The 106274-nt window shown below is 42.4% G+C and overlaps 4 protein-coding genes across 13 annotated transcripts; 1 reads left to right on the forward strand and 3 right to left on the reverse strand.

Moving 5' to 3' along the window:
- Window positions 1-18250: 18250 nt before the first annotated feature.
- On the reverse strand, window positions 18251-32474 carry GATM (glycine amidinotransferase; the record flags this gene model as incomplete). The annotated part of the gene is made up of 9 exons (XM_081337691.1): window positions 18251-18697; window positions 19710-19826; window positions 19938-20001; window positions 21177-21341; window positions 22975-23112; window positions 23685-23875; window positions 24975-25170; window positions 27351-27575; window positions 32406-32474. The coding sequence occupies 9 exons, from the start codon at window positions 32472-32474 to the stop codon at window positions 18585-18587; spliced, it is 1278 nt and encodes a 425-aa protein (XP_081193817.1). The 3' UTR covers window positions 18251-18584.
- Window positions 32475-43485: 11011 nt separating this feature from the next.
- SLC27A2 (solute carrier family 27 member 2) lies at window positions 43486-63345 on the forward strand (the record flags this gene model as incomplete). Its single annotated transcript, XM_081337690.1, has 10 exons — window positions 43486-43963; window positions 47005-47214; window positions 48388-48546; window positions 51007-51131; window positions 53759-53953; window positions 55577-55667; window positions 56614-56812; window positions 59559-59656; window positions 60451-60581; window positions 61608-63345. 10 exons carry the CDS (start codon window positions 43486-43488, stop codon window positions 61782-61784), a joined length of 1863 nt encoding a protein of 620 aa, XP_081193816.1. The 3' UTR covers window positions 61785-63345.
- Window positions 63346-63464: 119 nt separating this feature from the next.
- Window positions 63465-79111, reverse strand: HDC (histidine decarboxylase). Of its 3 annotated transcripts, XM_081337688.1 has the most exons (13): window positions 78682-79111; window positions 78098-78235; window positions 77596-77768; window positions 75674-75787; window positions 73855-73977; window positions 71688-71822; window positions 70342-70485; window positions 69203-69269; window positions 67999-68161; window positions 67814-67904; window positions 66229-66327; window positions 65736-65837; window positions 63465-64351 (listed from the first exon to the last, which is right to left on the reverse strand). In XM_081337688.1, exons 1-13 carry the CDS (start codon window positions 78707-78709, stop codon window positions 63650-63652), a joined length of 2079 nt encoding a protein of 692 aa, XP_081193814.1. In that variant the 5' UTR covers window positions 78710-79111; the 3' UTR covers window positions 63465-63649. The 3 variants fall into 3 exon arrangements, with proteins under 3 accessions (XP_081193814.1, XP_081193813.1, XP_081193815.1); XM_081337687.1 differs by having other exon boundaries at window positions 78098-79111; XM_081337689.1 differs by lacking the exon at window positions 78098-78235 and having other exon boundaries at window positions 78682-79110.
- A 6865-nt stretch (window positions 79112-85976) lies between these two features.
- GABPB1 (GA binding protein transcription factor subunit beta 1) lies at window positions 85977-105977 on the reverse strand. Of its 8 annotated transcripts, none has more exons than XM_081337676.1 (11): window positions 105644-105977; window positions 100936-100974; window positions 100643-100750; window positions 99132-99299; window positions 97215-97409; window positions 96405-96516; window positions 95252-95365; window positions 92875-93060; window positions 91932-92047; window positions 89809-89970; window positions 85977-85992 (listed from the first exon to the last, which is right to left on the reverse strand). In XM_081337676.1, exons 1-10 carry the CDS (start codon window positions 105713-105715, stop codon window positions 89818-89820), a joined length of 1263 nt encoding a protein of 420 aa, XP_081193802.1. In that variant the 5' UTR covers window positions 105716-105977; the 3' UTR covers window positions 85977-85992; window positions 89809-89817. The 8 variants fall into 8 exon arrangements, 7 of the variants coding, with proteins under 7 accessions (XP_081193802.1, XP_081193801.1, XP_081193800.1 ...); XM_081337675.1 differs by lacking the exon at window positions 85977-85992 and adding an exon at window positions 86869-87719; XM_081337674.1 differs by lacking the exon at window positions 85977-85992 and adding an exon at window positions 86869-88488.
- Window positions 105978-106274: the final 297 nt, after the last annotated feature.

Genomic DNA, 106274 nt, shown 5'->3' on the forward strand with positions numbered 1-106274 from the left:
GTTAGTAATTTACATATATATATATATATATATATATATATATATATATATATATATATATATATATATATATATATATATATATATATATATATATATATATATATATATATATATATATATATATATATATATATATATGTAGGCCAGGGACGTGGTGGCTCAGTGGGTTAGGACGCTGAGCTTGGTTGGCAGTTTGGCAGGTCGAATCCCGAGTGCGGCATAACAGAGTGAGCGCCTGTTACTCGTCCCAGCTTCTGCCAACCTAGCAGTTCGAAAGCACGTAAAAAATGCAAGTAGAAAAATAGGGACCACTACGGTGGGAAGGTAACAGCGTTCTGTGCGCCTTTGGCATCTAGTCATGCCGGCCACATGACCACGGAGACGTCCTCAGACAAGTGCTGGCCCTTCGGCTTTGAAACGGAGATGAGCACCGGCCCCTAGAGTCGGAAACGACTAGCACACACGTGCGGGGGAACCTTTACCTTTACCTTACCTATATATATATGGAGAGAGAGGGGCTGGATTACACACTCAAGCCAGGCAAAGCTTCCTATCCAAGTGGGAAAAAATGGTATTTTCAGGAAATTATTTTTTCTTAAAACCGATTTTCTCTCTTTCTTTCTTCCTTTCTCTCTGGTTTTTTTTTCATTTGATATATAGACAGTCCTGGACTTACAATGGGAAAGCCACTTAACAACCATGTCACTAACTCTATAACTGCAGAGATTCCCTTCACAAGGTTGAGAAGAAAAGTCGTAAAATGTGGCAGAATTCGCTTAACCAATATCTCACTTAGCAACATAAACCCCCAGGGCTCAGTTGTGGATGTAAGTCGAGGATTACCCCTATTTGGAAATGATCCTGTCGGGATGTTGCAATAAGCCAACCACATGCTTTGCTCTGGAAAATTTAACCTTTTTAACTCAGGGAACAGGATGAGATTAATATAAATGCTTGAATCTGATCCAGCTGGCACCGTATGACTTTTCTCACCCATAGGAAATAATATGGGGAGGGGTTCTTTTCCTTCTCCCCACCCTGAGATTCTTTTTTTAAACTAAATGTCCAAATAGCCACTGTCCTAATATGTGAAGTGAGGACAAGGTCACCATCAGAGCAGCCGTGCTAGATTAGAAGCACATCCAAAGTAAAGACAAATCTGGCGAAGGTCCACGCAATTAGTTGCTACTTCTCCTAAAGAGGGAAGGCTGGGGGGGGACGCGGGGGGGGGGGGAGAGGAGAAGAAGGAAGGAAGGAAGGCTGTTTCTTGTAGAGAAGTGTTAAATCAAATCATGCTGATTTAAAATCATTTTTGGCTTAGTAAAATGTTGCAAACTAGCCTTTTTAAATGACCCAGCACCGTGACACAGGAAAAACACACACACACAAACACACACAAAGAAAGAACAAGTTACACAGGTAAGTCCTTGACTTACAACAGTTCCTTTAGTGGCCATTCAAAATTACAACGGCACTGAAAAAGTGACTTATGACCATTTTTCACACTTAGCGACCGTTGCAGCCTCCCTGTGGTCACCTGATCAAAATTCAAGACGCTTGTCCACTGGCTCCTATTTATGACGGTGGCACCGTCCCTGTGACCTTCTGACAAGCAAAGTCAACAGGGGAGCCAAATTCACATGAACCACAGATTCATCGAACAATTGCAATGATTCCCTTAATAACTGTGGCCAGGAAGGTCGTAAAATGGAGCAAAATGTGCTTAACAAATGTCTCGGCAACATCAATTTGGGGATCCATTGTCGTAAGTCGAGGACTAGCTGAATATTCCTCAAGGTAGTACTGTAGCCAGACACGTTCACGCCCGAGCTGCACATTTTGGAAGCCACCTGCTTCATTAAGGAGGCTCCCATCAAAAGAAAAGTGATGCTCAAGTCTCATTGGTTTGAAAAACAAGAGCCTTTTGCCTTTTTAATGCCGGGGACAGATAGTAGCCACGCTTTTCCCAAGGACTTGATTTGCAAACGTTGATAGCATCCTACGATTTAAAAAGGCAAATAAAATTCACCCTGCTCTGCATCAGCCAGATTCAACAACTGTGACCATCCCTGATCCAGAATACTAATAATACTAATAATACTAATAATACTAATAATACTATTATTATTATTATTATTATTATTATTATTATTATTATTATTATTATTATTATTATTATTATTATTATTATTATTATTATTATTATAAAAATAGAAGAGTCGGAAGGGTCCTTGGAGGTCTTCTAGTCCAACCCCCTGCTCAAGCAGCATACCCTATATCATTCTAGACAAATGGCCATCCAGTCTCTTCTTAAAAACCTCCAGTAATGGAGCACCCAGAACCTCTGGAGGGAAACGGTTTCACTGATTAATTGTTCTCACTGTCAGGAAATTTCTCCTTAGTTCTAAGTTGGATCTTTCCTTCTAAGTTGGATCGTTACTTCTTGTCCAGCCTTCAGATGCCTTGAAGAATAGGATGACTTATAGGCAGGAAACCCTATTATACCATTTCAGACAAATGGCTGTCCAGTCTCTCCTTAAAAACTTCCAGTGTTGGAGCATTTACAACTTCTGAAGGCAAGGAGTTCCACTGGTTAATTGTTCTAACTGTCAGGAAATTTCTCCTTAGTTCCAGGTTGCTTCTCTCCTCGATTAGTTTCCATCCACGTTGCAGATGAAGTGACAACCAAGTACCACAACGCCGTTTCCCCACCCACCCCCACCCCGAAAATTGAATCAATATCCAGGAATTTTTTAAAAAATGGTTGTTAAGACCTAGAAACCAAAGCCAAGACTTAGAGTAGGCACCCTGCAGTTCCACTACATGACCCACAGACTCCTTTTCTTGACCCCTGCCCTCTGGGACCCCAACTATCAAAACTCCTGGCGCCGTTTCCCACCGAACCCACGGCACAATCCCTCACCAAACTAGGGCTTCGGCGAAGGACTGCAGGGAAAAACCTTGCTGGTGTTTCCAAAGCTCCCTTAAGCTCCAACATCCTCAATGGGTCCCATCATACCTGATAAGAGGTCTTAAGGTGCACCAAACAACCGGAAGTGATTCCGCATGAACAGAAGGGGCTAGCAGCATAAGCTTCTTTCTGTTTTAGTCTTCACCTGAGCTCCCTTTTAAAACCGAATCCGGTTGCTTGTCTAGCCTTCATCCGAGGAGGCCCGGGAAGTTCCCCAAGCAAAAGAAAATTCAATAGGTTTAGTCACTCCCGTTTTCAGCTACTATACGTATATCTGTCTATCAATGCACAGTTGCTTGGCAACCAGTCTGTTTACGTCACTACAGGTAATAAAGTCAACTTACATCCATGCGAGGTCTCAGATTGAATAAATACCGTGGTTGAGGTGGGAAGAAAGAAAAAAAAAACAGAAACCCAGGCCTCAGGATGGAAGAAAATTTTATTTTCAAATCTCGACTTCTGAGTTGAAGGCGGTGGGTGCCCAGCAGGGGTACTAATGGTGCCATCCCCAAAAGGACATGTGGGTCCTTCAAGAACAAGCAAGCCGGCCCGCCGCTCATTCCTGTGCTTTCTCCTCATTGTTATTGAAGGAAGCAGCCAGATGTGTATAATTAGTATTTTTAGCATGGTGCCATCAGGAGAGGGGGTGAAATTTGTAGAGGGAGGGAGGGAGGATTCGGAGCAATAAACTTCTTTTGCTACTGAATAATCGCGAACAAAGTATAGAATAAAACGAATGTATTTGGTGTATTAGATACATAAATATAGCTAGTCCTCAACCTATAAACAATTCGTTTAGTGACCATTCAAAGTTATAATGGCACTGAGAATGTTACTTCTAACCATTCTCACATTTATGACTATGACAGCGTCTCCACGGTCATGTGGTTAAAATTTGGCCGTTTGGCTACCGACTCATATTTATGACCGTCGCAGTCTCCCGGCATCATGTGATCTCCTTTTGCAAAGTCAATGGGGAAGAAGTCAAATTCACTTAACAACCGGGCTATGAATTTATCAATTGCAGTGATTCCCTTAGCATCTGTGGCCAGAAAGGTCGTAAAATGGGACCAAACCCCCACTTAACAACTGTCTGGCTTAGCAAAAGAAATTGCCAGACTCAGTTGTGGTTTTAAGTAGAGGACTACCTGTACATACAATGAGTTGGGAATTCTGGGAACTTCAGTCTTGATCTCCTGGTTAGAGAAGGCTGTGTTGATGCATTTCCCCCAAATTACAGAGTTAAACAAGCCACTACGAAAATATAAAGCAGTCTTGATCTCCTGGTTAGAGAAGGCTGTGTTGATGCATTTCCCCCAAATTACAGAGTTAAACAAGCCACTACGAAAATATAAAGGGTAGTGGTTATTTTTCACTAGTATCCTCCTTCCATTTTAGCCTTCTTGCACTTGGCTAATCTCTACCGTCTGATCGGCATCTCCTTTTTTAAGGAGCCATATCTCTCATTCAAGGGACGCGGTGGCTCAGTGGGTTAGGATGCTGAGCTTGTCGATCAGGTCGGCAGTTTGGCGGGTCGAATCCCGAGTGCCGCGTAACAGAGTGAGCGCCTGTTACTTGTCCCAGCTTCTGCCAACCTAGCAGTTCGAAAGCACGTAAAAATGCAAGTAGAAAAATAGGGACCACTCCGGTGGGAAGGTAACAGCGTTCCATGCACCCCTGGCGTCCAGTCATGCCGGCCACATGACCACGGAGACATCCTCGGACAAGCGCTGGCTCTTCGGCTTTGAAACAGAGATGAGCACCGGCCCCTAGAGTTGGAAATGACTAGCACGCATGTGCGGGGGAACCTTTACCTTTACCTTTATCTCTCATTCAACCAGGAGGTGTCAGTTTGTCAAGTGTCTCTTCATCCATCTGTCCCTCCATCCAGGATCTCCAAAGTGGCAAGTGTCGTTTCCTTGGCTGGAAAGAGACTAAAGATCAATCCACTCCTGTTTCTCATCTTCTCATCCTGTAAAGGTCAGGATCTTTCATTCAACAACTGCATTTGATTCCAAAACTCTGCACTGCTTTCAGGATTTATAAAATGACCCGACCGTTGGAAAGGTCAATCAGATCTTATGAAGTGTCTGCTTCAAATCGCTTTAATGAAGTGAAAAATTCGGAGGGAGTAGCAGATTAACCCTCACAGTTTTGGGCTTCCAAATCTAACAGAAGGGAAGCAAAATTAAGTTTCTATTATTTTGAACAGGTGTAGGAGCCAAGAAAAAATTGGCAACCATGCATTTTTTTTCCTTTCTCCCATGACAAGTGGCAAATTATAAAATGTCTTCTAGGCAATACAGTACTTAAAGGTGGAAGGGTTCAATCGGGATCCTATGCATCAACTTTAAGTTACCTGGGGCCCTTCAGACATTTTGGATTACAAACCCTTTCAACCCCAGCCAGCAGAGCCAATAGCCTAGGATTATAGGAACAGTAGTCCAGAAACATCTGGAAAAGAGCAGAGTGCTTTATCTTGCAGTGTGCAGCAGCCTCAGCGATTCCTTTCTTAATAAAGGAATCAACCAATCAGTTAAGAATCACTAAGTAGAAATGTTATGCAGGTGCTGAAGAAGCAATGGATGGAAACTAACCAAGGACAGAACCAACCTAGAACTGAAAAGAAATTTCCTGACAGCGAGAACAATTAACCAGTGGAACGACTTGCCTCAAGAAGTAGTGGTTGCTCCATTGCTGAAGGCTGTTAAGGAGAGATTGGACAACCATTTGTCTGAAATGGTATAGGGCAGGGGTCAGCAACCTGAAACAGTGAAAGAGCCACTCAGAACCGGTTCCCTCACAAAAGGAAAAACTGGGAGCCGCAAAAAATGTGTGCACATGCGCGTACATGCGCACATGCGCAGAACAGGGTTTGACTGAAGAGTGGAGCCAAGGCGAGATATATATATATATATATATATTAATTCCCTTTATATCCCGCCCTTCTCCGAAGACTCAGGGCGGCTTACAAGCTTAGCAGTATGCACCTACCCTGCATATTTGAATTGATTGGTTGAACTTTTTTAGTCCCACTTTTTTTTTTTTTGGGACTGCACATGGCAGAAGACCGGATCTCCGCTCCTTCCGGCGCGGGTTAAAGACCCATTTATTCGAACAAGCTGGCCTGGCCTGATGGGGGAATGTCAGGGTTTTTATGGGTTTTTATAATTGACTGTTTTAATTGGGCAATTTATTTAATCTTTTTAAACTTTTGTATTTCTATTTATATGCCCTGTTCACCGCCCTGAGTCCTTTGGGAGAAGGGCGGTATAAAAATCCAATAAATGAAATGAAATGAAATGAAATGAGCTGCAGGAGATGGCTGAAAGAGCCGCATGTGGCTCCGGAGCTGCGGGTTGCAGACCTGTGGTATAGGGTCTTCTGCTTGAGCAGGAGATTGGGCTAGAAGACCTCCAAAGTCCTTTCCATCTCTGTTATTCTGTTACCTAGTGTGGCTAACCAGACCCTTTTTCTAATGTTTTGGTAGGTGGTCCCTGCTATAATAATCTCCAGTATCTTCCACTAATGTTCTGAGGGGCATTGTAATTATCGTGTTGGCTTCTCATTGCTTATTAGCATCCTAGAATGGGCTGCAGAAGCAAATTCATTTAAAAACAGTTTGACTTCTATAGATGCCTATATTGTAAACACAAGCTTGGGAGATTCGCAAGACAATATTGTCTTTATTTTAAATATTTAAGACGTGTTTAGGGCCCCAAAAAGCCAAATGAAGGAGGCCCAAGGGATATAGTATTAGGGTGCTGATTAGGACTAGGGAGATGCAGGTTTAAGTGCACCCTCAGTCATGGGAATGGATCTGGCTGGACACCCACACCCCCACACAGCCAGATCTACTTCATTTTAAGCCTCCTCAAGCTTCGAAAATAATGGCAGGATGTAAGTCTAACAAACAAGCAAACACTGTCAATATAAATAAAATGAGGAAAGGTTGCAATCGAACAAACAGAGATGAGGCCAAGGGACTTTTGAACCTCAATACCAGCTCTCCGTCATCCTTCCCAAGGCAGGATACAGTGGAATAGATGAGGAATAAATACAGAATAACAAGAGTTGGAAGGGACCTTGGAGGTCTTCTAGTCCAGCCCCCTGCTCAAGCAGAAGACCCTATATACCATTCCAGACCGGTGTGTGTGTGTGTGTGTGTGTGTGTGTGTGTGTGTGTGTGTGTGTGTAGTTTCTTCTTAAAAACTTCCCTGTTGGAGCACCGACAACGCCTGGAGGCAAGTCATTCCATTTGTTCTCACTGTCAGGAAATTTCTCCTTAGTTCTAGGTTGGAACTCTGCTTCCTAACTTTCCCTCTGTTACTTTTTTTTTTAATCCCATTTATATCCCGCCCTTCTCCGAAGACTCAGGGCAGCTTACAATCTAAAGCACAAATCAATGTGCTTAGCAACTTCTTGTCCTGCCCTCAGGTGCTTTGGAGAATAGGCTGACCCTGTTCTCCAAATCAGCCATGCCCTCCCTTGGAGCCTCCGTGACACTTTGGCTCTGCTCAAAACTCTTTACAAATTCTGCAGACATCCCTGGTTGCCCCATTTCAAGGCCAGGTCTTGCTGGCCTGCTGCTCAGAAGGGGGTGTTCCTCAGAACCGGTGGAGGTTTAGCCAGCTAATCTTTTTTTTCCATAATAACCTCGTCCTCTTGACTGGCTATCAGCTTCTTTTCTCAAGATGTGGGAGGCTATTATGGTGGACAGAGAAGGATGGTGCTGGTAACACAACGTCCTGTCCTCTCTCTCCCCCCCCCCAGTGCAACATGGGGAGTTGTTCCCTGTTATCTCTGCAGCTGCTCTGGACAAGGGGTGGGGAGAAGCTGATTTCCACCCTGCTGAAGTCCTCGTGGAATGGGGGGGTGGGGTTGATCGTCTCCCCTTTAGCCCCATTTGTAAACCAACAACTGGAGCAGCAGTGGGACAAATATATTGGTGGGGCAATTTAATGATTTTAGACCCCAGACTTTCGGGGAGGGGGGCTTCTCGTTGCATAGCCATGTGTATAACTTCAGTTCTAAAACTGCAAGTAACTTATCTCTTTCCCTCCATTTTTCCTTCCTCTCTGTCTTTCTGTTTGTTTCTCTCTCTTTTTCCCTCTCTTACACACACACACACACACACACACACACACACACACACACAAACACGCAGTGCACATTTTACAATTGCTTCTACCTACGTCATTACAGCAAAACAAAGCAAAAGGCTTGCCAGCCACTTTGCCTGTGTGGCTGATATTTTCAAACACTTCAATCAGAACACAATTATGATTACAGAAGAGGGGAAAAAACACACACTTCCCTGAAGCATCATTATTGTTTCGGGACAGCCTCGTGCAAGTTTAATATGAGCGATCACGTGCAAGCATGGCAAGTTTTTGTGCAATAATAATAAAAAAACAGAAATTCAAGGAGGCTGAAAAATAGTTAACAATCATGCTGAGGGACCCTCAGCTCCCCGTTTGCTGCTGTTACATAATCTGAAGCATTGTGAGTGTCATTTGGTGAGCCTTGAACTGCTGGATTCTAAAGTGGCTCTTAAAGACTGACAGCTCTAACTGCAGCTCTCTTCTTCAACCAGCTATGCTCCAGTTTTATAATATTTCCAATGATAGACAGACAGACAGACAGATGAAAGATGCATAGATGGTAGAGATAGATAGATAGATAGATAGATAGATAGATAGATAGATAGATAGATAGATAGATAGATAACAGCCACATGCTTCTCCCAGAAGAAGGAAGCAGAAGCCACCAGCCTGATGATGACGGATGGGATTCCGTCGAAACATCGCTCCTACACCTTTAGTTCTACGCGGGGGAAAACCCGAATAACCAAAGATCCATATATATATATATATATATATATATATATATATATATATATATATATATATATATATATATATATATATATACATATACATATACATATACATATACATATAGACAGAGAGACAGAGACAGACAGATAGACACGATAGAGAAATTAGATGATAAATTAGAGAGAGATGAGAGAGAGAGAGAGAGAGATTAGATGATAAATTAGAGAGAGAGAGGTGGCGTGTATATATATATATATATATATATATATATATATATATATATATATATATATACACACACATATACATATACTTATTCATATATAGAGAGACAGAGACAGAGACAGACAGAGACAGAGAGACACGATAGAGAAATTAGATGATAAATTAGAGAGAGATGAGAGAGAGAGAGAGAGAGAGATGAGAGAGAAATTAATGATAAATTAGAGAGATGATAGAGAGAAAGAGAGAGACAGACAGACAGACAGACGGTAGATTTCTCCAGACTTTCCCCCCTTCTCCAAACAGTGGAAGATGGGGGTAATTCAGAAACCCTGATGCCCAGAGGATGCATTTTCTCTCTTCCTGTATTTGGATGATTTCAAACTATAATTTCTGGGAAAATCAAATCATGGATAATAGCCACTACCCAGCATTAAAGCCTCAAGCAAGATTTATTTAATGGTGTATTTTAATCAAAGAATCCTAAGAAGGGTACTCACCCCAAAACCTGCCTGCATGCTCGGCTCAACCCTAACTTTTTAGATTTTCCATGATTTTAACCATAGAGAAGGCAATAAACTTTTTTTTCTTTTGAAATGATATTCATAAAAAGTAACTCAAATGTACTTTGAGATGTGACAAGTCTACACAGGTTTTTTAAAATGAAATAATATGCTTGTGGTTCCTTCACTTGATCACTGCGAGTTCATAACTCTTATCTTGGCACTATGAGAATAAATTAAGCAAGAAAGAATAGAATGAGAAGAGAGAAAAAGCGCAGCTAATTGTTATGGGCCTCTAGAGAATGAAGCAGGGCTACAATTTTTAAAATGCAATCTATAAAATTCTACTATAAATTGCTAGGTAATAAACTGAATTAACAGCTCGCTGTTAATTCAATATGACTTATTCCGAGATATCTATTAAAATGGCTGTGAACACATTTAGGATCATAGGAGAGAGGTGTCAAGGTTAGACTGGCAGAAGTCATTGTCTGCTAGTTCCCACAATAGGAATATTCCTTTCTCCTACTTGGGTTGTCGTTGCTGCAGTTGGAGATGTCTACATAGCCACATCTACATGTTTGCATTTATATGCTCATGCAACTGAGACACGATGCATCATTTGGGGGATGAAATTTCCAGGGACTTAGGAAGAGAGAGATCTGAGAGGATTATTATTCTGGGAATTCAAATCCTTCTACCAAGGGATTCCCCCCCCCCATGAGAAAAACAAGCAGAATGCCTGGGAAATAAACACAGCTTTTGGTAAATGCAGTCAGGAGCATTTAGCTGAAGGCTGCCTCAGTCCTTTGCACGAAAACCAGCAGGCTGAGCTTCATGGGTTCTTAAATAAAACACATTTGTTTTATTTGCGCCTTAAATAAAACAAATTTGCATGCTCCCCTGAGAAAAGATACTTCTATTTTGTGATCGGACGGTGTTAGCCAAATCTCCAATATGTGAGCACTGTTTTCTTCCATTCCTTATAAAGAGCTAAAGATCCACATTTTTAATTTGGTCACCAATTCCCTACTGGGTTCATTCATTCTGGGAAGGAAGAAGGCAACCGGCCAACCTGAAATTTTGAATTGCTTTGTGTTGTTGATAACTGGTTTATTTTGGTTCTTTTTCAAGGTCAGCAACAGCGGCAGCTTTTCAGAGCTGACTTTATGAATCAATTGACAATCTTTCTCCACTGCAAAGTGGTCAGAGTCCAGTGACTTTATCAAGTCGCTTGTAAAATTTCTACCCTTCAGGGCTACTTCGCGTAACTTGTGTGAATTTCAGATCAAAAGTTTATTGCCGAGAGAAGAGAATATTTGTAACTCAGGGTTGAAATATGGAGTCCTTGGTGCTCTGTGCTTGACTGTTTCCTTGCAGATGTTTCATTACCCAACTAGGTAATATCATCAGTAGTAGAAGGAGAGTGAAGTTTGGAGGAGGAGGGGGAGGAGGGGGAGGAAGGAGACTGAGGGTTCTTGGTGCTGAGTTTTCTAAGCAGACCTTTCATTTACCAAACTATGCAGCAGCATCAGTGCACCGCAGTGGATAAGTTTCACAATAAAATTCATCAGAATGGTGAATAAAAGTTTATTTGTTCTTTGTTCATTCTTCAAGGCCTATTTCTCACCGAAAGACGAGGCTGCAGTAGGAATAGCAGACTGAAGCTCTGGTGACTGAACTGTCCTTCATCCAAATACTCCTTGTAGGTTGAAAATTAGCATATCAAAGTCAACTGTTTCAAGCATCACCATCTTCCTGTTATGCTGGTTTTCTACAGGCAGGATGAGAGTGGGCTAGGCTCACTGTTGGGTGAGGAAGCAAGAGACTGAGTTGTTAACCATTTAGAACAGAGGTCCCCAACCTTTTGAGCACCAGGGACCGGTTCCGTGGAGAAAGGTTTTTTTTCATAGGCTGGAGAGTGCGTGGTTTTGCATGCTGCCTGCATCCCACGGATGGGGATTTGCTTGTTTGTGCGGACCGGTTGCTGGCATGCCACAGCCCGGTACCGGTCCACAGACCGGGGGTTGGGGACCCCTGATTTAGAACATAGCTGGTGAGTGTTCTTATTGACAGTTAGTGGGTGTTTGAGAGCTTTATAAGATGCTGATAATTTTCCTTCTGAAAGGTGTTTGTTTCTTCTTGAGCCATCATTCCTGGAGATCTCTAATATCACCAATTACTACAACTAGTTCACCAAACAATTGTTACATACAAAGAAGACATAAAGAGAAACCATAATGAGACTAAAAATAATTTAAATAATATAAATTAAATCTACAACTAGAAAGTTCCCAGACGAACGACTACAAAGTATGAACAAATAAACCAGAGATGGGAAGATGAAGCAGAGGAAATGGACAGAGAGATGGAAGAGATGAAAGAAGGGAAGTATAAGCTATTATACACAAATAAAATACTGCAAGACTTACCCATAACAATGAAAATGCAAAAGATGCACCTGATGACAAGGAAGAGGATTTGGGGGAATGGAACAGAGAGCTGTCAGGGGAAATGTTACAATTTGGGAGACAAAAGATGAGGGAAGAAATTGAGGAAGGTGGGAGTTGCTTAAGGAATATAAATGGGTGGAATTTCTCCCCCCCCCCAAATACTCTACCTATTATCTTCTTCATGCCAAGCAACTTTCATAAAAATAGAAAGAAAATTCCTGGGCAATTTAATTGCCTTGGCTTGGAAACCTACTTGGCAAAGAAAGAAAGAGAGAGTCAGATTTAAAAAAACAGAAGATTTTGACTTATTAGAAGATTTGACTTCTATGTTTAAATATTGGTTTGAATATGATTAAAAGAATGGATGACCCTTGAGATACAATTAGACTTTTATAATGAAAGATGTAATTTAGAATTAAAAGAGCATTTCTTTTTCTTCTTTTGATATGGGAAATATGAACATAAGAGGAGGATTGGCATGAATACATTTTTTAGCTATATAAATGCAATTAACATTGAGAAAATCATAACTGACAAAGATACTTTAAATATTGATGGGAAATCAAACTTTAACAAGAGCACGAAGAACAGGATATTGATTTATGAATTGATATTATTTGTATAATATTAGTAAAATATGATGAAGATGTTTATATCTAACTTTGTATACATGGATAGTATTAGGAATCGTAACTGTGTCATGAGGGGATAATGGAAAAAATATGGAGAAGAAAGGAAGATCAGGGGGAAAATACTGGATTGTGCAGTACGGAATATATTTATATTGAATGTTAAATATGTGAATCCAGACAACATGTTGTTTACTAAGCTCTAAAGATTGTAATTCTTAAAAATTAATAAAGCTTTTTTTTTTAAAAGGCAAGATGCTAATAATTTTAAGACATCCTTGAACATACAAACAAACCTCCAGTGTTGGAGCATTCACAGCTTCTGGAGGCAGGTGGTTCCACTGGTTAATTGTTCTCACTGTCAGGAAGTTTCTCCTTAGTTCTACCTTGCTTCTCTCCTTGATGAGTTTCCATCCGTTGCGTCTTGTCCTGCCCTTGGGCGCTTTGGAGAACGGCTCGACTCCTTCTTCTCTGTGACAGCTTCTCAAGTGGAAAACTGCTATCCTGTCACGCCTGGCCTGGCCTTTTTCTTCCTCAGACTAGACACAACCAGTTCCTGCCACTGCTTATCATACACGTTAGCCTCCAGTCCCCTGTCAACTTACTTGCTCTTCTCTTCACGTCAGCCAATCCAAAACACGAGTACCATTTCAGAAGACCCGAATAGGTTGGGGAACAATGGCTGAGGTGCTGGGTTTTTCTGGGGAGACCCTAGTTGAAGTTCTCGACTGACAACGGAACCCCTTGGATAATTTGGAGGAGGTCTTGAGTTCCTCACAGGAAAGTAGTGAGGAAGAAGAGAGTGAGTCTGGAAATGCATTAATAAACCATGAAACCCCTCTCCTGGGTACAGCTATATAGGCCATAAAGCCCCCATCTGTAGGATAAAGCTGAGGGAACGGCTACAGAAAACAGCCATTTTAGTGAATGAGAACCCTAAGGAGGCTCATCTAGCACAACTGTGTAGCTTTAAACAACAACAACAACAACACTATACAGGAAACTCAGCCTTAGCTTCCGGTATTTTACATTTTAATGCTTTAATCAGTAATGTAAGTTGGAACACTGTCTCTGGAGATAATACATGGCCCTGTTCAAGTTTTTGGAAATCTTATTTATTTATTTATTTATTTATTTATTTATTTATTTATTTATTTATTTATTTATTTATTTATTTATTTATTGTTTCTAGGCAGATGCTGCTTGACTCCAAAGCAGCTCTGGGTAATTCACAATATAACAAGCAATATAAAAACACAATGCAGTAGAAAACAAGATGGGATCCAATTGCGTGAAAGAAAAGGAAGCCCAAATACTTCCAATGAGACGTTCCGTCCATCCTGACCTAAATCTTCCTTTTCAAATGGGTCTTTTTGAGGATTGTGATGCCTAGTGGGTAAAGAGCAAGAGGGCCATCTTCTTATTTTAAATGTGCTGCATTGTTTTGTTTTGTTTTGGATTTTGAGAGGACTTAGTTAAACTCTCAGAACATCCCCCCTAGTCTTTTAAGGTTAGAGTGGGCCGGGATAGGAAAGCGGCTAATTAATTAACCACAAGAAGTTGTTCTGCCAGAGCACATTTTCCCCTCCCTCCTTGTTGTAGTTTGTCTTTTTAATCTTCTAATTTGCGACGTGACTCCAGAACGTTTCCTCTGGGAAAAATGTGAAGTAAATCAAAAGGCAGTTGGAACAACAACAAAAATGACTTGGATGTTTCTGCAATGTTTGGTGCGACCACACTGCCCTCTAGTGCAATTTCCGCCTCCTTTTCTTGTCCCCAGAGTGCAACTTTGCAAAAGAAATCAAAACATGACTAAAAAGAAAAGCAAACACCCACTAGCAAAGGGCATCTCCAGCGGGAATACAAGCTTTTACCACAAGGCAATTCCATCCCAGATTGAGGAAAAAGGTTTTTAGAATAAAGTAGGGAGAGAACGGTCAGATTCACACTTACAATATGCATTCCCCCCCATGCATGCCTGTTTACTCTCTTATAATCCCTTCCTCTCCGATGTAAATACATACATTAATTCCAACTTGCTAATTATCCCAGCTTTGGGATGAACATTCCAAAGCGCTGGGTAGTGGAAATTATGAAGCTGATTAGCTTGGTCATTAGTTTTAAGCAGGAAGCCCAGTTGCAATCACACAATTTCACACTTTGTGACAGCAGTTGCTGGTCCGAAGTGTGGTTGCTAAACAAGGACTACATTATTAGATTAGATTTATATATTATTAGATTAGATTTATATACCGCCCTTCTCCCGAAGGACTCAGGGCGGTGTACAGGGCAATTAAAATATAAAATACAAAAGTTAAAAATAAATTAAATTAATTAGCCCTAACCAATACATTAAGTTAAAAGTAAACCCCAAACCCTTAGTCCAGGCCGGCCTGTTCAAATAGCCAGGTTTTCAGGTCACGGCAAAAAGAGCGAAGTTCGGGAGCCATCCGGAGCTCTACAGGCAGCTGATTCCAAAGGGCAGGCGCGGCCACAGAGAATGCTCTCCCCCTGGGGGCCGCCAGCCGGCACTCCCTGACCAACGGCACCCTGAGGAGGCCCTCTCTGTGGGAGCGCACAGGACGAAGGGGAGTTGACGCCGGCAGCAGGTGTTCCCTTAAATAATCTGGACCCATGCCATTTAGGGCTTTATAGGTCATCACCAGCACCTTGAATCTCACCCGGAGGGCAACTGGGAGCCAATGCAGCTCATGGAGAAGAGGTGTCACATGAGAGTATCGGGAGACCCCCATCACAACTCGCGCGGCTGCATTCTGCACCAGCTGAAGCCTCCGAGTGGTCCTCAAGGGCAGCCCCATGTAGAGAGCATTGTAGTAGTCTATTCGAGAGGTCACGAGCGCATGAGTGACTGTACGTAGGGCATCTCGGTCCAAATAGGGCCGCAACTGGCGCACCAGGCGAACCTGGGCAAAAGCCCCCCTGGCCACAGCTCCTATATGATCTTCCAAACTGAGCTGTGAGTCAAGGAGGACGCCCAAGTTACGAGCCCTATCTACGGGGAGGCAACACCTCACCCCCCATAGTTAAAGATGGAATAGGCTGGATTTCCTGAGATGCCGGTATGTACAACCACTCGGTCTTGTCGGGATTAAGTTGAAGCCTGTTCCTCCCCATGTAAAGGTCATTTCCAGTCTTAACTCTCATGGCAGATATTAAATCTGAGATCTTACCACATGCCAAGATGAAGCAAAGGAGGTGTTCAGCCTTTGAGTTCCAGTAAAACACAATAAAAATATTTTGCCCAGGAAGCAGAAGTAAAACGGCTCATTATACAATCTGGTAGCATTAAAAAAAGACGTTATTCCAAAACTACACAAGTGCAAATGTGTTTTATTGGCATAAATACATAGAGAAAACCCTTTTAGGCAGCATTACATTAATCATGTGCTTTCTGCTGAGAATGATTAAGTACATTTGATTTACAAAAACAGATTTTGCCAAACAAATGGCTTTAGATTGGCACCCATCAACGAAAGACTGAAACGAAGAAAGGCAAAAATAAAAATTGTACAAAATACTCAAAAGACTTGTAGATACTTGTAGGTAAGGGTGTTTTTTTCAGACTAGAGGCATCTAATCAAAGATTTGAGGAGAAGGAAATTAAAAGGAGTTATTTAGAGACCTAATATATAGCAGTGGATATAATTTTTATGAAGCATCTAGATGTGATTACTTAACTTGGGGTACAAACTCAAACAAATCATACATTTCTATTACAAATATTTCCCTTGTCCAGCAATGCTAAATCTCTCTTTTAATCCATCTAACAGCCACCCATTCTTGCCGGGGGGGGGGGAAAGGTCTACAAGTCCGACATCCAGAATGTGAATAATTTTTACTTTACTGCCAACAAGCCCATATATGACCTTTGCCAAGCGTATATAACTTCACATCAAGCTACAGCAACTGGATATTAAAACGGAATAACCGAGTTGAAAGGGACCTTGGAGGTCTTCTAGTCCAACCCCATGCTCAGTTGGAACTTGTACCATTTCAGACAAATGGTTGTCCAACTTCTTCTTTAAAAACCTGCAGTGTTGGAGCACCCAAAACTGCTGGAGCTAAGTTGTTCCACTGATTAATTGTTCTAGCTTTAGACTGTAGTCCAGGGGTCTTCAAACCCGGCCCTTTTATGACTCATGGACTTCAACTCCCAGAATTCCTCAGCCAGCATGCCTGGCTGAGAAATTCTGGGAGTTGAACTCCATGAGTCATAAAAGGGCCGAGTTTGAAGACCCATGCTGTAGTCTAATGCAATCATTGGGTCTAGCAAGGTTTATAAAGGTCACCAGTTCACAATCCTGATGTAACTTAAGTTACATCTGCATAAGGATGCATTTTGTTAAAAAAAAATAGCATAACCTAAATAAGTATAAAATACAAAAGTAGTACATTACCTGGCCCATCTCTATTTTTCTAAGTCTTGCCTTAAATTTCACATTGTGGGGTCTTCGAATCTAACCTTAAAGACTATTAAATGGGAACAGAAAGATTGACACTCAGATGCGGCCTAATCTTTCTAGCTGCCTTCCTGTAATACGTTCAGTCAGAGGTAGATACGTAACGTCAACTATGAAACTCAAGGATCTGATAGCTACCATGAAACTTCATATACTCTTGGAGTAAAGTTTGTTTTTTGGTTTGTTTTTTTTAAAAAGGGGAGGAGTGTCTAGATCCAAAAGCCAGCCGGAAGACCCATTTCACTGCTGAGGAAGCAAGCCTGCTCTCTGTGGACTAAGGGCCTGTTCACACATACACACATTATTCCAGGAAGCAGCTTGCGTATTCAAAAACTGTAGGATCTTTATATTGCTTTCAATGGGATTTACAGGAGGCTTCCAACAAGCAAAGTCAATAGGGGGGGGAGCCAGATTGGCTTGATGACAGCATGGTTCACTTAAACAGCCATGGCAAAAAAAAAAGGTTGTAGTGTATGACTCACTAACCAACTGCATTGTTTAACAATGGAAGTTGCAATCGCAATTGTTTTCACAAGCCGAGGACCACCTGCATAGAGTTGCTCTCCTTGGTCCTGAAATGTTGTGTCTTTGGGGCTTACTGTGCCCCCATAACAATTCTTCTTCCTTGAGCTAGCATGGGCCTATATCAGGGGTCTGCAACCTTGACAACTTTAAGACTTGTGGACTTCAGCTGCCAGAATTCCTCAGCCAGCTGGCTGAGGAATTCTGGCAGCTGAAGTCCACAAGTCTTAAAGTTGTCAAGGTTGCAGACCCCTGGCCTATATGATTGAAGTCATGATAAAACAAGACTATTCAACGTTGGGTGGGACAAGAAAGTGTTTCCCCCTGCCCCATCTTCATTGATGGTGTGTTTCTGTGTGGGCATCTAATAAGACAATGTAAACAGGGGCTGTTTTGTGACTAAAGCTGCCACCCTATCAGCTTGTAATAAACTAACTCAAAAACATGAGGCTTACTTCTGTATAAATCAGAGGTCCCCAACCTTTGGGGCACCAGGGACCGGTTCTTCCACGGACCTGAGAGTGAGTGGTTTTGTGTGCTGCCTGCATCTCGCAGATGGGACTTTGCTTGTTTGTGCGAACCAGTTGCCGGGATACCACGACCCGGTACGGGTCCAGGGCCCGGGGACCCCTGGTATAAATAGCCAAGAGTATCCACTGGGATGTGTATATCAAAGAATTCCTGGCCAAACAATGGAAGCCAACCATTCGTCAAGGAGTATTAATCATCTATGGCCCTAGTTCCCTGTTTGTAATGTGTGAATGGACCCTTAGGGCGCACTGTCCTGTCCTGGGGATGGGATGCACAAATTAGGAAGGGGGAAGAGCCTGATTCAAAGCACAGCAACTCATGCACCTACATCCGTTTTTATTTTTAAAGGAGCCAGGGGAAGCTAACCTCTTCATTTTACGACTCATGCATTCACATTGGACAGCAGCCTGTGTTTCAGACAGACCTCTCCTAATCAAAATAAGACTTCAAGGTGCCACGGCGACGTATGTCGCAGGTCCAGCAGTGAAACCCTCCTCCTAAAGAGTTGGCGTGGCGGATGTTCACTTTGATGGTGGAAATGCCTGCAGGCAGAAGAGGAATTAATGAGAAGTCACACATAGGTATCCACTGCCAAAGCAATTGGCTGTCACGGCTGACTCGCTTACACACCCCTGCTCGCAACCAAACAAAAAAAATAAAGGGGGGGGGAGAGAAAGTATGGGAATGTAAGGAGAGCTTGGGAGGGAATTGAGGAATGCAAGCGAACCTTCTGTAGCCTGGGACAATCCCAACACCCCAAGGTCAAACACTGGGAAAACTCCTGAGGTACTCAGATCATTCCCAAAACAAAATTAACGCAATGGATTGGTGGACCATGAACAGTGGGGAGGTGTAGGGGGAAAAGAGGATTTTACCTACACTGGTTTTCGCACGAAAACTTTAGAACTGGCTTTGCTACTTCTGTACCTATGTGGGATTATCAGTAAAGTTATACTCTTGGTAAAATAGTGTCCTAGGAGTTTCTTTTGCTGCATTTACCAAAGGGACAGTTGACATAGGCTTTCTAGTTATGATGCTGCATCTAAGACTTTGTTGGAAGATTCTATGAAGGTCTCAAATCCCATGGCCTCAAAGTCTGTCCAGGGAGGAGTCATAATCTTACATCCTCTTCTCTTTTTTTGCAGGGCTGAGCAGAAAGATGAAGTGGTATCTCTTTTGGGAAGATCCACATTATCTCTAAAATATGAAGGACAACTAGCCTTCTCTTAACCTTGAAGAAAGATCATGGTGCAGGCAGAGTTCTTCAAGGTTAGGAGCCATATCTCCAGATCTCCAGGAGACTGAGCAGGTGTAAAGTTCAACATCTCATGCCTTCAGCAGCTTTTGCTGGCTTGGTGGCCTTCAAAGATGTTGAACTTCCAAATCTCAATTTGCACTTTGAATCTCGAGGCGATTCATACTTCCGGAGGGCACTTAGCTGGAGAAATGCTGAGGAATCTGGCTTCAATTCTCCTTAGGAAAAATGTGTGCTCTACACAAGTTGAAAATAATTGTTCCATGAAATGTTGGCCCGCCTACATAAATTGGTCTTACCGAGGCTTTCAAAGAGCTTCTGGATCGGGGTTTCATTGGCATCCACCATAACACGTTTCTCATCCAGCATCAGGACGTTCATGGAAAGCCATTTTGAAGACATCCACAGCGGATGGTCTAGAGATAAAAAACATTTAGCATTCATGGATGTCTCACCGTGCAGCCATCGCAATAGAACTCTTTGCTTCCCAAGTCATGCCTTCCATACGGGAACAAAGCCAAACCTACTGTCAGGGATGAGAGGAAGAGGTGGGTGACAGATTGTCCAGCCTGCCTTCTTGAAGAGATCAATCTAAGAGAGTTGGGAAGAAAAACAGAAAGCTTCACGCTGGAAATCATCTTGTTTTTCTCTGTATGTTCTCCAGCTGTGCGCTTCCATTAAGTCTGTTAGTTTCTCTGCTATTATTACATAAAAATGATGGATGAGTCATCTGTTTCATCTGCCCAGCTACCAAGACTAGGATCAAAATGGAAGAAGGTGGTGTTCCAGAGCCAGTTTCAACCTTTATCTCCTGTTTGGCTCTAAGATCTTTTCTCTTTTTTTGCAGCAAAATCTGATGCTGAGAGTGCATGGGTGTGTAATGGAATGTGTGGATGACCTTGGGGAATGAGAGGAGGCCATGTTGCCTAGGAAACAGATAAGAGAGGCAGGAGCCCCCAGTGGCTTAATGATCAGAGGAAGAAAATTGGGAGGGATCCACTCTAATGGATCAAGCAGTTCAGACTGGCAGTGGGAAGTTGTACTTTTGGATTTGCAAGAATTTGTTAATGTAGCCTTACAATGAAGGAGAACCTGTTTGTCTACTCCCGTTTCCTGTCTGGTTTACCTGGGAGAGTTGACAGTGTGTTTTTAAATGTTCTTACATTCCTTTTTTCATTCACATTCTAGCTGTCATCTACCCCAGGGGGTCTTCAAACTTGCCCCTTTTATGACTGGTGGACTTCAACTCCTAGAATCCCTCAAGCCAGCATATGAAGTCCACCAGTCATAAAAGGGCCAGGTTTGAAGACCCCTGATCTATCCTCTGTTGACAGCAAGAATGGGAAACTGTTGGAAGTTCTCAGTCTTTTAATTATATTAATTAGAGATAAGAAGGCTGGAGAACAAAGATTGGATCTGCATAACACAGTAACCCACAAATCATGGCTAGCAAGCCATACTATTCCGCCCCCCGCCGCCCAAAGTACGTCCTACTATATTATGATTTCATGCAATGGAATAATTTCCCATATTAGGCCAGGAAGATTTTTTTTTAATGGCATAGTGATGTGGCATGCAAATTGTATTCCTATCATTTGGTGGGAACCCAGCAAAAGTTGTCCAATACAAGAAACAACACGCACCAACTTATTCCTCAGCTTTGAAACATCAGCATATTCCGGGAGTTGAAGTCCGCAAGTCTGAAAGGGGCCAGGTTTGAGGAACCCTGGCCTAGAGTTCCCCATTCCTCTGTGAAGCCCCCTTACCTCATTACAAGGGCGATCTGGATTAGAAAGCACCAGCCCAGGACCAATGATATTAAAAGTAGCGTCGATGTGCATCGGGTTGGGGTCTTTGAAAGAAATAGTATGGACTCTATACTCTGGAGCAAGATGTCTCCTCATCCACTCAATGCCCATGAAATTTGTAACCTGCGACGATGCAGAAAGGAAAGCAAAAATGTGTCTGCTTTATAGTGTAATGCAGACTTAAAGCAAAACTCTCCTCATGATCCAAGACAAACTGGATATATCCTGGTGGAGCAGTGGGCTAATGCCTCCTTAAGTAACACCAGCTGCCTGCAATTAGTGCAGGTTCGCGTCCCACCAGGCTCAAGGTTGACTCAGCCTTCCATCCTTCCGAGGTAGGTAAAATGAGGACCCAGATTGTTGGGGGCAATTAAGCTGACTTTGTAATAATGCCGCTTGGGGTGTGTGTGAAAGCCCTAATAAGCAGGCATATACATAGAATGAAGGCTACTGCTAAGCTTGTAAGCCGCCCTGAGTCTTCGGAGAAGGGCGGGATATAAATGGAATTAAAATAAATAAATAAATAAATATTTTACTTTCCCCAAACATGCAAGTTTCAGTCCTCTTACAGTGGTATTGCCAGTTATGTGCTCTGTTTCTTTTCCTTTTTTTTTCTTCTGGTTAACAGTGACTAGCCAAGATAAGGAACCTGGAACTAAGGAGAAATTTCCTGACAGTGAGAACAATTAATCAGTGGAACAACCTGCCTCCAGAAGTTGCGAATGCTCCAACACTGGAAGTTTTTAAGAAGAGACTGGACAGCCATCTGTCTGAAATGGTATAGGGTTTCCTGCCTGAGCAGGGGTTGGACTAGATGACCACCAAGGTACATTCCAATTTTTTGTTGGTTTTGTTGTTGTTATTTATAAAACTTTTATTCATAAAACATGAAACTCAGTCAACTGAACATTCAAATTGACTGGCACTAATGGTTGACACAGGTTGCTGCCAGCATCCTAGGTATCAACCAGGTATCTCCTTAAAATGTAAGATGTTATGAGTAGAACAGTTTTTTGTAGCTTTGCTGTAGTTATTGCAGGAAGCTGCAATTTTTTGATGTATTTTGCAAAGTTTTTGGACATAGTTCCCAGTGCCCCGATGACAATGGGTATCACTGTTACATGTTTCATTTGTCTGAAATGGTATAGGGTTTCTTGCCTGAGCAGGGGTTGGACTAGATGACCACCAAGGTCCCTTCCATCATCATCATCATCATCATCATCATCATCATTATATTATTATTATTATTATTATTATTATTATTATTATTATTATTATTATTATTATTATTATTATTATTATTATTGGCTAGCACTGGAGTAGGAGGCAATTCCAGTTTCCACATCTCTAAATACAACCTTTAAACCAAATTTAATCTAATTGTGCAGAGAGCTGAAAAGGGATTTTGTGTAGCAGTTAAGGTGGTGGCCTAGAAACCAGGAGATGGTGAGTTCCAGTTCCACTTTAGGCTGGGTGACTTGGGGCCCGTCCCTGTCTCTCAGCCCAATCTACCTCACAGGGTGGTTGTGTGGAAAATGGGAGGAAGGAGGCTTAGGTAGAATCACCACCTTGAGCTCTTTATGAAGTAATAAAGGCGGGATGTTTGTATCTGTCATAACTTCAAGCGGTCGCTAAGAGAGGACAACCTGTATGGAGGTTTTAATTTACGCTCGCGTTTTGACACATGCTTTCTTTTTGCTGAACTTGGTTAACCCACTTTGAGGAAAACGTGAGGGGGAGATCTTAATATATTTACCTGACTTCTTTGCACAAAGATATCTCTCCCAGCTCTTATGAAGTCGGCAGCATCAAAACACGGCTCAAACTCAGTGGTGACGAATTTCCCCTGAGCAGCCAACTTGTGCCTGTCCTCCACAGTGCGGATGGGGTAATCCTAATTTAAGACAGACAAAGCACATAATCCCAGTGGAGACAAAAAAAACAACCGTACAGCCTTAGGGGCTGCAACAGGGAAAGTGCAGTGCCCAGAGAGCAATCCCCATTCCACCTCCAAGCACTGATGATGTTACCTAGCTGGGTAATGAAACGTCTGCAAGAAAACAAGCAAGTTCAGAAAGCACCAAAGACCCAGAGTTATCGTCATCCTCTTCCTCTTTCTCCTCTCCATCCTCCTCCTCCCCCTCTTCCTTCTCCTACACTCCGCAAACCCCACTCCCTTCCAGCACTAATGACATTGCCTAGTTGGGTAATGAAATGTTTCTAAGAAAAAAAAAGTTCAGAAAACATCAAATAACCCATCATCGTTGTTGTTGTTGTTGTCCTCCTCCTCCTCCTCCTCCTCCTCCTCCTCCTCCTCCTCCTCTTTTCTGCAAACCCCACTCCCTTCCAGCACTGATGTTATTACCTAGTTGGGTAATGAAATGTCTGCAAGAAAACAACCAAGCTTAAGAGAGACCCACAGTTCAAACCTATTTTCTCCTATTTTGCGGAATCAGAAAATATTACCTGGTCGTAAAGTTCATCAGACATGGTGGGCTTCGGTGCTGTTGTCCACTTGGCCCCCTGGCGAAAATATTCTTTAATGACCGGACGATATGCTCTATATTCAAAGAAACGGGCTCGCCAGGCCATTGGTGCTTCAATGATTTCGTTTCCAATTACAAGCAAAATGTCTCTCGGCATAGCTGCGTACAAGCCTGCCAGAGAAGTCAACAACCACCCGTTATTCCATGCTATGGTTAGCACGGCTGTGTACAATGCACGCTGCTGATATACAAACACAACCGTCAGAGTTGCTTTTTTTAAAATGATGCAGACTAAATGAAAACAGAGCAAGGAGAATTGGAATCCCAACAGTTGGTGGGGTTTTTTTTCCCCCAGTTATAAAAGAAAACGTGGTGGTCAGCGACCCACGTACTGTGTGTGCTTCAGAAAAGAAAGTGCCACAATTTATACATTCACTCACACAGGTGTGTGCGTTAATTTTTTCGTGATACCATTAATTTAGCAGGTCAATTGGTCCTCAAAAAAAAACAGTGTGAGAAGTCAGAGCTGTTTTCAGATCCCCTTACTGCCTTATTCCCGTCCCTGTTTTTATCAACTCCAAAATAATTCTAAATTAGTTTGTTTTGTTTTCATTTATTTTAAAATGCAATGTTTTTTTTAACTTGGCCTTCCTTTTCCCTTGCCTGTGCTATTCTCTTAACACTCCTCCTTGTTAATATTTTTCCCTACCTGTTATATTTCCCTCCCTGTTTTCATTTTTTTTAAAAAAATAATGAGATTCTAAATACAGGTAGTCCTAGGCTGCTTGATCGTTTAAAGTTACATTTGAAGTGGCGCTTATGACCCTTTTCCACACTTATCACCATTGCAGCCTCCTCGTGGTCACATGACCAAAATCCAGATGCTTGGCAACTGGCATGTAATTACGACGGTTGCAGTGCCCCGGGGTGATCTGACCACCTTTTGCAACTTCTGACAAGCTAACCGTGTTACTAACTTAACAACCGCAGCAATTCACTTGCCCACTGACACAAGAATGGTAGTAAAATGGGGCAAAACTCACGTAACAAACGTCCCACTTAGCAACAGAAATTTTGGGCTCAATGCTGGTCATAGGTTGAGGGCCACTGGTAGTGAAAATTGTGCTTCTTTGAACATTATGAGTGGCTCTGAGCCCCAATATTAAAAATAATAAATAAGGCGCCTCTGTAATCAATAAGTAGGCAGATTACGGAAGACGCACAAATGTAAAACACTAAACTTTGTTGAAAGCTATTCAGTAAAAGGTACCAGTAGATTCAAAATCGGGTGTTTTATATCGGGTTGACCAGTTCAGAACTTCAGGCCTCTTCACAGTCACCCCTTCCATCTTCAAAATATTGCACATTTCTTCAATCTCAGCGATTGCTTTCTTAATATAACCCTCTGGAAAACTCTGCCCTCCGTACTTCTGATAAAATTCCCAGTACTTCTCATAGGTATTAGCCTGGGGAATCAACAAAAAGGGAAAGGGGAAACGGGGAGGGGAAAGGGGGGGAGAGAAACAATTTACAGACAATTGCGCAAATGATTTTCCCCATAGATGAACAAAAGAAGATTTCTCTTCTTTTTTTTTTTAATTAAAGAGTTTTACAAAAACAAAATTTTACAATATATCCCCAAATCCCTCCCACCCCAAACCCACCCACTTCCCCCCCCCCACTTCCCAGAGCTAAATACAGGATTATAGTTACAATAATCATATTCTATGATTTCTCTTCTTTCAGAAGAACAAACCATGACCAACTGTATCGCAGTTGGTCATGGTTTGTTGAGTAAATCACAGCTGGGTTCACCAACGTTAAACGGACAAGCCCAAATTAGCACCGTTGTGCCCTCTGTATAAATCAGGCAAAAGTTCAGATTAGTTTGACCACCTAAACGTGAGAAGACAGAAGGAGAAGAAGAAAAAATACGCAACATTAACATCGACAATGCTAGGTAGGAGTGGGGTTTGCCTTCTGGCACTGATGAAGTTACCAAGTTGGGTCATGAAACGTCTACAAGAAAACAAACAGACAAGGAATAATGGATGGAAACTGATCAAGGGGAGATTCAACCTACAAGTAAGGAGAAATTTTCTGACAGCAACAACAATCAACCAATGGAACAGGTCTTGCCTTCAGGTGTTGTGTGGGAGTTTCATCACAATATGTTTAATAGTTAGCATGGCAGTACCACAACAAGGGCAATTCTTCCATCCCCACCGATACAGGGCAGAGGTACTTTTTCCAGTATCACACCTAATTCTGTTCAATTTCATCCAGACAGAGCAATGCAGGAGAAAACCAGATGGTTTGGTAGAGAGATCACTAATGGCTAGGCTACAAGAAGGTACCGAGAGGTGCGCAGCAGTGGCCTTTCCTAGAAACTGCTACAACGGGTAGTTACAAAGACTAAAGAGCATGCCGTTCCGGCTCCTGAAGACGCCTCCCTCAGGTCTCAACTCCATGCCCCAATTGTTGTTGACAACTCAGGCTGTAAGATTTGTGGAGACCTAGGAGGTCTTCAGCAGCTGGAATCGCTGCCGTAGCCATTTCCATCACGTGTATGGTTCAAAGGCCAGGACAGATTTTTGCAGTGACAAATGATAGTCCTAAAGTTTCCGCGATAAGAGGATGTCATGCGGGCTGGACCCAAACAGCCAGCTCAGCAACTGTCAACTTGTGTTTTCATTTGTTTGTTTTTGGCTATTCTACAAGTCATCTGGGACCATAGCTGCATCCAGCAGGGTCTAGGTTGGCCACGCGAGCAAATATGATGACTTCAGCTTCCACAATCCATGCCCTCGGTGGACTTGGATCCATGAAAGTTCAGGCAATCATCACTCGGTTGTTTTAAAGCACAATAATTGCTTTTGCTGCAAAAAAAAATGAATGTGATTAGCAGTCTGGAAACTTTTATAACGTAAGAGTCTAAAATTTCTCGAGGGCAGAAAGCCCCAGTTTTCCTTCCTTCTTCTGATCCTGAGAGAAGGACAAGAAACAACGGGTGGAAGATCATGAACGAGAGTTCCAACCTAGAACTAAGGAGAAATTTCCTGACGGTGAGGACAATTAACCAGTGGAATGACTTGCCTCCAGAAGCTGTGGGTGCTCCAACGCTGGCCCAGAATTCTATGGAGATTCTCAGTCATTCTGGTCATGGTTGTCCCATAGGCGCTTTTTGGCACCTTTCTTTGTTTTTCCTTGAAAACGTTTCACTTCTCATCCAAGAAGCTTCTTCAGTTTTGAAGAAGTAAAGAACTGAAGAAGCTTCTTGGATGAGAAGCAAAAGCTCTTCAAGGACAAAGAGAGTCCAGTTGCCTGTTGAAAAAACTCTTTTGGGATTTTTCCAGAATAGTATAGGGTCTCTCCTCACAAAGAGGAGAGAGTAATGTGGACCCTGTCTTAGCCTCGTTACAAAAGCAGGAAGAAGAGGAAGGAGGAGGAGGAGGAGGAGGAGGAGGAGGAGGAGGAGGAGGAGGAGGAGGAGGAGAAGAATTAGAAGAAGAAGAAGAAGAAGAAGAAGAAGAAGAAGAAGAAGAAGAAGAAGAAGAAGAAGAAGAAGAAGAAGAAGAAGAAGAAGAAGAAGAAGAAGAAGAAGACGACAAAAACCAATATTCAACTTCAGAGGGTAAAGACTCACCTTGACCTCAACTGTAAAAGGAGGAACACGGGCATTTTCGGCTCTCCCCACAATGACTTCTTCCAGTGGGTCCCACTCATTGTAGGAGGATACAGGACAATTTTCTGGGCTAGGATCAGGAACTTTGGAGGCTTCAGCAGTAGCAGCACAAAGAGAACTGGAGGCTGCTGCAGTTTGGGTGCTCTGGAAATTTCGCTGCACCCATCCTGTGACGACTCTTCCAAACTTGAATGTAAAAGCAAAAAACACAATCAGAAGGGGGAAATCATAACGGTGTGGCTAGATGGTGCCTATCCTGAGGTTTTGAGTTCCAGGGAAAATAACGAAGTATTCAGGATCCGGAAGACCATCTTGAATTGGTTTTTTGTTTTTGTTTTTCACTTTTACTTGTAACCTAATCAAGGTAAGGAGGGTTTCTCTCAATCATGAAGATTCCTTTCAATCAAGTAGTATTTAAGCTAAAGCATGCGATGTTTCTCAACTTCACCAGCTTTTAGAGTTGATTTCAGCTCCCAGAATTCTCCAGCCAGCAAAGCCATTGCTGAGAAATCTGGGAAGGAAGCCGATTCATTAAGAGAAGACTTGGGTTGGAAAAGATTGTTATGGATTCTGTTATTGGATTAATTAATTCTGTGCATCCTATCCGACACAGTTTTCTCCCGCTGGTACTTATAATCAACATCCAGTTTTCATTCTAAGAGAGCTTCGCCTTGCTTTCTCGCCCTACTTATCATTAACATAAAAGAAAGCTTCTTGCATCTCACCACACTAAGCTATAACATGAGTTAGATTACTGTGCTGAGTTTTACATGGGGCTGCCCTTGAATACTTAGAACAGGGGCGTCAAATTGCTGCCCCGTGGGCCGGATGCGTCATGGTGAAACCGCGCCCACCCCACTGCCGGCAATGGAAAAAAGTTGTGATACGTTGTGACATGTCACGTGACCTTGCGGGTTTGACACCCTGACTTAGAAGGTGATCCAATATGTACCACCTTGACTGCTTACAGGTGGAAATAGGTTGAACAGTGCAATACTAAGATGAGGCTGATGCATTGGTTACCAACAAGCTTCTGGACCTCACATAGTTTTAATCACTAAAACATGGTGCTTTGTTGGTGTGTTGCAAAGGAAAGCCATTCAATTTAGATGCAGACAATAGATCTGGTTTGCTAATTTTTATGCTTAGTTTCTTTGGAAACCATTCAGACAAGAGAAATTAGGATAATCGAGACCTGTGCTAATAAGCAAGGAAACGTTCATGCATGTTTTGAGCCCACCCGTTATTAAATTTATATTAGCTGCCAGTCCCACCAAGGGCAGCGCACAAACATTATGCTTTGTGAATCATGGTTTACACCAGTGTGCCACACACACCCATCCTTGAGCAGTATATTTATGCAACCTTACTGAAACAAACCCCTAGCCTAGCACAGTCTGGGAACTAGGTCACAAAGAACGCTGTTCAATCGGCAAGCCCAAGTTGGGATATCAGTGGCTTCCCTTCAAACGTTCCAGTGTTACACGAAGAGAAGATTCAGCTTTCCGTTAAGGTCTTCTACTCTACCCTTCGCAAGAGAGGCTGCACTTGTTCTCCACCAGTTGCTGGGGAAAAATAAGACTGCCAGGTTGCCTAGGAGCAAGTATGCCCTATCTTCTTGCAGTGTACATGATCAGCATTCCCAGCCCAAAACGGGAGGACAGGCATGTGTGCTGGGTCAGCAGAAGGTTGGACATAGAGGGAGAGACCCACCCACCCACCCACCCAAGAAGGCATGTTGGAACATAGAAAGGGAAGACTGAAAAGTTCTCAAGCTCCTGTTTTAGAGTTCGCCCATCCCAGGCAGCTTAGGTCTGACTTGAAGGCAAGGGACAGCTAGATCTACAGCAATCCAGAGCGGGACTGAAACAGCAGGGCAGGGAGAGACACCATCTTAACAGATCCAGGGCAAACCACACTGATGAAAAAAAATGGTAAAAAAAGATGTAGAGACTCTAGAAAGAGCGCAGAGAAGAGCAACAAAGATGGTCAGAGCACTGGAGACTAAAACATACAAGGAACGGTTGCTGGAATTGGGTATGTCCAGTTTAATGAAGAGAAGGACGAGGGGGGGGGAACATGATAGCAGTCTTCCAGTATCTCAGGGTCTGCCCCAAAGAAGAGGCAGTCAAGCTATTCTCCAAAGCGCCCGAAGGCAGGACAAGAAGCAACGGATGGAAACTGATCAAAGAAAGAAGCAACCTAGAACTAAGGAGGAATTTCCTGACAGTGAGAACAATTAATCGGTGGAACAACCTGCCTCCAGAAATTGTGAATGCTCCAACACTGGAAGTTTTTAAGAAGAGACTGGACAGCCATTTGTCTGAAATGGTACAGGGTTTCCTGCCTGAGCAGGGGGTTGGACTAGATGACCTCCAAGGTCCCTTCCAACTTTACTACTATTACTACTACTACTACTAACCAGTGGAACAACCTGCCTCCAGAAGTGGTGAATGCTCCAACACTGGAAGTTTTTAAGAAGAGATTGGACAGCCATTTGTCTGAAATGGTACAGGGTTTCCTGCCTGAGCAGGGGGTTGGACTAGATGACCTCTCAGGTCCTTTCCAACATCATCATCATCATCATCATCATCATCATCATCATCATATTATTATTATTATTATTATTATTATTATTATTATTATTATTATTATTATTATTATTATTATTATTATTGGAATTGTATGCTACGGATCATAATGTCACAATAATCCCAGTCCTTTGCCTTTGCATCCCAACGCAGGGATGAAAGTACCTTAATTCCGTCTTCTAGGGTGATCCCATATTTTCTTCCCACATTTATGTGGCCACCCACTTCACAAAAAGCATCACGGGTGGACTCAGGACACACATTCTGTCGCTCCCCCCCCCACCCTTCATCCAGACACCCACGTTAACAGAAAAGAAGTGGAACGATTCTCGAGAAACAGCCAGGGGTCTCCTGCCAACTCACCTGGACAGAAACCTCCTTAAAGACGCAGTCAGGATTGTTCTGGCTTTATGGCTGCAGTTGCCTGCAATTCCCATGTCACAAATCTCACGTGTCACTTGCAGAACCAACCCGTCTTTCCTCCCATCCTTCCTCTGTGTATCCCCACTGAATCCTACCGTAGAGTTGCGTTTCAGGAAATCTTTGGCCTTCAGGTTTTGGGCTACCCTAGACTAACGCGCGTTTCTTCCTGCAAAGCCATAGTCTGGAGTACAGGTGAAGTGAGGAAGCTCAGCTGGCTGTTAGCACAATAGCTAATCACAGTCTATCAAAGGTTCAGCACACTTTACGCAGCTCAGAAACTCTGAAAGCTGCATCTCTAGGAATGAAGAGTTCCATGCCAAAACAAGAAAGCGAGCGGCAGACCAAGAAATGCCGGGGGGGGGGGTTCCCTTCCTTTCCGCTGCTGTCTTCCTGCCTGGGCAAAAAACTTGATTTGTTTCCTTCACTGAACAACCTTGATGGACTCTTCACAAAGCAGATGTTTCCTTGTTCATTTTTTTCCCTCTCATACTGCTGAGCCTGCAGAACGAAGAGATGACGATGGACTAGATTTGCCCTCTCCAGTTCCGAAATATCAGATTCCAAGGCCATTTCGAGCAGAGGGCTTTTCACATGCCCAACATCTCCTTCTCTGTGTGTGCGTAAGCCCACAACTGGGTGTTTGAATCATGGTTGACACCTGGCCACTGCCTGGAGAAGTTTTCTTGGCAAGATTTCAGAAGCGGTTGGCCCATTGCCTCCTTCCCAAGGATGAGAAGGGAGGGAATAGCCCAAGGTCAGCCAGCTGACTTCGTGCCTAAAATGGAACTAGAACTTCCAGTCGCCCGGTTCCTAGCCTGCTACCTTAACCACTACACCAAACTGGTTCTCTGTTTGTTTGCAGAGCATATAAAGAATGACTCCGTTGACCTCTCCATCTCAAGATTAAACTTTGGCACAGAAACACTCACTGCCCCCCACCCCAATTTGCCCAGGACAACAGAGATAGGCAGCCAAATGACATATGTAAATTTAGACTCTGGACTTCAAGGTTCAGGGTTGGGGGGGGGGAAGGTGAGCTGGATTTCCTTGCAGGGCCTTTTTTTTTCCCCCGGGAAGAAGTCCGAAATCAAAACTTTTATTACAGTCTTTAGGCCAGAGAGCCCCCTAAGGAACAGATCAGATTCGATGCAAGTGAACGGTGACCAGTTCAAGTGGGGCCTTGGTTATATAGATAATGTTCACAACTTTTTTCCCTTGCGTGAATGGAATTAAGGATTTAAACAAAATTAACCCAAAGGGATCAAAGGCACAAACAGATTGGAGTTGAAGCTCTTTGGAGAGAAGGGGGGAAGACAGGAATTCTGGCCGCCAAAAAGTGTCACATTTTTACAAAGGAAAATAACATTCCTCTCTGAACTTTTCCTTCCAGATTTCCAAACTTTACGAATTGATTGGATCCAGTGCAAAGAAACCCCTGAAAGGCAAGCTTTGAAAATTTCCTCTGAGGTTTTCCATTAGTTTTTATTTATTTATTTTTTAAATCCCCAGCTTCACTTCAGGGGAATCCACCGATCTCGCCTTCCAGCCGGACCTCCTCAAAATCACACCCACACAGTTCCCTGCGCTCACCTCACTTTGCACATGCCCAGATGCACCCTTCTTTCCCCCCCCCCCCCACCCCCAGCAATGGCTGGCTGGGCTTGGATTGCTACCTAGGCTCTCCACCACCCCTCGCCTCAATAATCTTGACTCCGATCCTCGCTGCGCCGCTCCCACTTGGCTCAGAGACTATCCTACACCTGGCTTCTTTGCACACAACGCGGAGAACTCAGGTCGGGTCGAGCGCCAGCAACCGCTGTCTTCCAACGACATGGTCAGCTGGCTTAGCTTCAACTTCGGTTAGGGGAGCTTCTTCCGTCCCCCTCCGCCGAGTTCAAGAAGCTGTGCGAATTCACCAAACGGCAAACCAAGTTCAGCTGGTTGTGTGAACGGAGCCAGGGGTGCTTTCCCCGCCCCGCGCCTCCGGCTGCAGGGCGCTTACCCTCGACCCAATGTAATGCACGGCTTCGGCCCCTCGGCTGCCTCCGCGCAGGCACCGCACGCGCAGCATCCTCCTCTTTTTTTTCCCCCAACGGGCTGGTTCGGATCCCCTCCGGAGCAACCGTGCGCGCTAAAGCCGAAGAAGCCCTGCGGGCTGGGCGCTTTTGAGCGCAACTTTACGCACGTCCCTTGCGCGGCGCCCATTGGCTGGCCCGGCCGAGCGACTGGGGGTGGGGGGGTGGAGAAAGCGAAGGACCAGGCGAGCGCATCCCCCAACTTAGCCTGGGGCTGCATTCCGTCTTCTTGGTTGCTTTTTATAGCTGGGATAAATGGGGAAGGGTCCTGGGCGCTGCCGCCTCGCCTTCCCAGCTCTCAGCAGAATCCAGGGGAAAAGACTCTAACCGTTGGTTGCAGTATGTCCTACCTAGCCAGAGCCAAAACAAATCAGAGCCCAGCTCAGTGGGGGGGGGGGGTGTTATAAAATTCTGCTAGGCAGATGTGGGCACCAGGTTTGTGGTTCAGACCTGGTGCACCATTCCTATGCCAGGGATAGAGGCTTCTCGGTGGGCCAATAACCAAATGACACAGTTCCTGGGAAATGCTTCGTTAGGTAAACTAGTAATCCCCATCTTTTCTATGTGTGGGTTTTTATTTATTATTTTATTTTATTTTTATTTTTATTCCATTTATATCCCGCCCTTCTCCGAAGACTCAGGACGGCTTACAAGCTTAGCAGTAACCTTCATTCTATGTATATGCCTGCTTATTAGGGCTTTCACACACACCCCAAGCGGCATTATTACAAAGTCAGCTTAATTGCCCCCAACAATCTGGGTCCTCATTTTACCTACCTCGGAAGGATGGAAGGCTGAGTCAACCTTGAGCCTGGTGGGATGCGAACCTGCACTAATTGCAGGCAGCTGGTGTTACTTAAGGAGGCATTAGCCCACTGTTACTTAAGGAGGCATTAGCCCACTTTTTCGGGGAGTTAGGGTTAGGGTTATGGTGTCCTGGGTGGTCTCTGAGCTTGGCCGTTTTCTTGCAGACATTTCATTACCCAACTAGGCAACAACGTCAGTGCTAGTAGGGAGTGGGGTTTGCTCCTTAGTTGTTGATGTTGCCTAGTTGGGTAATAAAACGTCTGCAAGAAAACCGCCAAGCTCAGAGAGCACCAAGAAGCTCACGGTTTTAACTCTGAGCTACAAATATTCTCTTCTGTCAGTAAGTGGTTTGTTTTTATTTGATATGTTTTAAGGTATGTCTATTTGAAAATGGATCGGTAAAGGCATTTGGTTTGGGGGGAAGAATGGTGAGTGGGTTGGGTTGGGTTGGGTTGACTTGGGTTTGTCTTTAGCTTTGTAAAGCTAAGGTAAAAGTAAAGGTAAAAGTTTCCCCTGTCCAGCCATGTCCGACTTTAGGGATTGGTCTTCCTCGTTGTTTCCTAGCCGAGGGAGCCAGCGTTGTCTTCCATAGTTCTGCTGGTTAGAGCAAGTACCTATTTTAGGAATAAGAACTGTCCCCTTAAGGGACAGCCTCTCAGGTAATGTAGTTTTAAGTTACTTGGTCACACCTGTGTTTCGGATTGGCCACTGGGAGGGACTTCCGTTCGGGGATACCTGGGTTTCCTGCATACGCGCAGAGCTACATGTCTTTAATGAATTCCAGCCATGAGAGCCATGAGGCTTTTTGTTCCGTTCAACATGGGAAAAACTACCTCTTTTTACACTACGTGTTGGGACCAAATGATGAAATGTATTTCAGAAGAATCTCTTCAGTAACTGTGAGTTAATGTTTAGGGAATGCCTGATGAATTAAAATGATCTGCATGAAATCCTTTCTGTGAAGTTTATCTGCCTGCTTCAAGCAGCCCCCCTTCGCTGCTTGAAACAGAATAATAGTCATGTAGCCAGCTTGACTCTACTCCGAGCGGCACAAAATGCTGTTACCAACCCACCGAAGTGGTTCCTATTTATCTACTCCCATTTGCATGCTTTCGAACTGCTGGGTGGGCAGGTGTTCACAGATGTAATGAGGCTATTTCGCTTTGGGTGCTCTGCACCTTGAAAGGAGGAATGGCACATTTTCACTTGTGTCCCAGAAGACAAAACGCCTCACCCTGGTGACATTTGTGGAAAAGCGAGATTGGAGGATCATCAGTGAAAATATCGTGTAAAAAGGACATCTCTAACCACTGAGGACTGTAGGCTTCTCTGCCATCCATTTGCTCTTTCCTCACAGAGAAGATGAAGAAGCCTGTGGTTTTTTTTGGTCCTTCGGCACTCTTCTCAATCTTTCAGAGGCGCCTTGGATTTTTTGCAAGGTATATTTTGATACCTTGGCTTGACATTGTCACTGCACGTTTTTTTAGTTCGTCTGAAAAGCTCAATTCTAATTGTACATTTCCTTCTGTTCTGCACCTGTGTTGATAACCTATCTGGTAACCATAGTGAATGTCATGTGGTCTAGCTATGTTATGAGTTAGTTTTGCTGTGTGCGCAAGCGTAAAAAGTTTTTCTAGTTTTTGTCTTTACTTTTCTCCTTTTACTGTCTGATGAGAGAGGATGTAGTCGGTTAGCTTTCTTTGTTTATATATTTTTCTTTCGTGATTAAAGGTTTTTAATAGAATATGCGTCGGGCTTTATTTCCTTCACCCACACACGTTATGCATCATCTGAAGCACGGTCCATCGCCTTCTGATAGGAAGAATTATTCCTTGACAGACATTCATTTCACTCTCCTGTTATTCTGGAAGACAGCCCAGGTGAGGGAAGCTGGGAGCAAAGCCAGGAAAAGCTGACAAAAGCTTGGCTAGTTTGTGCACCTTCTGGCACAATTGAATTCCAGGGACAGCAGAAGACCGGAACTGAATTAAGAGGCACTTGGTCACCTCCCTTGATTAGATTTAAATGAACCCTCTTTGAGTTAGCAAGTCCTGGTTAAAGTAGGCAATGGGTCAGCAGAAGGAAAGGCTGGCAGAGGGTCCCCAGAGATCCTTGGTGCTCCCTAAGCATTCTTGTTTTCTTGCAGATGTTTCTTTACCCAAACCAAGCACTGATGGTGTTACCTAGTTTGGGCAATGAAAGATACTCAGTGGGTTAAAAAAAACGTTTTTCTCATCCTTCATGGGCAGATCCAGGGATCTTTAGGTAAACTACAGCTCCTGCCTTGCTAAACTACAGCTCCTGCCTTGTGTGTGACATTTTGAATCACATTTAGGGTTTCTGCAAATCAACGCAGGTTCTTTTAAGGAGGCAGACTAAGTGAATGAGGCTACAGTTCCATCGAAGTCCTGGTTTTGTCCCCAACAACATCTCTCCAAGGTTTTGACCCAAGGGGTGGGGCTTTCCTTTGTCCTATTTAGAGATGCTGAAGATTGATGAGGCCACGTTCTGCATGCCCAGAAGATGGCCTCCTCCTGTTTCCCAAATGGCTGATACTCATTTCCGAGTAGATGTGCTTCGGGCACCAAACACAGGACTGACATCTTACACCCTGCTATTCCTTAAAGGCAGCCGTGACCCCTGAATAGCACGGCAAGTTGAGGAAGCCATCTTTGCGGGGTAGATTTCATTCATACCAAGGTTCTCCAGAAAGCTCGATGCAGGCAGTCTGGGAAGGCGAGGAACACATCAACAGGGATCTGTTAACAGCTCATTCTGCAGGCATAATGTTGTCCCTTGAGGCACTTATGCTGTGCAAAACTCTTCTGGTATCAATGCAAAAAGACAACTTAGAGTAGTTTGGGTAGTTTGCTCGGTATTATGTGCATTAGGATCAATTTATCCATAATGATATCAACATTATAATGTACTACTATAAAAAAAATAATCCCGAGAGATTTAGTAGAGAGAAGCTGTCGGCTGATTTTATCTTGCTGGAAGCTAAGCAGGATCAAGCTGGGTTGGCATTTGATTGGACACTACCAGAACTGGGATGGTTAACAAAAGCTATGTGGGGTTAAATCTGGTTACATGGATGGGTAACCACCAGAAAAGCTTTGAACTTTTATCTAAACTGAGATATGGACATCTGGGAGTCTATAAGGTGGTAGATGTGGCTTCACAGTTGAAGCTCCACCTTTTCAGACATGTGTGTGATGTTGCTGCATATCATGGCGGCCTAGTGGTGAAGACACTCACCTCCCACTCAAAAGGTTGGGAGTTCAATCCTAAGTAGCGGCAGATGTTTCTCTCTACTAGGGCACAAAGGGGAAAAAAAATCTGTGAACTCCGTGTAGGTGTCAGGAAGGGCATCTGGCCTGTAAATGCTCAGCTCCATCCAGTCACCCTGACTCTACTCTGAATAGGGACTAAAGGTAAAGGTTCCCCAGCACATGCATGCTAGTCATTTCCGACTCTAGGGGCCGGTGCTCATCTCTGTTTCAAAGCCGAAGAGCCAGCGCTTGTCCGAGGACGTCTCCGTGGTCATGTGGCCAGCATGACTAGACGCCAAAGGCGCTCGGAACGCTGTTACCTTCCCACCGTAGTGGTCCTTATTTTTCTACTTACATTTTTATGTGCTTTCGAACTGCTAGGTTGGCAGAAGCTGGGATGAGTAACAGGCGCTCACTCTGCTACGCAGCACTCGGGATTCGACCTGCCAAACTGCCAACCTTCTGATCGACAAGCTCAGCATCCTAACCCACTGAGCCACCGCATCCCTGTGAATAGGGACTACAGGGTTCTAAAAAGGGAATTGCTGCATATCTAAAATGAAAGGGGCTTCACTCCTGACATTGCACTCTTCTAACATGTACATTCTGACGCACGCACGCACACACACACACACACACACAAACACACACATCCTGGCATAGGATTATTTGAGTAGGTAGCACAGGGTTGCTACCCGGGAAACTACATGGGCTTACCCATCAATATGACTTAAGTTCCATGATTCATTGTAATTTGCCTGTTGCTAAAACTCAATAGAATCACGGTTGGGTGTTGAAGAATCTTCTCAAGACTGCAGGGAAGACTTGTAACCTCCCCGGGAAAAGAGGGTGAGGGCCTCTCATTAGGAATCTAGTCCAACTACATGCCACACAGGCACAACATGACAACCAAGAAATGCCTTCATGAGGCGGGACTTACTGGAATTAGCACAATCTCTTTCTGCAGCTGGAAGGCTGCGTGCTGTCCATGTTTCTTCTAAACTCAGTGGCTTTGCATCATCAGAACCTCTCTCCCAGTTGCATGTTAATAAATAACCACACATATTTTTAGCTTTCTGGGGTCTCCAGGATATGCCATACAGCGGGGACATTCCAGTCAAACTAATTAAGGAACAAAAGAGAAAAGAAGAAGAAGAAGGGTTTGAGAATGTCAGAAAAGTACAAGCCATAAAGTTTTACTTGAACGGTACACTTTATTGGCTTCTTTAAAAATGTGATGTTCAATCAGGAAAAGCAGAGAGAAAAGGCATACAGTTACCACCACCACCACCCCTTATAAACGAATTGATATTAGTTTTTTAGACATGTGTTTATATTGTATTTCATCACTGAATTGCTAATATTTAAATGGGATGGGATAATAGTAGAGGAAGATGGAAAATTAAACATCTATTGTGACATTGGTAAACATTCTTCCTTTCAAACATTCATAAAATGTTAGTTGAAATGTAGTAAAGCAGATACAGTCTTGAGATTACGGCATTGCTGATAAAGGATGTTTTTCCCCACCCTTGTAGAACTAGTGCCGGTTCTTTCATGGTAATAAAACTGCACTCCCATCCATTCCATTGTTTTGCTTGTTCCCAAACCACTATTATACAGAACAATTCCAAAGACCAGCTAAATCCTCCAGGACAGGGGTGTCAAACTCAATTTCATTGAGGGCCGCATCAGCATTGCGGTTGCCCTCAGGGGGCCGGGTGGGTGTGGCCTGGGTGGGTGTGGCCTACTGGGTGGGCGTGGCTAGAGTGCATATGGCCTACTGGGTGGGCGTGGCCAGCTCTACATGGTTCGCATCAAGGGTGCCTATGGGGGCCTGGGCAGGAGTGGGACAGATCTGAGGGTCTCTTGCAGGAGGAGGGTCTCTGGGCCAGGGCCAAGGCAGTGGGGGCCGTTCCCTCACTGTTTCCAGGATGGCTTCGCGGGCCGCATGAAACCACTTCGCGGGCCGGATCCGGGCCCCGGGCCTTGTGTTTGACATGTCTGCTCCAGGATGAAACTGAGATGTGCAATAGCTCCTCTCCAAAAGAACACACTTGTAGTACCCAACCGTGGTTTGAACCCACGTGGCATGGGTTCTTAGGCCCAGTATGTGAAGTATTAGTACCACTTTATACTAACTTTAGTCAGACCACACCTGGAATACTGCATCCAGTTTTGCTCACCACATTACAAAAAAAAAAGATGTTGAGACTTTGGAAAAAGTGCAGAGAAGAGCAACTAAGATGCCGAAAGGCCTGGAGACTAAAATATATGAAGAGCGGTTGCAGGATTTGTGTATGGCTAGTCTGGAGAAGAGAAAGACTGGGGGTGACATGACAGCAAGGACAATTAACCAGTGGAAGGGCTTGCCTTCAAAAGTTGTGGGTGCTCCATCACTGGAGACTTTTAATGTTCGGCCATTTATCTGGAATGGTCTAGGGCAGGGGTCTTCAAACCTGGCCCTTTTATGACTTGTGGACTTCAACTCCCAGAATTCTTCAGCCAGTGTGCCTGGCTGAGGAATTCTGGGAGTTGAAGTCCACAAGTCATAAAAGGGCCAAGTTTGAAGACCCCTGGTCTAGGGTCTCCTGCTTGAGCAGGGGGTTGGACTAGAAGACCTCCAAGGTCCCTTCCAGCTCTATTCCAAAGTTGCATTTGCATTTGGAGCATTCTGCAATTTGCAAACTGATGACCACCTTTGGTTAAGTGGTTGGGAAGTATTCCAGGTACCTCACTCCACCTGCTTTCCAACCTAGCAGTTCGAAAGCACGTAAAAATGCAAGTAGAAAAATAGGGACCACTACGGTGGGAAGGTAACAGCGTTCCATGCGCCTTTGGCGTCTAGTCATGCCGGCCACATGACCACGGAGACGTCCTCGGACAAACGCTGGCTCTTCGGCTATGAAACGGAGATGAGCACCGGCCCCTAGAGTTGGAAACGACTAGCACGCATGTGCGGGGGAACCTTTACCTTTACCTTTAGTGCTCTACTTACAACTATTCATTTAGCGACTCTTCCAAGTTAACAACATCAGTCAGAGATTATTAGGTTATAATGCAATTCTACATATAGCAAACCTCAAAAGTTTCGATGCAACTTCTTCTGAATACTTGTGCACATGACTGAGCTACAGATATTTTCCAGACACCGATATTATTGCAGAAAGCAAAAATCTGCTGATCAGCAATAAATCAGGCCCATGAAATAGAAACTTGACTTTTGGCAAATATTATCCCCTCCCCTGTACCAGCTGCGGCCTACGGCATGCAGAGTATCATAATCCTTGACCTAGTGTAAAAAAATAAAAATAAAAAAGGCATGCAGTAGAGTGTCATTCCTGTTCAGGCCAAAAATAGAGAGAGAAACCAATGAAAGGCCTTCCACAAAAGCTGCCTTGCATACAGAGGGTATTATTCATAAAAGCTTGCTGGCACACCACAATTCATGAATGCTTGGCTGTAAGTAAACCTCAGACCGACCATGTCGCCTTCACCGTAGCTGAATTAGCCTCACTCAATAAGAGAATCCCAAATCTAATCATATTTAGGGTAGAACAACGGCTAATGACCCTCTTTTACCAGTCTACTATAGAGAGCGTCCTCTCGTATGGTATTGTGGTTTGGTATGCTGGTCTGACAGCCACGAACAGGAAAGTATTACAGAGGGTAGTGAGCACAGCACAAGACATTGTGGGCTGTTCCCTGACACCACTGGATGACCTCGCCAGGGCTCGCTGCCTTGGAAGAGTGAGGAAAATTCTCAGGGACGACTCACACCCTGGACGGTATCTCTTTACTCTCCTACCATCCGGTAGGAGATATAGGAATATAGCCAGCCGTACCAACAGGCTGAAAACTAGCTTTTATCCGTGGGCTGTTAGGCTTTTAAATGGGATATAATCTCTGTGAATTTATGCAGAATTGACTTGGGAGGCCAGTGTGTGGTGTAGTTGGTTCACATGGTGTGGTAGGATGGAGGTTTTTTTGTCACTGTGTGTTGGGGGGAGAGAGCACGGAGGGAGGCTCAGCTAATCTCAATGTACACATGTTGTACTTTGACAATAAAGGTTTATTATTTATTATTATAATGTAGAGACCCACCCAGTTCCATAAGGTGTTGGCTTTTAGAAGTAGTCCAAACTAGAAGCTACAACTGTAAGTGCCAACTTTACTGTAAGATTACGTTAAAAGAATCTTGCAAGTCGGAAGGTACCATCTCTCCCCCACTGGCCTTTAGGGGCCCTCCTGAGGTGTTGGCCACACCTGAATTGCTTCCGTGGGCTACGATGCCTCTTATCTAACCCTTGCCTAGACTGCTGCTCCTCTTCTTCCCGCTCCTCTACCTCCTATCCCTCAAGGATATTCCCACAGACCACTTACTCCATCAGTAACCGCACAGCCAGCGTGTAGAAAAATTAATATGCGTAATGACAGGAAGAGCTCGCAGAATTTCACAGGCACAGAATGTGGCTGTAACTGCAAGAAAACTCAGCAAATTCACGAACAACAACAACAACAAAATGATTAAAAATCAAGCCAAAGAAAATGCAACTCACAAAGACCGGACCTCTTACCTAAGCGAGCATCGACACACCGGTGCTTAATATCCAATTTATCTTGGAGCAGTCTAAAAAGTTGTCTTTCCATAAAAACGAAAGGGAAAATGAATAAAATCCATTGATTCCCTTTCCACTCCAAGTCTCATGGTTCATGCTGTCAATAAAAATAATAATGAGCATTGCAACAATTAAGCATAAAAACAACCTTGCCGCTCTCTCTCTCTCTCGCTCTCTCTCTCCCCCCCCGTTTGTGTGTGTGTGTGTGTATGTGTGTGCACCATAAAAAGGGCACACTCAGTTTTTTGTTATTTTACTACTTCCACATGCTAATGATAATACCGTTGTGTCTGAACTAGGAATTTGTTTAAAAAGAACTGAAATATCACAGTGCAATGCTCCCTCTAGTGATCATCTCACAGTCTCACAAAGCAGACATCAATAGGGCACGCTTTCTATCTTTCTTTTCTTTTTTTCATTATTATAGTTTTATTAAATATTTTGACACGGAAAAGAAAATAGAAGTAAAAGGGAGTTTACAAGCGTTATAGAATTAAAAAGAATTAGGCTTTTCGGGCGTGAGTTTTGAGTATTCCAGTATCTTACGCTGTTGTTTTTAAAACTGCAGGATATTTTAAGATGGGAAGGTAACAGCGTTCCGTGCGCCTTTGGCGTCTAGTCATGCCGGCCACATGACCACGGAGACGTCCTCGGACAAGCGCTGGCTCTTCGGCTTTGAAACGGAGATGAGCACCGGCCCCTAGAGTCGGAAACGACTAGCACGCATGTGCGGGGGAACCTTTACCTTTACCTTTAATAAATAGATATCCGCAGCAGTAAGCAGCAGAGTATAAACCACAAAATAAGGAATTAGTGTAATTTATGTGCCAACAGTGACAGATCTATCTTTAACAGATCACTGAAAGTTAGAATATCAAGATTATGTTCAGGAAAATGCAAGATTCAGACCAGTATGAGCCCATATATAATGTCAGTATAGTTTTCAAGAATTAAATCCTGTGCTAGATTTACTTTTCTATAGTCACCTTTCAATTAAATCCATTAGAGTTTGTCAGCTGCGGTTTACTACTGCAGCTAGTATGTGCGTCTAGACAATTGTGATTTCGCCTAAACATGATTTCTGCATGTTGTGTGAATGCAGAAGTCCCATGACCAACATGTCTAGAAAAATGCCATGCTATCATCATTACACAACATGGCATGAATATAATTGGAATTGTGAGTGCAAAAGTCCAGCGGTCAGGTGCCATTCATTGCGTAAGTTGCAGCAGTCTGAGGTGTTGGCAGGGGATCCAAAAAGTCAAGATGACAGCTGCAACACAGACACACAGACGCACATGCACACAAACAAAGGGGTGGGTCTTCAGTCATGTGGGCATGATGAGCCTCATGACTTGCACCCCTGCCATTAACCCATTTCAGGTCAACCAGTCAAGCAACCACCACCCATCAAGGAACTGGCTGTGGGAACTGCATTTCTTGCAGTCAAAAACCACCTTGCAGAACACACCCAGAGTGACTCACAACAGACCTCCTGCAACAGCTGGAGCCCAGAAGTCCAGCAACCCCAACAGCAAAAGACATGTTTTCAAATGATGATCCCCATGGAACATCTGGTGTCATCCTAAGACAGGAACCTCATTCCAGACTGGAGAGTCCACCTTAGGGATCCACCCAGTGGGACCGATCATTTTGGGAAGCCACCTCGGGACTATCATCACCAAGTGGCAGCTGCACCCATGAGGCCTTCAGGACAAGACTTAGAGGTGCCCCCAGACTCACTTCTCACTTAGAGGTGCCCCCAGACTCTCACTCGTCTGTGCAAAGGCAAAAGGGGGAGAGAAAGCTGAAGAAGCTTCTGGGAGGAGAAGCGAAAGGACTTCAAAGGAAGCCAAGGAAATCCATTGGCCTCCTGAAAAAGCCCCTTTGGGACAACCATGACCCGGAGGAGTGAGAATCTCCATAGACATTTAGCGATGTACTCAGAGCCGAAGAAGCTTCTTGGAGGAGGAGAAGCCAAACGTCTTCAAAGAAAACCAAGAAAGTCCAGTTCCTTAGACTGAAAAGGCGCCTTTGGGACATTTGAGAAGAGAATCTTTCGCTGGCGGCGGAGGCCCGGCTGGAAAGCAAGCCATCGCGGAAAGCGCTCCAAGAGGCTCGGTTGCGCGCACTTTGCGCCTCTTTCTGCGCGTCCTGGAGAGGAGGGGAGGAAGAGAAGAGAGGGAGGGAGGGACGCGGGGCTGGACACGCCCTTCCCGGGTACCCAGGGGCCGGGCCCTCCCCTCCTTCGGTGCCACTGAGTCCCCCGGGTGCCGGGTGGCTTCTTCTGCGCGCCTGCAGCACCGGTCATGTTGTCTGGCCTCTGGACGGCGCTGGCGGGGCTGCTGCTCCTGCCGCTGCTGCTCAGGCTGGCGTGGCCCTATTTCTTCCAGGATTTGTGCTTCTTCTTGAAGCTGCTGGCCTTGGGGTGGCGGGCCAGGCAGGGCGCGACGCGGCGCCCCCCGCGCACCTTGCTGGATGTGTTCGGGCAGCGGGCGCGCCGGGCGCCCGAGAAGCCGCTGCTCCTCTTCCGAGACGAGGTCTACACCTATCGGCAGGTGGAGCGGCGCAGCAACCAGGTGGCGCGGGCTCTGCGGGAGCAAGCCGGGCTCCGGCAGGGCGACTGCGTGGCCCTTTACCTGGCCAACCAGCCCGCCTACCTCTGGATCTGGCTGGGCTGCGCCAAGCTGGGCTGCGCCCTGGCCTGCCTCAACTGCAACGTCCGAGGACGGCCGCTGGTGCACAGCTTCCAAGCTAGCGGGGCCAAGGTCTTGCTGGCCGACCCAGGTGAGGAGGTGGCGTCCCTGCCCTGCCCCAGGGCTGGGTTCTCCATCCGCCAAGCCCAGCTAGGTGCCTGCTGGTGGTGGGTGGTGGGGTTGAGGCCAACCAGCCCGCCTACCTCTGGATCTGGCTGGGCTGCGCCAAGCTGGGCTGCGCCCTGGCCTGCCTCAACTGCAACGTCCGAGGACAGCCGCTGGTGCACAGCTTCCAAGCTAGCGGGGCCAAGGTCTTGCTGGCCGACCCAGGTGAGGAGGGGGCGTCCCCAGGGCTGGGTTCTCCATCCGCCAAGCCCAGCTAGGTGCCTGCTGGTGGTGGGTGATGGGGTTGAGACCGTGGGAAAGGCTGGAGAGGACGTGGCGATGGAGAGAGATCTGCTGGGTTCCTAGCCGGTCCCCAGTTCTGAGGGCTGGGAAGGAGGGTCAGGACCACACAAGGGGAGCCTCCAGTTCTCAGCAGCTTTTAAACCCTTCTGAATCAGAGAAAGAGAACTTTATGGAGCCTTCTCCCCGTCCTTGCCGTCCACGGTCCCAGAATCGTCCCAATAGGATGGGAAATGTATGAAAGGGAGAACTTCCAAGTCTACACCCTCAACTGGGATTTTCAGAATAACAGAGTAACAGAGTTTAGAAGGGACCTTGGAGGTCATCTAGTCCAATCCCCTGCTCAGGCAGGAAACCCAATACCATTTCAGACAAATGGTTGTCCAATCGCTTCTTAAAAACTTCCAGTGTTGGAGCATTCACCGCTTCTGGAGGCAGGTTGTTCCACTGGTTAATTGTTCTCACTGTCAGGAAATTCCTCCTTCGTTCCAGGTTGCTTCTCTCCTTGGTTAGTCTCCATCCTTGCTTCTTGCCTTCAGGCGCTTTGGAGAATAGCTTGACTCCCTCTTCTTTGCGGCAACCCCTGAGATATTAGAACTCTATAGCATCCTTCTTTTCATCAAACTAGACATACCCAGTTCCAGCAACAAGAAAGAAAGAAAGAAAGAAAGAAAGAAAGAAAGAAAGAAAGAAAGAAAGAAAGAAAGAAAGAAAGAAAGAAAGAAAGAAAGAAGAAAGAAAGAAGAAAAGAGAGAGAGAGCGAAAGAATAAAGGAGAAAGAAAGAAAGAAAGAAAGAAAGAAAGAAAGAAAGAAAGAAAGAAAGAAAGAAAGAAAGAAAGAAAGAAAGAAAAAGGAAGGAAGGAAGGAAGGAAGGAAGGAAGGAAGGAAGGAAGGAAGGAAGGAAGGAAGGAAGGAAGGAAGGAAGGAAAGATTCTGTTCAAATCACTTTCCTGTTATAAAATCACAGCCCACAGCCCTTTGTCCTGTTGTAGGGGAAAAGAGTGTCTATCTGAGGCAGCCCCATTTTGCCACTAATTTAGCTTACTATATCTTTGTCTGGAGGCTGGAAAGAAGAATTAATCCTAGATTTATTTCGGACATCTGCAATGAATAGCCACGTAAACAACTCTTTTGTAGTAATAGGTTACCAGATATCTTCCAGCTGCATTATTACAACCACATTCATGCCATTGGTCAAGTCATACCGGGGCTTATTGGAATTGTAGTCCCAAAAACTCGAGGGCGGCAGCTTATCCCCCGCCTAGCCCACCACGGCACTCAAGATGAAACCTGGCATTTTCTGCATATTCTATCAGATCAGAACCTGCAGTATTTAAGCAGGGATATATCTGGCTTGGCAACTCTTTGCATTGATTGATTTACACAAGCTGCAGTGGATTATTAATGACTTATTCTCTTGGTAAAGCTTTCCAAAAAGAGAACAATGCCACAGTGGCTCTTTTGGCAATCTTTCATGAGCCGTAGAACAGAAGCGCACGAATAATCCGCAGAATTATTGTTCGTGTCATTATATGAGTCTTTAAAAAAAAACTGTGCCTGAAAGAACAAGGAAATTCCCTGGGATATTGAATCACCCTCACCTAGGAAATAGCTTAGCTCACTTAGAGATGGGTAAGGCGGGGGAGGAGAGCAGCCCTCCCTTCCAGAAGGAACCGGCACACAAGGGCCTTTTTCCGTACATCAAAGACGAGGCGTTAGGCAACTTCAACGGCTACTACTGCTCCAACTGTATCATCCAAATAAGCATCCATTCCCTACTTCGTAGCTTATCACTTTATGGTAGTAGAGCATTGTTGGGGAACCACCCAGCTTTCATTGGGATGCTATTTTGATAAGTCAACCTTCGACTTTTTCTTTTCATTCTGGTTTTTTTCTTTCTCGCATGCCTGCCCTTTAGCACCAGTGGCTATGTGAGGCACACTCCACCCTTACCCTCTGGCTGTAAGGTGAAACTGACGTTGAAGAACATGTTGCTGTTATTTAGCCAAATAATTCATGAAGGAGAGTAACTGGCCTTAGAAGGATATTTAGCGCCAAAGAAAATGGTGGATGGCGAAGCTAATGGCTGACTCCAGTTAAAGAAAAGATTTTGTCTAACTTTCTTGTTAGAGATCAAAAGGAATGAAAATTTAATTTTGGGATTCGACCATTAGAACTGTACGATTATAGAAATTAGCGTGTCTTATTGTTGCTTTTAGATTAAGAGGTTGATGTATTTTATACCTGCATCGGTACCGAAGGAATTGGAAGTTATTCTTCCTTCCCCCCCCCCCGCCTTCTCTTTTTTCCCTATTTTCTTTCCATCTGGATTCCTGATGTCGCTCTTTTGGACTTCACTTTTCCCTAATCGCTTCTTTTTCGCCTCTTTTGACTTTTGACTTTTGCTGACGCTTAACAGAAACATTAAAAGTAATGATCTTTGTGAAGTTCTTGCCTTTAATTATGCATGATTGAATAAACCACAGTTGGCTAGGCTTACAACTTAGTGCTAAGCCATAAACCATGCTTTCAGCTGAAGTCACATATTGCGAAGCTAAACACACCACACACACCCCAATAAAACCCTCCAAAATGCCTACCCATGACCTGTCAATCCAGGCAATTCTTTTGATGACAGGACCATCTAAAGAAAGAAAGCACAAGTACCAATGAATCAGTTCCATATTTCCTTCTTAATGTGATCACTTGTCTTCTTCTCTTCAAAGATTTTAAAGCAACCATTGAAGACATATTGCCAACCCTGAAGCAAGAAAATGTGCTTGTTTATTTCTTAAGTAGAACATCTGACACTGAAGGGGTTGACAGTTTCCTTGACAAGATGGAAGCTGCTTCAGATGAGGCTGTTCCAGAGTCTTGGAGATCGGATATTACTTGCAAAAGCCCCGCCATGTTTATTTATACCTCTGGAACTACAGGTAGAGTAAAAGAAGAGTCACTAAATTGGCTCCTGTTTTGTTAAGAATTGGACGTGGTGTTTGGGGAAGAGGGAGGATATCCACCATATTTGGCAGAACATCCTCTTGATGAAAGCTACCTGAGAAGCAGGACTTCCAAGGCAACCCTTCACATAGTTGACTGAGAAGTTCAATTGAACATTGTACCCAATGTTAAATTCATTTGTGATTTGGAAAGTACAGAAATATTGAAGATTGCATGGATGGATGGATGGATGGATGGATGGATGGATGGATGGATGATAGATAGATAGATAGATAGATAGATAGATAGATAGATAGATAGATAGATAGATAGATAGATAGATATGGATGGTGTTGTGATTCAGGGTCAGCCTGTGGGTTCGGCAGTTGGGTCGGATGATTCAGAGGAGGAGGAGGGGGGTGTTGGAGAGGTTGCTGATGAGAGCCCGCAGCCAGGCCCCTCCCACCTGGTTACCACGCAGACCCAGCTGTGTGAGCCTGACAGCGTGGATGAAGATGACCCACAGCTGGCCCTGTTCAAGGACGCCCGATGCAGGAGGCAGTCAATCAGGAGTAAACAGAGGAAGGCAATGGGGCACCTCGGAAGGAGGCAGAGAGAAGCCACGCCCTGAACTGTTTAAAAGGGGAATGCATGGGAGGGCTGGTTTGCTGAAGGCAACCGTTTGAATAGCTCCTGTTTCATGGTTCGTGTCTTGTTTTTGCTCTGTTTGCTTTTGTGTCCATAAATTTGGCAGGCTTAGTTCCAGCCTCTTGCCTTCTTGTAAAGGGGTTGTCCCTGCCTTATCTGCAGGGCTGGTAGTAGACTGGTACAGAACAGATGGACAGATAGATAGATAGATAGATAGATAGATAGATAGATAGATAGATAGATAGATAGATAGATAGATAGATAGATAGATAGATAGGATTTCTCTCCAACTTGTTAGCTTTTTAAATTAGAATCATTCCCTTTGACATGGAGAAGTGCTTTTTCAGGTATAAAGAGTCTTTTGAAAATATACATATAAAGAAGATATGCGACAGATGAATCGAACTCTCCCCATTTAAATGATAAATATTGCAGTGCATAGATGCTACTGTATTACAACTCTAAAGGAACGCCTCTGTTCACATGCTTGGATAGTCAACTAACCTTTTTTTTCCACATAGGTCTCCCCAAAGCTGCAGTGATTACTCATCTCCGTGTATTATTGGGTTGCAGTTTGATTATGCTCAGTGGTGTCACTTCAGAGGACATTATTTATACCACTCTGCCATTATACCACAGCTCTGCCCTCTTGCTTGGAGTAAATGGTTGCATCATGCAAGGTAAGAAGTCTAAATAAAACCAAAAAGCTTGTTTTAGACCAGCAAGATTCATCCTGACAACTACATGATCTTAAACACCTCATGGAAAACCATACTGATTGTTCAAAAGTCATGCTGCTTTTATCTATCTATTTCCATCCCAGCATTGGGCAAATCTAGAATCTTCTTCTGTGGAGATTCTTAATGAATTATATGAAAATATTTCATTGCAGGTCAGATGTGCTCCAGATTTGCCTCTTGGCATCCATTTTTACTCAAACAGGAAGGAAGAAACGTTGTCTACCTCACTTTTCCTCCCTATTAATCTTCCTTATAAATTCTATAACCCCAAATCAAGGAAATTCTGAAAGGTCATAAAAGGGGGCAAAACTGATCGAACAACTGTCTCGCTTAGCAGTGGCAATTTTAGGCTCAATTGTGGTCATACGTTGAGGACTTACCTGTATGTCCTCACAGCTATTACTATCTCTAGGGCTAATTGCTACCTTTCCATGTAGAGCGCCATTGCTTCGTATCTCGGACCCACTGAATCTGTTCTGTCAAAAATTTTGAGATCCATTGCCTCAGTGCCCCAAACATGCCCAATGGTTAGAGCTGGTCGTTGTTTCTCTTGGGGCTCACACAAAGCTTTGCCATTTTAGATTCTGTACTCAACCGATTTCCACAAAAGGTTGTTTTCTTCTTGATTCTTCTGGATGGTTTTCAGTCAGCTTGGGAAAAAGACGGTGGTTTTCAATCTTAGACAACCTGGCTTCTCAATGAAGTGACTTCACAAGGGCGTCAAGGAACACCATCCTTCCCCTCCACACTCACAATGTGGATAGTCTGAATGGGGCGCCGTTTTAACACCAGCATTCTAACTCTGTCATCCTGGGGAACTTTCGTTTGAGCAAAATTTAGCTCCCCACTTTCCATATTAAAAGGGACGCAGTGGCTCAGTGGGTTAGGACGCTGAGCTTGTCGATCAGAAGGTCGGCAGTTTGGCGGGTCGAATCCCAAGTGCCGCGTAACAGAGTGAGCGCCTGTTACTCGTCCCAGCTTCTGCCAACCTAGCAGTTTGAAAGCACGTAAAAAATGCAAGTAGAAAAATAGGGACCACTACAGTGGGAAGGTAACAGCGTTCCGTGCGCCTTTGGCGTCTTGTCATGCCAGCCACATGACCATGGAGACGTCCTCGGACAAGCGCTGGCTCTTCGGCTTTGAAACGGAGATAAGCACTGGCCCCTAGAGTCGGAAACGACTAGCACGTATGTGCGGGGGAACCTTTACCTTTACCTTTTACTTTCCATATTATTAGAAAGGGTCACAATCATATCTTAATCTAAGATTAATTCTCTTATTACTTTCGATTGTTCTACCCTTTTATGTAGTTTGGTATGTAGACCTAACAATTACCCTATAGCCAAACTGGCTGAGCTGGTTTGATGAGGAGAAAGATTGCTTTCTTTTTCGGCTGTCTTTTTCTGAAAGAAAGTAGCCACATTTTGCACAATTGGTGTAAGGGATTCATGGTTTAGATTTTAAAATCATTCTATCACAAACACTTATTTGTTTCATGCCATGAATGAGATTCACCAGTAATTTCCTTTTCTTTCTTTCTTTCTTTCTTTCTTTCTTTCTTTCTTTCTTTCTTTCTTTCTTTCTTTCTTTCTTTCTTTCTTTCTTTCTTTCTTTCTTTCTTTCTTTTCTTTCTTTCTCTTTCTCTTTCTTTCTTTCATCATCTATTATCTCTAGCTATGTCTATCTATCTATTCTATCTATCATATATCATATATCACCCATCTCTATCTGCCATCTGTCTGTCTGTGTCTGTCTTTCTATCTATCCTTTATTCTGTTCACCTGTATTCCACTTCACCTAACTCTTCATTGTTTTTTTCTCTTGTTTTCTTCCTTTAGATTGTACGTTTGATGATTTATGGCCTCAGACCTTATTCATATGGAGTAACTTAAAACAAAACCCCAAGACTGTGCATTTGCAAGAGCTTGTGCAGGAACACCAAAATCTCACCGAAGAGACACCAAAATCTTGTATATCTTGGCCAGCTGGCAAAGTTCGAACCACGTTCAAAGCATGAAGGTGTTTAATCATGCAGCAGTGTCCCTCAGCAATCATGCTGCAGACTCTTGTTCTTCTATGGTGGGGTAGAGTTGCTCAGCGGATAGATATTGAGCTGAATGCACACTTTAGAACAGGGGTCTTCAAACTTGGCCCTTTTATGACTTGTGGACTTCAACTCCCAGAATTCCTCAGCCAGCGTGCGGAATTCTGGGAGTTGAAGTCCACAAGTCTGAAGACCCCTGCTTTAGAAATTGGCCTTCTATCAAACCTGGAGGTATCCACCCAAATAGACAGCAGAGAGGATGATGGATAGACCTTTTTTCTGCAGCAGTAGATTTGAGTACATGTCAGTGCATGGATAGATATCTCATCTATTTCCCATGTTCTCTTCATTCACAGGTGCTACTCTAGTATTACGCTCAAAATTCTCTGCTTCTCAGTTTTGGGATGATTGCAGAAAATACAAGGTGACTGTCATACAGTACATTGGAGAAGTGCTTCGTTATTTATGCCACGTGCCCAAGGTAACCCTTCTTTGACCTCTTTCCTCTTGTCCCTGTTGGATACATCATCCCCACTCACCAAACTGATTACTTCAACGTGAAGAATAGAGTTCATGGGTGCACTTTGTACTTGGTTGTTTTCTTTCAGACCTTTCACTACCAAACTAGATAACATTATTAGTGCACTTCATTAGCTAGCAAACAGGAGGAAGAGGAGGAGGAGGCATAAAACCACTGGGGAGAAAGTATTTAAAAGATTTTTTTCCAAGAGGACAGGAAAGAAAACAGGAATAATTTCCCTTGATCACTGAAAATTGAATTTCCTCAATTAGGCTTTAATAGTCCGATTTCCATCCAAACAGATGGCTTTGCATGTGTTGGCTCTTTGAGGTAATCTAGATAGGAAGTTCAAAAGTAGTATTTACACTACATTTAGTGCAAGACTGCATTAACAGAACAATTTTCCAATTGGATCTAAAAGCAAATTGCAAATCTGAAGTCTGTAGACTAGAGTTGTCTAGTCTACAGCTCTTTCTACAATGATACCACAATGATAGTAATCATCCTACAATCCATTACAGAAGTCTCATATGATACATATTTGTCCTATAGTAGGCGAACCAATGAAGGTTATGTTTGACCAGATTATGTGCACAGAAGACATTTTTAGCAGAAAAACACCCTTAATAAAAGATAAATAGACTGCTCTTTTGGCCAAATGGATCCCAATACTGAAGATGTAATAATGTTTGAACAGTAGTTCAGCATATTGTTATGCTGAACTTATAGTTGCATAAGCCAAGGAAATGCTCACAAGACTGAATAACACATATTTGTGATAATGGTGGGATAAAATGATCCAAGGAGACATTTAATGGTGGAAGCTCTTAGCCTGCAGGTGTTATAAATCCGTACCACTAAAGATTTTGTATCTGGCAATTAAACTGGGAGGCATATTGCTCAATTTCTATTATAGTAACAGGAAAAACAGGATTTTTGGCATCTTCTGAAGTATTCATGCATGCACACCGATAGTATGAAACATAGTATTAGTTTGCTACCACATCTGAATAAATGGATATGAATTTCTCAGGGCAGAGTTACACATAAATGAACAATATATGTTGTACAGATGTTTATTTGCAGCAACAAATCTATTTTGTTCCACATTTTCTTTCTCTCTGGCATAATTTTACAGTGTGCTTCTTTTGTGGTTATTCACAGGCCAGTTTTAATGGCAGCTGCTTTTATTTTTCTCCTTAACACACAAAAGGATTAATGAAAAACAAAAGGACAAACAGCAGAACCGGAGGCTGATAATAGTCTATTTCCCCTAGAGAAACTTTACTAGGTGGAAAAATAAATCTCAGAGGTCCACAATCAAAGAAGAAAAAGGGGCGAAAAAAAGAAGGGGGGTGGGGAAATGGCAACCCAACCGCAAGATTCATCTCTTAAATATACCAGAATATTTAGAATTAGCCGATTTACCACTTTGGGTAACGCCTGGAGAATTTGATGAACTAAAACAATGCAAAGCTTTTAAACTCTCCTCGGTGTGTAAGAAAGTGTCATGGAACACACGAATCTACAAGGCTTCCCAGGAGCTTATACTCAGCACATCAATGCACATTTAGTGAAGTCTGCTTAACTTCACATTTTGTGGCTGCACAGACTGAGTTAAAGCTTTTTCCTGATGGCATAGGACAGGGACAGGCAACCGTGGCTCTTTTATGACTCGTGGACTTCAACTCCCAGAATTCCTGAGCCAGCCATGCTGGCTCAGGAATTCTGGGAGTTGAAGTTCACGAGTCATAAAAGAGCCACGGTTGTCTACCCCTGGCATAGGAAGAGGATTCACTTCTAATTCAACCTTTTTGCATGCATACATCAAGTTTAGCGAAAGATGCCTTATATTGAATCAGATGTCTCCTAGCTCTGATTGAACTGATTGGCAGAGTTCTTAAAAGAGTTTCTGCTGGAGATGTCAGGAGCTAATTCTGCAATGTTTCGCATTCAGCTCCACTACTCAACCTCATCAACGTACAGACAATATTCTGTACAGTCCGTTCCATTGGCTGTAGATGATTAACTAGTTATTCTTCATGCCTGGTTTACTGTTTCCCTACTTTGGCAACTTCTAGATGAGGGGGTCCTTGGTGCACTCTGAGCTTGGTGTTTTCTTGAAGATGTTTCATCACCCAAACTAGGTAACATCATCAATGCTAGTAAGGACTCCTTATTAGCACTGATGTTGTTACATAGTTTGGGTAATGAAATGTCTGCAAGAAAACAACTGAGCGCAGAGAGTACCAAGGACCCCTCTTTTCAACCCTGAGCTACAAATATTCCCCTTGACTGGTAGTTCTAGATGAGTTGAGATCAACTCCAACAGCTCTTAGCTAATCCTACCTTGGTCACTGTTGAGAATTCCGGGAGTTGAACTCAAAAGACATCTGGAAGTCATACAGCTTGTGAAATATTGGACTGGATTCAATAGGACAGCATTCTTCTCTTCCTAAATAAAGGTTCGTTTCCTATGGTAAATCAGGATGGGATGCTTTTGTAACTACGCAATAGAAAGCCCTCTGATTTGTTTCTTCCGAGGAGTCTTTTATGCTCTTCTGGAATTGTGCTTTGTTTCTTTCTAGAAAGACAATGATCAGAACCACATGGTAAGACTTGCTGTAGGTAATGGCTTACGGGCTGATATTTGGAGGGAATTCATCAGAAGATTTGGAGACATGCGTATTTTTGAGTTTTATGCAGCCACCGAAGCCAATGTTGGATTCGCTAATTACAGTGGAAAAATCGGAGCTGTGGGAAGATTGAATTACTTCCACAAGGTATGAAAAAGTAAAGATGTATGTCTTTTGAATTTGTATTTGCCAATTGTTGTTTTTTTCCTAGCATCCCTCAGTGGTCAACTATGCATCTCCTTTGAAGAATAATTTGTATGGGGTTACATCCACAATTAAATAAAATAAAAAAACTGAAGAAGGGAATGAACTCCTTATAAAATAATTCAAATAAAAGCTATCCATTTGGGGGCACTTTGAATTGGGTTGAAGAACCTATATGTTTCCCTCAGTTCCATGATTTAGGAATCTTATGTGTCAAGGAAGGATAGGACAACCTAGAGAGATGTAGTCTAATTTCCTACCTAAATTGGAGAAGTAGAAGAAATGGTATATTTTGCTTGAGGATCCCAGCCCCAGCTGAACACTGAGCTTAAATGTAGTTTTTCATTCCCAATTTTACAAATATGCAAAATTTCAAGCACTCAGTTAACAAATAAAATAAATACCTAAGTTGTTTATGCCTTCCTTCACTTCAAATCAGCTTGGGTTAACCCTGTATCATATTTCTCCGTGATTATGGGAAGCCAAACCCAGTTCCTTAGCTGTTGTGGATTAACGAGCTAAAACCAGGTATTCATAACCTGTGGGACATTTCCTAGTTCATTTTAGAAATTCATGGCCAACATCTCTGGATTGACCAAAGGATTGGACAATAATAAACCAAGGATAATCCTGGAGACTACTATCAAATCATGCATCCCTGCAATAAAACAATAATAAATTGGTTTTAAACTAATTTTATGTCTCCTTAAACAACAAATTTTGGTTTATTCCTTGATTACATTTGAATACCAAACTAAACCCAAAATGTATCTCAATCAACATGTCAATGCAATACATTTTTCAGTTCCTTATGCCTACAGCAAGCAGAATTGGAGATATAATCCTTAAAGAGGCAAGGAAGATATCTCAACATCAGCATATATTCTGTCTATATAAGATGAAAATGGAATCACGTTTCTTGATGCTGTATTTATGGGCTCTATTTCTTAAGTGACAGTAGATAGTTAAATAACCTTTATTGTCCTTTTTTAACTGTGGGTACAATGGCACACATTAAAAGTGAAATTTAGTTGCTTGCTCTCAAAGTGTACATGTGCACAACACACATTTAAACATACTATATGCAACATATGTATAGACCTACACCCTTACATATGAGTAACATTAATATAAATATTAATCACTGTCCATCTTGAATACATAGCAGAAGGAGGAAGCTTTAGAGTTGACAAAGTTAATAGTGTATGGAACAAAATCGTGACTGAATCTGGATGTTCTGCTTTGGCTACCATGAAGCCTTCTCCTGGAAGGTAACAAGGAAAACAGGTTGAGAGAAGGATGTGTGGTGTTCCAGACAATCTTACGGACCCTGATCAAGCAACGCTTATGTGCCATGTCCCGGATGGAAGTCAAGGGAACTGCCAATAATCTTTTCAGCCAACCTCAGCACTCTCTGCGCTGCCCTCCTGTCTGAAGCAATTTTTAAAATGTTCTAAGATCCCAGCACTTAAAACCTCTGCGGAGGGACTGCAAATGTTCAAAGAAAAAGCATTTGAACCTCTGTTTTAAACACATAATCTACCAACAGTCTTATGCTTTCCTTAGAAAATGATACAATACAACCTCATTAAGTATGATGTGGAGAAAGATGAACCGGTCAGAGATGAAAATGGCTACTGTATAAAAGTTCCTAAAGGTAACTATGATTTGCTATCTTTAATTGCCACTGAAATTCAGCACCAAATAATATGCTCCGAAGAAGAAACAATGCTTTTAGGAAGAAACGGTGCTCTATGGCCCATTTGAAAAAACCAGGTAAAAAAGAGACTATTGCTTAAATATCCAGACTCTAAAAGTCAATCACATCTTTAGGAACACGCAACAGGAGGAGTCCTGTCATTCAGGGCTCAACTATTTTTTGGTACCATCATTTATAGTCTTATGTAATAGTCCAGAAACCTTCCTGTCATCTTCTGGAGTTTGAAGCAAAACTGCCCATATTAAAACCAGCCCCAAATACTAACAGCAGGGAACAACTTAGATCTAAGACAGGGGTCTCCAAACGTGGCAACTTTAAGAGTTGTGAACTTCAGCTCCCAGAATTCCCCAGCCAGCTGGCTGAGGAATTCTGGGAGTTGAAGTCCACAAGTCTTAAAGTTGCCAAGTTTGGAGACCCCTGATCTAACGTTTCAAAGCAAAGCGTCACAAGTCTCACCACAGGTCAAGGTTTCAGATCAGAGCTAAAAGTAAAAACTGGATTACTTGGAAATTATGGTCTATTCCTGAATAGACTTTTACTTCCAGGTGGATGCTGCTTATATGTATATCCAGCATGTGTACAAGTTCTTTAAATCTCTCCTAGGAGTTATGTGAACCTGTTCAAAATCTCAAGAACTTCAACTGAAAATATTAATTTAGTTTTGGAGTATTGCAAATGCCATGTGGAGGGTGTTAACTTTGGGGGCGGGAAGAAAAAGTTCACTTTGATATTAAAATCCACTTAGATTTGAGATCATTGTTCTTGCAATGTTTTTCTTCGTTACAGAACTTTTGCAGGGAGTCCTGCAATGCATTCAGGTAGTCAACATTGCTATTCAGCAGTCTTCCTTTATCATTTCATCTGAGTTTTGTGTTCCTTCTAGGTGAAGTGGGACTGTTGGTTTGCAAAATCACCCGGCTGGCTCCATTTAGTGGTTACGCGGGATCAAAAAGCCTGACGGAAAAGAAGAAGCTAAGAAATGTTTTCCAGAATGGTGACGTATATTTCAACAGCGGAGATCTTTTAATGATTGATCGTGACAACTTTATTTATTTCCACGATCGAGTTGGAGATACATTCCGGTTTGTTTCTCTCTCTCTCCCCCCCCCCCACTCTCTGTCTTTATTTGTCTTACTGTCAGCAGGAAATAAGTATAGCTAGATCATTATATTTTGAAATGTGGCAGCTACATTTCAGCATTGAAGTTGCCGTTTAATATTTAAGGACTCAGGAGGACTTCCGCTGGCGGCGCGGCGCCGAAGACAGCCTCCCCTGGCTGCCCGCGGCTCAGCTGTTTGTTTTTTCGCCCGAAACAGCGCCGATCAGCTGTTCGGGCGAAATTGAAGCCCCCTCCTCGGGAGAAGAGGAGGGGGTGAGGCCCCAGGTAGGGGTAGAGTTCTCCGAGGCCGCCTGAGCTTTGAGCTTGGGCGGCTGAAGGATCGAACTCCCCCGAAGCCTGGGTTGCTCCCAGCTGGCCGTCGTCTCTGCTCCGAACTTCCTGGAGCAGAGCCAGGCGTCTGCGAACCATCCCTGCCTGAAGAAAGGACTATGATTTAAAGGAGCAGGCAGAGCGGTACAAGAGGAAAAGGTGAAGAGATGAAGAGGATTATTTTATTTTACTCTCAAGCTTGATGGACTATGCTTAAAACTTAAAGTGAAAGTGCGTCACAATTGTAAGTAAAAGATGGCGGCTAAACCTCCCCCTAGAACTTTTCGGAGTGCTGGAAACTCTCCGGTGCAACAACAATCATTACTGCAGGCGTTGCATTCTCCTGATGTATTGACATCGAAGGATCTTGAAAAACATACCCAGTTAATTTTGGAGTCAATGGGTGTTAAATTTGCACAGATGGAGGAGAAATTGGAGAAATTGGAGCAGAGAATGGAAGAAAGGATGGAGCAGAAACTTAGAGAGATGAAGGTAGACATTTTGTCCTCAGTGCATAAAGTAGCTAAATGTGTGGAGGTGCTGGATGATCAAGTGGAAGACTTGACTCAAAAGAATGCTATATTAGAAGCAAAAGTATTGGAAATTGAAGATTTAAAAGACAAAATGGATAGCGAACAGAGTTTGGCTCAATTTTACCAGATGCAGTTTGCTGTTAGAATTAGAGGCCTAAAAGAGAATATTAAGGAAGATTTAAAGCAGCTGGTTTCTGAGGCTTTTGAGGGGGTATTGAACCATCCAGCATCTGAAATAAAACAAGGCATGGACAAAGTGTTTCGTGTGAATTCCTGGATTGCTAAGCAGAGAAAGTTGCCTAGAGATGTGGTGGTTTATTTTGTAAAAAGGGAAATTAGAGATGAAGTTATACAAGCTGCCTATGATACTAAAGTTGTGATTGCTGGTCAAGAAGTTTTGGTTCTAAAAGAAATTCCTCCAAAGATTTTAAAGAGAAGGAAGGACTTTATATTTCTTGTGCAAGAGCTCAAGCAAAGAGATATAAGGTTCAGATGGGAGATCCCAGCTGGGTTGAGCTTCATGTATGATGGCAAAAGGTACTGTTTGGGTACTGTGAAGCAAGCGCATGATTTTTACAACAATGTTTTAAAAGCAACCCCATCAACACTTCTGGAAGCTGCAGAGGGATCTGGAGAAGGAGAACATCAAGAGGATGAAGATGGACAGATAGACGAGAAGGGTACAGGAGGAGATCAAGCTGCAACTCTTTTGGATGATCCTAGAGAACAGAGGGTGACGCGTGCTGCCTTAAAACGCTCAAAAAAGATTAAAAAATAAGACCAGTAGAAATCTATGGAACTTCCACAATATACTTATAGTCAAGTGGTAGCTGTGTTTTTAAGAGTTTTGGGATGATATCTATGGTAACAGAATGTTCAATTTGGAATTAATGGACAATTTACTACAGAGGAAGAGGAAGAAAATTTTGTGGGTTAATGCGGGTTAATTTGTGTAAGAACTATCTATTATAGCCTATTTTGGCTAGAGAGGTTAATAGGGATAGGTGCTTGTGATGTGTAAGTGAGAATATGTCTAGGTAATAGTGAATTGTGGAAGAACATAGATGGGAATGATGCTAGTTTTCTTTTATTTTAGTTCTTTATACATATTTAGTATTGTTAAGGATTGGTTTACTCTATATAAGCTAGAGAGTGATGGATTTTAGAGTTTATAATTGTTAGTATATGATTGTTTATGATTGCTTTTTAGATATATACCTTGTATTTTGCTCTGGGAAGTCGGGGGGGGGGAGGGGGGGAGGAGGGGAAGTAGAGGGGTGGGAGGCAGGGGAGGGAGGAGGGAGAGGGGGAGGGGGGGAGATAGGGGGGGAGGTAGGGAGGGGAGGAGGGAGGGGGAAGGGGGGTTTTTCAAAGGAAAATTGTATTTTAAAACTTTTCAATAAAAAAAAAAAAAAAAAAAAATATTTAAGGACTCAGGAGATTAATTGCCCAGTCAGTCAATTCCAGCATGCTAAAAGAGCACTATGAATTTGTAGTCAAATGGTCTAAGATATTACATTGGAGGCTACTTTGGGTAAATGTTGATCTTGCACATGGCAGCACCATGTGATGGCACCCAAGACTACAGTTTGGACTAGACTTCTTAGCAATAGCATCCTCTGAAGCTGCTCTTCAAGAATGAATTAATCTTCCACGACCTGAGGCCGCATTTTTTTTCCTGATTGAGTTGCATCTTCTGGATAGTTCCATCGACCCTAGACCATGATTGATTCATCAGCCCTTCATCCTGGTTCCCCTAATACAATTCTTAAATTTGAGTTTCCCCCTCCAGCAGCCGCTTCGGATTCATTTGTGGCAATAGTGTTACTTTAGACTGTGGTTTTTAAAACGAATTCTGTTCCTTAGATGGAAAGGAGAAAACGTGGCTACGACAGAAGTTGCCGATATTTTAGGACTGATCAACTTTATTCAGGAGGTGAATGTGTACGGTGTATCTGTGCCAGGTATGGAGCAAAGATGGAATGTCTTCTAGGGAGGGAGGGAGGGAGGGAAGGAGGGAGGGAGGGAAGGAAGGAAGGAAGGAAGGAAGGAAGGAAGGAAGGAAGGAAGGAAGGAAGGAAGGAAGGAAGGAAGGAAGGAAGGAGATGGGGGAGGGAAGGAAGGAGATGAGGAAGGAAGGAAGGTAGGAAGGAAAGAAGGAAGGAGATGAGGAAGGAAGGAGATGAAGAAAGGAAGGAAGGAAATGAGGAAGGAAGGAAGGAGGGAAGGGAGGGAAGGAAGGAAAGAAGGAAGGAAGGAGATGAGGGAGGGAAGGAAGGAGATGAAGAGGAAGGAAGGAGATGAGGGAGGAAGGAGATGAGGAAAGGAAGGAAGGAAGGGCAGAATTTCAATTGCATCTTTTTGGATGGTATCTTGACTTTTTTTAAAACCATATTATATGAACATCCCTGAGAAGATTCTTGCTTTCTGGTCCATTTGCCTAAATTTCCCTCTTTGATTTTGAAAAATTATTTTCCATTCCTAAGAGAGCTGTAAGTGTACCGAGCTACATTTAACAGGGATGTAAACATACCACGTGCTCTACATTGAAAAACTACTTAGTGCAATGAATGACTTAATCTCTTCAGAAGGATTTTTTTTAAAAAAATTGACCCACCCTTATAATCAGGTCTTTTAATGTTAAGTTACTGGCCAGTAACCATTATAATTAGTTAATACAAATACCAAAAAAATGGCCTTCATAAACTGAGTGGGAAACAGTTGAGAGAAGTCAACATTCAGGGTAATTCTCTTGCAGGTCACGAAGGCCGAATAGGCATGGCATCCATACGACTAGCAGAAGGCTGTGATTTTGGTGGGGAAATTCTCTACAAGCATGCAGCAGATTACTTGCCACTTTATGCAAGACCATATTTCGTGAGGATCCAGGTAGGTGTTCTTCCATCCATACCCATCTCGCAACTGGATAGAAAGTGGTGGTCTTCTCATTAGAGAACAAGAACCACAGTTTTCATGGGTGAGGCTGTGTTCCCTTGGTTGAAAGATCTCAGAACTTGTGTCTCTCCCATTGTGTTGTACTACAGGGGGTCCTCAACTTATCATCATTCATTGGGTGACTAGTCAAAGTTTACAACAGCTAATCACTGCTGACCAATGATTCCCCAAGGCTTCTTCTCCTAATTGTACCTGCAGGGATCATTTCTCTGATTTCCCAGCACCCATGCTAGAGCAGTCTTTCTCAACCTCAGCAACTTCAAGATGTATGAACTTCAACTTCCAGAATTCTACAGCTAGCATGCTGGCTGGGGAATTCTGGGAGTTGAAATCCACACATCTTGAAGTTGCTGAGTTTGAGAAAGACTGTGCTAGATAGTTCGGCTTCCAGCATGTCTGAAGGATGCCATCTTCAAGGAGATTTCTTTTTTATATATATGTATATAAATATTTTATTGGTTTTTTAATTATAACAATCTCCAGTGCCTGGTGTACAATGTGTTGTCTTGGTTTATATTTTAACAAGGAAAAAAAGACAATAATAATTAACAATAAATGATTAATTTTGATAATTCCATAATTAGTATATTAATTAATGATATATTTCTTTGATCTTCCCCTTCCCATTCTTCTTCAACCTTAACCAAAATATAATTCTTAATATTTTCAATATATAAATGATTAGATATAGGCATTTTTTTATATTTATACAAATAATAATAATCTTCAAGGAGACTTCTGAAGGTCCATCCCCAAAATCCTTCTCGCATCTGTTAAAGATGTCAAGAACAGCATTTCACGGAACTTTAGCCTTGAGATTATACTCTAATGATGGGTTATTATTTGATTAGTTGCATAAAGGGGAAACAAAAATCCTTATGTTTAGAAAGGAAGAATAATTATTTTTAAAGACCTTTATGCAACTTAGCGTCGCTGTGCTGTTTCTTCTTGTTTTGATAGGATGCTATTGAGATCACGGGAACATTTAAATACCGGAAAGTACAGTTAGCAGAAGAAGGATTCAATCCAGCAGTTGTCAAGGACACCTTATATATTTTGGATGATAAAGAGAAGACCTACATACCCTTGACAGAAGACATCTATAACTTAATACGTAGCAACAAATGGAAACTATAGTGCTCCTGAATTTGTTACTTTTTTTAAAAAAAAGTATATTGTTCAATAATTTTAGAAAGTGATGGAAAATTGATTTTCAGTCCAATTGCACATTTATGCCTAGATTTTGAAATGGCCATGCTTTACTTATTTTGTCAATATTTTAGAGATAGTGCTGATGACTTTGGAACAAAGCTCTTCATCCATCTCCAGACTGATCTGCTAATATTATATTCTCCATGTTTTGGAATCTTTAACAGTTAATAGCTTGTGTAACTATAGACTGGGAGCTGTCAGAATGGTTCCCATTTTGAAAGGATAGAATAGAATAGAATAGAATAGAATAGAATAGAATAGAATAGAATAGAATAGAATAGAATAGAATAGAATAGAATAGAATAGAATAGAATAGAATAGAATAGAATAGAATAGAATAACAGAGTTGGAAGGGACCTTGTAGGTCATCTAGTTCAAACCCTGCCCAAGCAGGAGACCCTACACCATTTCTAACAGATGGCAATCCAGTCTCTTCTTGAAAGCTTCCAGTGATGAAGTTCTCACAACCTCTGAAGGCAACTTCTGTTCCACTGGTTGATTGTTCTCACTGTCAGAAAATTTCTCCTTATTTCTAGGTTGAATCTCTCCTTGATCAGTTTCCATCCATTATTTCTTGTCTGACCTTCAGGTGCTTTGAAGAATAGGCTGACCCCCTACTCTCTGCAACAGCCCCTCAAATATTAATGTCTCCCCTGGTCCTTCTCTTCACAGACTAGCCATGCCCAGTTCCTGTAACCGTTCCTTCATATGTTTTACCCTCCAGTCCCCTAGTCATCTCTGATCATGTGCAAGAAGAGGATGTTCCCATCCCTCAAGGTAATTGTTGACTGGACCAACTATGTAACATGACTGTTGTCGCAGATACCCTGAGCAATCCTCAAACATTCCTTCATCTTATTATCTTGGAATCAGGAAGCCCTTTTTCAATTATAAGTCTTTTTCTACTTCTGAAACACATCATGTATGCCAACTTCTTCACTCACCACATCCATGCATCCTCTACCATGACAGAATAACTGTTTACTTGCTGTGTAAGCTGAAGATCTCTGTGTAGGTCAGAAAGAGGTGCACTTTGTATAATACTCAAAAGTCACTCTGGATGCATTTCAAATCTCAACTTCCTCCGAGATGGTCCTATAAAAATGTTCTGACAATTTTTATTATGCCAGTGAGACCATAAGTAGTTTTAACACAACACCCACTCTTCCATCTCATTAATCTTTGCAATGTCTATTATGCCTGAACATTTCTTTTTCTTGCCATCCCTTTTTTCTAGAATAATCTTGGGATGTCTGCAGGGTATGATTAAAAAAAATTAGGATGGTGATGGTGGTACAATCAAAGTGCCTATTTTTTATGTTTTTCGTTGGCACTGTCATGGTTACCATTTTCACTTTTTTTAACCACACTCTTTGGACACCTCTGTTGAGGGTAATTATTAATAGTTATTCCAAATTGATTGCATGTCTCACTCAAAGGAAGACAATGGGTAGTATCTACTGAATGTTCGTTTTTGCCGTGGTTTGTGGCTTAGCTTGAATTCGACTTGGAGGGAGTTAGTCAATAAAAACATGTCTCAACATATAGTGTGGATCAATTCAATATGAGAAAGTGACCGTCTGAAATGAAAACTGAAACTCTAGATGCCAAGACTAAATATTTTACTTACGTTAAGAACTTACTCGGTATACACGCTCTTTTTTTAAAAAAAATAATAATAATAATAATAAGATCTGCAATTATGATGTTTCTGGGCCACAGGTTATTAGATTGCATAAAAATAATCACACTTTGGTTGTCATTCTGTGGAGGAAAGAAGCTCTTAAGAGCTAGATAATAGTCTGAAGAGGACAACATGGCAACTGGAGACCACACTGAATGGTGCATTCCGGAAAACTAGGCATGTGGTAAAACTGGGGTTGTTTCTTCAGATCTTCTTTCTTGATCATCAGGAGAGCTTTGGGCAACTTGGAAAGGAATTTCTTGCCAGCACAAGGTCTGTTCTCCACAGGGCTGTCCCAGCTGAAGGAACGGACCGTTTTTTTCTTGTTTTGAGCTGATAAACTCAGGACAGAAGGCAAGTCAGACTTGGTCAGACGTCGAGCGTTTTCTGCGAAGCACTCATCCAAATGAGGCTCTTTGGCCATTGGGATGTATTCGTTCAACAGTGACAAAGAAGAGTTGAGAGAGCCTCTCCGAGGCTGGCTAGTTATCCTGCTGAAAGGGAAAACGTTGCCTTTTTCTTTCTCTGTGAAAATAGGAGGAGTGGCACCTGCTGCTTTTGAACTGGAGCTGATTAATTGCCTGGGGATTTGGGCCTTCTCCTCCAGGATGAGGAGAGACTGATTGGAGACGTTCGCCGCAGTCCGTTGGATGAGGGCCCAGTCTTGTTGAATATCCTCTCGTGTGGTGAATTGAGAAGTTACAGTGAAGCGAATGATCAACTTCTCCTGAATTGAGGCCGGGATGACAAAGAGCTTTCCTGATTTGTTCAGGTCTTTTAAGAGCTTTTCGGTCATCCAGTTGGGACCCTGTTTGCAAAAGAGGGAGCTTTTCATGACAGCCATTGAGAAAGAAACTTTCAAAGATACAAACGCACGTAAACACTGAAAGACATTCCTAACCCTGCTTTGCTTTTTTGCCATTTCACCGTCATTCCATCAAACATTGATGGTTAGGGGAGGGTCTCTTTTCCCCTTGCTAAGCTCATAATGTCCATCAACCATCTAGTTAAGCTTCCAGGCCAAAATGGGTCTGCTCGCATTTCAATGCAAACTGTTATAATTTTGCCTTTTTAGGCCCAACAGCTCCACAAATCTTTCCAAAATTCCCAGTTCCCCAAATTTTGCCCATTCAGTTTTCCAGTTGTGCCTTTTTAAAAAGGTGTATATTAGGGAAAGGCACACACACAAAATATTTAGCTTTTTTAATCCCAACACTGATGTACCGCTCCAGTCAAATTACTCTGGGTGGTGAAGAAAAGAAGATCTTAAAACATCTGTTTCCCTCAAACAAGAAGTAAAAACAAAATCTAGCCTGAAAGCCAAATCCAAAAGCACAAGACACCGAAATTTGCAAAAATATTGTTAACCAAGGTAAAGGTAAAGATAAAGGTTCCCCCGCACATGCGTGCTAGTCGTTTCCAACTCTAGGGGCCGGTGCTCATCTCCGTTTCAAAGCCGAAGAGCCAGCGCTTGTCCGAGGACATCTCCGTGGTCATGTGGCCGGCATGACTAGACGCCAAAGGCGCACGGAACGCTGTTACCTTCCCACCGTAGTGGTCCCTATTTTTCTACTTGCATTTTTTACGTGCTTTCGAACTGCTAGGTTGGCAGAAGCTGGGACGATCAACAGGCGCTCACTCTGTTACGCGGGACTCGGGATTCGACCCGCCAAACTGCCGACCTTCTGATCGACAAGCTCAGCGTCCTAACCCACTGAGCCACCGCGTCCCTTTGTTAACCAAACGTGATACTAATTTTAATGGGGTTTTTTAATTTTAAAAAAACCCTCGTATTTGATAAACTAATACTGACCTATGAGCAAATATCAGAGCCGAAAAAACACTGAGATTAGCCCATTTCTAGTTTGCAATTACTGTATATGTTTCATTGTGTCTGCCCATAGTTTACTAAACCTGTCAGTTTTCTTCCCATTTCAACCTCCAACCGAGTGTGACCATCCAGCTGTCCAGATTTCAGGCCATTTTTATCTGTACTTATTCCTCGCAGTTTCCAAGCACAGAAGCCAACTCTCAACTGGACACCATTCTGATGAGCTGGAATTCAGTGCCCATCATTCCCCACTAGCATGCTGGAGGAGAATGATGGGGATTGTAGTCCGATGCGCAGAGAGGGAAGCCCATCATGGGAGAATGGTGTAAGTTATAGTAAAATACAATAGGAAAATTGTCACCTTCAGACGAAAAACGACTAGTCCCAGATGCCTCTTCGCAGGGATTTCAAACAAGGGGTCGCTCCTGAGCAGCGATTCAAAATACCTGGCCATTTCAGTGCCCTGGGGTTTTCAAAAACAAAGGCAATAATTATTCCCAATAGCACAGCTATTGGTGACAATCTTTGAACAGTCTAGGGCTGCATGTAAATGAAGGAGAGCAAACAGGAGTGAGCATATTGCTCCCAATTTTGTAGGACTTTAAGAAAGAGTTTCTCCTTGGAGCTTGTCTTACAGCTGGAGTCTCTCCCCTCGAAAGATAATGTCCAGTGATTTTTGCCTAATCCAACCTCAAAATTCAGCAGGATTGACAGATCAAAGACTGGTCCACCAACTGCTCTGATCAAAGTTGATCCTCAAACATCATTTGCCCAAATCTCCTGCTGTGCAGTAGAGCCGTTAACTATTGAGGGCATCAGCAAGGTTTACGTTTATCCTTCTAAAATTCACCTACGTGTCTGACATGCTCCTGAAGCTTTCTCACACCAAACGAGCGAACCACAAACCAAAGTTTTAGAGAGCGGAACCTCCGGCTGAGCGGGATTTGCCAGTGCTGTAAAGAAAAAAAACATAATACACTTCTAATAATTATATATTGTTAGGTTTAATAATAATAAAAAATGGTAGAGGGTTTCCTGCTTGAGCAGTGCATTGGACTAGAAGACCTCTAAGGTCCCTTCCAATTCTGTTGTTCCGTTAAATGGGTCAGATGAAAGGGAAGAGGTGGGCAACTGTGTGGGATTCATTGTTTATTTTATTTATTTATTTTATTTTATTACATTTATATACCGCCCTTTCCCGAAGGACTCAGGGCAGTTTACAGGGTGATTAAAAAACCAAGATACAAAAGTTAAAAACAAATTTAAAAAAATTATATTTGTCCCTGCATAAATAAAACCCCAGTTAAAATTAAGATTAATCCTCAGCCTGGGCCAGAGAGCTCGAAGAGCCAGGTCTTCAGGTCCCGGCGGAATGAACGGAGGTCGGGGGCAGTCCTCAGCTCCACTGGCAGCTGGTTCCAAAGGGCAGGCGCCCCCACTGAGAAGGCCCTATCCCTGGGTGTCGTCCGCCGGCAATCTCTTACCGGCGGCACCCTGAGAAGACCCTCCCTGTGGGAGCGCACTGGACGAAGGGAACTTGATGTTGAGTTGAAGGACTGTGTGGCAAGGTTCACAGGCTGATCCCAGTCGTGGTTTGCTCAACCATGAATTACTTAATAAACCACCATTGCCTAACTGCATAATAATTCAACACACAAGTAAAGTACCTTATCATTTAGCAACTGTTCTGAATCAACTGGCCGCCAAGTTGAAATAACCGCCAAGTTGGTGAAGGTTTTATTCAAATCGCCTATTAGTTGAAAGCATTAAACGAAAGCTAAACTTGACCTGTTTTAGGCATCTGCTAATTTCTACCGCATCCCTTTCAAACTGACAATTGGACTCTGTGTCTTTTGTACAGCCACCCACCTTCAGTTTGAGTCTCGTAAAATAACAAATCCATAGATTATTTCGAATAGTAAAATAATAAAATGAAATGTTTTTTAATGTTTAACTACAATTTTAATTTATTCTATTGGGGCTGTTAATTTAATTCTTTTTAACTTTTGTATCGTTGTATTTTATTGTTGTTAGCCGCCCTGAGTCCTTCGGGAGATAGGGCGGCATAGAAGTCCCAATAATAAATAAATGAATAAATAAATAAGCTAGCTGGCCATTTCTCAAGGGGGAAGATGAGCTGGAAGAAATGCCACAAGCCTACTTACTTCACAAATTCCATTCTCTTCTGAATCCCATCCTGATTCCCTTCATTGCTGGGGGTGGGGTGGGGATTGCGGGGTGGGGAATATTTCTGTGGCCTATTCCTGCCTAAGGATAAGCTGAATGTTCTCACCAGTGCTTTTTTTGTAAAAGAAAAAGGTGCCAGAACTCACACATGTCATACAACCCACCTTGCCTACCCTACAAGGTTCCATCCAAAAAAGGTGCCGGAACTCCGTTCTGAGCGTTCTATGAGGAAAAAAAAGCCCTGGTTCTCACCATGAAATCAGTTGCTGATCCAGAATTTGGATGTCTGAGGTAGAAGGGGTCAACGCTGAAAGTCTGCTGGAGCTTGAATTTATCTTTAACCCTTTAAAAAAGATGAAAAGAAAACAAGACAAGCTGATTGGGAAGACTGAGAAATGTCAGACAGCAAAAGGGATGGAGAACGTTTGGGCCCTCACCAGAACGCCGTGCAATCAAAGTGAACCATCATCCATTTGGTAGGATTGAAGGTAAAAGAATCAGCATACTCAATTCCCTCGAGAAAAGATCTGTATTCTGGACACAGAAAGGCTGTTCCAGCATAGGCAGCATCAACATGAAGCCAAAGGTTCTCTTTAGCACCTGGAGAGAAATCCATGTCGAAAAGTTCCATTTTATTGGGGGGGTTTGATCATATACAAAACCCCAAAGTACATTATATTTATTGGTGTCAGAATCCATTTATATCACATTCTTAAATGTATGTTTAAAACATTATCCCTCCCCCCTGGATTCTGCCATCTCCCGAGGAAGGAAGAGCGGATGTGGATTCAGACTGCCTTAGGTTATTTCAAAGACCAAGGGAAACCTTTTGAACTGGGGGAACAAAGGGGAGGGGTAGGGAAGAAGGCATCTGGCCTGTGTCCATTTGAATCTGTAAAGGAAGAAGGCAATAACCGTAAAGATCCGAAGTTCCCTTTTTCCCACGAAAGGGATGACACGAAGTAAATGATGGGGGGATTGACCAAATGGGGTTGAGGGAAGGGGGGTTGAACCGGGAACTCTTTATAAAGTTTCAATCTGTAAAACAATACCAGGTCCTGTCTTGTATTTCCACAACCAAACATGTCCTAGTAAAAATTCCTTTTGGACTAGAACTGACTCCAAGAGTTTTTGTTTTCCTAAGATGTGGATTGGGGTGGGTCCTGACAATTGGTTTGTTTGTTAAATTGATTTCCTGCCTAGCTCACTGCGAGGCTACTCTCGACAGCTTGCAATAATAGAAAGCAAGAACATGGGGAAAAAAGTGTAAACAGAACAGAAGCACGATAATAGAAGAATAAAATAAACAACGAAAATGAACACAGTGAGAATACACCCATACGATAACCAAAATGAGACAGGTGGAATTCTGGGAGTTGAAGTCCACAAGTCATAAAGTTGTCATAGCTGCCCAGCCTGATCTACCGTCTCTAAGCAAGGGGTTCCTTCTGTCAGGATTGCTGAATGAAGGACCTGCACTGAGAAATCCCTCTGAAAGATCCCGAAACATTGATCTTCCACTTTCCTGATCTGCCCTGCGAGATCAGGGATCTGAGAATACTTAGAGGAGAAGCAGACTTAGACAACAAATAGATTTTCCAGGAAAGACCTTTTAGGCCTAAGTGGTGTATAACTACTTACATATTGGACCTAGTTCTGCAAGGCTGTCAAAAGCACACACACCAGTTGTTCCAAGAGTCGCACAAACCTAGACAAAACCAGAGATTTATTAAAATATTTTAAAAGAAATAAATTGGAAACTTAAGCAAAAGGAGAGTTGGTAAAAAATGTCTTCCTTCCTTCCCTCCTTCCTTCCTCTTTCTTTCTTTCTTTCTATTTTTCTTTCTTTCTTTCTTCTTTCTTTCTTTCTTTCTTTCTTTCTTTCTTTTCTTGTTTTTTATGCCCTAGGCTGTAGAACTCTTTGGCCCAAAGTGTCTTTAGAATACATGGAATGGAATGAGGAATGGAATGGAATGGAATGGAATGGAATGAATAGAATAGAATAGAATAGAATAGAATAGAATAGAATAGAATAGAATAGAATAGAATAGAATAGAATAGAATAGAATAGAATAGAATAGAATAGAATAGAATAGAATAGAGCTGGAAGGGACCTTGGAGGTCTTCTAGTCCAGCCCCCTGCTCAAGCAGGAGGACCTATACCATCTCAGACAGGTGATTGTCCACTCTCTTTTTAAAAACGTCCAGCGATGGAGCACCCACGATTTCTAGAGGCGAGCTGTTCCACTGGTTGATTGTCCTCACTGTCAGGACATTTCCCCTTAATTCCAGGTAATCTAATTACAATTATTTAATTATCTATACAGACTTACATTTCATAACTGATTAAAGACTTTTCAGTCTGTCTTGGTGTGATTAGCTCTTCCCATACTCATTATCAGGTTTTTTTTTCTGCTTTTGTACCTTGAGTTTTCTGTTGGCTGACATACAGACTTTCTCATATCAGCTGCCTACGTTATTGCAATTCGAAAAAGGGAACAGTTTCCCCCCCCCCTGAATTAAACTTAATAAAAAAACGATATTTAATGGTTAAATGTACTGACCCATCAGCAAACGGCCATAAATGTAGGCCGTAAGTATCTCTTTTTTTTTGTAACTTTGAAAGGTCCTAAGTACTGGATAAGGCAAGTCTCCCTTTAACTCTGCAACAGGGTGGAAGGAGGGCTCTGCTGTTTTTCAGATGCGATCGTATCACAGAGAGAGAGAGAGAGAGAGAGAGAGAGAGAGAGAGAGAGAGAGAGAGAACAAGCAACACTTACAAAGATGGGTACCAAGCCACGGCTTCGGTCCTCCAGCACAGCTTTGCCCAGCGTTTCACCTCTCAAGCCAAAATTCTCATCAACTGGCAGAAACCTCATTTTGACCAGGGAAATTAAACCTGCCTTTTCAACAGAGGAATGAGCCTGGATAAACAAGACCCAGATTGGAGACAATCAGTGGATGATTACAGAATGCAGAAGAACAGAATTGGAAGGGACCTTGGGAGGTCATCTAGTCCAACCCCCCCCCCACCCCGCTCAGGCAGGAAACCCTGTACCATTTCAAGACAAATGGCTGTTTTAAAAACTTCCAGTGTTGGAGCAGTCACAGCTTCAGGATGCAAGACGTTTCCACTAATTAATTGTTCTGACTGTCAGGAAATTCCTCCTTAGTTCTAGGTTGCTTCTCTCCTCGATTTGTTTCCATCCGTGGCTTCTTGCCCTCCTGCCTTCAGGGGCTTTGGAGATGGTTGAGAACACACCATAAGAGTAAATGGGTTGGCAGTCCAATTAAAGGCAAGATTCACATGCTGGTAGTAGGTAAATGTAAGGAACTGATGACAGCTTGTTTTGTTTTGTTTTTTTCACATGAGCACCAGCATTGGTTTGTGCTTAAATTGTAAGCCGCCCTGAGTCTTCGGAGAAGGGCGGGATATAAATGGGATTAAAATAAAATAAATAAATAATAAAATAAAACTGCATCCTTTCCTTTCTGCATCTCAGGTGCCTCAAGCCTATCTTTCCTAGGCAAGGCTGCCCCCTACTGTTCAAAAAGTATACATAGGGCAGTTGCCCAATAATAAAAGAGCCAGAATTGCAAGTTGGTTAGTTAAACCCTATTGCCTTCCGAAAACAAAGCTGCATGAAAAGCCCGTGTTCCAGGCATTGATATATTGGCTCAAAGGCTTGTGTGAAAGGGACGACATGCATGTGGTAGATGTGAAAAGGAAGTGGGAAGTAACGGAAGCTTATCAAAGTGTGATCCAACCTAGAACTAAGGAGAAAGTTCCTGACAATGAGAACAATTACTCAGTGGAACAGCTTACCTCCAGACATTGTGGGTGCTCCATCACGGGAGGTTTTCAAGAAAAGATTGGACATCCATTTGTCCAGAATGGTATAGTGTCTCCTGGTTGAGCAGAGGGTTGGACTAGAAGACCTCCAAGGTCCCTTCCAGCTCTGTTATTCTGTATTTGATTCTATTTCTACGGCATCGTCGTGGCCACCATCTTTTTTTGACTTCTATACCCTGCAGATTCCTCTGTTGACCATGATTTTTTTTCCAAATCAGGTTCCACAGGTAATAATAACTTAAAAATTCACTCATAGTTATATGAAGAACTCACCTGATCAGAAGCGTATGCGATGAGGCGAGAATTCAGAATGGAATCATCGACATTTGGCTCAGATGTTTTCATTTCAAGAATTTTATTCTTTCTGGCAGCTAGCAGAGCGACCAAGGTTGATTCACTAACTGTGCCCTGTAGGGAGAAGTGGGGGGAAACCCTGTAACAATAGCTTATGTTTGATATGAAAAATTTCCTAGTTCCTCCAAATGCCAAGATGAATCTGAGACATGGGTCATAATCCTTCCCATTTTTTCTTTCCCCCCCTTTTTTCAAATTTTATTATTTAAAATATTTAAAAACTTTGGACAGGGTGTTAACGGTCTGACATACTTTCTTGTCTTACATCATTTTTTGTGTATTATATACATTTTATATACCTCTCATTTACATACAATTATACAATATTCAATCTTATCGTCCACCTTATTCTAATAATATGTAAGTTCAGCATCTTGTATATCTCTATTAAGACCTTCCTTTCTATTCCCACCATAGGTAAAACTTATTCCAAATTTTACAATAATCTGACTGATCTTTATTTTTTTATTTCCAAAGTTAACTTATCCATTTCTGCACATGCCCATATTTTGTTTATCACTTCACTCTCGTCAGGTATTTCACTATCTTTCCATTTCTGGGCGAATTTCATTCTCGCTGCTGTGATGATATGTATCATTATATATAACTCTTCTTTGCTATATTTGCTATATTTCCTTCCCATTTTTTTCATCAAAAGATTGCTGACTTTCTAAGTAGAGAACACTTAATCGTAGAGCAATGGGAAGCAAACTTGATCCTCCAGGTAGTTGTGGACCCTTTGCCATTGCCATGCAGAATTGAAGACTAAAACATCTAGACAATATCAGACTTCATCTTTTCTCTCATTCCAATGAGAGTCTATTAGCCACAAACAATAATATTTAGTATTCAAAGCACTCTGTATTATATCTGTGGTTTCTGCAAGGATGTGATTAGGCAATCTTATTGCAGAAGGGCAGATGACACCCATAGTTCCTACTGAAGGAAGATTTATGACTTCCTGAAAAACAATCTCTAGTGTAATCAGTTAAGTTCAGGTAGTCCTCAGCTTACAGTCACAACTGGGACCAGAATTAGCATTGCGAAGCAAGGTGCTAAAATGTATAAACTTCTACTGAAATTTGAAACTGAAGAACAAGTGTGAGAACGTACAACATGGGCTAAAAAAAATCAGTTATAGCATGCAGGTACAGTGGTACCTTGTATTCATCATAAATTGATGCAATGAATACCAAAAATGATGACTACCAAATAAATTTTTCCCATAAGGAATAATGTAGTGAGTCACAAGGCAGCTGACACCAGCAAGTCCTAGCCTGTGTGTTGAGTACCAAACAAATGATCAATACTGGGGCAAAATGTTCATGTCAAAATGTGTTGAGTACCAAATCCGATGAGTTTCAAAGCGGTTGAGTAATGAGGCACCAGCGTAGAACAATGGGAAAATATGTGACTGAAAGAATTGAAATTTACATTGTGTTACAGCTGTACAGAGAACTTTTATAAAATGATGTATTTTGGGTACATGATACCAGAAAATTTTTCCAGGATGTAGATAGGCATTTTAAGCTTGGGTTGGAACTGGAGAGCAGCTGACCTCTAAAGGTAAAGGTAAAGGTTCCCCCGCACGTGCGTGCTAGTCATTTCCGACTCTAGGGGCCGGTGCTCATCTCCATTTCATAGCCGAAGAGCCAGCGCTTGTCCGAGGACATCTCCGTGGTCATGTGGCCGGCATGACTAGACGCCAAAGGCGCACGGAACGCTGTTACCTTCCCACCATAGTGGTCCCTATTTTTCTACCTGCATTTTTTACGTGCTTTCGAACTGCTAGGTTGGCAGAAGCTGGGACGAATAACAGGCGCTCACTCTGTTAAGCGGCACTCGGGATTTGACCTCTAAAGGCCTCTCCAATTCCATGATTCCCAACCTTCCTGGATCTTTTGGAATTTGTAGCTCCAACGTATTTGGAGAGCACCCTATTGGCCAAAGGAGTACCAAATACAGCTACATGTTCTAAGCATGCTCAGTTTAACAACAATGGACCTTCATAATCAATCACATGGTAAATGGATGGCTATGAACATTAAAACCCTCCCTTACTCAATCAATTAATCCCTTCATTTACCTGCAAGATGCCACCACCTTTGCTCCCTGGATGATAATGTAAGAATGTTTCCGGAAGCCCCATCATTTGAGCCAACCAATCCATCACATTCATTTCCAGTTCTGTGCAAGCTGGACTGGATGCCTGAGAGTAGTAGGCGAAGGAAACACAGTGGGTAAAACAGCATCCCATTGGATGAAGGTGGGGAAACTCTTGATGTAGCAATGCTTAATGTGTGTTGGGGTTTTTTCCCCCCAGCAAATTGCACAGGGTTGTGTGCAACAAACTGCTGTAAGTCGAGGACTACCCGTACACATATTGTCACAGGTGGGAACGAGCTTTGAATGCGTCATAGGTCTGGTAGAGAATGCAGCCTTCATGCGTATGGGGGAAAGATGATGTTGTCACTGCATGAGACAGAAACATCTCACAACCCAAAGTGCTTCCCCATTTGCAGGCATTTGTTTTTCCGGGAGAGAAAACTGCATGTCACGTCATGCCCCCTCTTGCTACCAGCCCTCATTCCTAGTTAACATTTCATTTCTTTCTCCTGGGCCTCTGAATAAGCTCTGGAGTTTTGCCATCTTTGCGGTTTGCATCTCAGGCTTTCCTGTCATGTAACACACAACTCCAGGATAACCCAACTCGACTGGTCTTGCTGCACGTCTCGTGACTTGGCAAGCAGAAATTAATCTTCTAGTGGGACTACTTTCTGATAGCTTGTTAGGAAGAATGATTTGCAGACAAGTATTCTCCAACGCAGGCTGAGCAAGCCAGGTATGGCTTCTCTTATTTATTCAGGCGGGAGTTTCTGAAAAAGCACCCAGGTTTTAGGTCAGCCTGAAACCGAAAGCAAAGGCAGAACATCTGGCATTCTCTACACCTGACTGCTGACCAGCTCAGTGTTTTTCGAACTTGGAAAAGTGATGTGAACTTCTGTTTCCAGAATCCCCCGGTTACTATGCTTTAAGCATTATCTCTTTTTTCAGCTAGCCTTCGGAAGATTCTCTCTCTCTCTCTCTCTCTTTTATTTAATTTAACCTCACAGAGTGTTTAAGGCAAAGGTCCCCAACCTTTTGGGCACCAGGGACCGGTTCCATGGAGAAAGGTTTTTCCACAGACTGGAGAATACGTGGTTTTGTGTGCTGCCTGCACTCCGCGGATGGGGCTCTGCTTGTTTGTGCAGACCGGTTGCTGGCATGCTGGGGCCCGGTACCAGTCCACGGACTGGGGGTTGGGGACCGCTGGCTTAAAGGATGCTATAGGGCAGTGATGGTGAACCTTTTAGAGACTGAGGGCCCAAAAACTGCCCCCCACCCCTGTCCCCACTCCGCCCTGCCGCTGGGCCACCCACCATCTCCGTGGCCTGCCACAGATCACCCAAGTGGCCCAGCAGCACCATGGCAGCCAGGTCCTCCGCCTGTGTCCCATAGCATCATCTGTGCGCAATGGGCCGCAAGGGCAGAGTCTTGTCCCCACTGCCCAGCTACCATGTCCTTGGCTGTGCTGCTTCACATGGGCCGCGCCTGGGGGTGACTTTCCTCCGGGGGAGATGCTGGTGAGGAGGGGGCCATGGGAGGAGGCAGGGGTGGGGTGACGGTGCGTGTGCCCACAGAGAGGGCTCCGAGTGCCGCCTCTAGCATGCGTGCCATAGGTTCGCCACCACTGCTATAGGGAATTGGTCAATCCATGGTGTTTGTCTATTATGACTATCTAGGCTCTGAACAGGTGCAAAATGACCTTAATCCTTATATTGCATTACCTACTACAAGTACAAATTCTTTGATCGTTTGAGATTCTGGGATTTTGAGCATAAGATTTTAAAGCTGGAGTTACTTACCCAAGTAAATCCCAAACAGTTAATAGCATCTGCTAACATATCTCCAAGGAGTGAAGGCCAGGAAGTCAGAGCTGGGAAATAGGCGTGCATTTGTGGGCTCTGCCAATGGACAACCTAAGTGAAGACAGGAGCACAGAAAAATACGATCAGCTGTACCAGCATGAAATGAAGAGGATGGAAAGAAAGACAGGACAATGAAAACAAATTGCCCAGGCAAAGGGAAGGAAAGCCTCTCAGGATTCTTATTTTCCTATGCCCCCGGTAATGAAAACATTGCTTGAACAGCTGGAAGTCCTAACCAGGCTCTGAATTAAACCTACAGTAGCTGTGTCAGAACTCTTATCAAGGAACACAGGAAAATTGGAACACATCCTGAATGAAGACCACAGCACGGGGCATCCATAATGCTGCTAAGAAAATTACATAGACATGAGGTCAGCTTGAAGGAGATACTGTCTTTAATCACAAAGTTAAGTTGTGATGCAGCAGGAAATGTACAACTATCAGGTCTCGTAGCCAATGATACTACAAATCCTCACGTTTTGTGTGAGCAGCATCTATCTATCTATCTATCTATCTATCTATCTATCTATCTATCTATCTATCTATCTATCATCCAATAAGGACATCTTTATGTTTGGAGAAGCATTATCTAATGTGATCCTCTCCAGATGTGCATTTGGGAGCTCTTCCATGACATCTGGAGGACATCTAGTTGGGAAGGATGACTTTAAAAACCAGTAAAGATAGCTAATTGGATGTAGCTAAATGATAGTTACACTTGTTTAAGCACGACACTTATCTCAATCAGATAAGTGTCTTGTGTGGTAAAGAGGAAACAGCACTCAGTTCTGCTTTGTTGTATCTAATGAGGGAGGGCATTTGGAGTTGCTCAAGAAAGAGGCTGTTATTTGTTACTGTTATCAAAACATATCTGATGCTCTGTGCTGTGCTGAGTGGGTACTGGCATTCAGATCTGCTGTATGAAGATGTTCTCTGTGAGATGAAAGAGATAGCTCAAGAAAATCACCAGGATTTTTCTTCTCCATTTTAAAAAAACCCTGAGGACTTAGACTGTCTTTCTCAATTCAAGTACTACCCTTAGAGGTGAATTGCCAAGGCATAAATCTGTAGCTCCTACTTGGAAACCCAACAGAATACATATTGGCAGCTAGATCCTTTATTTTACTTTGCTTAGAATTTCTCTTCTCCCTCAGATTTCTGGGATATATGTTGCTAATGATCATCTGTGGAGCAACAGAAGAACAGAGTCGGAAGGGACCTGGGAGATCTTCTAGTCTGACCCCCTGCTCCAGCCACAGACCCTATGTACCATTTCAGCCAAATGGCTGTCCAATCTCTCCTTAAAAACAAAATAGCAACTGGCTTGAATTAGGAATGGGAAATGTGTCACCTTTCAAAAATTTGTGCTGTGACTCCCATCGTCCCTGATCATGGGACCATGCTTGCAAATTGACGAGAATCGCGATCCAGTGTCTGGGTCCACCACGTTTGTGGGTTAAACAAGTCACTGATTTCTGCTTGTTGACTGTATATGTACATGATATATATGTATAATACATAGGCATAGTAAGGTTCTCCAGCTCTCCAAACGTTTCTAGACATTCACCTATCTGAGATGGTATAGGTTCTCCTGCTTGAGCAGGGGGATGGACTAGAAGACCTCCAAGGTCCCTTCCAGCTCTATTCTATTCTATTCTATTCTATTCTATTCTATTCTATTCTATTCTATTCTATTCTATTCTATTCTATTCTATTCTATTCTATTCTATTCATTGGCCCTGCTGGTGAGGATTCTAAGAGCTGAAATCACATCACATCAAGAGAATGCTAGGTGGGAGACATATACATATACATTACATATACCCCTTTTTTTCATATCATGCACACCCTGTCCTTACCCCAGGCATAATGATGTTCTCTATATCTCTGAAGATATTGTCCCAGCTTTCTGGCTCCAAAGGGGCTCCATCGGGCAATTGATCTCTCATGTAACCTGGTTGCACATCAGGATATACCCGCCTTTCCCGGATGTTGGTGAGATATTGGCAAATGTAGTCCACCATCTCTTTCCCTAGAAAGCGGTAACAAGGAGAGCTCACAAACACCATTCCTGCCCCATCGAGGACATTTTGCACATCCATCTTATCACTGCCATAGTTTGCCCATATAGCATTATCAGCATCGGTAGAATCTCTCTCGGCAGCTTGCCCACTGCTGTGCAAAGAACTGTCTAAACAGGAAATGAGCAGGCTGCAATCTTTAGGCACACATGCTAAAATGTATAGAGGGGTTTATTTCTGAGTAAATCTTCCTCCATCTATAAAGCGTCCAGTCCCATGTGCAGCCAACCACAGCAGCTAATGAATGAAAAAGAATTTACCTCTAAGAAATCACGCCTACCTTTGGGGCTGCAAAATAAAGAAGAGAAGATCCTTGCTCCTTCCAGAGTTGGTGGAATCTGATTCCCATCAACTCCAGCTAGTATGGCAGGGAGCTGCAGCCAGGTGACGTATGGCAACATCTGAGGATCATATATCTCTGTGTCGAGGCCAGTGGTAGAGTAAGACAGAAATAAGTAATACAGTTCCCTTCTAAAATGGTTTTTCAGAGTCCTTTTTTTAAAGAGTCCCTTAGGGTCCTTCAGTCTCTCTCCGTTATCTGTGTTGGCTGGTGCTGATGACATTGAGATCCACACAGCGACACACAATGAGCTCTCTGGGTGAAGGCATGGCTATCCGAAGATGCTTCTAAAAACGTGCAGGTAAACTATAAAAGAAGCAGCCTCCTTCTCTTAGACCCCCTTTGCACCTGGTTTCGATAGATACCCTACTTTTAAACATGGACTTTTCATTTCTGCAACTGCCAATAGCTGTCGGGACTTACCTGATCCTGTTCAAAAAGTGGAAATAAAGCTGAAAGCATCACCAGCACAAATGGGAAATCCATTGGCCAAGTTTCCATCTGTTGCCCCGTCCCAGACTCACCTCTCCATCTGTATTCTTCGTGATCCATGTGGTCTCTTGCAAAGACTGCCTCTTTCTCCAATAGTTACCCGTAGACCGCAGGTAGCTATTTGCTCAGCTGACTCGCCTTCATCCTGCAGCCTTTTATATCCTCTATCTGCCAGGCCTATCAAACTTTACGTCAGCAAATTATTAGGCAATCAGCCTCTGATGACACTTCCCCGATGTTCTTCTCTTCCTGGAGCTTGTTCAGAGGTCTTTGATATTCAGCAAATTGGACTCCTATTCATTTTATCATTACAGAAGGAAACAACATACAGGCTGGCCAAAAACAAATAATAAATAATGGTAAATAACAATAACAATAAAGGTAAAGGTAATTATTCGACACACAAAGACACCACATAAGACACCATATTTTGGACACTGTCTGTGTCCAAATGTTTGGTTATTATTATTATTATTATTATTATTATTATTATTATTATTATTATTATTATTATTATTATTATTATTATTATTATTATTATTATTATATTAATAATAATTTTTTATAATCAAAAATGCTTAATATTTCATCAGCAACATATTGTCTGGGTTCCAACATTTAACTTACTAATACATGTTAAATTCCTTTCTCTCTACCTCATTTTTCTAGCCATTGATAAAAGGTATCCCATGCTCTAAAAGTATACTGAATCTTCTTTTCTCTTTCATTTTCAATGTCAATCTATCCATTTCTGCACAATCTAAAAAAAAATTAATTAACTCTTCCTCCATTGGTAAATCTTCATTTCCCCAATGTTGAGCAAATACAATTCTCGCTGCAGTTAATACATGTAAAATTAGATATTTGCACTCTTTCTCATAATTTGCTACAATTATGCCTAACAAAAATAATTCTGCATTAAAATCTATGTTTTTTAGTTATTTTCTCTAACCATATGTGTATTCTTGACCAGAATCTTTTGGCTTTGGGGCATGCCCACCAAAGATGGTAATAAGTGCCTGGTTTTTGTCTACAACAGTTGCTAGGTATGTTTTTAAACATTTTGTTTGGGTATTAAAAATAAATTCAATGATTGTCTTCTAGGAAAATGCTTTATAATTAAACCATGGAAGACAAGATTCAGTTGGCTTTAGCTGATGCCATGTTTGCTGGTGAGACAGTCAAAGCAAAATACCGAGGAAGATTGACTGAAGATCATTCAAAATAGAATCAAGAAGGTGCCCAAACTTGTGAAAACATACACATGATCAGATAAAGGAGGAAATCCTGTGAGCCAACTAAACCCGGTGTCAAAAATTATCCATGACACATGAGGAAACAGCAGTCTAGATGAGCTTATCTCACAAGTAAATACATTGTCAGTGTCTCTCAGGATTTCAACAGCTTTCTAGTATCTTAAAACGTGACATGGATACAATGCTAAAAATGAGTTTTGAGATATGACCACATTTATTATTCCAACACCTTACTATATATTGCTCTTTTCACTTACCTTGGCCCTCAAGACACCTATTCTGGCAGGAATAGACACTGTTTCCTTCTTACAATATGAGAACAAAAGAATTTTCAGGTTAAGAGACCCAAAATATATTTCCGTATCTCACACAGAGGCCAGCCACATATAACTTAAATTTCTTCTAGAAACAGATGACAATCCCAACTCTCTTCCTGTTGCTTCTGCAGCAGGGCTGGTTGGGGAATTCTGGGAGTTGAAATTTATTTATTTAGCGTATAGCGTACAATGCCAGAGAAATCTAGACACACAATGCAGTCCTGACATCCTAAATTACTAGTTCATTCTGTTCGGCACTTGCGCGCCTATCCTTGGTCACTGTGTGGAGGCAAACTAGCTTACACCAGAGTTCAGTTCTGGGAGTTGAAGTCCACAGTCTTAAAGTTGTCAAGTTTGGAGAGCCTTGTTCTAGACTATCATGCAAAGGATAAATGCCTTTCGTCAACCGTCCCAATTGGGTCAGTTAGAAAAGAGAGACTCTTGGCCCATGGTTAGCCAAAGGTACACCTCACTAAAGCCAAGTGGTTACAGAAGAAGCAACGCTGGATCTGAGATTTTTGCACCCAAAACATATGGTTAACTTTTCCTTGTTCATATCCACCCCTCTGGTTATCAACAAGTGACCAATTAGGTGCTAACAAATTGTTTGGGTAGCAGTCCCGGCCACCGGCTCTTATGAGATGGCACGATGCATAGTTTCGTTTCCTCAAGCTAACCCTCCCCTTATCCCACCCGGCCGATCCCCCTCCTTGTTGACAATGGCAAACTGGATGGCAGACCTGACACCTTCCTTCTAGAGCAGGAGTGACAAACTCAATTTCATTGAGGGCCGCATCAGCATTGCGGTTGCCCTCAAGGGGCCGGGTGGGTATGGCCAAGGTGGGCGTGGCCTACTGGGTGGGCATGGCTAGAGTGCATATGGCCTACTGGGTGGGCATGGCCAGCTCTACATCGTTCGCATGAAGGGTGCCTATGGGGGCCTGGGCAGGAGTGGGACAGGTCTGAGGGTCTCTGGCAGAAGGAGGGTCTCTGGGCCAGGGCCAAGGCAGTGGGGGCCGTTCCCTCACTGTTTCCAGGATGGCTTCGCGGGCGACATGAAACCACTTCATGGGCCGCATCCGGGCCCCGGGCCTTGTGTTTGACATGTCTGTTCTAGAGGCTCCATTTATATCCAACGTGCCTTTAGAGAAGTGCATTAAATTTCTGTTCCAAAAAAGAGATGAAGATTTCAGATTTACCCTTTGGTGTGAAATCACAGCTCAGTCGCTTTATTTGTAAACGAAGTGCTCACCTTTGATCAATTTTATCTTCATATTTTTGCTTAGTGTCCTCTTATCTCACCCTTTTGATTAGCCATCAAAATTTGCTCTCCTGCTGAGGACTCTAGGTTGGACTAAAAAAAATGAGACGGGGAATCAGGCACATAACTATACCCCGTGCAAAGCAGCTAATTTCATAAATGAAGCTTATGAAATTCGTGCTATAAGAAGCATAAAGATGAGTAATAGATTGCGACATTGCAGCTTATATTCCTGGCATTATTCTGAGGCATTTTGCCTTTCTTCTTTCATGTGAGATGTCCGGTGACAAAGAAGGGAGATTTTTTTTAGTGAATCTAGATTCTTAGAATACAACATTCTTTTTGCAACACAAGCAAATTGCTGCATTAGCTAGATGCAGTGAAATTTAGCTAATGGGTACACAACCACTGCGGTCTAGGACAACTTGGCCCCAACCAACTCACCACGGCCAACCTTTCACAGTCAATTCGCCATGGCCAACTTGCTCCACACAACTCACCCTGGCCAACTCGTTGTGGGACAGTTGGCCATGGAACAAGAGTTACATTAATATTGAAGAAATGGTGGAATAGAACCATTAAAGAAAGGATACCAAAAGATGGGACAAAATGAAATGTGAATGACAAGGGGAAAATAATTACATTGAATTGTTGAATTGTCCAGTGCCAAGTTCTCCCATGGTGAGCTGGCCACGGCAATCCACAATCAGTTTCTCAACCTGGTCAACTTTAAGCTGTCTGGACTTCCCAGCATAGTTGGCTGGAGAATTCTGGGAGTTGAAGTCCAGGCAACTTAAAGTTGCCAAGGTTGAGAAACACTGATTTAAACTATTTGATGTGTACATTTGCACGCTGCTTCACACAATCACAAAGCCAACCAGTTCCAATACATCTCAGTCAAGCAGTGACTTAACCCAATCTGTTAACTCAGCCTGAGACAGAAATCTTGGATCTAAATACCCTTCTGATGAACTAGTTTTCCAAATCTGGAGAGCTCATATTTTGGGATTTATGCATGTAAGAGTTAAACAGCAAGCTTTGTTGTAGATTTCTATTCTGACATCTGCAGATCAAAAATGGTAAGCTTCTTGAGTTCTAGCTAAGCTTTGAGTTCATGTGTAAGAGAGGGTAAATTGCACATTTATTTATAATGTGTCCACTGGTGTCTGGGCAAGGAACACAGCTCCACACACATACATGCATTGTGCTATGAAAAAAGAGGAGAGACAATATGCGTGAGAGAGATAATATATATCTCTCATTACAGACTTCTATTTTTTTCTAGATACTCAGCAAGTGAGAATTGATAAGTCTCTTAGGCAGTAATTTATACCATGTGATTATCATGGTACCATAATATGGTGATCTTGAAAACAGAAGGGTGAAACTCCCAAAAGTGCTTTCTTGTTTTGCTTGAAGACATTTTGCTTCTCATCCAAGACGTTTCTTCAGTTCTGACTGAATGGTTTATATTCCTTGCAGTTATCTTTCTGAGAGTCATTGAGGCCACTTGGAGGTTTATCTGTGCCCCCTGAATCCTATAATCTGCATTTTTCCCCCTGAAAATCCATTATACTCCACATCATTCAAAGGATGTTCATTCCAAAGTGCCATGGACAATTGTGACCTGGATGACTGAGGATCTCCATAGACAAAAGAGGGGAAGAAGAAAAGCAGCTGAAAAGCATAGTCTTCCCTTGAAATGAAGGTTTTCTGTTTTACTTTTAGACTGATATTATTTTTTTAAAAAAGGAACTTGATTTTTATCAGTGGGCTTTGTAACATGCCCTGCACACATAGAAATCAGGTGGAAAATTCCAGGAAAGAAGACAAGAGTCCCACTTGCAAGCGACTTATTCACAAGGTGACCCAACGTGCATTGGCTTATGCACGGATATGTTGAATTAAGACTTTATTTAAGGCAAGTTTGTTTTGTGGCTGCATATAACCATAACTTAGGGTTGCAAACTAGTCTCACAGATCAGATTAAGATTAGTTGGTAAACCACAACTGGCTGAGTCCAGATAACACTAAGGTTATCAAAGCTGGTGTCAATGCTGCTAACATCAGATGTTCTTGATTTGACAACATTTGGAGATACAGCCATTTTCCTTATCTTTTACTCTTAGAGTTAGAATTAGATGATACTGGGGGTGGGGGGAGGAGTGTGTATGGGAGTTAGCTAGACATAACAATATTGCAGTAGTATGAGTCAAGGTTTTATGAAATAAAAGATGATAAGAAATGGTGGGTTGGAGAACTGGAGGGAAAGCCTGCATTTTAAATTAATTGGAGAATGTGATTTATGACTGTTAATTAGAGGAGGGATTTGCGCTAGATACTATGTGTTCAGGGGAGGGGAATTCATATTTTGGCTTCACCTATTTTCGTGCCGATGTTATGCTACTCAAATAAAGATTCTTTAAGGAAAACAATGCCTCGAAGTTCTTTGAAGAGTTTCATCTGTCGGAACCACGACAGCTGGCCTACAAAATCCAAAAGACAAGAAATAGAACATGTATTTTTTATTGCTAACTAAATGGTCATCTGGCTTTCTGCAATGTTGATCCGATACCTCCACACAAACTGTAACCCGTAGAAGAGTGATCTTAAAAAGTCATATTCTACTTAGATTATCCCTCTCATGATTTCTATCTTACAAGATCAAGTGACCAAAGGAAGATGACGAAAACAAGTCTAGGAAACACCCTTTCAGAGTCCTGGATAGTTGCTATAAATCCCTGCTTCAGGATTTAGGAGCGTAACTTTACAACCAAAACAAAAATGCTTAGCAAAGTTTCTTACCTGGCATGGTTTCATTCCAATTCTGAGCTGCAAAAATTCAGCTAACCACCAGAGGGCATCAAAGAACTTTTTCTGAATCTCTTTGTTGCCACCTAGTGGACGCTTAGCTCCATCTAGTCTTAACCAGAATTAAGGAATTACAAGGTTGTAAAGAGGGAGGGGGTTGTTTTTGTTGCCTTCTAGTGATCACTCCCTGCTCTTATCTGCTACACCTACTTTTATGGTCCATTGAGGAAGGTTTCCAGTAAATGCACCCTCTAAATTCCTGCCTTGATATTAAAAATGTAGACCTCTTTTTATCGTCTCTGGCTCTTTTAAGGAGACGATGCAGGGATTTCAGTTTTGGGACATTCTTCAATGTCTTTGTATCTCAGAATGATTCCAAAGGTGACTCTCTAAGTTATAATGTAATGTCGACTGCTAGGGATTTAGAGAATGAATTGCAGAAACTCAGGTGGGGCCTGAGGATAAAGGGGTGAAACTCACATTGGAAGGAATGGCGGCAAGCTTTGCCAGATGACAAGCACCATCTCTATATGGCCAAAGGGCAACAAGAGAAGGAAGAGGCTTGGTTCCACCCCAAAGGACCTCCACTTACACACAAATGCAATGGACAAAAATATAGGATTCTTTTGGAGGATTGTCTTGTCTTTGTCTGTTCGGTAATAGAAATGTTGAGCCCTTTATAGAAATTGCTAATAAAAGGCAGAGTTTTTGTGTGTTAGCAGAGGACTGGACTTGTTGACTTTCGCCAAGCATCCAGATAAGACATCCAGGTGAGAATGGATCTAGAAATGTTTCAGAACTTTTGTAAAAAAAAAAAAAGGGGGGGGGAACTAGGGTTGGAGCAAGTCTAAAATCCACTTCTGAAATTCAGAACTGATCGCTGAAAGTACTTCATGCTTAAACCGGCTTCCTCTTGGTCCTTTCAAAAGGTTTTGAAATGGAAGTCATAGATCATTGTATTTACTATTTATCTTACCTCTAATTCCGAAATGGCACACTAATTGAAGAGGTGAGCAAACACACTCCAAACTGTGTTCAGACAGGAAACAAAGCACTTGGGGAAGTTGAAATGGCAGAGTGAGCAAATATGATTTGATGCAAATGACTCCTTTGTTATCATTACCTTCCTCTTGCACCCGGTGGGTAGCAAACTAAAGTGAAAATATATTTACCTGCAGGAAACTGAATGAATAGGAATAGCATGTTGGTTAAGGGCTAAGAGAAGCCGTGTCGTCACAACCGTGGGAAAAACACCATGTGTCACAAATGGCTCAATCTCTCTGGGGAATTAGCCAGCCCTCTCATTTCTGATGAATTTGATACATTTTCCTTTCCATTTCAGAAATGGTTGTAACACTGAAGTAGGTTGTGATACTGAACCTGGAGGACATTATGGGTTGGTAACAAGTTCTGATTAATTAAGGTGTATTAATCCCCAAAAGCTGAACTTATGGGAGTTGATAGACGTTCCAAAACCATAACTAATGGTTGGCAGGCTGGTTAAACTTGTTCTGACTAGCCTACCTATTGTGTGTTTTTTTAAATGCTTAGGCAACTTAGCTTTATTTTAGTAGGTTAGAACTTAAGGAAAGTTCTCTTTCACCCACATGGATCCACTATTTAAACTTAATTGCCCAACAAAACTTACCTGGTGTTTTTTTCCAACCCTACTCCTTCAATTTGGTATCTTTTGAACATCTGGTGACAAAGGAGAAGAAAAACCTGGGTTGATTTTGCAGGGGTTATTGTTGTTACTCAGAAGCTGTTCAAGTGTCTTCTGGAAACGAAGTAATATGTAAGCAATAAATCAATTCTGGAAAATACCTTTTCCATTTTACCAGTACCCTGTTGCTAAATATGGTAACATTTGTAGCTGACACAGCATCAAGATGATTCCATTTCAACATAGGGATACTTTTGATGGCAACACCAAGTTGAAATGTTTCAATGACTTCCTCCACTTTGTGGATTTTTATTACGGCTATTATTCACATAAGTGATGGGCTTGGAATGGCAAAAGGTGCAACTATTGTTAGAATCAACAAAATCTTCTATTGAAATGGACTGACCTAAAGTTGTGAGAGGCTGGAACATGGGCCTTTTCAAGCTATTCCCAAACTTTTCACATTTTTGAGTCTCCATGCTAAATTCAGCAATTGATTTTCTACTTTACAATAATGCTGATAGTATAAAATAGCACATTATGACAGCTGATTTGAAGAATCATTTTGACCTTCAACAATTAAGAGTGGAAACGATTAAGAGTAGAACCCATCGCTAGACAAATACTAAAGTTTGTCAAAGTTAAAACTAGACAAATATTAAAGGCAACGTGAGCACATATATCTTCTGGCCAAACCTAGGGACTCTCTGTATGTAAAAGTGACTTTTGAAACTGTTCTAATACGGATGCTGATGCAGCTATGGCCCAGCTCATGTATTTCTCTACATGTTTCTAAGGCATTCTTAAAAACCCAAGTGGCCAATCTAGCTACCTTTTATAACAATGTGTGCTATCAAAGAAACTACCCAGGTGGTGGTAACGTTTTACAAAATAAGCGAACCAACCCTGCATCTGTGGAAAAGATATTTAATTGTAAATAGAAAAGGTAGGCCAAAGACAGTTTTAAGGGCAATTCTTCTGTATAGGTAATCTAAATGATTTATAAAGATATACGTTTCATAAAAGCACTGAAAGATAAAACACAGCAAAGCACAAATCAAAATACAAAGTATACGTGGAAATAAAGGAGATGCACAGAAATCTGAACAAAGTGTAAAGCATTGTAGCACTTGTTAATCTTTAAGGCAGTATGGTCTGTGAGTTATCTGAAAGCCAACCGGTGTCTGAATGTTCGTGGCTCCGTGTAAGTCAACAATTGCAGCAGGCAAGATAGACCCAACTATATCAACTATGACTGACAAGTAAGGAAATAACATTTTTATAAATATTCCCTTACGTTTGCCTGAGGGTGTGTGTGTGTGTGTGTGTGTGTGTGTGTGTGTGTGTAGGGGGGGGGAGAAATCCATTTCTTTTCTCTTTGTATTCAAAAATCCCATTTACAATTATATCTACCTTTCATTCCTTTCCATCTGCAGAGCAGATCTCAGCTAGGAAACCTTTGTTCTGGCGTGAAGTCCAGCAGGGACTAAGTGCTTACTTACCTATTTTTTAAGGATATACTAAAGTTTAGGTCCTAAAACAAGCTTATTTCTTTTAACAGTGAACTTTTCATCTGTAATGGTATTTAGGATTGCCCTCCTATTGCTTGGTATATTATCACAATACCTTACAGACCTAAATCACTCCTTCACAAATTCAATGTAATTCAATCATGGCAGACTTCGAATTCTGCATAAATCTCCAGCAGATATAACCGCTGATCATGCTGGTTAGCAAAGGCGGACTCTGAATGCCAACAAACCTGGATGGGGCAGGAGGAGAGAGACAAGACACTTAACTGAGGGATTTAAAACACCATTCGCTGGAAATGCCAAGAACTGTCTCCCGGAAGACCACACAAATCGAAACATAATCAGAGTTGTCCAAAATAACAGAAAGCCACAACCAAACTGCCACACAAAGCTGCCTCTAGAGGTCAGTCATGATTCGGACAACCTTAAAATTTTGCACAGCTAAAACAAGTGAAAATTATGTGCATCTGCGTATTAGTTGGATTGTTAAGATTGAGATGATGGGCACAAATATGGACAAGGAGCGTTTCTTCGGTAAGCTTTGTTGGACGAAGAAAGGGCAAAGGTCACAGGAGCGGCGGTAGAGCAGGAACACAAGAGAATGTGGACTTCACTTAGGTGGCTCTAGGACGTCTGACTTTTCTAGTTACTCCTGTCCATTTTGCAGCCAAAGTGTGAACATTGTGAAAGAAGAGGACCCCCCAGTAATAGTGCCGAACTTTCTTACGTTTCAGGCTATTGATATACAACAGCCACAAACCTGAAAAGGAGGAGTGTGAAGAGTCACTTAGAAGGCCTGTTGCCCAATTCCCTCTCTCCGGTCTCATGACCTTCACACTTGATGGATGTCCCCTTGCGAGAAGTGTGGTGAGATGCCATTTCCAGACCTAGATCTTCAAATTATCTCCTTCCACGTCCCTTTTTGACCATCTCTAGCAGGCAATAAAAAAACCTTTTGCTGGTCAAGTGTGGTGTACTATTTTAGGAGGTCATCGGCACCTGTTGTCGTTGGTCAGTCAGATTAAAGATATTGTGAGAGATTTGCCATTTACCTACAAATTTCTGGGCTCCAATTCCAGATATCAGCCTATTATCTTTACGGCATCTTATGTTTGCATTTGGGGGGGGGGGAAGGGAGGGGGTGCTGTGATGTGAATGTTAACATCCTGTCCAGCAGGTAGTAGCACAGTAGGGGAAAGATTAAGCCTAAAAATTTTAGGAAAAGAACTTGAAATTTGTTCTCCATCTGCAGAATTATCCCAGCCCAGCTTGGCTGGTCACCTTGAAAATATGATTGGCTGCGCTAAGGGTAATATTTTCATATAGTTAATATATTACATAAATACTGGTTTTTGTTTTCTTTTTTTCTTCTCCCAAGTTACATCCCTCTAAGAAATGTGGTTCCCAATATAAAAGAAAAACACTCGACCCACAGTTATTCACCGGCTTCTTCGTCTATCCCCTAGCCCCATGACCTACAGCAGGGCTGGGCATCTATAGCATCTTTATGACCTGTGGACTTCAACTCCCAGAATTCCTGCACCTAACTCAGGAGTTCTGGGAGTTGAAGTCCACAAGTCGTACAGTTGCCATAGCTGCCTGCTCCCAGCCTGGAGGTTAAATATTTTTTTTTCTCATAATTTTTCCATCCTCTTTCCTGAAAAATACATATGGAAGATGTATATAGAAATCATAAAAAAAACATGCAGCATATGTACAAACTGAAAATTTTTAAAAATATCAGCTTCATATACATGTCAATCTACTTGAATATATCAGGAATTAAATATAAAAAATTACACTTTTTTTCCCTAAAAAAGGGGGGTATTGTTCAGAGGCCTCGGCCAACTCCTTAAAGCTGTACAAAGGATAATAATCAGGAAATGAATTTAGTCAGAGATCTAATTCATAGCTTTCAAGCTCATTTCTATCACATAATTCATTTACATAGCGCAGTTTAAATCAACAATTATCCTCCTTAAAACTGTTCTGTATCTCAGAAGATTCATAGCAAAATAAAATAAAAAGTCACAAAAACATTGGCATTGTAGGTTTGTGGATCCCTTCCAAAAAGATTAAACAATTAATTTTGGAACTGTAAAAAAAAACTATTTACAGTATTTCTTTTTTAAATATTTTGCACAAAATGTCTAAATTCTGAGGTTGTTTTTTTATCATACAGGAAAATCACCAGAGCTCATGGCTTAAGTCCAGTAGCATCTTCTTTGACAAAGAATTCAGTTCTGCACACCTATGCATTATGCAGACCCAGATTGTACTGCAGTTTTTCTTAACCTGTTAATATAATAGAATGCTCACTTCATCCACTCAAACAGCTTCTTTGTTAGTCTGGAGGCGGGTCATCGCCTCCAACTTCTGCCTATAAGCTTCTGCTTCTTGCTCTTTCTTCAGAAGTTGCTGGCGATACTTCTGGGCTTCTCGGTTGGCCTCATCCAGCTGTTTTTGTAACGTCTCTCTTTCCTACGAAAGTCAAAAGCGAACAAAACAAACATCGTGTTAACAGGTGTCATCTCAAAGTCAATGGCAGTTTTATAACTTTCTTATAAAAAAAATTCCCAACGGGTGAAAAAATAAGATGCAAGAACTTTGGGACGGAGCAAATTAGATGATCTTGGGAGTCATGACGTAGAAACACAGTTTGAAATACAAAAACAATGTACAAAAACAATGCCTGCATTAAAAATCAAGTACACCACTTGTATAAATGCCACATGGAAACACGTGATTCTGAGATGTCCTAAAGTTGTTATATTCTGGGAAGAAATAATTACATATATTATTTTGACTTGGAGAGGTAATTATATTTGTACAATTACAAAGAAATATGCTTGTTTGTTGAAACTCTATGGTAAGATTTTTCCATTTGTGTGTGTGTTTGTCTGTATGTGTGTGTGTGTGTAAGAAGTTTTGTTTAATAAAGATGTACAGTAGGAGTATACATACACACACACTAGCTGAATAGATTTCATGTCCAAGTATACTTCTTTGCTACAACTTTATTCTGATAAATATACACAGCAAGAAGTCTTCTACTAAGTACAGTCTCAGTGCCTCCAAACTAAGTAAATAAAATTAACAATTACCAATCAAGTAAAAATAAAAGGCATTATCGTTTTAAATTATTAACATTTTCTAGTCTGAACTTGGATTATTATCAAGGTTTACTTTTCCAGATTCTCTAAAAATGGAAGTAAAGCAGTTATATACAAAGGCACAAAGGGAATTCCACTCTCTGCCAGCTAAAGTCTATCATGTTTTGGCTGCAAAAATCCATGGCAGTAATGAGTTTTCTATTGATTGTCTGGATTTCTTCAAACCAAGAATGGTAACTTCTCAACTTATTAAAACAAGATAGGCTCACGGGGTAAGTTTCAGAAAAGAAACCTGCATTTTTAAGAACTGGAGAGCAACATAAATATTAAACTTCAAGCCTAATAAGGAAAATTGAATCATGTATACACATTCTGCTTCTTGGAATAAGATATATATCAGTAAAACATCTGAGAGAAGAGAGACTACTCATAGAATGTATCATTGCTGTGGGACCATACATTGTATTTTCAAAGGATGCTGCTGGAACTTGATTTTTTTAAAAAAAATTAAAAAAGCAAAATCATCTAGTGTTTTTATTTGATGAAGTAGAACAACTTTGTAGTTAAAAAAAGAAAAACAAATCGAGTTCAAAGCAAGTGATTTATTTCCTTCTTCTGAACCACTTTAAATAAACTGATGTAAAAAGCAGCATACCTGCTTTATTAAAATAATTATCTCAACAATCACTTTGTTCTGACCTTTACACAGCAAAAGCTTTTTTAAAAAAAACCTTCCTGCTTTCACTAAACAATGAATGCCAGCCCTTCCACTGCAATCACCAGGTAGTACTAAAAGCATCGTCCAAGGCTTTACTGCAACGAAATAGGGAGGCAAAAACTCAATCTCCCCCCCCCCCCATTCTACTTTCTCTTAATGCGCAATACTAACCATGTTCCAAGCCTAACTGAGTTTAACAGGATTTCCATCTACCTAAATATCTTATCATCCTTAAAAAGGTTTTTTTTTCAGCCCCTTGTTTCAAATTCTTTCATACGTATGTTCAAATTATCCCAGCCGAACGGCATTAATTCAATGTGAAAGAAGAACAGGCAGAGCCTGGGGTTGAGAGTCAAAAGAGGAATTAGCCTGGAATTGTTCTCACAAAAGGTCTAAAAGTCCCACCTGTCTTGAATTCTGTTAACTCTTATCTGGTACTAATTTAATGCTGACCACTGGTTGACTAGATTCTTGTGTATAGGCACAAAATTATTGCGTGCTTGTCTTCAAGTACCCCCCCCCCCAAAAAATCACAATTGTAAAGCAAGACAACCAAAAAACATTCCGTTTAGAAAATCAGAATAAAACGTCTCAACAAACAGATTCCTTACTTCTATTTCTGCCGTTTCCACCCGACTTTCGACGATCTCAATACATGGTCTCTTGAGTGGGGGCTCTTCGCTGATTACTGTTTCCTCTGCTATGTCTGTGGCTGGCACTGTAAGTACTTGAATTGAAATAAGTTTGGATCAAAAACTACAGAAGTTAACAACGGAGGCATTTGAATGCTGGGATAGAAGGAGATAAAGTAATTTCAAATGTTTATTGAATATATGAGTTGGAAGAGAACTTGCCAGCTAACCTAGGTCTCTTGCTAAAGTCAACTCCCATCCTTCGTCATTTTTAAGGGTTGCATTAACAGCCTGGCCGCACTGTGTTAAGTCAGTTCATTAAAGCAGCCGCATCCTTTTTTTTCAGGGGCCAGTCACAGTCTCTCTCAGCCCAAATCACTTCACAGGGTTGTTGTTATGGGGAAAACAGGAGGAGGAAGGAGGATTAGACAGGTTCACCACCTTGAGTTATTTTTTAAAAAACAATAAAATCATTAAAAGATGTGGCTATTTTAATGAACAAAGAGAGGCGATATGATTCAGGAAATCCTAAAGCAACTCTTCAGAATAATGTCTTAAGTTGTGCATGGCCCTTATAACTAGTTTTGTTATGTCATGATTCCATGGGCAGAAATGCAATCGTAAAATGTGGAGCTCTTCCCCCCTATTCTGGAAACTGAGTCTAAGACATATCCATGTGTCCTCCACATTGCTTTACATTCCACCCAATCCTATTCTTCATTATCTGTTTTCTGTAAATTGCTTTCATAAATATTAAGTTGAACTTAACCAACAAAGTAGGACGAGGAAGGTGTATTAGATACGTTTGCCACCTTGAGTTGTCTATAAAAATAATAACAGCAGGATATCAAATAATTAAATTACAATGTATGTTTTTCAGGAAAAAAGGGTCTTAAAAGTTCTATTCCTGGTTTCTACTTACCTTGCTGCCCATCTGGCATGGTCACTATAATGGGTTGACCCATTCCACTGGTGGGAATGGAATGAAGATTTCCAAGCTGTATCCCATCTGTTACTATGGTAATAACCTGCTGGCCTCCAGAACTAACTACTTGTTGAATTGCACCATCCACAGATTCAGCGGTCACCACTTCTTCCGTAGCCACAACTTTCAAACAAACAAATAAATAAAACATATATAAGCAAGTTTGCTTTTTTTAAAAAAAAATTAGATAGGATCTCATGAAAATGTGGCAGTATGGGCTGTTCTTGTTCATCATCCCAATGGAGTTAAGATACGTATCTTTTATAAGAGATCCCATCCTGTTCCATTTTTTCCCCCATCAGCACATAGAAAGCCAGCCCATCTTCTATGCAACTGAGCATGCTAGGTTTTGGGGAAGAATCTCTTTCCCATCTTTTCTCTGCTAAATTATTTCGTACTTTTGCAAACGTTGTGTGTTGTCTGCTTTGCAGAAATAGCCCCAACAATCACGTCATTCTTATTTCAATCTTATATCTTAGTGTTTCCTTTCTGATTACTTAATGCAATATTCCTCACACCAAATATTGGAAAGCAGGTACCCAGAGGTTCCAAAAATTAAATTCCTTTAATCCAGCAAATTCTTTACAAGTAAAATACAAGTTGCACAAATGCATAAAGAATTTAACAGGGAAAACAAATGGTGTTATTTGACTTTCAGATACCATGTTAACACTCATTATTAATTTTCCTCTGGCTCTGGGAATTTATACTCTTAATTTGTTGAGTTCATTTTTTGCTGCTTCTCTTAGGTTTTAACTCAAGGAACCTAAAATATAAAGTATATCAATACCAGTATCAGTTCAAGAGTTACATCTATATGCATGCCGTATTATAAATTAAGAGCAAGCCTTTGAAGTTTATTAACAATCAGATGGACAATAAAAAAGCTTTCTTTCAAAAGCTATGGCATATGATTTATGACAGAAATGTCAGACATCGCATAAAATCTGGACGCTTTCATCTTTGCCATAATTGCTTCCTTATTTACAGTGACGTTATTACTCAATCGCGGTCTGCAATTCTTGCTTGCAGCATATTTCTACCATTATTGAAAGAATAACCGTAAACTCGGGATTTTATGGAAAACAAAAGTTAGGCTGTTAACGGAGACACATATAAATGTCCTTGCGATGGCTGACGCCCAGAACCTCTGAGATCATCTTTACTTCTTGGTGTTAACACAGCCAACACAGTCAATTAGTCCCTTCTACCAAATCTGGGAAGTAAACGATTGTAAAGAAGTATTCCCAGTTGCACCATGATTTACTAGAGGGAGTTATGGGCTTGCAGGATTGTTCATTAGCTTTGTCTGCCTTCTCCCTTCCTCAACAGTCACCTGGCAGCAGCTTCTGCAGCAGGGTGCAAAAAAAAAGAGACATGTAGGAAACACAACAGGCTGTGTTGAAGAGTCAGTTCCTTTATCTCCCTGGGGTATTTCCATCTAGCCAATCATTCTGTATACAGGCTTGTTTTTCTCATTTCTCTAAGGCTGTGGGCAGGGACTGTCCTGTATTTATTGACCTTGTGGCAGCCACTCAGGAGCAGGCGATACAAAAGCTTTCAATGAATTAAGGTCAGGAATATTTTCAATAGGAAAGGCCCTCCACGTGGCACTGTGATCTTTACACAGATGAAACAATCCTCCATAAATGCCGCAATCGACACGCCACAAACATTTGTGTACAAAACATGATTCGGGTTTTCTCCTTTAACCCAAGGGGGTCAATCTCAAGTGATAGAGAGGTATCCAAGACCTCCTTTTAAAAACAAAACAAAAACAATCTGGTACTAAATATTTACTGCTCAATGCTTTGTCCCGCTCCCAAAGCTTGCAGAGAAAGAGAGAACAGTCAACTGATATATTTCTTTATAGCAAACAGGGAACCAAGCCAAGGCAGTTGGCTTTCTTGCTCTGCGTAGAAGTCTGATCTCCCTTCCTACAGATCAGACTGCAGAAGAAGGCAACGCTGCTTAAGGATTCAGAAGTCACAACAATATCAAGGCTTATTTGGCTTAAAAAGAACTAACGGACAATCCACTAATGTTCTTCATGGAAATAAAAAAAATATATATCTTCTTCATTTTCATTTAATCCTATTCTCTTTGTTACTGGTTTAAAGACATTTGATTACTTAAGTCTGTTTTTATTGTTAAGTATGCCACGAGAGAAAAAAACACCAAGCTTAAAAAACAAATTTGCAATGAAATAGGGTATTACATCAATGCTGCAAACTGGGCTGTAAACCAAACATGATTTTTTTTTAACCGTGAATCCTTATTTTTGTATTTTTGGAACTATGTTATTTTTCCTCACCTGGCGTTTCTGATGAGTTGGACAGTGGAGCTGAGGCTTCTGCTAAGGCAGCCAGCGTTGCCAGAACTGAAGTTGAGGAATTACCAAACTGGACAGCGGACACTCCACTGTCATCTATAAATACACAATCCGCAAAAATCACATCAGAAAAGTCACATAAATCTACTTGCCCACGACATTTGAAATCAAAATGATATCCTCCTTAAATTCGTGATCAAACAGACCCCATTCAGCTCAATAGCAAGCACAGACTTATTCTTCTTCAGGAGGCAAAAGTAGTCCGAAGTGAAATAAATGGAGTGGCACCAGCAGAATTCTGCACAAGCAACCAAATAGGGAAAATGCTTTGACATCAAACTGTGGGGCCAAAGCTGAACTTTAGACAAGTGTTAAAATCATCCTATGCAGTTTGAGCCTACACGAACAATCCAGGAGATGACAACAGCAGCAAAAGAAAGGACATATTTGATACAGTTTTAGCACAATCTAGGACAGGGGTGTCGAACTGCCGGCCCACGGGCCGGACGCGTCATCCGGAAGCCATGCCCACCCCACTGCCGGCAATGGCAAAACCGTCCCGATACATTGCGCGACATCACGTTGCGAGTTTGACATGTCTGATCTAGGAGCACAACAAGGAGCTACCAGCCAACTGGACACAACCATACAACTCTCTGCCGCCGGATCAAGAACAACCTCGGCTTGTACGGAAATTGCTAAATAAAACTGCAATCTGGGTAGGAAGAATCAAAGGACAATGTAAGAAAAAGGGGCTTCCCTATAAAAGGCACTCCATGTGAATGTGGAGAAGAACAATCCGTCTCACCCATGGGAAGGTGCCTATGATGTCCTTCAACGTGTACAGAGGAAGACCTCGCGCGGGCAAGAGAAAATGCCGTCGATGTGGCCCGATGCTGGGCAAATGTCATTTAAATTTAATCCTATGCATTTTACATACTTTTTAGATACGATGTATTTCTATGACCTATTTTGTACTTATTTTACTTGCTCAGTATTGAATCTTGTATGTCTGTAATTTTAAAGTGCTTCTGGCATGAATAAAGAAAGCACAACCTTATTCCCAGCTTAACAGTGAGAAGGCAATTTGCGATCCTGGGTGCCTGTGACTCTCTGCTGTGTGCGATACTCCTACCTGTTAGATTCACCACACCACCAGGTCCAATGATGAACTGAGGCGTGGCTGCGTGGATCGTCACTGTATCGGGGCTTTCTGGGTTTGTGTTGATTTGGTTCTGCATTGCGATCTATGATCAAAAAAAACCAACGGTGCTTTGTTTTTACACTTATTTGAAGGGGGGGGAGAAAGAAGGGGAATGAATTTTAAGATGAATATAGTACAGAGCAGATGTTCATAAATTACACATTAAATTTCAGACAGAGTAGCAATCAACAGCTTTATGTAACCTATAGCTCATGCAGTGCATTGTTATTAATATATACTCAACATGGAAAAATTTCTGGCAGTCTTCGGAATAATTGCATTAGCTTCAAGGTGCACAGAAAGAGGAAATATAGTATGACAGGGGTCTTCAAACCTGGCCCTTTTATGACTTGTGGACTTCAACTCCCAGAATTCTGGGAGTTGAAGTCCACAAGTCATAAAAGGGCCAGCTTTGAAGAGCCCTGCCATAGATAATACACAAAATGAAAAGTGGACTGTTTTTAGAAGCTGCTTTTTTTTTTCTTTTTGCAAGCAATGCTCAACTTCACTGGATGGCTGCTGTGCTGTAATACCAATCGCCAATCCCAAGCTTATAGAGAATAAAATTCTGGGAGTCGAAGTCCACAAGTCATAAAAGGGCCAAGTTTGAAGACCCCTGTAGTATGATGATAAACAAAAAATGATCGAGGGCCAGGGAGTCAAACATATAGAAAACAACAGCCTAGAGGTTAAGCTACAAGATTCTGGGAAAAGCCTCACTGAAGTGAGTTTTGAGTTCACCTGTAGAATTTCTGCCAAGTCTTCATATCCGTTGTCTATGGCAATGTCTAACGCAGTCTTGCAAAATTTACTTTGGGTATGGACATCTGCTCCATACTTTATTAAGAGTTCCACTACTTCTTGATGACTGTGTTCCGTGGCCCAATGCAGAGCAGTCATTTTCAGCATGTCCTTTGCATTTACATCTGCACCATGCTACAAAACATATTCAATTAAATTTCTTTCAAAATGGAATGAGGCAGTCAAAGTTAATTTTAGAGTCAGCATTGCTTGGAATATATATACCGTATTTATCGGTGTATAACACACACCGGCGTATAACACGCACCTCATTTTAAAAAGGAAATTTCAGGAAAAAAAACTTAAATTTCGCGCTGCTGTGCGGTATTTACTATGGGTCATTAACATTATATCGGCGTATAACACGCACACATCATTTGCCCATTTTCAGGAAGAAAAAGTGTGTGTTATACGCCGATAAATACGGTATTTAAAACTGTGTCCTTCCTTTTAAACTTTATGTTGTCAGTTTCCCCCCTCCAAGATGATATACTGCAGATAATTATTGTAATTAATTAATTCATTATTGCCTTGAGCTGTTGGGCAGACACATTCTCAAAACAGCTAATCTTTGAAAGTAAAAAACAGAAGATTAAAATCTGGTGTGCAATGACTCGTGTGCCTCTCTCTGCATGACTTCAGTCATTTTTTTCGTTTCAAAAATAAATCTTTTCATCTAAAAATAATGTTGATGATGAGAATTCAAGTACTATTATTAATCTGATAACATAAAGGAAAGTCTAAAATTTTCAGTGTAAGTAATTTTTTAAAAGGATTTTGGACTGCTGCTGCAGAATTTTCAGAAAGCGAAATAGAAGGAAGGCCTTGAAACAGGAAATGGGTGGGCAGTTTCATGAAAAATTATTTTGGTTAGAAAAGACAATTGTAAAACCATAACTTAGGGAAATTAAGCTGTCCTTTTTTAGATTATATTCTTTATCCTTGTTTTTTTTCCTGTTATAGAAAACTTATTTGAACATACTGCCAAATTGTTGATCATGGCTTTTAATGTAAAGGTGTTTTAATACACCATATGGGTTTTAAATCATATTATTCCTATAGTTTGATTTTAGGCTGCTTACCTACAAATGGAAACCACTTTGTACACACACCAAATGGTGCTATTGATTCTCCTACATCCTTCACTTGATTTTTTTTAAAAAAAGTATCTTCTCATGTGCCTCTTTGGTGCCCGGAAATATTCTAAAAAACTAACTCCCTAAGATACTGGAGAAGAAAGAATCATCAGTCTGTTAGCAATTACAGTGGCAGTAATCACCTTGGTACTCAACTGCTTTGAAACTCATCTAATTTGGTATTCAACACATTTTGACGCGAAAATTTTGTCCCAGTACTCAACATACAAACTAGAACTTGTCAGTGTCGGCTGTCTTGTGACTCACTACATCAGGGGTCCCCAACCCCCGGTCTGTGGACCAGTACCGGGCTACGGCATGCCAACAACCGGTCCGAACAAACAAGCAAAGCCCCATCCGCAGGATGCAGGCAGAACACAAAACCACGCACTCTCCGGTCCGTGGAAAAACCTCTCTCCACGGAACTGGTCCCTGGTGCCCAAAGGTTTGGGGACCTCTGCACTACATTATTCTTTATCAGAAAAAAATAGCTTAGCACTCATCGTGCCTCCCAGAACCAATTAACGATGAATACCAAGGTACCACTGTATGTCCTGTTTCAACTCTTGGTGTAGGTCAGGGGTAGGCAACCTTGGCTCTTTTATGACTCCTGGACTTCAATTCCCAGAATTCCTGAGCCAGCCAGTCCAGGAGTCATAAAAGAGCCAAGGTTGCCTACCCCTGGTGTAAGGTGATAATAAATGGAAACTTTTTTTTTTACCTTAAGCAAAACTTCTACAATGCTTGCGTGGCCTTCTGAAGCTGCCATGTGAAGTGGCGTCCGGTCCACTTTGGTCCTTGCATCTCGACTTACTCCTGCTCGTAATAACACTTCCGTAGTTGAATAGTGTCCATACTGGGCTGCTAGATGAAGTGGAGAGGTCCCCAGCTGCATCGTAAGACGTGAAATAGGATATTTGCGCATAATTATCCTCTTATTTAACAACACATTAAAAATACATTCGTTTTTGAGTACCATTTTAAAAAAAACACATTCTTATGGAAATTCTGATGCATTACGCTCTTTTTATCTTTCTTATTTTCCTAACTTTTTGCTTTGAAGTCACTAATCTTTGCTCTACATAATCCTCTAATCCTTTCCCATAATCTTTCATTTCATCCTAAATTAGAAAGGAACTGCTAACTCTTCTTTACTAGACCGTTTTGCCCAAACTCACAAATATCCAGTTCTAAAGGAAAGTTGCGTTTTTCTTTTAATTAAATGTATTGTAGTATTGTAGTCATTGTAGTCATCAGGCAAGCAATAAAACCATCATGATTTTATTGGTGAAAATCTCACATTCTAACCCAGCAATTTTTTCATGCTCATCCAAACCTGAAGCCAACATTTTGAAAAATCATTATGGCTGCTGCATCCTACAAATTGTCCTTTTGGGGTTTTTTCCTACTGGATTTGATTCCCGAAATAGAAGCAGAAAAGGTTAAGTACCTATTCCCCCCACCCCCACCCCAAAAAGGGATGGACTCTTGAAATCCCAGTCCTAAGCCAAGGTTTGAAGTTTGGGAAGAATATGTCAGGAGTTCCTACGTAATACTAAGCTTTTTCTTAGCAAAAACTAAATAATAAGGGCAATTGGATGATATGTTCCAGCAACTTGGTTCATGAGCAGTAAATCCAGCTTCTTTACTATCCACAGCCCATGACCAATATTTCCACACACATACATGACCAATCTACTGAAATGTGGAATGTCATCAATATTTCAACAATGAATAAACTTATTGGACATCAACCTAATCTTGTTTAACAATTAATGAAAGCAAGAGGGACTTATATGACCTAAGACACTCTAGCTGTGTTTTGTATTTCCATGATCATGTTATTCAAATATGAAAAGAGTTTCAGAGAGGTGAAATGGTGTAGCCTGCGGGCTAAGAACCTGATCTCTGGATGAAAGAACCATGTACTTTAGCAAGCCTCTACCTAGTGCCGATACTCATCTACAACACAACAAATAACAAACTAACTCATTTTCCTGGACCTGTTCACCTCACAGTTCGTGCACTGTTCTGAACTCCTACCTATTATTAAACATTCAAATTTAAACAATTTTCTTAAGAAAAAGACATGGAAATTCCCTTGAATCACACTTGCCTCCTAAGGACAACATCCATTCGTCTGTGTAGTTTCGTTGACAGAAATATGAACAGTGCCAACAAAATAAATAGTGCAAACACAAACCACCAAACATGTAATTTTTTTGTTTTTACCCAATCCGTAGTAAAAGGTGCTCCATTGGCCATCAGAATGCGAACTTCATCATCCTGGCCGGCTCGAGCAGCTTCTAAAAGCTTCTTTCCCAAATCTACCAGGGACATCTAAAAAATATTTGAGATTTAAAATAATTGTTGAATGTTGATAATTTATAAAAGAAGCAAATACTAGGTCCTTCTCACAGCAAAATGTATTAGCTTTCTGCAGCAGCTAAAAAAATAGGTACAGTAAATTAAAACTTAAAGTTAAAAAAAACTTAACTTAAACTTCTACATGAAACAGAACATACCATAGCCAAAGCGTGCCAGCAATCTTGCCAGGACAGGTCCTATAAAACAAATAACTTGATAACTTTTTTCTAGCTTTGCTTGCTTTAAAACTTTTCACGCTGACTCCCCTAATTTATATTGACCTAAACAATTTACTATGATGTCCAGCTCTTGGTAGGAGACAGAAAAGTGGATAATTTGGTAGTGCAACAACATAATACTAGCACCTTAATCATAGTAGCTACAGCAAATCCACTATTGGAATGCTTTGCAGTAAAGGAGGCTGCTGTTTTTGTCTTCCAGTTTCAAGTCTGGTGGTCCACCATTGCACCACACTGGCTGTTTAATTATTTAAATCAAGGGTCCCCAATCCCCGGTCCGTGGACCAGTACTGGGCCGCAGCACGCCAACAACTGGTCCGCACAAATAAGCAAAGCCCCATCTGCAGGATGCAGGAAGCACACAAAGCCAGGCATCTTCCAGGTCGTGGAAAAACCTTTCGCCACGAAACTGGTCCCTGGTATCCAAAAGGTTGGGGACCTCTGATTTAAATCTCTTGATTTTTAGAAATGTATCTTTATAACATTTAAGATACATTTATACATAGAACCCTTCATCATATGGGATTACAAAATAGATTTGATCAATTTGAGGCAAAAGTACGTATTTGTAGAGCTTTCTTTCAGTTCTTGTCATCCCCTGATCAGCTTAGATTTGTAAACGGGGCAAAATTTGTGCATGACTAATGGAATGTTGGGTTGTCGTCTACTGAGCCAGTAACTTGACTTCCTGAGTACAATCACTTAAACTGAGTGTTCCACGTGTGTACTTACAGCAACAAGTGCCATTTACAAAAACACACAGAGAAAATGAAAAACCAGTTTACTTGTTAGGATGCCAATGTAAACATATTTAGGTCTAAGCCCCACCAAACTTAGGCTTCAGCTATGTTAAGTGCTGTTCAAGCAATTAGTTAAATGTTTGCATTCCTAAGTCTAAAAGACTGTATAGTGAACACAGAAAACTGCCGCATTCTAATATCTTAAGATGGTACTAAATTCTGCTAAACACCTACAGTTCCCCGGCAATACCCAAATCTCTCTTTTTTTCAGATAGATCCAAACTCTCAAAGTCTTTTTATCGCGTTATTGAAGCTTTGAATGAAAATTTTAGTGGCATAAGCATTTAGAAATTCCATTTGTTCCTGCTCAGATCCAGAGCTCTAGAATATTCTTGAATACTATGATTATTGTTGTTAGTAGGAACATTTTTCCACTTATTCCTCTAACTTCAAAGGCTTTCTGTTCTAGTTTAAATCCAGTGGCGACTGTGCTTCATCTTGTAAATTCATGGCTAGGTAACAACAAATCTGGGAATTTAGAATGACGCAAAAGATAACAATCGCAAATACTGTCATTCCTTTGTAATATTTTGCCCTTAACAGCTTTCAAGAATCCAAAGTATTTTTATTTGTGCCGATTTGCAAGAACTCAGGTGCCAATGTCAAAACTTGTGGGCACTGGCGTACTTATTTGTGGTGGAATTCCTAAATGTTTATTAGGGCTATTTGAATACCCATCTCTCTTCCTCCAAAGGAATGCTAAACTCCGAAGAGCAAACAGAAAATATTTCATATGCTTCAAAATCCACTTCAGCCCTAGTCCCTCTTCCTAAAGTGATTAATAGCTAGCTTCTTATTTATTAAAATTAGGTTTTCTTGAATACTATAAAAAGTAACGGGGGTCAATTAGTGGAGAATTACTTTGCCGAACTGTGTTACAGCAATGCAGTACTAACACCATAGCAACCAATTGTAAAGGTTTTTTTTCTCGTCATAGTTGCTTGATTTAGAATGTATTTATGTATCTTTTGTTTATTTATTAACTTGTTTTATTTTGTAGCCCTTTTGAGCATCTTGAGACAATCTGGGAAGAATATAAATGGAAATGGAAACTTCAATATTCACCAACTAGCTGCTAGATGTTATTACTGTATCTTTGATATTTGAACAGAGGATTTCTTCCTCTTAAACAACTTCAGAATTGCAAGGACTTTCCCCACCTCACCACTATATTGTTTTTAATATAACTTTACATAACATCCTCAGCTTTTTCCTGGAGGCACTTAAATTGTACTGCTAAAAGTGACAGTTTTTTTTATGTGAAAGGACTACGCACCTCTTATTTTAAATGTCTATCTTGTTGGGTCTTGGGAGTACTAATAAAATGTAGATTCTGTAAGTATGCCCTCCAGTGATGTCTGCACGTCCCCATGACACCCTGGGTATTCTGGCAGACTTCACATGCTGAAGTTGATTGATTTCAGAGAGGAATTGGCTCCCGTTTGGGGGGCGGGGGGGGGGAACGCTGCAATTCTGCAGCATTTCCTTTGGAGCTGCAGGGCAGGAAGTTTTCCTTTGGCTGGACTCATCCCTTCTCCTGTCCCCTATGGTTACCCTGCATCTCTTGAAACGAAGTGATGCCTTGCTGTTCTTCCTGTTTTCTGGCTAGGATAAAAGGGTGGTTTTGAATAACCACCCATTAGCAAATGCAGAAAAAAAAGAAGAAAAAGGAAAGAGCAGCTAAGGACCATCTCAAAAACATCTATTTACCAGCTGGAGGGAATACTGGCCAGATAGCGGAAGGGAAACCGCTTGCACTCCCAGTGGAAAGATGTGGGAGAATGACATTTTACTAAATAAATACCCACACTAAATGGACAGACAACGATATATCATCACAAAACTGGAAAAAATTCTCATCAGATTATTTTCAAGTTTTACTTAGTAATACGGTAGCAATATTAATTACTAAGTACAAAGTAACTTATTAAGTACTTTTATTAATATATTTTTGCAGTAATGTTAATCAATCCAGAGCTGTTTACTTGTTAATGTTACTGTTTTAATAGGATTTAACTGCAATCATATTGAGGAGCCAAGTTCACTGATTTCAACCAGGTTTTATTTTAAATCAATATTGGTTAATTTCAGTGTTTTAACAGACTCTTGAAAGTGAATAGATGAGATCATCTTTGAGTGAATCATATGAATGGGGGGAGGAGTCTGAAAAAAGGTAAATAAAAAAGGTGTGTGTGTGTGTGTATATAAATGTGTGTCTGGTGGGAATCGGTTCCTTGGGCTTCCTGGAATGGGAGGATTTCGAAGACAACGCCAGAGACACCAAAGGTTCCCCTTTATTGCAGCTCACACCACCAACTTTGGAAGCAGCCAGCATCCCTCCCTCCCTCCCAAAGAAGGAACAGGCAGCACAGGCCATCCAGGCATCCCGAAGAGGTTGACAACCCCAACACAAAAGACCCCACTTCCTGGATTAGAATAGAATCACGGAGTTGCAAGGGGGACCTTGGAGGTCTTCTAGCCGAGCCCCCCTGCTCAGACAAGAAACCCCTATACCAGGAGCAGTCCTCGGGTTGTTGTTGTTGTTGCCTGACTGAGGAATTCTGGGAGTTGAAGTCCACAAGTCATAAAAGGGCCAAGTTTGAAGACCCCCTGCATTACAATAACTAGGCGACATCCTTCAGCCCAAACCTACACCCACTTCAGACAAATGGCCGTCCAGGTCCTTCTTAAGAACTCCTGGCGAAGCCACCAGCCCCATCCCTCCCACCCGGTACCCCTCCCCCCACGGCCTAAGCACCCCCCACCCCTCAACTTGCAAGGCCGGCTCAACCCCGAAACCCGAGGAGAAAAGGGGAGGGGGGGAGAGAAGGGCGCCCGGGAGCGCAGGGTTGGCGAGCGAGCGGCGGGGCAGCGCATGCTCTAGGAGCGGGAGGGGGGGGAAAAGGACGAGCCAGACCCGCGTCGGCGGGGGGGGGGCACGTGTGAACGCCTGGGGGAGCCAGGACGGGGGGGGTCGCCAGCCCCTTCCCCTCCCTCCCTCCCTCCCCCCCCCACGGCTCCTTCCCGCCCCGCAGCGCGGCCTTCCTGCCCGGCCCGCGCCCTCCCCCGCTCCGCTCCTTCGCCAAGCGGCGTCCCCCGAGCGCCAGATCCCCGGAAGGCCTCTCCCGTCCCCGCTTTTCCCCGACAGGAAATCCTGGCTGGGTTGGGCGCTGGAAGGAGCGGAGGGAGCCGCGGTAAGCGCCGGGTTCCGGGGGAAGTGGAATTATTTTTTACCAGCGAAGAAGAGATCAACTTCCACATCCGGTAACAAGGGGCCCCCTCTAGAAAAAAGGCGCAGACTGACCTGGAAAAGCTTGGCCGGCCCGCCGGCCATCGGAGGTGAGGCGGGGGAGGGAAAGGAAGGAAGGGAGGGAGGGAGCGCGAGGGAGGGAGGGGGCCTCCCCTTACCGTGTCGCCCGCGCCCGGCCGACCGACGAGCAGGGCCGCCGGAGGAGCCCGCCGCCGCTTCTCATAGGCGCCCGAAAGCCCCGCCAAAGAGTCCCCCGCTCGCGCGCGGCGGAGGGACACGGGCGGCCGCGCTCGCGAGCGCTGAGGCGAGGAAGGAAGGAGAGGCCCGCAGGGGAAGAGCGGCGGCGGCGGCGGGAGGAGGAGGGGTTGGAACAGCGCGGGGCCAGCCGGACGGCTGTGGCTGCGCCGCGGTCCTCTCGGAGCGGCACCCCGACCTGAAGGACGCTGCTCCCCTCATGGGGACGCGGGGATTGTCGGGTCGCCCCCCAACGGGCGCTGACAAAAAGAGAGAAAAAAAAACGGGGTGTGTGTATGGGGGGGGGGGGGAGGAAGAAAACTCGGCGGAGGGATACGGCTACCTGAGAGTCCGACTGCGCAGGCGCGGAGCCCGGGAGAAGGGGGAGAGCCGAGGCGAAAGAGGGAGCCGCCATTTTCTGCCGAAGCTTTTTTTTTTCCTTTCCCGCTCGAAAGGGGGAGGGGAGCGGTGGAGGAGAGCCGCCGGCGCGCCTGCGCGTTGTGGAGCGCGCGAGAGGCGCCTGGAGTTGTTATTTGATGCGCGTGTTGACGCGCAGGAGTGCAAACGAGGGGGAGCTTACTACGACCCCCACCGTCCTGTTTGGGGTCCAGTGGGGTGTGTGTGTGTGAAATGCAGGACTTCAATCTTGCAACGTCCCTTCAGACTCCTGAACGCATGTCCAGTCTGCAAAAAAAAGTGTTTAAATTGCAGGAGTTTTATTTTATTTTTTTACTCCTCCATGAATAGCTGTCAATTATTTTGGGCCGCAGTCTGGGGCTTCTGGGCTTTGGAAGCTGACCCGAGAGCTTAATGCATCTTGATTGTGCAGAAAGGCAGAGATTGGAGCTAGGAAAGTGCATGTACAGAGGTGTCCAGTCTTCTGGAACTAGGCTTTTATGTCCAGGCGTTACTTAAAAGTAAAAATCAGCCTGGTGTTCTGGTTTGTTGCACAGTCAGCGAGATGTTTAGACTGA

The sequence above is a fragment of the Vipera berus genome (genome assembly GCF_964194415.1).
Source record: "Vipera berus genome assembly, chromosome: 12".
Classification (NCBI taxonomy): Eukaryota; Metazoa; Chordata; class Lepidosauria; order Squamata; family Viperidae; genus Vipera; species Vipera berus.

Excerpts from the sequence above, each read along its gene's own strand:
- GABPB1 (XM_081337676.1), bottom strand. The coding sequence starts at position 105,715 with ATGGCGGCTCCCTCTTTCGCCTCGGCTCTCCCCCTTCTCCCGGGCTCC. Across the intron at positions 97,410-99,131 it reads TTGTAGAAGTTTTGCTTAAG|CATGGTGCAGATGTAAATGC; the intron begins GTAAAAAAAAAA and ends TATGTTTTGTAG. Across the intron at positions 92,048-92,874 it reads CATGCCAGATGGGCAGCAAG|TACTTACAGTGCCAGCCACA; the intron begins GTAAGTAGAAAC and ends TTTCAATTCAAG.
- HDC (XM_081337687.1), bottom strand. The coding sequence starts at position 78,380 with ATGTCATCAGCACCAGCCAACACAGATAACGGAGAGAGACTGAAGGAC. Across the intron at positions 73,978-75,673 it reads ACTGTTTGGGATTTACTTGG|GCATCCAGTCCAGCTTGCAC; the intron begins GTAAGTAACTCC and ends TACTACTCTCAG. Across the intron at positions 71,823-73,854 it reads AAGGTGGTGGCATCTTGCAG|GGCACAGTTAGTGAATCAAC; the intron begins GTAAATGAAGGG and ends TTCTCCCTACAG.